Source organism: Podarcis muralis, chromosome 3, assembly GCF_964188315.1.
Source record: "Podarcis muralis chromosome 3, rPodMur119.hap1.1, whole genome shotgun sequence".
NCBI classification, from domain to species: domain Eukaryota; kingdom Metazoa; phylum Chordata; class Lepidosauria; order Squamata; family Lacertidae; genus Podarcis; species Podarcis muralis.
The window spans coordinates 15,188,519-15,332,697 of record NC_135657.1 but is presented as its reverse complement, the minus strand read 5'-3'; the positions used below and the strand labels follow the sequence as shown (position 1 = coordinate 15,332,697).

General features: G+C 45.6%; 1 protein-coding gene across 1 annotated transcript; it reads right to left on the bottom strand.

Annotated features, from left to right (window-relative positions):
- Positions 1-41,095: 41,095 nt before the first annotated feature.
- On the bottom strand, positions 41,096-128,647 carry FSHR (follicle stimulating hormone receptor). The gene is made up of 10 exons (XM_028725028.2): positions 128,313-128,647; positions 97,009-97,080; positions 81,341-81,415; positions 77,857-77,931; positions 63,841-63,912; positions 61,914-61,991; positions 55,590-55,658; positions 53,478-53,552; positions 49,339-49,524; positions 41,096-42,578 (listed from the first exon to the last, which is right to left on the bottom strand). The coding sequence occupies exons 1-10, from the start codon at positions 128,597-128,599 to the stop codon at positions 41,345-41,347; spliced, it is 2,223 nt and encodes a 740-aa protein (XP_028580861.2). The 5' UTR covers positions 128,600-128,647; the 3' UTR covers positions 41,096-41,344.
- Between the last annotated feature and the right edge of the window lie 15,532 nt (positions 128,648-144,179).

Sequence of the window (144,179 nt, the reverse complement as noted above, 5' to 3'; positions counted from 1 at the left end):
TCCATAAACTTAGGAATTTTCTCCCGCGAGAGGCAGAGGTGATCCCCCAATGTCGGTAGTTTTAAGAGAGGATTAGTCAAATTCGCGGAGGAGAAGGCTATCAATGGCAACCAACCCTGGTGGCTATGTTCTGCTTCTATTGTCAAAGGTAGTATGCCTTTGAATGCCAGCTGCTGGGAATCACAACTGGGTAGACCTAACATATAGAATAAGAGAACAAGAAGAACATACATTTAGAGAAGATTGGAAAATGTCTATTGAATATATGGGGCAAAATTGTGTACACTTGAAAACGTTGGGAGCATTAAGATAAATTCAACAGTGTAAATCAGTTTCGATGGATGTAATAATGGAATACTGAATGGTTTAGTTCATATAAAATATGCAGGGATTTATGTTTAGTAAAATGAACCATGGAAAGAGAAGGGAAGTCATTGATATTTTAAGGATGTTTAAATGAATATTCTAAAATGTAAAGGAGCGTCTCCACCTCCATCATTCTGCCCAGACACTGAGGTCCAGCGCCGAGGGCCTTCTGGTGGTTCCCTTGCTACGAGAAGCCAAGTTACAGGGAACCAGGCAGAGGGCCTTCTCGGTAGTGGCACCCGCCCCATGGAATGCCCTCCCACCAGATGTGAAAGAGAAAAATAACTACCAAACTTTTAGAAGACATCTGAAGGCAGCCCTGTTTAGGAAAGCTTTTAATGTTTAATAGTTCCAGTTACAGATAGGTAGCCGTGTTGGTCTGCCATAGTCAAAACAAAAAAAAAAATTCCTTCCAGTAGCACCTTAAAGACCAACTAAGTTAGTTCTTGTTTAATAGGTTATTGTATTTTAGTGTTCTGTTGGAAGCTGCCCAGAGTGGCTGGGGAAACCCAGCCAGATGTGCAGGGTATAAATAATAAATTATTATTAAACAGAAAATTTAATAAAAACTATAGGAAAAAAAAGAAGTCCACATTTTTGCCTTCGGTTCTCGAGCTTTCCAACTCGCCAGTGTTCACTCTATTGGGAGAAAGGGTTCTCTAATGCTTATGGAAAATCTATTCATCTCTGCCAGGATTTCAGAATGCCTCAATCAGACCCGGGAACATTATAAGTGCAGTGAGGACTGCGAGGCACTCAAGGGCCTTACATAAAAGAAAGGATAATAATTGATATTAGTGCTTCCAAAACTGAGATGCAGCTTCCAGGGGTTGATGGGTAGGGCTGAGGTAGGGCTGGCCTGTCAGGTCACATTAAGCTACAGAAGAAGCCCGGAGGTCCGACGTACAAGACTCTGAGCCATTTGGCAGTAAAGTGGAAGGCAATAGCTGACCATCACTTTGTATTTCACACCGGCCAGTCACAGAGATCTCATGTGACAGCTTGACGTGCCTGGCAATTTGCTCTGATAGATGCTTATATTCTCCGGATGGATGTCCACCCCTTTTGTGCCGGCCATTCTGCGTCAGATACTGTGTTGCTCTTTGCAATGCCATATTATTGCCACCACACTCTCCAGATGAGTAGCTTTCAAGGAGAAGCAACTCTGGTTAGGTTACCAATTCCATTCAGTTCGCATTTAAAGGCGAATCTACTCAATTCACACTTTCGAAAACAAGACGCAAACAAAAACACAGTCGTCCTTTGGAACTCACACTTCTCCAAATTTTTTGTTGCGGTTCTGCAGCAAGTAATGTGCACAGAAATGCATATACTGGGGTAAAGCGTGCATAGAAATGCATATAATGGTGAAAACAGCATACAAAATGCATTATAATAGGCAAAATGTCTTTGCAAAACACCTGTGACCCTCCAGATGTTGCTAAACTACAACTCCCATCATCCTTGATTATTGGCCATGATGACTGGTGCTGATGGGAGTTGGAGTCAGGTTCTCCTTAAGTCAGTCCTTGAGACCCAATGCCTTTGTTTTGTTTCTTCCTTCACCTACAGTAGTGTCTTCTGATGCAGGAATGATATTGTTGCAGAAACACAACAACCCCCCAATCATTCAGTTTGTACAAACACGACACACACACACACACTCACATACGACATATGCGACGTTTCGGTTATAAATTCATAGTAAATCAACAGTACATCGGATTTACACCGGTCCACTTTTATTTTGCTCCATGAAGGAAGGACTATCAAAGGGGGATGGTTTGATACAGGACGGCCATAATCCCTTAACCGTTGGCGTGGCAACCTTGATGGTCCCAGACAGAAGACCATCAAGGACACAACGGACTTGCATATGGGAGTGGATTCAACACAGACTGGAACAAAGGACACTGATCAGATCTTCCCTCTGGGGACAGAAATCTGCCAACTCCATTTTGTCCTCTGGAAATGACTCATGGGGAGGGGGAGAGGAGGAATCAGCCAGGTGACAAGATACTCTGGTTACCTCCACAACTCCTCCTTCAAACCCTCCTTTTTGTGATGTGTCAGTGATGTAATCCTGATGTACTTCTAGGGGTGTAGCTTGGGGGATTAGTAACTAATAAAAGCTGGGGTCTTCTTTTGTTCGGGGCTTCCATCTTGTTCCACCTTGTGGCAGGTGGGAGTCCTGTTGCAACAGTCTTCAATAAAGACCAAGCCTACTGGCTGCTGTTTTGCTCTGGTATTCCTGGCTGGTGTCCTTGTTTTTTGTCCAAGGGAGCCCTCGGATTTCTCCGTTAACATATACCTGCAACACGCACAAACTGTAGCTTGTGCAGGGAGTTGCATTTTAAAGACCTTATCCGCATTAGATTGATGAGCTTTCCAAATGCAATTTTTAAAAAATTGAGCGACAAATAAGTTATGTGCCTTAAACCAGCTGAACAAGTCCCACCAGGAAAAGACGCCAACTGAAGGCAAGACATTGTTTCTTGTTCCAGTAAGCACTTTGCACCTAATCACAAAGATAATGTCTTTTTCTGTTCAAGGGGGGTCAATTTCCCCTCCAACACAGCAGGCGTGTAAAAAGATGTTATCGCTGAAGCAGCACAGGCGCCGCTGCCTAGGAAGCATTTCAAAGAGCAGCATCATCTCACAAGTTGTTGTTTTTTTATAAAAAAAAAATCTGCAGTTTAAAAACTCTCATGGGGAGCCTGCAAGGAACCGTTCCTAGAAAATGAAGATGTCGGTTTAAAATAGGGGGTTTTGTAGGAGACGGCTGCGGATGGAGACATTTGCAAGTCTTTCCACCAGCAGCTCTGCGAAATCCAGCATTTGAGTTTGGTAAATGTTTTTGCCCCTCTGGTTTAAAATGAGCAGCTGCTCTGCCACTAGAGCCCTATTCATCTATTCTGAATATGGGTGGGATTGATGCTTGGAGTGTGGAATCAGGTTTGCGCTTGCAGTCAGAAGGTACAATCCTGATTCCACCTGTCATGTTATCTCAACTGTGAATATGTAAATTGGAGAATTGTCCCCATCAGCTCCATACGCATAATAATAATAATAATAATAATAATAATAATTTTTTACCCTGCCCATCTGGCTGCGTTTCCCCAGCCACTCTGGGCGGCTTCCAACAAAAGATTAAAAAATGCATTATTATTTTGTATATAACTTTTTATTTTCAATTTTGTATATAACTTTTTATTAATTTATTGTATATAATTTTTTATCAACTTTTCTGCTTTACAATTTCAAATACGCATTTTACATCCTTAAGATATCAATGACTTCCCTTCTCTTCTTCTCTTCCCATGGTTCATTTTACATATCATAAATCCCTGCATATTTTACAGAAACTATACCATTATTGCATCCATCAAAACTTACTTGCCCTGTTGAATTTATCTTAATGCTGCCAGTGTTTTCAGCTGTACACAATTATTTCCCATATATTCAATAAACATTTCCCAATCTTCTTTAAATGTATGTTCTTCTTGTTCTTTTATTCTATATGTTAAGTCTGCGAGTTGTGATTCTGTCAACTTATGTTGCCATTCTTCTTTGGTTGGGACCTCTCTAGTTTTCCATTTTTTGGGCTAACAAAACACAGGCGCAGTTGTTGCATACATAAATAACCTTTTCTGACACCTGGGGATTTCAGTCTGAATTATCCCCAACAGAAAAGACTGGGTTTTTTTTTTTATCTTCTCAATTTTGCACCCCCTCGCCACCCTAAATCCGGTGCTGCCAAGATTTAGCCACTTGGGAAACAGGAAGCTGCATGATTTAGGCCTTTGGTCTGATCCAGCCCGGTTGCTTTTGTGTCCTTAGAAGTCGTTCCCATTTCAATCACTCACATTTACCCCTGTGTAAATGATTTTTTTGCGGCTTTCATCTTTCCCCCAGTTAATTTCTGTAAGTCAAATGAGAACAAATTCAGACATGAAATACTTTATTATAACAACTGCAATAATGTGAATTTTTCAACTCAGTTTTTGATCTGCCGTAATATCAGACTCCACAGTCAGCCAGAGCTTTAACATAAGAACTTAAGAAGAGTCTGCTGGGTGAGGCAACAGGCCCAGCTTGTCCAGCAGCCTGTTCTCACAGTGGCCAACCAAATGCCTATGGAAAAGATGCAAGCAAGACCTGAGCTCTCTCCCCTTCTGCAGTTTCCAGGAGCTGGTATTCAGGGCCTTGCAGAGTCAGGCAGAGACCCGGGCTAGGTAGCTAATATTGGGATACTGCCAGGGAGACAAAGTCCATCATGGCCCCACGTCGCCTCCGGTGCGTCCATTGATCTCCCGTAGACACGCAGTATCAGCAATGAGCGACATGAGCTCCAGAAATAGCTTCCCACATTCCGGGGCTGATGCACGCTCTTATCAGCAGATTGTTGTTGTTGTTTAGTCGTTTAGTCGTGTCCGACTCTTCGTGACCCCATGGACCAGAGTACGCCAGGCACCTCTGTCCTCCACTACCTCCCGCAGTTTGGTCAAACTCATGCTGGTAACCTCGAAAACACTATCCAACCATCTCATCCTCTGTCGCCCCCTTCTCCTTGTGCCCTCCATCTTTCCCAGCATCAGTGTCTTCTCCAGGGAGTCTTCTCTTCTCATGAGGTGACCAAAGTACTGGAGCCTCAGCTTCACGATCTGTCCTTCCAGTGAGCACTCAGGTCTGATTTCCTTAAGAATGGATGCATTTGATCTTCTTGCCGTCCATGGGACTCTCAAGAGTCTTCTCCAGCACCATAATTCAAATTCATATATCAGCAGATAATGCACAGCAAAAGATGCACGCAGGAGAGCATATTTACAAGTTTATTCAGCGTTGGTCAGAACAAAGAAAAAACATGACTGCCTGCATCAGCGTTCAGGCACCAAGAGAGAGAAACTAAAGCAACAGAAAACATAAACATCCTGTGAACAGGAAATGCGCAGACTCTGTGACTCACAAAGCCTGCTCCCTTTTAAGGTGGAACGGAAATATCCCAACAGATAATGTGCCCCCCCTTTTTTTTACCCTGGGGATAACTGAAGTCTTATAAATAAGTATATAAATAATTTTCACAAAAGTTATGCTGACAAATAATTTTATTTCAAGGGCTGAACTTTATCTGCATATAAAGACAAAATGGAATATATAGATAGTGCTTTTTAAAAATACACATGGGAAAAGGATTATTTTAAGTATTTACATTTAAAAATGCTTTCCTAGCTTTCTTTTCTGCAAATTCCTGCATTACGCAGGAAAAAGCAAGCAACTTCGCCTTATAGTGGTTTATGTTTATCGTTGCTGAACCATTTAGTTGTTCTTGAGCCATTGTTGATTGAAAGAAAGACTTAATTCATTTTAATATATTGAAACATCTCTCACTGGAGGCCACTGTGCATCCCCTGCGATTGTGAATATGCTGACTGAGGCCCGTTTGGAATCAGAGGCCCGGGCCAAGTGGCCCATATGGCGCCCCCTCTGTCTGGGCCTGCTGGCATTCAGAAGCATATTGCCTCTGGCAGTGGAGATGGAACATAGCACCAAGGTCAGTAGGTACATGTCAGGGTCTGGGCAGAGGTGGAATGGTGGAGACTCCCTCCCCAGCCTGACCCTTCCAGAGATGAAGAAGTCAGTTCCAAATTACAACAGGGGTTTGAGGGAGGTCACAGCTGAGAGGACGATGAGGGGAGAAGTTGGGAAATAATGGGAGAGGAGGTGGAGGCAGAGCCAGAGCAGCTGGCAGACACATTATCACTAGAAAGCATTCCAGACCCACCATCTCCCAGAACCTGGTGAGCTTTAAAAGTAGAAGAGCAAAAGGCTCAGAAGCAAAGGACCCCCAGCACCACCCATAGAAGGGATGATGGATGAGGAAGTGGGAAAGAAGGGGAAGGGAGATTTAATCGGGACAACACCATTATTTCAAGAGGCTGCATTCCCAGGCATCTCTCTGTAAATATTGAATAAAAAGTAGATGGTAAGGACTTTTCCTTGTCTTATACATTCCTGGCAACCTGCTGTGAGGGTTGGTTCCTCTGCAGCCTGACACTACAGCTAGTAGCAATTTCTGCATTTTGTTTGCCCTCTCTTACTCGCACACAGCGAATTTTTCAATTTCAGTCTTGCTACAGGTGCTTTAGAACATTGGTAGGCAAACTAAGGCCCGGGGGCCGGATCCAGCCCAATCACCTTATATATCTGGCCTACGGACGATCTGGGAATCAGTGTGTTTTTACATGAGTAGAATGTGTGCTTTTATTTAAAATGCACCTCTGGGTTATTTGTGGGGCATAGGAATTTATTCATCCCCCCCAAAAAAATAGTCTGCCCCCCAAGGTCTGAGGACAGTGTGGACTGGCCCCCTGCTGAAAAAGTTTGCTGACCCCTGCTTTAGAACAATGGCATCTGCTAGCAACTGATATTTAGCTGCTGCTAGGAAATTCTAGATTAATAGAATTGACAAAGCTCAGAGTATCACTTCAACAGCCAAATGAAACACCGAAAGGATTAGATGGGATATGGCGAGATGTAATTACACAGATTTCATGGAGCAGATGGTTAAAATTAACTTCACAGTGACCATGGCTCCATCATCTCATTGCATTTTTATATATTTTGTTTAGTTCATGGATTTAAGGACCGACAATGAAGTGTTTCACAGTGATTTTCCCCTTTGATTAATACACAATGCAGCTCTCTCTCTTTCGAAACAATTTTTTCACTATTTATACTGTGTATGACAGCCCCTCCAGTGGAGTTATTTCAGTGAAATCATTAAAAAGATGTGGTTTCACCCACCCACCCACCCCAAGAATCATGGTATCAATGAACCACAGGGTTGAAGTCAATCCTTGATTGACGGGGGGCATCTTCAAGAGATGGCTGCCCAGTTTCTCCTTCATGACCTCTAGCAAGGGAGAAACCACCCCTAAGTAGTTGGTTCTGTTCTCAAGCTGTTCATAGTGACAAGAAGTGTCTCCTCATGTTCAACTGCAAAGGGAGGGGATAGTTGTCTCCTAACTACTCTCCTAACTAATAGTTGTCTCCTAACTACTCTCAGTACTTTGGCCACCTCATGAGAAGAGAAGACTCCCTGGAGAAGACACTGATGCTGGGAAAGATGGAGGGCACAAGGAGAAGGGGGCGACAGAGGACGAGATGGTTGGATAGTGTTTTTGAGGTTACCAGCATGAGTTTGACCAAACTGCGGGAGGTAGTGGAGGACAGAGGTGCCTGGCGTGCTCTGGTCCATGGGGTCATGAAGAGTCGGACACGACTAAACGACTAAACAACAACAACAACAAAACTACTCTCAGTGGGACACGGGTGGCACTGTGGGTTAAACCACAGAGCCTAGGACTTGCCGATCAGAAGGTCGGCGGTTCGAATCCCCGCGACGGGGTGAGCTCCCGTTGCTCTGTCCCTGCTCCTGCCAACCTAGCAGTTCGAAAGCATGTCAAAGTGCAAGTAGATAAATAGGTGGGAAGGTTAATGGCATTTCGGTGCGCTGCTCTGGTTTGCCAGAAGTGGCTTAGTCATGCTGGCCACATGACCCAGAAGCTGTACGCCGGCTCCCTCGGCCAAAAAAGCGAGATGAGCGCCGCAACCCCAGAGTTGGCCATGACTGGACCTAATGGTCAGGTGTCCCTTTACCTCTAACTACTCTCAGTACCCTTAACAAACTACAGTTCGCAGGATGCTTTGGGGGAAGTCATGACTGTTTAAAGTGGCCTGATGCCGCTTTGAATCCATAGTGCAGATGGGGCCAATCATTCCCATCCTTGAAAGGCTCCTGTCTCTGAACACTCCCATGAACGGGTCTTGGAGAGGATCTGATGCCGCAACGTTGTCAAAGTTAAGCTGCTGTTGGCCTGGATCGATGTGTCGCGTTTATGTTCTCCCTGTGCCGATGGAAGACCTTTTTATTTCCAAGAATATACAGGCTGAGCCGACGTTGCTGGAGGGGCTTTATTGGCTATAGCTGCGGCTGCCCTTCCCAAATTGAATTAGGCTGGCTTTTATTGCGATTGCATTCGGATGTTTACGGTGTGGTACTTTGATTATGTTTTTATGAACCCACCTCAAGCACTTTGAGAGGCAGGGTAGTAGAAATTAGATCAATTAATCAGCGCCTGGATTGGAGACCACAGAAGCTGCCGCCCCTTCTGCCCTGCACACAATGTAGGCCTCTCTGACTATAAGTGGACTATAGCGGGGCAAATTTGCACAAGCCTGGAGGTCCTCAGTTTTTTCCAGACCTGGCATCTCCCACTAACTTCAACTTGCACCATAGGACCCACTTTACAAAGCGAGCCTGTGCATGTCTTCTCAGGTGTAGCAGTCCCATGGAGGTGATTGTGACGTTAACATATGAGAGAGTGCTGGAGGTGAAATAGTTAAACAGGTTACCCAATCAGAACCCAGGGGTGTGGAGTCAGTGGGACTATAAAACCAGCTCTGGGAGGGGAGAAGGGAGGAGTTCGTTGGGAGTTGGGTGATTGGTTGGAGTGGGAGTGAATTGGGATAGAGTTTGTGGGTAGGTTTGTGGGTAGGTTGAGTTAGTGTAGCGAAATAAGCTGAGTCAGGAACAGTTAGGAGCTAGGAAGACAAGTATATATCTGAGAGGTGGTTTAGTGAGGGAGAGCAGGTAGCGGAAGTTATAGGTCTGGATAGGCAACCCATGCTTGTAATTGACCGATACTGTTTATGAAACCACACGCTTGTTAAACTGCAATAAATAAACAGAAGTTTATGTTCCAATTTAACCCTGACTGGACTCAGTATTGTCCCAGGTAGGGCCTGGGTGGTGGCAGTGAGAAATAAAGTGGTGGCACAGTGATCAATAGACGGTGAACGTCCAGGGACCCTGTGTGATCGCCACAGTGATGAACATCCCTTCAATTCTTTTGTACAAGTCCTTTATAAAGACATGGAACAACAGCAGGCCCAGGACAGAACCTCACTTGTCACTTTTCCCGAAGATGATGAGTGAGCCCCTTTAGCCTTGGTCAGTTAACCAGCTGCAAATCCACCTAACAGTTACCTTGTTCAACTCACATTTTACCAGCTTCTTTGAGTACCATGAGGGACTTTGTCAAACACCTTACTGAAATCAAGATACACTACGTCCACAGCATTCCCCCAATCCACCAAGTTTCTGATTCTACTGAAAAAAATCATCTGGCATGACTTGTTTTTGAGAAACCCATATTGAGTCTTGGGAATCACAGCATCCTTTTCTAAGTGCTCACAGACCGAATGTTTAATTACCGTATTTTTTGCTCTATAAGACTCACTTTTTCCCTCCTAAAAAGTAAGGGGAAATGTGTGTGCATCTTATGGAGCGAATGCAGGCTGCGCAGCTATCCCAGAAGCCAGAACAGCAAGAGGGATCGCTGCGCAGCGATCCCTCTTGCTGTTCTGGCTTCTGGTATTCAGAATATTTTTTTTCTTGTTTTCCTCCTCCAAAAACTAGGTGCGTCTTATGGTCTGGTGCGTCTTATAGAGCGAAAAATACGGTAACTGTTCAAGGACCTTTCCTGCTATTAACACCAAGCTGAAGAAGGGCAGAGCCAAAAGATGGCTCTGCTATCAACATGGATATACCCTACAACTTACTAGTGTCAGGAATTATCGCCTTAATGGAGTATTGTTCAGAATTGGCTGGAATTACCCATGTGACTGACAGAGGAAGCATTGCTCTAATTTTCACTAAGCATTGCTTGTCCTCCCTGACATCATCTCTTAACCAAATCTGATGGGCTGCATAGTGTTGTGTGGCACTGTTCAATTCATTATGTGATCCCTGATAGTTAGAGATCGCTTCTGCAACTAATCCAGGAAGATCCAGTACACGGGTAACCAACATAATGCCTTCCAGATGCTGTGGACTACAACTCCCATTGCCCCTGACAATTGGCCATATGACTAATGCTGATGGGAACTGTAGTCCAGAACACTTGGAGGTCACCACAATGACCACCTTTGTGTATAATAATAATAATAATAATAATAATAATAAATAATAAATTTAATAATAATTTATTATTTATACTCCGCCCATCTGGGGAAACAAAGGCAGGAAAAAGGACTAGAAAAAAATAAATGGAAATATTTTCACCATTAAGGTGTTTCTGGGGAAATATTTTCTCCTTAAAAGCAAGATTTTGCAACCCCTCTAAAAATCAAAACAAAAACCAAACAACGAATCAGGAGAATATTCAGTGCAGTTCCAGCCAGGATCTCTGCTTTCACCTATGAGAAAGAAACCACGAGGATCGTTCCCTGTTACCTCATTCTGTTTCTAAAACATGGCATTCTCTGTCTGTGCTTTGTCTATGGTTATTTCTTTTTATAAATAGGCTCGTAAGTGTCAGGGGCACAGCAGGAGCTACAGTGCGGAGTGCCGTACGACTCAGTGGGTTTCCCCCCTCCTTGGCTCCAATTTCCGATGGAGAGTGTTCGCTGTCATGGTGACAACTCTGCACATCATCTTGGTGTTGTTTCTCCCTCAAGAGAAAGTTAGCAAAGTTGCAACAATAATGCGTCCCCAGGGCGGGGAGATCCTGCATCGGAGATCAGCTCAGTCACTACAGCATTTCCTGTGGATTCGGTGAGAGCGTTGCCTCAGGAAAGAGGCCTGTACCAGCAAAACAGCCAGTGTTATTTATGCTGGCAGCAGATTCACGCCAAGGGCTTCCCATGAGTAACGGGGGGCATTCTGAGGAGAGTTGAAGAGCCCCTTTTTACATGAGGTGCTGAATTTATACACACTAGAACTAAGGCCACATCCACACAATGTATTTAAAGCACAGTAATACAGTCACGGCTTCCCCCAAAGAATTCTGGGAGCTGTATCTGGTTAAAGATCCTGAGGGTAGTTAAGACAAAATAAAAAAAATTCCTTCCAGTAGCACCTTAGAGACCAGCTAAGTTTGTTAATTGGTATGAGCTTTCGTGTGCATGCACACTTCTTCAGATATGCTTTCCTGTGCATACACACTTCTTCAGATACGTAAGGTGCTACTGGAAGGAATTTTTTAATTTTGTTTTGACTACGGCAGACCAACATGGCTACCTACCGAAGAGTAGTCAAGAGCTATGATTCTCAAAGTTCCCTGGGGAGAGGGATTAGTTGCTAAACTACTCTTGAGTATTGCAACTTTGTGAAGGAACAAGGGGTCTCCCAGGGGTGGCCCATCTCATTTCACTGCCTGAGGTGAAATGGGAAGGCGCCGCCCCAACCCAACGAAGCCTCACTTACTGGAGTTGTGTGGTGGTGGCTTCCGGGAAGATGCCATGTGATCTTTAGATCTCACAGAACTCTAGCAAGATCTCGCTGGAAGCCACAGCATGACCTAAGTGGCAGTGGTGGGCAGGGCATGAGTAGTGACAGTGCCCCACAGGATTCTGAGGCAGCTGCTTCAGTCTACCTCATAGGCGTGCCGGCCCTAGGGTCTCCTAATGACGTTGCAGTCAATTGCAAGTGTAAGGACATTGCTGGGAATGAGCAAGTGATTGCCATACAGGCATGTCCAAAGTCCATTTCGGGGGCCTAAGTTTATTTCATGGGGTAAAATCCTAAAAAAACTCAACAACTTCAATACTAAAAAGATCTCAACGACTTCATTCCCAGAAAAAGGTCAACAACTTTGGCTGGCCCTTTGGTCAGCCCCCACGGCCCTTCACTTCATCAAATCTGGCCCTCTTTGAAAAAAGTTTGGACACCACTGCGGACTCAACCAGGATGCAGATCAATGTCCAAGTATGTCTCTCCAATGAGACCGTTGTTTGGGCTCCAATATTTTATTTTATTTTATTATTTATCTATTTATTGAATTTATATACTGCCCTATACTCAGAGGTCTTAATTCTGTCTCACATGCTTCTTAATTCTGTCTCACAAAAAACCCCAAAAACTTTTGCTGACAAAAAAAATCCAAGTCTCACAGCATACATTTAAAGCACTATTACAGCTCTTTGAACAGTCACGGCTTCCCACAAAGAATCTGGAAGCTGTAGTTTGTTAAGGGCCCTGACAGTTGTTAGGAGATCAATGTTCCCAGGGGTGGAATCAATATCTCTTCACAAGGATCCTTTGAAAGGGAGGCACAACAGATCCTGAATGCTCCTGTTTATGGGTTTGCCACATTAACATGTTGTCTTTTAGGTGCACAGCTGAAACATCTCAGAGTGGGTCCTGACCAGGTTAGTCACACTTGGACCCATTGAAATTCATGGCCATGATGACTAACTTATATCCATTAATTTCACTGGGTCTACTTTGCGTTAAAGTTAGTTGAATACAACCCTTAATCTTTGCGTAGGCACCCATTAAAACATTGGGCTTCTGACAGCATTAGCATCTAGCTTGGCTGTTTATTTGCTGCTGTTTACTGTCAATTGGTTTTGCTCACTTTCTTTTAATTCCTTGATAGAGTTACAATAGACTGGCTGTGGCAATCCAGCCAAATGGGTGGAGTATAAATAATAAAATTATTATTATTATTATTAGATTATTTAAACTCTTTCTGTAAGTTGTCTTTGAGACTTGTGTGTGTGTAAAGCTGGTTGGCAAATGTTTAAATAAATGAACAAGGGCCAGCTTATTCTGTCTTCAGGCAGAAATCTGTGATTGTTTTCTCCCTCCACCTCCTTGAACAACTTGGGACTGTTTCACCTCTGTAGGAAATTGTTTGGGCTCCAGTATGCGTGCTTCTTAATTCTGTCTCGCAAAAATGTTTGCTGACAAAAAAAATCCAAAAAACTGCCAAGCTGTGTCTTTGCAATCAAGCCTTTATGTGATGCTTGCAAAGGCAGAACATTTTGCCAAGAACAGTCGCCGCCTTCATTGTGAGCTATAGGAAAATACTCGTTTTATTAAGAGCCTCTCTTTCCAAGGACAGCGACAGTAAGCGGAGGCTGTGTGGCTTGGAGGAATCACAGCTCCCTGAATTAAAAAGACCAGAATGAAACACCCCACGAAGTGGGGATCAGGACAGGTCTAAGCAAAGGACTTGCTCTCGCAGTGCAGAAGGAGCTGCGGAAAGTCGCTGTTGTTGTTGTTGTTTAGTTGTTTAGTAGTGTCCAACTATTTGTGACTCCATGGACCAGAGCACGCCAGGCACTTCTGTCTTCCACTGCTTCCCGCAGTTTAGTCAAACTCATGCTGGTAGCTTCGAGAACACTATCCAACCATCTCGTCCTCTGGCGTCCCCTTCTCCTTGTGCCCTCCATCTTTCCCAACATCAGGGTCTTTTCCAGGGAGTCTTCTCTTCTCATGAGGTGGCCAAAGTATTGGAGCCTCAGCTTCAGGATCTGTCCTTCCAATGAGCACTCAGGGCTGATTTCCTTAAGAATGGAGAGGTTTGCTCTTCTTGCAGTCCATGGGACTCTCAAGAGTCTCCTCCAGCACCATAATTCAAAAGCATCAATTCTTTGGCGATCAGCCTTCTTTATGGTCCAGCTCTCACTTCCATACATCACTACTGGCAAAACCATGGCTTTTACTATACGGACCTTTGTTGGCAAGGTGACGTCTCTAAGTTGCTGTTAGTGGCTTGCAAACAGTGGTTTGGGCCCACATGCCCTGTGCTGTTTGACTATGCTTTGGAAAAGATGTTTAGAGGGAGCCCCAAATATAGTACCAATTCTTGCCATTTGTACGGGTCTATGAAGCAGCATCCAACTATAGTAGCTCAATGAAACGAACAACAACTCTGCGAGGCACCATGGGTGGGATTATTATATGATGGGTTGTCATCAGCGGAAGCCTTGAGCAAGGACTTCCACTTGTGCAATGGGTTTCCCCCCTTCTCCCCCCCCGTCCTACCCCAAATTTGCCCAGGATGTCAGGAAAAACTCCATAACATTGTGTGTGTGTGTGTGTGTGTGTGTGTGTGTGTGTGTGTGTGTGTGGCTTATTCCATCTGGCAAACAAAAATGCTTGCACTGATAGAACAATAAGAACACAAGTCCAAATTCTTCCCTAAGTCTTATGGTTGTTCCTAGTGAAGGTATTGTCCTGCTGTGGGTTTTGAATCTCCTCCCCTCCAATAGATCAACACGTCTGCCTGGTCAATTTGTGCTTCTGACATTCAGTTGAAATCTGCAATGCGAGATGCATTTTATATATATATATATATATATATATATATATATATATATATATGCTCTCTTCCTGTTTCCCCCCTTGCACTCCCCCCATCAGAATATAATTGAAAAAAGGGCTTGACAAATGCAACTACCATTTGCACAACACCCCCCCCCCTTGTCCGAAGCTGTCACTCCTTCCGAATGGCAGGTTGAAAGCAGCAAGGTATTAGGAAGGTATATCCGTCTCCATTACAGCAGGGGTTTTATTGCACAATATTAGCATCGCTAGCCGGACCGGCGGACTTGGGCGCATGCTGCTTATATGCAGAGCACCCCAGCCGTGCAGTCCACCCCCGTGTGAATATGATGATAATAAAAGAGTGTGCTCCTTGAATAATGCATGCTCTCAAAGTGCTTTTGGATCCTTTAAAATTATCCTCTTTTGGCAGATATGTAGCTGTTAAATTTTCATCAGAGGCTCTTCTTCTTCTTTGTGTTATCGGCACGTCACATAAACCTGCCTATTACTCACAAATGAACGTTGCGCCATAATGCTCTTGTCCTGGATGTATGTTTGTGCTTTGGGAGTATAAATAAATAGCAGATGAGAGAAGGATGAGCAAACCTGGAACGAGATGCACCGAAATGATATACCTGACTTATGGCTTGTTTCTTCAGTGCATGGCCTGGTTTTTCTAAGTGTAAGAAGAGGCTGGCAGAATAACGCCAGCAAACACATCTAATCCGGCATCCTCTTCTTGAAGTAACTAATCAGATGCAGCAAGCAGGACTTGACCACAGCAACCCTTTCCCCACTCGTGATTCCCGACAAGTGGTGTTCAGAGGCTTACTGACCCTGACAGTGAAGGTGCAACATAGCCACCCTCCACTTACCAGATGGTCTTGAAAAATCTGGGATGCGGGTGGCGCTGTGGTCTAAACCACCAAGCCTCTTGGGCTTGCTGATTGGAAGGTTGGCAGAGGCAGTGGGCGGACTGTTTGGGCAGTGTGGAGCCTGCGTGCACCTAAGCCACCACTTTTCTCCCAGGAGAGATGCGTGGCTTGGGCGTGCTGCAGGCCCCGTGGTAAGTGCCACCCGGCATTTTGTCACCCACCTCAGTGGTGACACCCAGTTTGACCCGCACCCCCCTTCCTCTGCCCCTGTGCCCTGCAGGCTGAAGGAATGTGGTTTTTTTCTTTGCCTTCACTTATTTGAAAATAATAATAATAAGAAGAGTTTGGATTTGATATCCCGCCTTTCACTCCCTTTAAGGAGTCTCAAAGCAGCTAACATTCTCCTTTCCCTTCCTCCCCCACAACAAACACTCTGTGAGGTGAGTGGGGCTGAGAGACTTCAGAGAAGCGTGACTGGCCCAAGGTCACCCAGCAGCTGCATGTGGAGGAGCGGAGATGCGAACCCGGTACCCCAGATTACGAGACTACTGCTCTTAACCACTACACCACACTGGCAATGTTTACAAAGGCACCTTTGGTGCTCTGCCACCCAAAGGGAACCGGACTTGGAAGTAGCGCTACCTCAAAATGTCTCACCACTCGGAGGTGGAGAGAACGGATACAGTGGTACCTCGGGTTAAGAACTTAATTCGTTCCGGAGGTCCATTCTTAACCTGAAACTGTTCTTAACCTGAAGCACCACTTCAGCTAATGGGGTCTCCCGCTGCTGCCGCGCCTCCTCCTCACGATTTCTGTTCTCATCCTGAAGCAAATTTCTTAAGCTAAGGTAATATTTCTGGATTAGCGGAGTCTGTAACCTGAAGCGTATGTAACCTGAAGTACCACTGTATGTATATTCAGACTTCTTTGCATTCAGTCTTCAACTTTCTGCGTGTTTTGGGGGAAAACGCTCATTTTGAAAGCGTTTTTCTCCTTAGCCGAGTCGGATGGAGACATCTATTTTTGAAAATGGAGGCTTGAGAGGTTCGCAATTTTAACCAGTGGGTGTGCGTTTGCGCAGGCTGCATACAAATGTTTTGGGATTGTGTGTGTGTGCTGCTCACTCCCGCTCGAGAGGTTCCCCTCTCCCAAATCTCAGAAATGCGAAATCTGCCAGAAACTCCTCCGTCCCTGAACCCCAAATCCTCATCCAATTATTCCCTTTGTTTCTTGGAAACAATTACTAGGTGAAGGAGCCATGATGACATTTAACACTTTTTAATGTGTTATTTGAAAACAGTGGGGGAAGAAAGGGGGGGGGATCCTTACATAACCTCCAGTATTCAGCACAAGTCTCCTGTGGCTGCTCTGCATATCAAAGTCAATGCAGAACTCTGTGTCCCGAGAAAAACAACATTCTTTGGTGCACTAATACATCATTAATGCTCCTTTCCCTTAGCAGGTCCTCCTGCAGGGCTGCTCTGCCTGAGATGGATGTCAGGAAATGTGGGGTTGGTTTTTTTTAACTTCCTGGGAGCAAATGCTGGGTGTGCTTTTTTTAGCTGAGTAGGTGTGTGTGTGTGTGGGGGGGGTGCTCCCTCCTCCCAACTTAGTTCTCACCCCACAGCAACTTGCACATATTTTGGGACATTGCATGAATACCTTACAGCGTATATAACTAGGGGATAGAAAAATCTGTCAATTTCAGCACCTCACTTTTCCACCCTTAAGTTCACTTTGCTACATTTGGCAAAGTCCTCATGAAAACCCATCAACATTTTAGTGTGCTCTTCTCTTGATATATACAATTTCCCCTAATGCTTTTTTTTGCAAGTAGTTTGCTGTCATATAATGTATTTTTTTGCTGTGTTATCTTCCCCACTGCTCTGGCTGGGATGGTTTTTATTTTTATTTATTTGAAATACGTTTAATCACTTTATCTGTTTGTTTGTTTTATAATGGTGCACTCTCTTGTTGCTGTGGGACCTTATACTGAAAGGCAAGTAAGAAATCTTATAAATAAAATAAGTAAATTAATAATAATAATAATAATAATAATAATAATAATAATAATAATAATAATAATAATATTTGCCATTTCTGCAGGCTTTCCCCTAAACATATATATTTTTTCTTTCGTTCACTCATTCGAGGACTGCATCACAAAATTCAGAAACATGCAGGTTTCAAAGGATGCCTACGTTTCGTTTCACAATTTGTATATTGTTTCAGGAAGTGCCAGTTAGGGGGGGCTCACGACATTGTGTGAATGAAACTGAAACACCCCACCAACAGCCTGTACGCAGAAATGAACCCAATTCCCACAGAGGTGTCTCCTGCAGAAAGATGGAACCAGACTTTACATGACTCTTTTTTTAAGCATTGGAAGGGGAGAAGGGTGATTCTTCCACAATAAGGATACCCAAGGCACCCCCCTTCTTTGTCCTCGAAGCTGTCTGCAGACAAACGCCGACTCCCTCGGCCTGAAAAGCGAGATGAGCGCCGCAACTCCATAGCCGCCTTTGACTGGACTTAACCATTCAGGGGTCTTTTACCTTTTTTAACCTTTAATAATAATAATAATAATAATAATAATAATAATAATAATAATAATATATTTATACCCTGCCCATCTGGCTGGGTTTCCCTAGCCACTCTGGGCAGTTTTGAGTAGAATATTAAAATACAATAGTCTATTAAACATTAAAAGCTTCCCTAAACAGGGCTGCCTTTAGATGTCTTCTAAAAGTCTGGTAGTTGTCCGACCATAACGCCCTGAAAATGGAATTGAGACTTACTCCAGCCGGATCCTTCAGATGGAAAATGAATGACACCCTCTTTAGAGATCAAGAGATTGTAAAGAAGGCCCAAAAAACATTAAAGGACTATTTTGAAATCAACCTGAACACTTCAGTGGAAAAAAGAACAATCTGGGACGCTAGTAAAGCTGTAATGAGGGGGTTTCTGATACAACAAAACACAATTAAGAAAAAACTCTGGAATGGGAAAAAGGATAAAATATTAGAGAAGATAAGAGATGGAGAGAAAAGATTGAGATCTAAACCAAAATCCAAAGAGATCTTGCGAGAAATCAAATTCTATCAGGCACAATATCTGAAATTGATAAACCAAGAAGTGGAATGGAAAATTAAACAAATGAGACAAAGATCCTTTGAGTCAGCAAATAAATGTGGAAAACTGCTGGCATGGCAGTTGAAAAAAAGACAGAAATTTAACTACGTTACCAATCTAGAGGTGGAAGGGAAAAATATCCAGAAACCAGGTGAAATTAGAAAGTGTTTCCAGAAATACTTCAAAAAGTTGTATACACAAGGGCCTGAGGAAGTGTCTGAGATGGAACGATTTTTGAAACTCAACGGCTTACCAGAACTATCTCAGGAGAAGAGAACAATCTTGAACTGTAAAATAACACAACAGGAAATTGAGGATGCCATTCAGAATATGCAGTTGGGCAAATCTCCAGGCCCAGATGGGCTCACCTCCAAGTACTATAAGATACTAAAAGACTACTTGATTCTTCCATTAATGGAGGTTTGCAATCAGATTATGGGGGGAGGAAGGGCACCGGAAACGTGGAAAGAAGCCTTCATCACATTGATACCCAAAGTGGAAACTGAAAAGAATCAACTTAGGAACTACCGTCCCATCTCACTCCTAAATGTGGATTACAAAATATTTGCAGACATTTTGGCAAGTAGATTGAAAAAGGTTTTAAATGAAGTAATTCATAAGGACCAAGCAGGCTTTCTTCCTGGTAGGCATTTGTTTGACAATACTAGGAATATTATCGATATTCTGGAACTTTTACAAACAAATATTAACACTAAAGCAGTGTTAATTTTTATTGATGCTGAGAAGGCCTTTGACAACATTTCTTGGAAATTTATGAAGAAAAACTTGGAAGGGATGGGAGTGGGACGGGGGTTTGAAAATGGCATAGAAGCAATTTATTCAGAACAAAAAGCTAAGTTGATAGTGAACAATGTGGTGACAGAGGAGTTCCATATTGAAAAAGGAACACGCCAGGGGTGCCCCCTATCCCCACTATTATTTATATCAGTCCTGGAGGTTTTGCTGAACATGATTAGGAGGGACCGGCAAATACAGGGGATTACGGTTGGAGTGAAACAACATAAATTGAAAGCATTCGCAGATGACTTAGTAATAACACTACAGGAGCCAGAATCCAGTACAAAAAGAGTTCTGGAATTGATACAAGAATTTGGTCGGGTGGCGGGATTTAAGTTGAACAAACAAAAAACTAAAGTTTTGGGGAAAAACTTGACGCCTTTAGAAATAGAGGGGTTTCAGAAGGAAACAGAGTTAACTGTGGTTAAGAAAGTGAAATACCTGGGGGTAAACTTGACGCCTAAAAATTTGAATTTGTTTAAGGACAATTATGAGAAATGCTGGTCAGAAGTTAAGAAAGATTTGGAAACTTGGTCGAGACTGAAGCTTTCCTTGCTGGGCCGAATTGCTGCTGTTAAGATGAATGTCTTGCCAAAAATGTTGTTCTTATTTCAAACCTTGCAGGTCGTGGACAGAGTGGAATGTTTTGGAAAGTGGCAGAGGGATATATCAAAGTTTGTCTGGCAGGGCAAAAAGCCCCGAATAAAGTTTAAAATACTAACTGACGCAAAAGAAAGAGGGGGGTTTGCCCTGCCGGACTTAAGGTTATACTACGAGGCGGCAGCCTTCTGCTGGTTGAAAGATTGGATCTTATTAGAGAACACAGATGTCCTAGACCTGGAAGGTTTTAACAATTCGTTAGGTTGGCATGCGTATCTGTGGTACGGCAAGGCAAAAACACATGGAATGTTCAAAAACCATATTGTCAGGAAAGCAATCTTTATGGTCTGGATGAAATACAAAGACTTACTTGAAAGTAAGACTCCGAGGTGGTTATCACCAGTGGAGGCCAAGGCGCGGAAAAAACCCAATATGGAGGCCGGTTGGCCGAAATATTGGGAACTAATAGAAAAAATTGGTGACAATTGGAGGATGCGGAGCTTTGAAAACTTAAAAGATAAGGTGCAAGATTGGTTTCACTATGCCCAAATTAACGAGGTTGTTAAGTTAGACAAAAAAACAGGATTCCAGGTGGAAAAATCGAAACTTGAGACAGAGCTGTTAGAACCAAAGACCAAGGTATTATCGAGAATGTATAACTTGCTGCTTAAATGGAATACACAGGATGAGACAGTTAAATCAGCCATGATAAAGTGGGCTCAAGACATTGGTTACAATATCATGTTTGAAGACTGGGAAAGGTTATGGACCACCGGTATGAAATTTACGGCATGTAATGCCTTGAAAGAAAATATTATGAAAATGATATACAGGTGGTACATGACCCCAGTCAAGCTTGCTAAGATATACCATTTGTCTGATAACAAATGTTGGAAGTGCAAGGAGGCTGAAGGAACGTTTTTTCACCTTTGGTGGACTTGCCCAAGAGTGAAGGCCTTCTGGGAAATGATCTACAACGAGTTAAAAAAGGTGTTTAAGTACACCTTCCCTAAAAAACCGGAGGCCTTCCTCTTGGGTATTGTCGGCCAAAGGGTGTTAAAGAAGGATAGAACGTTTTTTATGTATGCCACCACGGCAGCAAGAATTTTGATCGCCAAATATTGGAAGACTCAAGATTTGCCCACACTGGAAGAGTGGCAAACGCAACTGATTGACTACATGGAGTTGGCCGAAATGACTGCCAGAATCCGAGACCTGGGAGAAGAAGCAATGGAGGAGGACTGGAAAAAATTTAAGAACTATCTGCAAAAATTTTATAAGTTATATGAACTATAAAATGACGCATAATTTGAAATGCTAGCCCCAGCAATGAGTGTGTAACATTTATGAAATTGGATAACATTATTGAAAGAATCAAAGTTTAAATGTTAAAAATGATAATATGTTTTGTTTTCAGAGTAAAGGGCAATAAGGGATTTAAACTTAAACTGCAATTGAAAGTATAAAAGAAACATATGAAACAAGGTTATAACTTGCTGATAAATTTATTGTTAAGAATGCATTGTGCGGGAGATGTGGGGAAGTTCGATAGAAAGTTGAAATAAGTTGTTGAAGGGTTATGATTCTTTTTATCTTCTTTTTGTCTTTTTTTTCTTTTTTCTTCTTTCTTCTGTCTATGTTTGAAAAAATACAATAAAAACTATTTAAAAAATAAAAAATAAAAGTCTGGTAGTTGTTTTTCTCTTTGACATCTGATGGGAGGGCGTTCCACAGGGCGGGCGCCACTACCGAGAAGGCCCTCTGCCTGGTTCCCTGTAACCTCACTTCTCGCAATGAGGGAACCGCCAGAAGGCCCTCAGCGCTGGACCTCAGTGTCCGGGCAGAACGATGCGGGTGGAGACGCTCCTTCAGGTATACTGGACTGAGGCTGTTAAGGGCTTTAAAGGTCAGCACCAACACTGTGAATTGTGCTCGGAAACATACTGGGAGCCAGTGTAGGTCTTTCAAGATCAGTGTTATGTGTTATGTGGTCTCGGCGGCTGCTCCCAGTCACCAGTCACTAATTGTTTAGTGTAGATGTGGACTTAATTGATGGAGAATGATACCACACCCCTAATTTAAAAATGCAGGAGAAATTTTTGGTACAGTGCTACAGCAAAATTGCTGCTTATGTGAGGTGTTGTGGTGAAATGGCAGCACTATTTCAGCGGCTAACTTTTCTGGCTGTCAAAGCCTACAGATATTTTACCGAGGTGCTCCAGATTACCCCAGGCCAACTGCATTTTTTATGACCCACAGCCCATTTCTGTCTTGCTGAGTGTCCAGTTATCCATAATCTAACTGTCTGAGAGATGGCTTTCCCTCACCTCCCTCCTGGTTAGTGTTGAACAGGAAGCCTGTGTACCCTCCCTCCCCGAAACTTCCTATTTTATTTTTTAAAAAAATTGGTGTGAGAAAGAGATAACTGCCTCACTATTACCTCCAAGAATATTGCGGTATCCTCTCCTCGACTTGTCTACAGGCCAGAATGCTTTCTACACCTGCAATGCCAAACATGATCCAAATTTCAGGTTTTTGTTTTTTACATTTTCAAAGACCATATCAGTTTGTTGCACATTCTTGGCCAAAACCCTTGGCCAATTCAATGTGGGTGAGCATAGTGAATTGACTAAGAGAATGAGCTATGAATCAATCACACACCCTCCCACATTTCTCTGATTAAAATTGGGGCGTCCCATTCCATAATGATAATATTACTGTTTATACCACACACATCTGACTGGGTTGCCCCAGCCACACTGGGCAGCTTCCAACATATACGAAAACATAATGAAACATTAAACATTAAAAAAAACTCTTCCCTATACAGGATTACCTTCAGATGGCTTGGGGGTCAGATAACTCCATTCTGGGATCAAATCAGAAACTGGGGTGGCTCCTCTAAATCAGGGATGTCCATGGAAAATAGGGACACTTGGAGAGTCTACAGTAAGTTCCTGGTTCGAATTTTGCCTCCACTAAGGTGGCCTTAGGCAAACCAGTCCCTGCCAGCAGGTTTACCATCTAATAGACATGGCACACAAGGGCAGGGGACAGCAAACTTTTTCAGCAGGGGGCCGGTCCACTGTCCTTCAGACCTTGTGGGGGGCCAGACTATATTTTGCTGGGGAAATGAACAAATTCCTATGCCCCACAAATTACCCAGAGATGCATTTTAAATAAAAGGACACATTCTACTCATGTAAAAACACCAGGCAGGCCCCACAAATAACCCAGAGGTGCATTTTAAATACAGTGGTACCTCGGGTTAAGAATTTAATTCGTTCCAGAGGCCTGTTCTTAACCTGAAACTGTTTTTATTTTATTTTTTTCATAATGCTTTTTATTAGTTTACGAAATCAAAATACAAAATACAGAATATATTAAATCAAATCACCACATACTACATAAATAAAGACTTCCTTCAATCTTACCACGAATCGTCCATACTGATAATTGCAATATATCTGCATTCCATAGATTGTAGTGCCGTAAGTCATTTACCTTCTCCCCTGTCCTTTTTGACACTACCCTTAGATATTACAAAGCAGTTTTGAAGCCCACTAGAGTTATCTGATCATCAGTTAAGTTTTCCAGATATTTCGTAAAACTTTCCCAATCTTTAACAAATCTCTGATCTTTTATGTATCTAATTTTGCCTGACAGCCTATCCACCTCCGCGTATTCCAATAGTTTGTATCTCCATTCCTCCAGTGTCGGTAGACCCTCTAATTTCCAATTTTTAGCTATTAGAACTCTTGCTGCCGTAGTTGCATATTGGAATAACCTGTAATCTTCTTTCTTTATCTCCCTTCCCACCATACCAAGCAGGAACGCTTCCGGCCTTTCAACAAAAGTATATTTTAATATTTTCTTTAATTCGTTATAAACACTCTCCCAAAACTTTTTAACCTTTTGGCATTCCCACCACATATGGTAGAAGGACCCCTCCTTTTCTTTGCACTTCCAACATTTATTACATGATCCATACATTCTGGCTAGTTTAACTGGGGTCAAATACCAGCGATAGAACATTTTCATTAGGTTCTCTTTGAGTACCACACAGGCCGAAAAATTTAGATGTTGATTCCAAAGTTTGTCCCATTCTTCGAAATAGACATTTCGACCTAGATCTCTAGCCCAATGAATCATTGCAACCTTGACTTCCTCGTCAGCTAAGTTCCATTCTAAAAGTTGCTTATACATTTTGGACAGGATTTTTATGTTGTTATCTAAAATCTCTGTTTGGAATCTGGAGTTCTTATCCGCATATCCATTCTCCTTAACATCTTTCTTAAACATTCCATTTATCTGATGGTAGTGTAGCCAATCGTAGACTAAAGACTTAACCTGTTCATATGGTCTCAGCTTCCATTCTCCTTCCTCCTTCTTTAGCAGATGCTCATAAGTTGCCCATTTTGTACTCTTATCTTTCCTGGTAACCGACATGGCTTCTAGTGGTGACAGCCACTTTGGTGTTTTTGGTTCTAACGCAGCTTTATACCTCTCCCATACTTCCAACAGAGAGCCCCTGAAAATATGTTTGACAAATTCCCTATGCACCTTCTTCTTTTCATGCCACAAGTAAGCATGCCACCCAAATCGATTGTTGTGGCCCTCTAGATCTAACACTTCCGTATCTTCTAGTTTTATCCAAGTTCTAACCCAACATAGGCACGAGGCCTCATAGTATAATTTCAAATCTGGCAGGGCGAAGCCTCCCCTTTCCTTAGCGTCAGTCAGAATTTTAAATTTTATTCTCGGCTTCCTCCCTTGCCAGATGAATTTAGAAATCACTTTGTTCCAGGATTTAAATATCTTTGTGCCTTTGATCACTGGGATATTTTGGAAATAAAATAATATTCTTGGGAGGACCGACATTTTAATTGTGGCTATTCTGCCCCAAAATGATAGTTTGAGTCTGCTCCATATTTCTATATCTTTCTTAACCCCTTTCCATGTTGTTTCATAGTTATTTTTGAATAAATCTATATTCTTTGATGTTACCCATACCCCCAGATATTTTACTTTCTTGGACACTTCTATTTCTGTTTCTCTTTGCAATTCCTCAATTTGATCTACATGCATATTTTTGGTTATAATTTTTGTTTTCCTTTTGTTTAATTTAAAGCCCGTTACTTCCCCATAGTGTTCGATTTCAGCAAGTACTTCTTTAATTGAGTCTAGTGGGTCTTCGATTGTAACGACCAAGTCGTCTGCAAACGCTTTAGTCTTGTATTCGTGTTGGCCCACCTTGATTCCTTTAATTTCTTTGTTGTTTCTGATCGAATTTAGTAAAATCTCTAATATCATTATGAATAGTAACGGGGATAACGGGCATCCCTGTCTTGTTCCTTTCGTTACTGTTATTTCCCTCGACTCCTCGTTGTTTATTATCAATTTTGCTTTTTGATCCGTGTAAATTGCTTTTATCCCGTTGTAAAATTCCGTACCTACTTCCATACTCTCAAAATATTTCAGCATGAATTCCCAGCTTACATTGTCAAATGCTTTTTCAGCATCTACAAATAGCAATACACCTTGTTTTTAACCTGAAACTGTTTTTAACCTGAGGTACCACGTTAGCTAATGGGGCCGCCGTGCCGCCACTGTGCAATTTCTGTTCTCATCCTGAAGCAAAGTTCTTAACCTGAGGTACTATTTTTGGGTTAGCAGAGTCTGTAACCTGAAGCATCTGTAACCTGAAGCATCTGTAACCTGAGGTACCACTGTAAAAGGACACATTCTACTCATGTAAAAACACGCTGATTCCCGGACTGTCCGCAGGCTGGATTTAGAAGGCAATTGGGCCAGATCCAGCCCCTGGGCCTTAGTTTGCCTATTCATGCACAAGGGGAAATGGAAGGAAGGGGGGGGGAGCAAACCCAGGTATCAATTCTTAAACAGCAGTTCTTTTACTGGCCAGCTATCACAGAAGCAGTTCAGGAGCAGGAGCTGCCTGATGGAACTTCTCTTTGGGCAAGGCTGGTGGAAGGAGCCCATCTTTGCATCTCTCCCACTGAGACAGCCTGATGGAATGGCTGCTGCCTGGTGACAGTTGAGGGAGGCGAGGCCTGATGGAGCTGGTCTTCCGGCAGAGCTGAAGCCATAAGCCATGGAGCTCCAGCATCCGTGTGGATATGGTGGAGGGTCCAGGAAGAGGGATCTGGCCAGGTATGGCACATTCAGAGCCTCCTAGCCCGTGCCTTCAACAGCAGCCGTGAGGGCTACCGTGGTGCCAAGCAGGGTCTGAGCAACCCCAGGAAGGGCCTTCCTGCAGGCAGGAGAGGCCTGGGCAGCTGTTTCTCTCTGCCTTGATGGAGCCAGGATCTGCTCGCAGCCTTGGTCAGAAAGACATTTGAGCCTGAGCTGATGGTAAGCCACTGCCCTGAATGACCAGTGTGCTGCTTGTCTCTTGCAGCTGGTGAATTGTGCCCGTTAGTCTGAGGCCCAGTTTGCTAAACGTCACCATCAGATTTTATCGGCCAACCAAATACGGGTTATAGCCGGTCTCTTCCTCTTCCCCCACCCCAGAGCTGTGATTCCTGAATTCATCATCATCAACCTTTTATTCGACCATCAGTCAGAAAAAAGTACATTTGTCAATACACAGTTAAAACATCCAGGAAAATTTTAGAACTCAGCCAACACTAAATGGGCTAAACAGATAGCCCCATATCAATACAGTCTATTATAGTCTTGTGGCGCTTAAAAGCTAAAAAAAGAAATTTGGCCACCAAAGAAGGTATAGCTCTAGTGACATTATTCAGCAAGTGTAAAACCTGGTTTTCTCCGGATAGGAAGCTAAATTGACATAGGAGTGGGTCTATAAAATTTTGTCTAAGCTCTGCATAAGAAGGGCAAGTCAAGAGAATGTGTTTGGTGGACTCAACCACACCCATGGCACAATGACAGGTTCTCTGGGCGTATGGTACTCCCCCGTACCTTCCCCACAATATCGCAGAGTCAAGGACATTTAATCTAGCCGCTGTAAGAAGTCTGCGGTATTCCACATAGTGGATTTCTGCAAGGTAGGGGGCTGGTATGGTCCGATAAATCTGGTCCCCTAGGAACATCCCTGGTTTTACCTGGGCTATGTCCTCTTGTCTGGCAATGGATTCCTGAATTGTAGGGGATTGGACTAGATCCCCTCCACTTCCAACATTTCAATTCTAGGATGCTAGGAATTCATTTCACTGCAAATCACTGTGTGCAAGCACCTGTGAGGTTCTGCCTTTTTAGTCGTTGACCTGTGATGGCTCATTCACAGCTAGAGCTGCTGAAGAGCTGCTAGTACTCTCACTAAAGACAGCATGGGACTTAGATGAACCATCCAACTGAATTTGCTGCATTAACCCCAGTGCCATTTGCAGAAATGGTGACGGTCAACTTTGGGCATATTTTATTGACTAATATCGATCTGATTTGTGGTCTTCCCCCTGCAAACTCTGGCACCAGATAATCGCAGTATACAAGACCCATTTTACAGTTATTAAAGTCATCCACATCCCATGCTCTCCCTGGCCACCAATAGAACCAGCTGAAATAAAACATCTTACAATACTTCCAGAATATGCTCAAGCTTAATTTCCATGTTAATGGCTGATCTGGATGACACCAGGAATGCTTCAGCTGGTGTTGCAACATGTGTTAGCCACTCCTTATGTGCACTGGGGTCGGGGACAAATCTGATTCATTTTGCGCTTAAAGCCAATCCTACTTAATTCACATCTTCTGAAACAATACGCAAACCAGAACCCAGCCACCCTTCAAAATTCACGACTCTCTGACTTTTGCAATGCTGTTCTGCCAAGTAATGTGGTAGAGTGTAAAGTGTGCTTAAATATGTATATATTTATGGACATAATATATACAGTGGTACCTCGGGTTACATACGCTTCAGGTTACAGACGCTTCAGGTTACAGACTCCGCTAACCCATAAATAGTGCTTCAGGTTAAGAACTTTGCTTCAGGATGAGAACAGAAATCGTGCTTTGGCAGTGCGGCGGCAGCAGGAGGCCCCATTAGCTAAAGTGGTGCTTCAGGTTAAGAACAGTTTCAGGTTAAGAACGGACCTCTGGAACGAATTAAGTACTTAACCCGAGGTACCACTGTATAATGCATTATATTAGGGGGAATGGCTGTGCAAAAATGTGTAAATCTGGTAAAGTTGCGTGTGTATGTGAGGAAAAAAATGGCATTAAAATGCTGATGAATTTAATGAGGATTCTTCTTACTGTATAATAAAATCGTTAGGTTGTCATCATGCTGCAGTTCATGTGGCCACCAATAGGCAAGTAGAAGGCACTTTAGAGAGCAGTTTGCCAAACTTCTATCTGAAGCATCTCCCCGCATCATCAAACACCACAGGAGTGGCGATGTTAAAAGGGGTGGGGGTGAGCTGTGCAGGAAGTGGGTGGTGGTCTGGGGCAACCTGTGATCATGTAGGGGTGAGCTTATACTAATCTTCCCCATCCTGTTGCCCTCCAGCTGTTTTGGACTACAACTCCCATCAGCCCCAGCATGTATGAATGCATGCTAGCTGGGGCTGATGGAAGTAGTAGTTTAAAGCAACGGGAGGGCAACTGGTTGGGGAAGGTTGCCTTGGCCTATCCAGCTCAATACTGCTTACACTAATCAACAGCAGGCTTTTAGGCAAGGGTCTTGTCTGAGGATGCCCAGGGTTTAACCTGGGACCTTCTGCATGCAAAGGACCTGCTCTGCCACTGAGCTACATTCCATTCTCAAAGTTTATCCCTCTGCTCCCTCCGGGCAGACTGACTCTCAGAAGCACTGCAGGGAACACTGTATACAGTGGTGCCCCGCAAGACGAAATTAATTCGTTCCGCAAGTTTTGTCGTCTAGCGAATTTTTCGTCTTGCGAATCACGAAATCCCATAGGAATGCATTGAAAATCAATTAATGCGTTCCTATGGTCAAAAAAAGTCCAAACAAAGCCAAATTTGGTACAACAACAGTTTATTAACTGCTCTTTAAAGTCACACATACTGTAAAGAGCAGTTCAAAAATTGAAGGGAAAATAAATTAACTTTATAAACATGACAGAAAAACATTTAAAAATCAACAAAGTGTACAGTACATTTTCTAAGACTCTGGGGGACCACTCGAAGAAGGCTCCTCTTCCACTCTTTGCTTCTTGCTCAAGAACCTGTCCATAGTCTGCTGCTTCATCCGCCTTTTCAGCACCTCCCTGAAAGACGACATGACCCTCGTATCAAAAGTGTTCGCAAGGTCACGTGTCAGGTCCTTGTCAGGGTGGTGCCACTGTGCAAAAGCCTGCACATCTTTCCACTTCTGGCAAATGTCCCTCAGTTCTTTGGAGGACACAACCTCCAGGAACTCCGCTGCAAAGTCTTCAGCCGCAGGAACATCAGAACTGGCAGCCTCTCCATGCCTGACCACGCTGTGGATGCCAGATCTTGTCTTGAACCGGTCAAACCAACCTCTGCTTGCCTTGAAGACTTCTGGCTCGCCTGAGGTTCCTGGCTGTTCCCGGATGAGGTCAGCGTGCAAGGCCTTGGCCTTCTCACAAATGACGGCCTCAGACACTGTGTCCCCTGCACGCTGCTTCTCTTCTATCCAGATGAGCAGCAACTTCTCGACCTCCTCCAGAACAGCTGGGCGGTTCTTCACGATCCTGGTGACTCCCTTGGCTGCATCAGTCGCCAGGATCTTCTCCCTCATCTTCAGGATGGTCCCGATGGTTGATGGATTCCTCCCGTACTCCCTGGCGATGTCCGTCACACGCATTCCGCCGTCATGCTTCCGGATGATCTCCTTCTTCATTTCCAGCGTCACCTTCTCCTTCTTCCTCTCGCCGGCCACCGCAGCAGCAGTCTTCTTGGGTCCCATGGCAGCACAGCTCTTACCTTCGTAAACTCAGAAAAAGAAAAAAAAATCAGTGATGTGCTTCAAATCCAAAAAATTCAAAAGCACCCAGCCACCCACCACACAGAAATTAAAACCCAGAACCAAGTCCTTGAATCCCAAAAACCCCAACCCAAAATCCAAAACCCCCCAAAAAAGTTTTAAAAGTTTAACTTACCAAATGGATGCAAGAGAAGTTCTGGAAAAGCTTCAACAATCAATCACCAAAGTCTTCAGAAACCTCAAATGGCTGCAAAATAAGTTTTGGAAAAGCTTCAAAAATCACCAATGTCTTCAAAAACCTCAACTGTTCCCACAGACACCCACCCACCCAACTGTTCCCACAGACACCCACCCACCCATAAAAATTCCAAAAAAAGCCCCACAAGCTCCCAGATTATCGCAAACCCCCCCACAACACCAAGTCCTTGAATCCCAAACACCCCAACCCAAAATCCAAAACCCCCCAAAAAAGTTTTAAAAGTTTAACTTACCAAATGGATGCAAGAGAAGTTCTGGAAAAGTTTTGGGAAAGCTTCGAAAGTGAGCAAAGTCTGAGAAAAGGGTACCAAACCACGTGCTAACAGTTGCTCCTCGAAGTCAAGTCGCAACTGCAGCTGTTCAAGCTAAGCACCCTTTGTTTTAACGGTTTTAAGAAAAAGGAAACAAAGTCGCGAGACGTTTTCGTCTTGCGAAGCAAGCCCATAGGGAAATTCGTCTTGCGAGGCAACTCGAAAACGGAAAAACCTTTCGTCTAGCGAGTTTTTTGTCTTGCGAGGCATTCGTCTTGCGAGGTACCACTGTATTAGATTTGCCATGGAAATAATGAATAAATAACATGAATGAATGAATGAATGAATGAATGCCCCCTTACTGAAGTGTCCCTGTGTACATGTGCTGCCATCCTAGGCGTACCATATGCACCCTGCAGAAATAGGCCTGGACACTTTGTACTCCTCATGTAGCTAAACACAACTTGACTGTTTCTGCAGCTGTGTGTGGGAGACAAGTGCCTGGCATTCCAATTTTTTTTTTTGGGAATGGCTCCCTCCCAGGGTTGGCAGGGAACTGTGCTGCTGAGAAAATTCTGTATCTATTAATTACTCCAGGGAAAGAGGTTGTTTGCTTTGAGCAAGCACACACAGCACTGATGCTTGCTCACCAGTGGGCTACTTGGAATGAAGTCCCCAGCAGCACTCCGGAGATTTCAGCGATATTTGGTTCTCCCCAGGTCAACATCTGTTTTTGTGATTTCTGACTTTTGGTCGCACTTGAGTGTGACCAAGAGACTGGAAACCAATGCAAGCAGCAGAGCTCTGAGTGCAAAGTGCCAGTGGGTTTTGTATTGCCTGGGTAATCCCTTTTTTTTGGGGGGGGGAAGCTGGGAATGGGCAGAGAGATGACTGGGGCATCAGTGGTGAAAAGTCCCATGCAGTATCCATTGGCAGGAGCTCAGCCTACACTTGAGTAGGACCCTGGCAGAGACACATGCCCGACTGGCATGTTCTCTTCCTCCTGGTCGATCATTCGGGAGCTTCAAAAGCTTTCTTCAGCCCGAATATCACAGTGACTGATGCCAACAGACACTGGCACACTTAGGGATCTGCAGAGTTTGTGCAACTTGTGTAACAGAACTTAGCAACTGAGCATTTTGGCTAATCTACTTTATTTACATATAAACACACACGGAGCACTGCAACATGGCTCCCTCTCTCTCTAGCATCAGACAGCAAAGAGAAAAAGAACAAAGGACAATAGTCCCACTTCACGGAACACAGAAACACAAACATCCTGTCTCTGTCACTTCCCACACTGTGGAGTCAAAACACATACCATCATGTGATAGACAAAAATCCCATGACTGCAATCATGGAGCAGGAATTCTAACATCCAGAGCCCATATGCAGGCCTATAAGATGGTGGTGAGAGCAGTAAAGACGCCTTCCTTTTAATAAATTAAATTATTAACTCGAGATAATTCATGCCCACCCTTCTACATCTCGCTTTATTGGCCAAGGGAGCCGGTGTACAGCTTCTGGGTCATGTGACCAGCATGACTAAGTCACTTCTAGCGAACCAGAGCAGCGCACGGAAACGCCGTTTACCTTCCCACCAAAGTGGTACCTATTTAATTACTTGCACTTTGACGTGCTTTCAAACTGCTAGGTGGGCAGGAGCATGGACCGAGCAACGGGAGCTCACCCCGTCATGGGGATTCGAACCGCCGACCTTCTGATCGGCAAGTCCTAGGCTCTGTGGTTTAACCCACAGTGCCACCCACATACATGATGCTCTATGCGTTTGTGGAAGCATTTTCCATAGAGAAGTATAATATGCAAAGCAGTTGTGTGTGTGACTATATCAAGCACTATATTTTTCTGAAACCTCTTATTATAGCAGTATTCTCCCACCCACCAGCCAGTTCCCTAACCTTCCCTTCTCCCTTAAACAATGTCCCTTGGATTAAAGGCTCCAGTCTTCTTCCTTAAAGGTTTCACTTTTCAAGGTTCCGCTTTCTAAGACCTGTGTCTCAAAGACAAAAGGCTGTCTATTCATCACATCAAGCAAGCCAGATTCCCCTCTCCCCTGCTATGATTTTACAACTGCTGCGTGGAAACGGACAACCTATCCTTATAAATTCCTCTTGGAGAACTCAGGAAGTATACCTGTGTGATAGAAAGAGAAGGCCTCTTAATCAAGGGCGCCGACTTGCCCCCCACATTGCAGGGGCCGCATCACATGAAGCGTCCCACTGCTGCGATGCTGGGGCCCACATGTGAGTCAGGGAATGCTCCACACCTGGTAGACATCTTGTGCAGAAAGGCATGATTTCTTGGCCTCAGCATTGGGGCTGTCATATGGGGATGCTCGTAATGAAGAAGTAATAGTAATAGTAATTTATTATTTGTACCCCACTCAACGGTACAGGGACGCGGGTGGCACTGTGGGTTAAAGCCTCAGCGTCTAGGACTTGCCGATCGAAAGGTCAGCGGTTCGAATCCCTGCGGCGGGGTGCGCTCCCGTTGCTCAGTCCCAGCGCCTGCCAACCTAGCAGTTCGAAAGCACCCCCGGGTGCAAGTAGATAAATAGGGACCGCTTACCAGCGGGAAGGTAAACGGCGTTCCGTGTGCTGCGCTGGCTCGCCAGATGAAGCTTGTCCCGCTGGCCACGTGACCCGGAAGTGTCTGCGGACAGCGCTGGCCCCCGGCCTATAGAGTGAGATGAGCGCACAACCCTAGAGTCTGGCAAGACTGGCCCGTACAGGCAGGGGTACCTTTACCTTTACCTTTACCTTTACCCCACCCAACTGGTTGGGTTTCCCCAGCCACCCTGTGCAGCTTCCAACAAAGATTAAAAATACATTAAAATGTCACACATTAAAAACTTCCCTGAACAGGGCTGCCTTCAGATATCTTCTAAATGTCAGGTAGTTGTTTATCTCTTTGACATCTGTTGGGAGGGTGTTCCACAGGGCGGGCGCCACTACTGAGAAGGCCCTCTGCCTGGTTCCCTGTAGCTTAGTGTCTCTCAGTGAGGGAACCACCAGAAGGCCCTCAGTGCTGGACCTCAGTGCGGAACGATGGGGGTGGAGACGCTCCTTCAGATATACTGGACCGAGGCCGTTTAGGGCTTTAAAGGTCAGCACCAACACTTTGAATTGTGCTCGGAAACGTACTGGGAGCCAATGTAGGTCTTTCAGGACCGGTGTTATATGGTCTCGGTGGCTGCCCCCAGTCACCAGTCTAGCTGCCGCATTCTGGATTAGTTGTAGTTTCCGGGTCACCTTCAAAGGTAGCCCCATGTAGAGTGCATTGCAGTAGTCCAAGCGAGAGATAACCAGAGCATGCACCACTCTGGCAAGGCAGTCCACGGGCAGGTAGGGTCTGAGCCTGCGTACCAGGTGGAGATGGTAGACAGCTGCCCTGGACACAGAATTTACCTGTGACTCCATGGACAGCTGTGACTCCAAAATGACTCCCAGGCTGCGCACCTGGTCCTTCAGGGGCACAGTTGCCCCATTCAGGACCAGGGAGTCCTCCAGACCAGCCCTCCCCCTGTCCCCCAAGAACAGTACTTCTGTCTTGTCAGGATTCAGCCTCAATCCTTTAGCCGCCATCCATCCTCCAACCGCCTCCAGGCACTCACACAGGACCTTCACTGCCTTCACTGGTGATCCTAGCTCTCTCTGTGTGCAGGGATATATTTATATTTTAAGCAAGAGGAAGCATTCAAAGCTGCACTCACACCCCGCTGCAGTTTCAAATGGCACAACCCAGCAAAAGCCCCCCCCCCTCCAGCTGGTCTGTGCTCTAAGCTAAGTTGAAGTCACACCAAAATCAAAGTACTCAGAGTCTGGATGCAACAGGGAACTCTGATTAGTTTAAAAGCAGAAGCTAACGGTTCTGATCTTCTCCTTGTAGCCACACCAAAGGAGGGGAAGAGAAAACCTGAGACTGGTGCAAGTACCAGCACATATGCAACACTAAACTATAATTTAGCACAAGCGTGGAGGACCTATTGCCCAGCAGATGTTGTTGGACTCTAACCCTTCCTGCCCCCGCGGCCAGCAAAACCAGAGGTTAGGGATGATGAGAGCTGTAGACCAGCAACATCTGGGGAGCTAAAGGTTTCCCATCCCTATTTTAGCATTTACTTCTTAAGCAGCTCAGTGTCTAAAGGGAGAGATCAGAGACACAGCTGGACAGAGATCAGAGGGGAAGAACAGAACGGTTTGGGCTTTTAAAAGTGCACCTTCTGAACTCAACCCTTTGCCAGAGTTACCTCTGAGAATTCCAGTGGCTTTATTGCACAAGCAGGCTAGGATCTTAAATGTGAAGAGCAATTTCAACTCCTCGATACAAATATTCCAGCGCCCCTGATTTATTTGCTTAATAGTTTTCTCAACCTCACGCTGCTGCTGTGCTGTTTGAGTGCTCGATGACAGCCTTGGATTTATTTTTTTGGTTTTTTTTTGCAATTGGCCAGATCCTCCCCGAGGTTACCTTGACCCCAGTTGCAGAGGATGTACCAGATAAGTGGAATTGTAGATAAGTGAAAGCACTTCTTGCAGACTTCATCAACACACTCCCTCTTCAGCTATATATACTTGTCCTCGGCTGTTATTTATTATTTCTCTGATATTAGCTTGGGCAAAAGAAGATTTGAGAAGTGGAAGTGCAACATAGTCGAAAGGCAATTGTATCAATAAAGCTCCTTGGAGATGCAGCAGTTTCCAACGGACTGCTAATGTCATTTGCCATGGCTATCAGCGCCCTTAGAAAGGGCATTTGGCCACATTTTGTTGTTGTTTAGTCGTTTAGCCGTGTCCGACTCTTCGTGACCCCATGGACCAGAGCACGCCAGGCACTTCTGTCTTCTGGCCACATTTTAAAGGACTCCTGACCATTAGGTCCAGTCGTGGCCGACTCTGGGGTTGCGGCACTCATCTCGCTTTATTGGCCAAGGGAGCCGGCATACAGCTTCCGGGTCATGTGGCCAGTATGACTAAGCCACTTCTGGCGAACCAGAGCAGTGCACGGAAACGCCGTTTACCTTCCCTCTGGAGCAGTACCTATTTATCTACTTGCATTTCTGACATGCTTTTGAACTGCTAGGTTGGCAGGAGCAGGGACCGAGCAACGGGAGCTCACCCCATTGCGGGGATTCGAACCACCGACCTTCTGATCAGCAAGTCCTAGGCTCTGTGGTTTAACCCACAGCACCACCCGTGTCCCCAGCCACATTTTACTTATATGCAAATAAAGACCATGCTTTTGAATTTCCTGTTACTGTGCCAACATTCCACCCATATACTACTCAGTTCCTGAATTTCCTCCAAAATTTCAGGTGAGGAACCTGTGCCTAAGTAGGACTCTAACTCCCATCGGCCTCAGCCAGCATGGCCAAAGGTCAAGGATGATGGGAGTTGCGATCCAATGGTGGGCCACGGGTTCAAATCTTCATCAGAAATTATTTTACTTAATATCACTCCACAACACATAGCTGGTTTTCCTGCCTGGCATGTGGAACATTTTGCAGTGACATTGTTAATTCCTGCCCTTCTATGCAGTTTGCCTAATTGCACTGGACTGGTAAATGTCATTTTGTGTGTGTGTGTGTGTGTAAGTATGTGTGTTTGCAAGACATCCTTAACTTCTCAAATTTATTTCCTGACCCTTCATCATTCTGTAGTCTTCCAACAGAACACCAACCCCAAAGTTCTCAGTCACAAAGATGAGGCCTGGCGAAGCTTCAGGAACCCAAATCAGATAGGAAATAGCTTACAAGCTGCTTACACCAGACATGGAAATTTAATAGTACCCAATTGCCGCTGGCCAGCGTTAAGCTTCATATAGAATAGCTACTCCGTTTCCAGACTTGTGGAATCCAAATAACATTCTGTAGCCACATGCACAGTCCCTGTGTGGTGTAGTGGTTAAGAGCGGTAGTCTCATAATCTGGGGAGCCGCGTTCACGTCTCCGCTCCTCCACATGCAGCTGCTGGGTGACCTTGGGCCAGTCACACTTCTCTGAGGTCTCTCAGCCCCACTCACCTCACAGAGTATTTGTTGTGGGGGAGGAAGGGAAAAGGAGGTTGTTAGCCGCTTTGAGACTCCTTCGGGTAGTGATAAAGCGGGATATCAAATCTAAACTCTTCTACTCTTCTTCTGTGGGAAAGATACGGTTTCTTTAAATGGAGGTTTTTTTTGTTTTTTGTTTTAGCAAAGTTTGGATAGCCATCTCTCATGGATGCTTTAGCTGAGATTGCTGCATTGCAGGAGGTTGGAATAGATGACCCTCAAGGTCCCTTCCAACTCTACAATTGCATGTTTCATAGTGTATTCTTCCCTCCTCACCACAATCCTTATTATGACTGCTTCCCCTGCAATTTAAGGGGTGGAGGAGAAAAGAAATGGATATAAAAGCAATGAGGTTAGGAAAGCAAAGTGTTAAAGTGAAAGAGTTGATTCCCAGAAAGTCGAGATGAACCACAGAGTTGGAAATGGGCAGAGCGATCTATAGAGGCCATAACATATTGGGGGATATTGTGGGGGAACTGTTCCATTGCATTCAAGATAATGTGTCCCCCCCCCCCCCCCGAGCTCTGGTGGGAGATATGATAGATGAACAGGGAAAACATGTTCATGATGCCATGCAGTGAGGGAATGGAGCTATTCCATAGGGCAGCACAAGACACAGCACAAATAAGGATTTTATTTTATATGGCATCCATGCTGGCCATTTATGATAATATGAAATACAGTAGAAAATGGGGTCTGCTGCGACCCACAAATACACATTCAATTTCAGTTTCTTATTTTTTCCAGTCTTAAATTCAGTTCTTTACATTTCCACATCAGTTTCGTATTTTTTTAAAAAGTCCTCGTGAAAATTCACCAGCATTTTCATGTGGATTTCTTCTAATATACACACGTGTCTGTACTTTTGCCTAACACGCAATTTTCCCCAATATAAAGCAGTATGTTATTTTCACTAATATATGCTTTTTCATTCCCTTTACTCCAGCATGTGTGTTTTAGTACCCATTAAAGGTAAAGGTAAAGGTACCCCTGCCCGTACGGGCCAGTCTTGACAGACTCTATGGTTGTGCGCCCATCTCACTTAAGAGGCCGGGGGCCAGCGCTGTCCGCAGACACTTCCAGGTCACGTGGCCAGCGTGACAAGCTGCATCTGGCGAGCCAGCGCAGCACACGGAAACGCCGTTTACCTTCCCGCTAGAAAGCGGTCCCTATTTATCTACTTGCACCTGGGGGTGCTTTCGAACTGCTAGGTTGGCAGGCGCTGGGACCGAGCAGCGGGAGCACACCCCGCCGCGGGGATTCGAACCGCCGACCTGACGATCGGCAAGTCCTAGGCGCTGAGGTTTTACCCACAGCGCCACCCGCGTCCCTTTAGTACCCATTACTTGGCTGCAAAATGTGTAAAAATGCAAATTTCGGTCCGTGCGTTGTTTCAGAACGTGCAGCTTAGGCGCATTCACCTGAATGCAATTGGAATCAAATTTCTTCCCTCCCCTTAAAATTCTCCCCCATCCTTCAAATCGGTTTCTTAATTCACAGTCATTGCTCCACCATCAAGTTAACAGTTTTCAAAGTTTGTCTCAGTGAACCCTCCAAGTTGTGTTGGTTAGTTACCTGATCCTTCACTCTAAGGTCCCCGGGGTGGGTTGAAACATTAAAACATAGTATTTAAAACAGTTTAAAAGAAGCTTATAATCACAAATATAAGGTGGTCCTAAAAAAGATACACCTCAAATGTCAAAAGCCGAGGTTGAGAGGTCTTCAGTGTTTGCTGGAAGCTGTACAATGAAGATGCCAGATTCGCCTTTGTGGGGAGGAAGTTTCACAGCCTAGGGGACACCACAGAGAAGGCCCTGTCCCAGACAGCCACCCCTTGAACCTCTGAGGGCAGAGGAACTAACAAGGGGGCCTCCTCTGCCGATCTCAGCACCTGAGAGGGTTTGCAGGAAAAGAGGTGGTCTTTTAGACTGAGTTGTTTAGGGCTCTAAACACTAATGTGAGCACCTCGAATTGGGCCCAGAAATGAATGGGCAATCAGGAGTTTACAACAGGAGTTATGGGAAATCTCAATGGAACCCCAGCCAATAATCTGGCTGCTGCATTTTGTACCAATTGACGTTTCTGAGTAGTCTTCAAGGGCAGCCCCTTGCCTTGCAACAATCCAACCTGGAAGTTACTAGAGCAGGAATCCCCAACCTTCAGCCCTCCAGATGTTTTGGACTACAATTCCCATCATCCCTGACCACTGGTCCTGTTAGCTAGGGATCATGGGAGTTGTAGGCCAAAACATCTGGAGGGCCGCAGGTTGGGGATGCCTGTACTAGAGCATGGAGCACAGTGGCTAAGTCATCTCTGTCCAAAAGGGACCATAGGTGGCAAACCAGCTGGAGCTGTAAAAAGGCACTTGTTGCTACTGAGGCCACCTAAGGTGACAGTGCTGAGTCCAGGGACTCAGCTACATTAGACAAAAAACGTTTTGCATTCATTATAAACATGCAACACCAGATGGCGCCAGAGAGCAAAAATAATTTTATGTGATTTTCACATAGCGGTTTCTCCCCTTTTTGTTATAACAATTTAATTTCTGACTTATAGCGTCCCCCCCCCCCCCGTGTGTAGATCCATCCCAGGAGCACCCCCAAGCTACAAACTTGCTCCTTCTAGGGGAGTGCAGCCCTGTCCAGGGCAGGCTGCTTCCCCACCTCATGGATGTGAGAACCCAGGACACACAACACCTCTGTCTTTTCAGGATTCAGCTTCAGTTTCTTGACCCACATCCAATCCACCACTGCCTCTCCTAATTCAGATGAAACAGAGCTAGAGCTGGGTATTGCCTGCATATGGATGACACTTCACACCAAATCTCCTGATGACAGCGGCCATAGGCCACATACAGATTTTAAATAACATGGGCTTACAAGATGGAGCCAGGACAACTCTCATGGTGCTGAACAGTATCCCCCTCATGACTACTTTTGGAAATGGTGATGGGCATAGGAGAGGAACCGCTGAAGTACTGTGCCCCCCACCTTCCTGAGAATACCTCAGAAGGATACTGTGGTTAATGGTAACGAGAGCCACCAGAAGATCAAGAACAATCGGGGTCACAATTCCCCTATCTCTCTCCCAATAAATGCCATCAAAAAGGGGGACCAAGGCAGTTTCAGTGCCATGACTAGGCCTGAAGCCAGACTGGAATGAGAACAACTGAAAGCACCGGTACATAAGACATGAGAGATCTGTGATCCATTAGGGGTTTTTTCCATTAGGGTTTTTTTTTTTAACTTAAAAGAAGCTGTGAGTCACATCAACTTCATAGTATTATGTGGGGAGTTAACCCATTACCTGACACCATTTTAAAAAATGAAATAAAAATAATCTAAGCTTCCTCCTTTCTCGCCACATGGTGCTGTTTGTTCTGGTCAAGAGAACATACATGTACTATAGCTCATCTAATTCTTTTTCTTGCGGGCAAGCGGAAGCATGGAGGGGACGTTTAAATCAGGGAAACGGCATAAGAAGAAAGGGTTAATCCTCCTCCACATGCAATATAGATAATCCATTCCTTGCCCTGCTGGCAGCTTTTAACTTTTAAAAATGAAGATGCTGATCTTCCAGGCTGTATCTATTGAAGTGTGACTCTGAGCCTCCTTGAATATTACCAATAAATTACACTGATTTGGAGAGTTAATGCTCACTCTTACCTTTGGTTTAGGTTCTGGGAACCAGGATATGGAAAAAGAGGGGGAAGCAAGGACCTGCGGTCCCCATAGTGTAGGGAGCCAGTGTATCACCTAGAGGGCTTCTCATGAGACCCATAGTGCTTCCCTTTTATTACCAAGGCAAACATATAGACAGGGCTAAATCAGTGATAGAGATTTTGCATGTAGATGGTCTCAGGTTCAACTTTCAACATATTTGATTCATAGGTAGCAGAACTACTTGGAAAGACCATTGCATGAGAGTTTGAAGAGCTTCTACCAATTCAGTAGATAAGGGGTGGGCAAGCTATGGCGAGATGTTGCTGGATGGCAGCTCTCATGATCCTTGACCATTAACCACATGGGCTCGGGCTGGTGAGAGTTGGACTCCCACAACATCTGGAGGGTCAGATTTGATACAAAGCATCTCAAAACATTCATTTGGGGTTCATCCAGACTTCCTTTTGCACTGTGCTTTCTAGGCACTGGTCAGGTGGCGTCCTCTTCAAGGCCAAAATTTGGCAATCCCCAGCTCTCACCTTCCATCCTGCTAAATTCATTATGTCATAGCTGCAACGCCTTATGGCCCTACCCTTGGTTCCTCACCCGGTGTGGGAGAACCGGTTGTGCTGCCCTAAATCTGCCTCTTCTCGGACCCCCCCCCCCCCCGTTTTACTACTGAATCAGAGCAAGTGACAATTCGCGGAAAACCCAATTGCCATTTTCTCCGATTCAGTGGTAAAATGTGGGTTTTCCTGGGTAAAGTCCCAGGACAAACAGACAGCGGCAAAACCTGCTCGGACATGGAGCTTTAAAGCCCAGACCTGGGCCTAGAAATGCAATGCAAAAGGAAGTCTAGATGAGCGCTAAGTAAGCTTTCGGTTTGTGGGTTCACACAGCAAAGGGGGGAAATAACAAAATCTCCCCAGAAGTTTGAAAATCAAGTTTTTGTTTTGCAGAATCTGTTTGAGTACCTGGCAAAATCAAGTCACAACACAACTCACAGGTAGGCATACCTAATCCTAAGAACACTGAGGTTTGGTACATTTTGGAATGTAAATGGTAAGAACTTTTGTCTTCTTTTGTCATTCTCTGTCTCTCCAGGAAAGCATCGGTCCCTCTTTGATAATTCTTGGCGTAACTCCATGGATCATAGAATCATAGAACCGCAGAGTTGGAAGGGACCCTAAGGGTCATCTAGTCCAACCTCCTGCAATTCCATGAATCACAGCTAAAGTATCCACGACAGAGGGTCATCCGACCTCTGCTTAAAAACTTCCAAGGAAGGAGACTCCACAACCTAGAAAGTTTTTTTCATCTGTTTAGTCAGAATCTCCCTTCTTGGAACTCGGAGCTGTTGATTCGGGTCCTACCCCCGTGTGTTCTGAGTTCACATGATTCAGGGGGACTAAAGCATAAGCGGGTCCCTCGCTGGCTTTGGGAGCAGGCGTACAGTGCCCGTTTTTCATATGAGAGGTAGGAACGGTGGAGGAGGTTTCTGTTCGGTAAATCTGAGCTTGCTTTTCGCAAAGGCCAAATTTGCTCAGCAAAATGAAAAAATCCTTGCGGAAATTCTTGGTGAAGATGGCGTACAGGAACGGGTTGGCGCAGGAGTTGATGGGGTAGAACAAAACCAGGAGGATCTTTGAGTTGGAGACGGTGATGAGAGGATACTTGAGCGATGCCGATATGGCGAAAAAGGAGATGGGCGCCATGCAGAGGAAGTCCGTGAAGATCAGGACCGCCATGCGCTTGGCAATTTTGGTGTCGCTGTTGGATGAGATGATGTTGGGGTTCCTCACGGTGATGTAGATGCTGATGTAGCAAGTGCAGATGATGAGAAAGGCCAGGATGTTCAGTACCAGCAGAAACATGATATATGCTTGGGCAAGGCGAGTTTCTACATCCATGGGTAGGCAGATGCTAACTTTCATGTAGCTGCTGACTTGGAAAATGGGGAGGATGGCCACAGTGAAGGCAAAAGCCCATCCGACAAGCATGAAGGCCACAGCGTGTCGGAAGCGGACCTTGCGTTCCAGCTCCATGGCATAGGTTATGGTGTGCCACCGTTCCAACGTAATGAAGGTCAGGGTGTAGACGGAAAGTTCGCTGGCAAAAACAGTGAAGAAGCCGGCTGCCTTGCAACCCGCACCCGTTTGCCAGTCGATGGCATAGTTGTAATACTGGCTTTTGGTCTGTATGTCTTTGACGGCGATCAGCAACAGGTAGATGCCGGTGCACAGGTCTGCAAAGGCAAGGTTGCACATGAGGAACCGAGGGACAGTGAGCTTGGACTGGCTGTTGACTATGATCAGAAACACAACCAGGTTCCCCATGACGGCCAGGATGCTGATGAACCATATGAGAACCCGGAGGACGTTGTAGCCCATGATGTCTTCACAGGGGTTGAAGGCATCCGGCTCAGGGAAGCAAATGACTTCAACCTCTTCCTTGCACAGGCTTTGGTAGTAATCGTGCTCATCGTCCAGGTCAAAATCTGTCCCGTCGATATCTAGCAGAAGAGATAACTTATTGCATATGGGGTGGAAAAAAGAACTGGAAGGGAAGAAAAAGAATATGGTCACAAACCTCAAAAACGCAGCAAGAAAGAAAGAATTGCACATGCGCAGGTACACACACAAACACAAATGCAAACTATTGTATTTTTCCTTGTTAACCGTGGCACAACCCTTTGCAGTTCTCTTTTTAATGACAAATTACACAGGGCTTTATATCTAAACCTCTGGGTCCAGGTCAAGGTGCAGATACTTACCTTTAGAATCCTAAATGACTTGGGGTTCAAATATATGAAGGGGCACCTACTCCCAGCTCAACTTACTTCTTTAAGATCATCTGCCCTATCCATGTTCATTGTCCATTGGCAGCACAGAGATAACCTACAAGGCAGAGGGCTTTCTCACCAATGGTACCCCTACATATGGGAAGCTCCCCCCACAAGAACTTGGTCCGTTCCCACTAATTATATGCATGCTCACGTGCAATTTTGCACAATGCAGACATTTTTGCAAAACAATTTCCCCCAATATAATGTAAGTTATTTTATATATCTTTTGTGCTTTTTAAAAAATTAACATATGCACTTATATGGACAGTTTAACAGCCTCACCCCAATATATGCATTTATGCATGCATTTCCTAATAATAATAATAATAATAATAATAATAATAATTTATTATTTATACCCTGCCCATCTGGCTCCCACTCTGGGAGGCTTCCAACTGAATATTAAAAACAATACCGCATCAAACATTAAAAAGCAAAATACAAACCATACAATAGCCTAACAAAACAGTAAAAGTAAAAACAAAGCCAAAAGCAATTATACTAAAATAAAACTAATCCCCACTCCAACTCAACATTTGTCCCACCCCAAACAAAAATGAAATAAAATAAAAATATATAAATAAAAACCACCGTTCACAGTGCAGCAAAGTAAAAACGCTTTAAAAACATTTAAAAATATGTAAAACCATTTTCGACATTTGCCGCAGCAGTAGCAACAGCAGCAGCATCAGTGTCCTGAGGCCTCGCTGGAGCCTCTTAAAGCAGTGGTGGTGAGTGTGGGCCCCACCCCCTAGGAATCGGCTTGCAGGGGGGAGCGGCCTTCCTCAACACCCACAATGCCTAGCGGCAGAACTGCTCTGCAAAATTCAGAGAAGTCTCAATTTTAGCTATGTTTCAGTTCGCATATTATTTCAGGAAGTATGAATTAAGTAGGCTCCCCTTCAAATGCGAAATGAACCGAATTCCCTCTCTCCCACCTCCCCAATCCTGAAACAGCCCCAGCTTCATCTCTCGTCTTCCTCATGTGTGTGGGAGGGAAGGCTATCTTGAACACAAAAGCTGACTTGAAGTCTCTGCCGCTGAACTCAATCCCATGAAAGAATCATCACCTTTCTTTGATTTCTTTGATCAAAGCTTAGGAGGAAACAACAGCAACTCTCTGGATGACTGACTGCAGAGGAGGTTTGGAAACCGACATTGCATTTCTATGCCAAGTGGAGTGGTCTTTGTGTGTGTGTGTGTGTGGAGATAAAACAGCCACCCAGCCCACACTCCCCTCTGTGTGGGAGAGAGGTCGTTGGCGAGAAGAAAGTCTTTCTCTTTCTGAACGTCGAGGAAGAAAGCCTTGCTTGAGGTGGAAATCTTTTACATGGGGAAACGCAGAATCCTGAAAGGGCAGCACCTTAATGAAGTTTCAGCGCAACCCTATTCTGATTCCACCAGCCTTTCTCTCTCCTGTTCACTCTTGTAATATCTCCCTCGCATACCTCCACAGAAATTCCCAGGAGAATCGTCTCGGTCTTGAAATAAACGCAGAGCAAATACTCAGGATATTTCTAGCAATATGATGTGCATTATTTATCGCCTTTGGCCAGCTTTGGAGACTGGGGCATGGATCTGTGTTATACGTTCGAACCTCCACAGTCAGAGGCAGCAGTGGTTCTGAATACCAGTTGCAGGAAGCCACAGGAGGACAGAGCGCTGTTGCATTCAGATACCGCTTGTGGGTCACCCATGGCTGCCATGAGAAGAGGGTAGAATCAAAGAATTGTAGAGTGGGAAAAGGCCCCAGGGACCACCTAATTCAACCCCCTGCAATGCGGGAATCTCAACTAAAGCATCCATGACAGACGGCCAGCCAACCTCTGCTTAGAAACCTCTAATGAAGGGCAGATCAACACCTTCCAAGGGAGTCAGTTTCAGTGTTGAACAGCTCTTGTGACTCGAGGACCTGCCACCCGCATAAGACACAAAGACACATTATTTTAGGTTAATGGGCAAAATAAGGCCACAACTTTATTGGTTACAGCATTTGAGTAGTATTGGCTTAGGCATTGGATAAAAACAGCAATACATGACTCCACCCCGCTCAGCAGGGAGTCATTTCAGGGTTAACAACCAGTGGGAGGAGCTTGTTGATGCAAATACAACTGGAAGCTTCCCCATGATGTTACCGGGGGTCATGCCATGGCCCTAGCCAGCAGCAGGCATTGGACAGGATCCATGACCGGCGGATACCTTTAACGGAATACCCAAAAGAGGAGGGGTAGATGATGGCCCATACCCAATCCTCCAACACAGCACACCTATTCCAATGCCTAACCGCCAATACCAGAAAGTTGTGATGAGTTGCTACGAGGTAGGCGAAGAAACCAAGAGACTGGTGCCAATTTGCCAAATGGATAAAAAAGTCCTACCAGGCCCCTTGGGCAACCAGGGCAACCAACCGAAGTTCATAGCAAGGTCAATACGCAAAGGAAGCTGACCTAAAAGGGAGGAAGGGCGGGAAATCCAATGTAAGCAGGAACTGACTGGGAACAGAGCGCTGCCGCGGCTGCTTAAATGCAGCTAACCCCGCCCACCAGCCGGCCCTATTGGCCGGCTGAAAGGCTTGACTGCGGCAGCAGAGGCAATCAGAAGCAGGGAGCCAAATACGCCTCCTTGCTGCTGCGGGAAGCCGCTCCCATTCACAACTCCTCCCCTCTGGGAGGAGGAGAGGCCTTACTGTAGTTTGTGCTGATATTAAGCTGGAATCTCCTTTCTTGTAGCTTGAAGCCACTGGTTTGGGTCCTAGCCCCTGGAACTTGTGACAGCCCTTGAGATATTTGAAGATTACTATCTTATCTACTCTCAGTGTCCTGTTATCCAGGCTGAACTTACTCAGCTCTCTCAACCGTTCTTCATAAGGCTTGGTTTCCAGACCCTTGATCACCTTGGTTGCCCTCCTCTACACGTGTTCCAGCTTCTTAAATTGTGGTGCCCAGAACTCTATCCTTATGTTCTTAAATAGTCACCTGGGGTGACATCTCAGTAGCAGGGAGCAAAAAGCTCCTAGCCACTCTTAGCCGTGCTTGATCAAGCTTTGGGGCCAATTCATATTTCCTTTTCTTCTATCTGCCTCTCATGTTACGGCAGAGGGCTTTAAGCTTACCAGCCAGGCCTCTACCATGGCACATGTGTGTTTGTGCAAGAGCCCTTCTGAGCTGCCCTAACCATCCACCTGAATCTAAGGGAACGAAGGAGGTGGAGGTGCCTTTATTTGACCTGCACCAGAACCAGGGGCGACCCCCAAACCAGCTAGGGAGACAGCTTGCTGTAGTTCTTAGAACCTCTGCAGGCAGTGAACATGTCTGTTGTCAAACCAGCATCTGTTCAGGGCTGCCCCAAGGTGCCTGGTGACTTATTGTAACAACTTCACGGTGAGTTCCGGCACCTATTTTTCTTGGGGGAAAGTTCTGTACACACACATCTGTCTGTCTATTCTAGACACTAATTGAATGAAAGAACCAGTGGCCATTTGCTTGTGGATCACTTATCAACTGTAAATACAGTTCCAAAGCTGCAATCTTACACACTTACCTGGGAGCAAGTCACATTGGACTCAATTGGGCTTACTTCTGAATAGTCATGCACGGCATCATAGCTGTCAACTTTTCCCTTTTCTTGCGAGGAATCCTATTCGGAATAAGGGAATTTCCCTTTACAAACGGGAAACCTTGACAGCTATGCACGGCATTGTGCTGTCAAGTACTTCTTAAGCGAGGAGTACATACTCAGGATCACTTAAAGGAGATTGGTTGTGCCTTAAGTGCCAGGACATCCTGAGCATATGCACTCTTGGTCTGCAAATTTCGAACGTGAGGGGTGGACCAGGAGGGTGCTCATAAATAATAATAATAATGGATTTTGCAAAGCTGAAGCCAGCCCACCTATGCCGTGAAACACTGAGCCGAGAAGCAGTCAAATGCATGATCGGCAACACAAACCAACAGAGTTTGTGGGTTAATTAAATCAATCAGCGTGCAAATCTCAAAGAATACTTGAGAAAGATGGAGATAAATGAGGAGGACCCTTGATGCTCGAAGGCCCGGCGATACCCCACTGGTGGCAAATCATTTGTAGGCAAGGTTGATTTAAGAGGCTGAGGAGGCCCTGTGATTAGCATTGGTAAAGCTCCACGGGGGTCTTGCTAATGAATCTTTTCGAAAATCAGGGACGCAAATGCACGCTGTGGGTGTATCAGTTTCATCGCGCCCACTCCTATCCTGTCCTATGGCTGCCCAAATGCCTATGGTCCTCTTCCCATCTGCCAAAGTGATGGAGAGCCTCCGGAAGCAGCCTTTTATGCAGTCGGTTCTCTTGTGAAGGCAAGTCTTGCAGACTCGATGATGGTTTCTACTTTGCCAGTGTCTGTTATTTACATGCATATTCTACATGGGAGGACCAAGCAGTCAGTCAGACAGACTGAATAACATCAGTCCTCCCTCAGAGGCAAACAACGTGTACCTGAATGCACCACCCAAAGCCTGCTTCTTTTTGGCAAGCTGCAAAAAAGGAAAGATTTCTCTCGCTTCTGTTGGCTGGATTCAAAATGGCCTAACAACTTCCTTGGGCTCTCGCCTGAGCAGGCAAGGGTCTGTCTGGTAGCGAGCAGGGATGGATGAATATGTCAATTTCGGTTTATCTCAGATTCTCATTTTCCTAGTCTTAGGCTCAGCACTCTACATTTCCACACCAGTTTGTACAGGTTTTGTTTTTTAATGTCCCATGACTATTTGTCAGCATTTTGGAACAAATTTCTCCTAATATACACATTTTTGTACGCTGCTATAATGCAACTGTATACATTCAGAGCCGTAGCTAGGTGATATTGCGCCCCTGGCAGAACCGTCCAGATTACGCCCCCAGCCGCAGACAAATTAGCTCTCCTTTCCGCCTCTCCTCCAACCTCCCCCCTCCCCCCATTCAATTCACCCTCTATTTAAAACCTTTTCTTATGAGGCAATAATTGATATTTTTATTTACAGACATATTTATGTACATGTTTTTAGCTAATTTTGCACCCCCTTCTTGCCTGCGCCCCTGGCAGGGGCCCACTTCACCCCGCCTAGCTACGGCCCTGTATACATTATTTCCACCAGTCTATCCAGATTTATGCAAGCTTCACATGACAAATGCTTTTTGTACTTTCCTGGAGAGCTGCACTGCAGGAACGAGTGTGGTTTTTGAAGGATATCTGATTTATGATAGCCATCTCCAAATATCTCAATGGCTATCCCATGGAAGAGGGAACAAGCTTGTTTTCTCCTGCTCTGGAGGGTAGGGCTTGAACCAATGGCTTCAAGTTACAAGAAAGGAGAGACCGACTCAACCTCAGGAAGAACTTTCTGATAGTAAGAGCTATTCAACAATGAAACAGACTCCCATGAGAGGTGATGGACTCGCCTTCCTTGGAGGTTTTCAAGCAGAGATTGGAGGGCCATCTGTCATGGCTGCTTTAGCTGAGATTCCTGCCTTGCAGTTCCCTTTCAACTCTATGATTCCATGATTCTGCGATTTTTAAGTGGTGCGTGAAAGCTCTTGGGCCCTCTCCAGCCTCCTCTGCCTTATAAGAAAAAGGCCACAGCAAGAGGGAAGAGGAGTTGACTTGCACTGGTGGCTAACTAGCAACCCTCCATGCTGTTGAATTCCCACTCTCACTGGTGAATCCTTTAAAACAGGAGTGGGAAACTGCAGCCCAACATACCTTGCTGGGCTACAGCTCCCATCATCCTTGACCACTGGCTATGCTGGCTGGGGCTGATAGGAGCTGGATTCCAACAAATATAGGGAGGGGTTACAGGCTTCCCAATTTCTGCTCTAATGTGTAGTTTTCTTTACATCTGGAAAGGTGACCATACTTGACCATTGGTATCTCCTGCTGATCGCCAAAGAATTGATGCTTTTGAATTATGGTGCTGGAGGAGACTCTTAAGAGTCCCATGGACTGCAAGATCAAACCTCTCCGTTCTTAAGGAAATCAGGCCTGAGTGCTCACTGGAAGGACAGATCCTGAAGCTGAGGCTCCAGTACTTTGGCCACCTCATGAGAAGAGAAGACTCCCTGGAAAAGACCCTGATGTTGGGAAAGATGGAAGGCACAAGGAGAAGGGGACGACAGAGGACGAGATGGTTGGATAGTGTTCTCGAAGCTACCAGCATGAGTCTGACCAAACTGCGGGAGGCAGTGGAAGACAGGAGTGCCTGGCGTGCTCTGGTCCATGGGGTCACGAAGAGTCGGACACGACTGAATGACTAAACAACAATCTCCTGCTCAAAGCATGAGAGCTGGGAGGTCTGTGAGCCTGCGTGTTTTTGAAACTGCTTGAGAAACTTTAAAGGTACTACACCAGTCTCTCTGGCATAGCAGGACAGAGAAATGGCACGTGACAAACACCATCTAACTCAAGACAGACCCAGGCACTTACAAATAAATTCAGACTCTTAAATGCAAAGAAATAGGGCCACTCACTTTTGTTTCGTCCAGTTTGCAAATGCACAGCAGTGGCTTGGGTAGGTGAGGTTTGCCTCGATCAAGGAGCGGAACTTATCCAAAGGAGGTAGTTTCTTTAAGTTGTACGCAGATCTTGCTATCAGCTTGTTAATTTTCTCCAGTCCGATGCTGGGCAGCTGGCTGATCTTGGTCTCTGAAATATCCCTTTAAGAAGAAATGCGATTGCTTCATAATTCCAAACAAACCAATTCACTACTTACATGGAACGCTGGAGACATTTTGAGAATCTCCTTCATTCGCAACGTAAAATAAACTAGCAAGAAACACTAAAAAATAAGAACTGATAATATGATCTTGTGCAAGCTTCCTTGAGAGTAAGCCCTACCGAAGACGTGGGTCTTACTTGTAAGTAGGGACATCAGAAGGCATTATTTTTTATCGTGCCCTCTCACATGTAGCAGTGTTTCCATTCTGCTGCAGTTCATCTTCTGCCAAAACCCAGGTTACTTCTCTTGCTGTCCTCTGTGGTGACATTACCTAACTTAGGACATCAATTCTACCCCATTCATATCAATGTAAAGGGAACACAATGCAAACGGGACAAGAAATGTAATCAATATCGTATTGCTTGTGGGCCAAAAGCCAAAAGCAACAGGGAATACTGGTCATATTCACTGAATTGATTTCCGTTTCAGACATGGGAATAAGCAAACATCAGCAATTTCTGTTCCCATTTCTGTTGGAGTTCTCCAACACCCCTATTTGTAGGTAAACTCTCCTGGGCTCAATACATAGTTTCTCATCTATATGCTCTGATCCTTGTGTTAAAATACTAAAATACTGCAGCTAAAGACTTGTACAGATACTTGAAGACATTGAGAAAAGCTCTCAGCTATGGTCTTCAGCAGCTAGCTATTTGCACCACCAGAACTCTGGATCATCAGAAGACCAGGCTGGCTAGTCCTTAGGATGGGAGTGGTTTCTGAACACACCTCTCCAGCCAAGCAGGCAAGAGGCTTTTCAAGGACACCTTCCCAACTAGGCAAAAGCATTCAAGGAAGGTTCGAAGAAGGAAATGAAAGGGGTGTGGCCTAATGAGAGTGGGTGGTGGCTTGGGGAACACCCTGCCTTAAGGGAAAAGGTGCCCTTAAGCTGCATATTTAGCCTGAAGGGAGTCAGCTGACTCTACAAGCCAATCAGGACACACCAGACTCCATAAAGGCCTTATATCCAAGCCAGTTTCTCAAGCGGTGCAGTGAGTCCTTACAGACTCTGCCTGTTGTGGTTCCTGATTTCTGACTGTCTCTGACCATGTCTGATTCTTGTCTTCTGCGATTGAGCCCCAGCTGCAACCTGCCTTGGAACTGGGCCAATGCCTGGCAGTCGCTTCAACGGACACAAAGACGGATAGGGCTCCTTAATCTTTCAACAATTTTGTGGGAAGAGGGAATTCCGGCAGGTTCACCCATGCCCATGCCAGAGTAACTCTGCTGATAACATGTTAAAGGTACATGTGCCCTATTCTCTGTTGCCTGCCCTAACTTCAACCTGTACCCATCTGAGCATCACCTTGTTCTCCCTGGTCCTCAGGGCATCCATCTCCAAAGTTCCTTTGCCTATTGGTTCCTTCTCTGCCGTCAGCACCCAGCCCGTTTTGTCTTTAGATCCTGCGTGAATTTTCTGCCTCACCCAAAGGGGCCTTTCACTTCCTTCTTAGAAATCACAGTTTGCCAAAGTTCTAGCAAAGCTGACACATTTGATGTGTCTGTCCTGGGCAGTTAGAATGTTCATGAGCACCCCATGTTAGCCTGTAGACCGGCAGCCTGCAGGTAATAGCTGGCTTTTAGCTTTCTTTCTTTTTTGGAGGGTTGGGGTGGGGAGGAAATTCATATAAAGGGATAGGGATGTCAAGGTTGCTAGTACCAAGCCCAGTTTTCCAGGAGGGAAGCCATGCTGAACAGATATGATTGCTTTCTGCAAGAAAATAGTAACGAGAGCTGACAAGGAGGAGACAACAGGCAATCTATCTGGCTTCCATGCCTGCAAAATACAGTTCTTGCAGCATTAGCACAATGAGACATTGACATTAGAGGTGTGTGTGTGTGTGTCCAGATGAAGCTTCACAGCTGCAAGGCCACAATACATGGAAACAAAGCAGTGTATGAGGAAAAGTGCCATCCATGCAGAGAATTCAAGTGGATTGCCATTTGGTCAAGGACTGTCTTGACTGTGCATGAGTGGTCTGAAGGAGAGAAGGCACCCCAAAAATGAACGAGTGTTGGATGGTGGCACAAAATGAGTGGAGCAAGGAGTGATGATTCTCTGACAGAGGCTGAAGCTGAAGGCGCCTGGAAAGGATAAAAACTTGAGAGCTTCTGCTCCTTGCAGAAAATTGACCATTAGGTCAGTATGAAAGTGGGTGGGGTGGGGTGGTGAGAATCTGAATATGACCACCATTCATTGCAAAGGGACGAGGGCAGACATACTGGTAAAGCTGATAAAGTGGCTGCTTTGTAAGCCCAAGACATAATGAATGACATTAGGTCAAAAATGTTTCCTTTAACTGGTCCAACCGGATGCTGGAGATGAAGCTTTCATCTTGGGCATCGAATTGTTGTGCATTTGCATGCTCTTTGGAAAGCCCGAGGGATAGAACTTGTTCCTTTTCATGGGCAGACTGCACAGCTAAATTTGGGCCAGGTAAGGGAACCAAACTCAGGTCCAAGTATAGAAAGGGCCGGTTCTACCATTTGGCAGGCAGAAGTGGCCCACCTCGATCAGCATGTAGATTTGGAGGTGCCAACAAAGCAGGGGCTGGGGAGACGGCAGCCCTTGAGATACAGTTGGACTCCCCATCACCCCCAACCAGCAGGACTGATCATCAGGGATGATGGGAGTCGTAGTCCAACAACATCTTGAGGGCCACAGGTTCTCCACCTTGGTGTGAACCGGTCTTCTTGCTTGGCTGGCCAATCTCTCTGAAGCACCTTATATTGGTTAGAGATGGATAGGAGAAGACAGGGTGGATACCTGGCTAGTAGCCCACATTGTCCCAAGTTCCAATTCCATTGTTAGCTTGAGTGGCACCACCTTGCAACTCAATGTTCTATGCAAATGCTGGCTCTGGATTCTTCTTTTTGAATATAAACTACTCGGCATTGTTAATTGTCACCTGAATACTGATTCGGGAACAACAAGCCTTAAATCAGCCTGTCGGGCAATTTAATAAAAAAACAACACCCATTTGTTGTGCTGGTAGAAAAAAAGAAGAAGAAGAAGGGGGGGGGGGTTGGAAAAAGAAAGCAAGAAAAAGAATTGATTTAGTCAATTCTGTTTTCGCCAAGCAAAGATGTTATTATGGGTCAATCATTCCTGTAAGTGAAAGTACGTTTGGGTGTATTCTCCGGTGACAGATGAGTAGAAAAACTCTCTTTCATGATCTTGGCCAGGATAAAAAAAAGAGAGGGAAAAAAGGCAATTTACCATCCACAGAACGATGTAATAGAACAGAATAATTCTCATAAAAATAACTCAGTGTTTGAATTTGAAGTATCGGATGAATCTGAACTGCAGTGAAATCAATTTGATAACCCATCAGAATGAGATGGTGTTTGGCTCCTGCTTACAAAGGCGTCGCGTTAACTTCTCGCTACAGGGAAACGGTGGTTATTTTCCTCCCCCCTCCCCGCCCTGCCGTAACCCCATCTCAAAGAAATGTTTATTGCTTGGCTGCTACAAAGAAGCTTCAGTTACAGCCTTATCCAAATATTAAAATCACGGATAAGGAAGAGCTGGAATCCTGCACAGGGGAAGCAAAACAAAACAGGGGGTTTGGAATAAACATTATCAGGAGCAGAGGACAAATACAGATGATGAGATTTACATAAGGCTGGCGATGCTGTGGGAGTCAAAGGCCTTTCCGCTGCCCAGAAATGGAGGGTTCTGCCCCCGAGAGAGGCAAGCACTGCTGAACATGATCGTACGATTAAAAAACCCATTAGCCTGGACACACAAACAGAATAACCACAGGGAGCAGGTCTTGTGGGCTGGGGTGTGGCGTTTTTGAATTCTGAAGATGTGCCTCCTTGTCTGTTGTGACCACTCATCTGAGATATTGACACAACGGCAGCAAAAAAATAGTGAGAATTATTACTTACAAAACGGCTGGTCCATTGGCTCCCAGGAAAACTTCATTAGGTAATTTTTCCAGCTTGTCATTACCACTCAGATTTCTATGTTAGAAAGAAGAAATAAATAAAAGTTATGGTTACTGTTTGGTTGTTTTCATCATCAACTAGCTAGGGTTGCTTAAATGGCTAATGTTTAATTGACTAGTCAGTTGTTTTGAAAGAAAGGCTATGAACCCATCCAGGCCCTGTGACCATCATTGGGGGCCCTTTAACTTTAAGCACGAGCGCCTGAGTTTGCTTTTTTCACCTCTTCCCTCCTTTCCCCCCTTTTGTCTTGTATATTTTAGACTGTAAATCTGCTCTGGACCAGGGGCGGAGGAAGGGAGATGCAGTGGAGGTGCGGTGGGGCTGCCCCAGGTGTCACCACTGAGGGGGGTGACAAAACGCTAGGCGGCACTCACCGCAGGGCCTGCAGCGTGCCGGAGCCACACGTCTCTCCTGGGAGTGACACGGTGGCTTGGGCGCCCACAGGCTCGGCTCTGCCCCAAACGGCCCGCCCACCGCCTCCCCCTCAGCTGTAGGGTGGCTGAGTGGGAGGAGGCAGGCAGACTCCTTGGAGGCCCTGCGGAGTGTCCTACTCTGGCTTGCCCTGCCCTGTGGGCAGCTGGCCCCACCCCTGGGCGCAGGGCACGCATGCTGCCCCAGGCGCCCAATCGGCTTGCTCTGCCGCTGGCTCTGGGGCAGAACAATCCGAAATGGAGTCAGGGAGGCATGAAGTGTCAGTCCCACAGCTGGACCTCAAGCCCTGCCAGCTTGTGGCAGCCAGGGTAGAAGGTCGGGAGGGTATCCATTATGCCAGTTCCAAGGAGACATAGGTAAGGGGCCCAAGGATCAGCCCCCTAAGAGGAGCCAAAGGACTTTGGCTCCAGCTTTGGATGGGAGTTCCGATAAATAACCCTGTTGTTATGGCTTGGTGGGCCATGGTGTGACTCTGCATAAAGCAATGTCCACTGTTATGATTTCACTCAACGGTTGTAGGATTTACACCCCTGCTTTGCCACCTCTAACAACACAGTGATCCTTAGCTGTGTGTAAGCTACCTGGCTTAAGACTCAATATCCTATGCAAAGAAAGAACTTAAACATGCACAAACACAGAGATTAAGCTGTATACCATGGGTGGGCAAACTAAGGCCTGTAGGCTGGATCAGGCCCAATTGCCTTCTGGGTCTGGCCCGTGGACAGTCTAGGAATCGCTGCATGGATCACCAGCGCACGTGCGTTCTTTGCCTCTCCCTTCCTCTCCCTCACACACCGGTGCCTCCTCCCTCCCTCCTCCTGGCTTCTCCCTGCCCTGCCTAGAGGAGAAAGGGGGCTGGGCTTGGTTGGTGCCAGCAACAGCAATGCTCAAGCGGCCGCCATTTTAAGCAGCCCCTCTCCGGAGCCCTTTCGCGTGCCGCTCAACATCCCTCTGCCGCTGCCGCTAGCCGCTGCCACTTGCAAGACACGGGTTAGCAGCCCCCGGGACTCTTGGTGCTCTTGCATCATCCCCCCCCCCAAAAAAATATAGTCCGGCCTCCCACAAGGTCTGAGGGACAGTGGACCTGCTGAAAAAGTTTGCTGACCCCTGCTGTATATGAAGCCCGTAACCTAAAGAAATACATTGAAATAAACTGAGCACGATCCAATTACAGTTAAGCATTTTTAAGCACTGATTCCTATCAATGGGAGATGCATGTCAATGGGTGGCATTCAGCCAAGGTTTACTCAGAGTAGAAATTATTGGGCCTAGCATAAACTGCATACCCACCAACTGCCTCATAAAAACTAGGACACCCCTCTCCCTCCACCCCGTCGGAGCACAGCAGCCATTTTGGGTGCCTTGCTTTCATGTGATTTTGGGCTGAGATCTCACATGGGTCACATGACTCACATGGGATTTCTGACCCAGAAGATGGTGTCCTGGAGGGGTTGCAACTGCTGTGTCTCTAATCTGAGTTCAGCTCAGTTGGACACCACCCTCTACTTAAATCTGTTCTATGGAAAACAAAACTGTAACAGAAGTTATTTTGCTGCAATATATCTCCCATGGAATGCCCTCCAAAAAGCCAAATCAGTAGAATAAAGAAATAATACACACAGATCAGACAAGATGGTCCCATTGAAGGCATGGTCTTCAATTTCGGTGAGTCCATTTTTATTTAGCCTTCTGCAATAAAGAGACAATGGCTGTTAGACTCTATTCTATTTTATTTTTTTAAAAAAATGGCAGCATTTTACTGAAACGCTTCTTAAAACAAACTCCCCCCCTTTAAAAATGAATTTGTGGTAAAGAATATTTTTTCATAAAACAACAATAGCCTTCAAACTGTGACACTCCCACAGAAAGTCAGACAGTGATAAGAATTCAGTGAGTTGCATCTACCATGTGCCACATATTCTGCAGTAAAAGGAGGGTGTCAATCAAAATGTTAGCAAAAAGATAACGGAAGGAAGAAAGTTATTTGCTTCATTTATATACCACTTTTCCGCCCAGGAATTCCAGGCGGCATACAAGGCTTAGCCCTCTCCCCATTTTATCCTCATGGCAGTGCTCTGTGGTAGGTTAGGTCGAAAGAGAGTGACTTATCTAAGATTACAAAATGAACTTCATAGCTAATTGGGGATTTGGACCTGGGGTGGCCTGAAAGACATAAAAAGAAGCGTCCCATTTTTTGCAATGTAACAGTTCTTCAAAGTTCGATTTGCTCATTTAAAGGGGGCAATCCTGCTACGCATCAATTCATTTGCAAATATTCTAATATTCTAATTGGGTTCTGCACCCCAAAATGATGCATTTGTCAAGCTGACAAGTAACTTCATTCCCTTTACATTTATAGAGCAGAATTACTACTTAAGGTTGTTTCCAGATGGCCTGCTAATTGAACATTCATTCTGATTGGCTTGCAGGGAGTTCAGACAATATTGCGCCAAGCAAAACTTATCCCACGCTTTCCAGTGCATTTTCTGGACGCTTTCGTTATAGCAAAAACACAATTTCTCAAACAAAAAAATTGAACATTTCGCCCTAGTACATGCACTTTTGCACACATTACTCACCAAGAGAACTACACTGAACTGCCGAATTAAGGAAAAATGCAAATTTTGAAAGATTGCTATGTTTTGGTTTGCAGATTATTTAGGAAAGTGTGAATTAAACCTGAACTGAATCAAATTCTCCATCCCTACATTGCACAAATAGCAATAGCAAACCTTGGCTACAGCTCACGGTTAATGCGGAGGGCGCTTGACCCTGGTGCTTCCCAGTTTGGATGACACAGCATGCCATGGCAGGAAAGAGAGCCAGGGAGAAGCAAAGCAGTTGCAAGGTTCAATCTGGTAGCAGGCGTGTTCCTGCAGTCTTACAAAGTCATAGTTTGGCTTACCACGTTGTGCAAACCAGACTGAGGGATGAGGCAGGAGAGCATTCGGTGCCTTATGCAATTGCGAGTTTCTTTGGAAACTCAAAGCGCTTTCCAAAATGACGAAATAACAGTCAATACTTGGGAATCTCAACAAGCTTGCGAAGGAATTTTTCTCCCAGGGAAAGACGATAGCTAACCTGCCTTTCCCCCTCTCCGGCTCCTCGCTTCATCCCAAACAATCTTCTGCAGTCAGTTGTATTTATCACTTCCACCCCATAATTTGCCTCCTCCCCTGCTCCTATTGTGACTCGGCAAGACTCATCCACTCTTAACCCAAAGTGGCAGGCTTGAGTGATGGGCTGACAATGAATCATTTAATTAAACTGTCAGAAAGCCTCCATGCTTGGCCTCTAATCCAGAGCGAAAGCTGCCCATTCGAGCGATACGCTTATCTAAGGTCCAAGAGGGTGTGCGAAGGTTGACATGGAAATCAATTACAGTCATGGTTGGAGAGATTACCCTTTTGACTGTGAAAGGCACGTGCCTGGTAGTGTCACGTCTTTGATGCATGTCAGAGGCGATCACGGCTTACGAGGAAACCTCCCGTGATGCCTCTGGAGGTGACAAGACAAGCCAGAGAGAAATGGCTTCACAGCTAGGCTCCCTGACATGAGTGCTTGTGTGAAACCAACAGGGTAAGCAGGAGAGAGAACAAATCAAGATGTGGACCCCCTGAGGCCTAGCCTGCAGCCGTTGAGGGGAGAGTCAGACAGGGAGTCATTCGTCAGCCAGGAAGCTCCTGACAAGACTTTCCAAACAAAGTCAGAGCACTGATGATGATAATAATGAAGACTAATATTGCAGTAGTTTCTATTAGCCATTAATTAGTCATTTTAGGTAGGTGCGTTCATTGCTTTGTTTATAACTCCTGCAAAACTTGTTTAGACCATTCTTCCCTGACAAGTAATCTTAATACGTAACATTATTTTATTTAAAATTGTTAATACCGGGCAAGAGTTGCCCAAATGAAACCGGTCATTGGAAGCCTTGCTCAAGGGGTTGTGTTTGTGCAATGGGGCTTTCACCCCTCCCCCTTCAAACTGGCTTGGGGGTGTTCCAGAAACCCCCCAGAACAGCTCACAGGAGGAGGAAAAGCCGATATGTTTGCGCAGACAGAACATCTGTAATACCACAACGTTGAATTCCACCCAATGGTCCATCGCACTCACCACAGCTACTTCTAAGATTGCTGGCCTGATCTAGTGGCCAAAGAGAGCTACAAGTCTGGATGCCTTTGGGTGGAATTGCAACTCAACCCTACTATGTCCTCACTAGGTGGACTTGGACAGGACACTTTCTCACAGCCTCGATCTCCCCATCTGCAACATGGGGGATAACAATACTGATTTACCTTGTTGCAAGGATGACAATAGTGCCATGCATGTGAAGCATGTTGAATGCTTAAAGGTTTTTTTTTTACACATCCTAAGCACCCAAGCTTCTCAGAGTAAACATATAGCCTTATTGAATAGGGCTCTCTCTCTCTCTCTCTCTCTCTCTCTCTCTCTCTCTCACACACACACACACACACACACACACACACACAAAAACACACATTTGCTTTTCTGTTTTATCTCGTCATCAGCACATACTATGTTACAGCCATACATAAAATAATAGGAAAAAGATAGCATAGGTATAAAACAAAAACATATGATAGTAATAATAACGTATCTAAATTCTTCCAAGATTATTTAAATCCCCTATATCTTAAATTATACTTCCCTTCTGCTCTTTCCATGGTTTCCTATCTACTATCCTTTCAACTGCGTTTTCTTCCTCTACTAATTTGTTTTCATTACCTTACAAAATCTCCAGTTATAACATCTACTGCTGAGTATTTTTTCAGTCCGTTATGATTGTTTTCTTGTTATAATATTCCCCCCCCAATATAATCCGTATATAATATCCAATCCTCTTTCAGTGTTGGGGCCTTACACTTCTTAGCAAGCAGGCTGCACATTGTACATTTCCCCCCTCTCGAAATTCACACGACACACCGAAGAAGGGGGAGCTCTATGAAACTGAACTACGTCAGTTTCGGTTGCCCTGTGGCCCTCCATCAGCACCAGCCAGCATGGACCAATGGTCAGGGAATGATGGGAGCTGGAGTCCAGCAGGACATGGAAGGCCACAGGCCCCCTGTCCCTGCTCTAGGTTCTTTTTATTCTTTTTCTCCACCCCATTCGTAATTGTATTTGTTTAGTTGCTTAGTCGTGTCCGACTCTTTGTGACCCCATGGACCAGAGCACGCCAGGCACTCCTGTCTTCCACTGCCTCCCGCAGTTTGGTCAAACTCATGCTGGTAGCTTCGAGAACACTGTCCCACCATCTCATCCTCTGTCATCCCCTTCTCCTTGTGCCCTCCATCTTTCCCAACATCAGGGTCTTTTCCAGGGAGTCTTCTCTTCTCATGAGGTGGCCAAAGTACTGGAGCCTCAGCTTCAGGACCTGTCCTTCCAGTGAGCACTCAGGGCTGATTTCCTTCAGAATGGATAGGTTTGTTCTTCTTGCAGTCCATGGGACTCTCAAGAGTCTCCTCCAGCACCATAATTCAAAAGCATCAATTCTTCAGCGATCAGCCTTCTTTATGGTCCAGCTCTCAATTCCATACATTACTACTGGGAAAACCATAGCTTTAACTTGTAATTGTATATGCCCCTGCAATATCTCACTGACCCTGGCTTGCCTCTTCATCTTTTTCATACAGGATTGTGGTTGGGATACTGCCTTGAAGAACTGCCAGTCATGCCACTCAGGTTACATATGGCTCAGATCTGATCTGGGGAGGGATCTATACTGCACAGCAATTCTGCACATCCTTGGACAAAATGGCCGTCTACGAACGACCTGCATGGAAACTTCTACAAAGGCACAAACAAATGGTGACCATTGACTTGGTGATAGCAACAATGCAATGCAGGCATCTGCTTCAAGGGGACATTTAGATATGCTCACCCCACCAAAAGAAAGCGAAAAAAAGAGGGAGGGGGAGAAGAAATCAGGAATGGTTCATTAGGAAACATCATTGTTCCTGCGTGACGAGAAGGCTTCTTAAGGCCTCAGCGTGGCACCGGACTGCGGAGTCGCCTGTGACAATATATTAACATTATGCACAAGCGTAGCAAATTATCAGCCTCTCTGCCCATTGCTTGTCTGAGTAATGGAATGTCTGCAGCCAGCAGGAAAGATGAAGTCATCCTGCTGTCCTCTAGAGCTCTGCTTGAATGATGTGGGGCTGCCTTGGCAAGTGTAAAAAGAGAGACTACCCTGGGCATCATTACTTTTTAAATTTGCTGCACGTTGCGATTCGAGAGAGAGAAGTTGGTGAGTGGAAAAGAAAAGAAGAAATCCAGTTTGTTTGGTGTGGAGAAGGCCTGTTTTCATGTCCGTGAAACCTAATCGGCTGGAAAGTTGTTGTGGATGCAACTCCAGGGTAGTTCTTCCATTTTCCAAAAACAAAAATAAAAACCCAGGATAAACTGCATGGGCTTGGGGAGAAGGAGCAACGCAGCGGAAACACAGAATCATAGAATTGTAGAGCTGCAACCCCTCGCAATATAGGAACCTCAGTTAAAGGATCCATGACAGAAATACTGAAAATGCAGCAGGAAAAGAGCTGGAAGTGTGTTGATGAAGAGTGCAGTGATTTTTATATGGAATATGCATCAACCAGTCCCTTTTTATCTAGGACAGCACAGTGGTACCTCAGGTTAAGAACTTAATTCGTTCTGGAGGTCCGATCTTAACCTGAAACTGTTCTTAAACTGAAGCACCACTTTAGCTAATGGGGCCTCCCGCTGCTGCTGCTGCTGCGCCGCCGGAGCACGATTTCTGTTCTCATCCTAAGCAAAGTTTAGCAAAAATAGTACCTGAGGTACTATTTCTTGGTTAGTGGAGTCTGTAACCTGAAGCGTCTGTAACCCAAGGTACCAATGTAATCATTTCCCGGGGCCAGGCTCTGCTAAAGCAGTGTTTTTAATTACTACACAGTATTGGGTAGGATTCAGACTTCACCTTCCATGGAATGGAAAGCTTTTGATCCAGTAGACAGATCCTTTGGTCAGAGACAGATTTTCCCACCCTCACGGCTCCCAGCACCAATTCCTACATTGCTCTGGAAGATCCCATGACTGTCTAGAACGGTGTTAGTAGCCACTGTGCTATAGTGGTTAGAGTGTCAAACTAGGGCCTGGGAGACCAGGGTTCAAATCCCCACTTAGCCATTGTCAGGGAACTGCCATCGGAGCCTAGAGTGAAGGTAAGGCTCCCCAACGATGCAGGAGAAGGGACCAGCAGGGGGAGAGAGAACACTTCCTTTGAGGAAGGTAATAGGAGTGACACCAGGAAGCAAGGGGGAACTGAGGAGAGAGGGCTCCAAGACTCTTCCACAGAGACCAGCGGGGAGAGCCCAGGACCTCCGTTGGGCACGCCCACTCTGCGCAGGAGACTTCCACGCAGGAAGGCTAGGAGGAGACTTGGCGTCAAAGAGTTTCTATGTTGGAAGAAGTTCAGGAAACGCCCACTGACGGATTCTGCCAGCGACTGACACAGCCATGGAGAAAGGGCTGTCCAGCCAGGGAAAGGTTTAGCCAGGCTACGTTGCCTAGAACAGTAGCACCCTTTACGCACAAGCAACCCCCAACTCCCTTTACAGCCATGAAGCTCATTGGGTGACCTTGGGCCAGTCACTGCCTCTCAGCTTAACCGACCTTCCAGGGTTGTTGTGGGGATTGAACGAGGAGGGGGAGAAAAAAGGTGGGAAATAAATGCAATGCAATGCAATAAAATAAGTTCTGGAGGCTAAAGAGGGAGGGGGAAATCATAAAAGGTCACCTCCCCAATCCCCAACACCACTCACTAGCAGGAGTGAAGGATCCAACCCAATATTAGTTTGTTTACATGAGCATCAAAACCCTTGTTTAAAGTTGGAAGTAGGTTAACATGAGCACATACATGGGCAAAAATAAAATAAATCCTATTGACCGGAGAGTACTTACATATCAACACGTTCAGAACTGAGCCCCAGGAAAGAATTTCTTTCAATCTTGTGTATGTTTATGTTGTCTTGGACGTCACTGAGATTTAAAGAAAAAATACATTTCAAAAAAGGAAATTAAAACGCGCCCTTTTGATGCGTTGTTGGCATACAAGGCATCAAATTTTCCTTGGTCTGGAAGATTTCTAATCCGCCTTTCAGTGCTAAGAGCAAAATAAAATCTAATAAAGTCAAATACTGATACATCTGCAAATAAGAAAGAAACAAATTATCTTCAATGATTTGACGACGTTGAATGTTTACTGCGAGCTGCTTTGGGAACAGTTCATTGTGGAAAATGAGCACATAAGTAAACTCAGATCAATCACTACTGCCCTCCCATTGCAATTGCAGCAAGGGGAGCAGGAGCGGTGTTGCTATGGTCCAGCCATTGTCATATGGGTGGGGGCACCACCCCAAAGGACCCCTGAATCTTGTTGGGATGTTCCGTTCCACCTTAAGGAACAGGCATGATTGTTGTGTGTCACATGTCTGTTTACACTCCAGTACAGCTTGCTGGGAACTTCCATTTGTGTATAGCTTTGCCCTGTTTTGCTTTGGACACGAAGGAGAGCAGACATGTTTCCTTTTGTCCTGATCTACACTGAATAAACCTGCTTGTAAATATGCTCACACAGCCTCTCGTGCCACTTCTGTTTGTGCAGCGTTTGCTCTGCTGAATAGCGTGCTCAGTCTTCTAAAGCCTGGAGCCGCAGGTTTATGCTGCACCAAGGACCAGAGTTCTTGGGAGAAAAGCAATGACAAACCTAGACAGCATCCTAAAAAGCAGAGACATCACCTTGCCGACAAAGGTCCATATAGTTAAAGCTATGGTTTTCCCAGTAGTGATGTATGGAAGTGAGAGCTGGACCATAAAGAAGGCTGATCGCCGAAGAATTGATGCTTTTGAATTATGGTGCTGGAAGAGACACTTGAGAGTCCCATGGACAGCAAAAAGATCAAACCTATCCACTCTTAAGGAAATCAGCCCTGAGTGCTCACTGGAAGGACAGATCCTGAAGCTGAGGCTCCAATACTTTGGCCACCTCATGAGAAGAGAAGACTCCCTGGAAAAGACCCTGATGTTGGGAAAGATGGAGGGCACAAGGAGAAGGGGACGACAGAAGACGAGATGGTTGGACAGTGTTCTTGAAGCTACCAGCATGAGTTTGACTAAACTGCGGGAGGCAGTGGAAGACAGGAGTGCCTGGCGTGCTCTGGTCCATGGGGTCACGAAGAGTCGGACACGACTAAACGACTAAACAACAACAACAACAACAAAGGACCGGAGTTCACCTGGCACACTGGCCGGTGGGCTGGCGCCAGCTGGGGGCCTGCGAATTGCCCCCGTTTCCTTGGATGCATGCCAACAAATCTGACCTCAAGGATCATGCATTCTTATGGATATACAATATGGATTTGCAGCCCTCTTCAGGTGTTTTCTCTCCACTCAATCTCAGTCACACGTAGAGAAGCAAAGGGGCTTGCATCACCCCTCCCCAGCACTGTTGGGGAGGCTTGCCATACATCAGGAAAACTCCAGACATGTCCTGGTTTTCAGCTGTAAAAATGGCGCGTGTGGTGGTGGTGGGGAAGGATATTTTGCCAAATCGGCAAAATGTCAGGGAAAACCCGGATGTAATGCAGTAAACATTCAAAGGCATCAAAACGTTGAAGATCACTGGTTTCTTTTTTACTTGCAGATGTTTCAGTGCAAAATTCAGTGTGGAAATCTGGTTGAGATTTCCTCCAACAAACTAGAACTGATTCAGCTCTTGGCATGGACAAATTCAGTTTTAAATAATTCCGCCTCCCTCTTTCCTTCATGGGCAACCCAAGAAAAATGGCCAAACCCCCCAAATATTAGAATAATCCAGTAAAAAACTTACAGCACAAACTTCACGGAAGAATGTATCTGGTTAACGACGGGTAAATACATGATTGCAGTGTTTGATAGCAACCTAGAGGGAGTAAGTAGAGGTTGTTAGCACGTCTCTGAGGAAAACTAAAGAATAACAAATGACTGAAATGAAATAGAGGAAGAAACGTTGCAGGGAAATTTTTGTTATCCTCATTTTGTTATTCAATATTTAGTTGTCCCCCCCACCCCCCGCCAACATTCCAAATTCTGGGTAGTATTCGATGTCTTCTATAACTCTGCTTACATGTTTTTCATGTGCAGGACATATTGCGGACATATTGCTTCATTTCCAATTGGTTCATGTCCTGTAGCTTCCTGCTGAAATCCTGCAATGTTGTTGTACCACACCTTTGCTGCACACAAGAGCCCCTCTCCATACGACAATAATGCAATAATGCTGGGGAAGCATCACCAGAGCAACTAATAACGTGGAATGATGTGCAGATGATCCAGTATAAATCCACCATTAATGTACTACTATTGATATGTTGCTTTAGTCACAAGAGACTACGGCCCTGCGGGATTTGACATCTTTCTGCAGGGCCTGCAAGATGGTACTGGCCTTCGGCTTAGACTCACTCCTACCCCTTATATGGGATTTGGTATATAAATTTTCCCTTGGCTTGCTTTCTGCCCCTTGGAGGACCAGCATGGATAGCTGGCTCGGGTGAATATCTGATGTTTCCTCCCTTTATGGTCTTGATTTATGGGCTACTACTAAAATGAGGCTGTATTTTAACCTGTATTTTAAGCTATATTTTAATTAACTGGTTGTTGTTATTGTTGTTGTTTTTCTATTACATTTTATTGTAATTCATATTTGGTGTTAGACGCCCTGAGCCTGGCTCTGGCCAGGGAGGGCGGGGTATAAATAAATGTTGTTGTTGTTGTTAAAAACCCCCACAACCCATGCCAGTTTGGAGGCATCATATTAAAACTACAGTTCCCAAGGTTCCCCAGGGAGACAAAATTATGATAAACCCAGTTTAAGCCTTGGAAGAGGAAACTGCAGCTATCGTTTCAGAACTTTTGCTGTGCTTTACATACCAAAAGAAAAGCATCAAAACAATTTAAGAAACATGCAATGCCCTTAGGCACCTAGAAGACTATTCAATATTGGAAGAAGCTAAGAAGATTCTGACTGCAGCAGGGCTCTTCCCATTTGTGATTCCTAGCAATTGGCTGACAGTGGAGATAAAACAAGGCTACGCCAAGCAGGGGTCAAGAACGGCAGCGATAGAATAAAGGATGCATCATCTTCACGGCTGTGCTATGGCTATGATTCCAAAGTGCTTCTGACAGCATAAGGAAGAATCATCAGGTATTCATGTACAAATGTGAGCATCGATGCAATGCGTCAGCCAGTCCTAATGGCATTCTAGCTGACATTGGGATGAATGGAGCCTCCATTTCCATTCCAAAGTGAGCCCTCAAATAAGGTCTCTGTAATGCACGTTATCAAAATGTTCCGTAGAGTTTCAGCTGGGCCATTCACAGTCTAATAAGGGTTCATTATCCTTCACATTTCCTATTCTCCATGCATTTGCTTCACAGGAAAGCAGCATGCAAAGGAGGGATTGAGATTGCCGTTGCTGCGAGCGTGCGAAAGCTGACAAATCTCTGCAATCGTTATATATCAGAAGGAACAGCGATGGGCCTGATGTCTCATTCAGTATGGCTCGTCTTCCTGACTGTGCTTCATGGGAGCAAAGGCATCACAGGAATCTTTCACTCCACATGGGGCTCAAACCCACGACTCCGAGATTAAGAGTCTCATGCTCTACTGACTGAGCCAAATGGCTGGAGTGGGATTGAACTTTGCCATGTGGCTGCTGCACCTTTCCAGCTTTCTTTTATAAAATTATCTGGCCGATTGGCTCTTCTGGCTCCTTAGCAGGACCTCTAGATAGTGCACAAAACAAATGTGGTACCTCTGGTTACATACACTTCAGGACCTCTAGATAGTGCATAAAAATACAGTGGTACCTCTGGTTACATACACTTCAGGTTACAGACTCCGCTAACCCAGAAATAGTACCTCGGGTTAAGAACTTTGCTTCAGGATGAGAACAGAAATCGTGTGGAGGCGACGCTGCAGCAGCAGGAGGCCCCATTAGCTAAAGTGGTGCTTCAGGTTAAGAACAGTTTCAGGTTAAGTACGGACCTCCGGAACGAATTAAGTACTTAACCTGAGGTACCACTGTACTGTGAAAATCCCTGAAACGAGAAGTAATCAGCTAGAAATATTATCTTATAGAAATAGATTAAATAATAAAAATCAAAAAGTTTAAAGAAAAAAATAGAAAAACCTAGATAGTGGCAGGGACGAAACTCAGGAGCATGCCTGGTCTACTTAGTTATTTTAAAGGGTGAGCCCAGTCTACATGGTTATTACCATCTTGCGGTTTCAGTATTCATCTCGTCTTCTACTTGCACTACGTTCTTATTGAACCTTTGACTTGCGTTAGGCGTATGTTTCCCTTTTCCTTGACAATCTCTCAGAATGACGCCTTGTAACAGACTAACATGGCTTCCTCTGCATGTCAGCTTTGGTATAATAAGTGCAACCTGACTTATCGTGTCTTTAAACATTCTACGGTTTTTTGGGGAAAAGAGCTACAAGATTTTTCACTAAGGCCGGGTGGTTTGATCACATGAAGCCTCTGTTTGTCAGCTTCACCAGCTCCCACTTGAAGGCCAATTTAAAAGTGCTGGCTTTAATCTTTAAAAAGACCTAAACAGCTCAGGGCCTGGTTGCCTTCTTTTCTGTTAGAGCGTTTATTAATTTCCCAATAAAAAACATCCAATTAACATATCAAATCATAATCCAAAAAAAAAGAAAAAAAAAAAGAAAAAAAAAGAAAAAGATCCAATTGTCTTCCGTATTATAATTCTGATTTTACGGCTTCCCACAGTCTGAACGTCAAAGCATCTCCAAATCTCAGTCCTGCCTCTCACGATGTTTCCATATTTCCATATCCGATTTTCCATATCCGATTGCCTTCTTTTCTATCCGGATATTAAGATCCTCTTTGGAAGACTTGCTCTAGTTCTCTCTGCCAAGTGAGGTTCATAAGCCCTGCTGGATCAGGCCAAAGACCTATCTAGTCCAGCATCCTGTTCTCACAGTGGCCAACTAGTTGCCAATGGGAATTCCATGGACAGGACCTGCAACAACAGAGCTTCACCTACTTGTGATTTCCATCAGCTGGCAATCAGAGTGGAGGCAGAACTCCGTTATCATAGCTAGTAGCAAATAGGGTTGTCAAAAGATTCCACCCAAAATAGAAACAAGTGGATATTGACAATGTCCACTTATTTGTCCCGTGTCCAGAACAGAAATCAATCCAGCAAATGTGATCAGTAGATCAGCATTTGCTGGCATCGTTGCTTTCCGTCTGCAAATCATATGTAAGTGATTATGTTTCTTTCCCCATTTTCATTGTGTTTTCTTCATCCTGATATGAATGGAATAATGCCATTTACAGAATTTACTGACACTATGTTATGTACGGTAATTAGGCGATTATGTAATTTTGCTGCAGTAAGATGAAAAATGTAGTTTTGGGTGGAAGATGAACTGCAGCAGAACAGAAACAATGATGCATGTCTTTTTGGTAGTGGCACCACCGTTATGGAATAGTCTTCTCAGGGATGCTCACTTGGTACTATTTTTGTGGCCTTTTCTGCACAAGGTAAATAATTTCTGTTCATGTTGTTGTTTAGTCATTTAGTTGTGTCTGACTCTTCATGACCCAATGGACCAGAGCACGCCAGGCACTCCTGTCTTCCACTGCCTCCTGCAGTTTGGTTAAACTCATGCTGGTAGCTTCGAGAACACTGTCCAGCCATCTCGTCCTCTGTCGTCCCCTTCTCCTTGTGCCCTCCATCTTTCCCAACATCAGGGTCTTTTCCAGGGAGTCTTCTCTTCTCATGAGGTGGCCAAAGTATTGGAGCCTCAGCTTCAGGATCTGTCCTTCCAGTGAGCACTCAGGGCTGATTTCCTTAAGAATGGATGTGTTTGATCTTCTTGCACTCCATGGGACTCTCAAGAGTCTCCTCCAGCACCATAATTCAAAACCATCAATTCTTCGGCGATCAGCCTTCTTTATGGTCCAGCTCTCACTTCCATACATCACTACTGGATTTCTGTTCATGAAAGCCTTCTAAACCAGTGTTTCCCAACCTTTTTTGGGCAAAGGCACACTTGTTTCATGAAAAAAATCTCGAGGCACACCACCATGCCAGATGGGGAAAGGTCACTTTTTACTTATGTAAAAAAAAATAAAAAAATAGTAACAGCATAGAAGGTAATGGTTAGGCTAGCATCCCTCTTCCAAATATGCTAGGTTTTTATTTGCAGGGACTGTTCTACATGGGAAAGCATTCAGCACTGTCATTCTCCCATCTGAATTGGTACTATTCTGGGTCAACTTACTCTGCTGCATGTGTAGATGAAAATGGCACCAAGTGTGGGGGAGGGGGCAGAACAGGTTTCAGATACAGGATATTAAGCATACACGTACTTCAGATTGAACTCGTTGCTTGCTTTGCAAGTTTTCATTTCCCAAATGACTGCCTTGGCAAGCGCAATACCTACCAGGCTCAACGCCGGTTTCGCGCTGCCGCTTCCCGCGCTCTCAAGGACCCGGGAGGAGGAAGGCGTGAAGGGAATCCCGAAGGCGCGAAAACGTTATCAATTGCTTCTTCTTGTACAACTGCAGCCAGATCCTACCCGTATTTACTCTGGAGTAAGCCCTAGTTTGTTCACGGGGTTTTGCTCCCGCGTAAGTGTGCACGAGGGATGGCAGCCTTAAATATCGGGGAGACGCAGGAGTCGCCTGCGCTGCTGTAATTCCTCCTCCTTTTGGGGAGGGAGGCGCTGGGCTACTGTGTTTACTTGGAAGTCCCACGGAAGTTAATGCATTATTAGGCTACTACTGGCTTAAGCCGGTGCCCGCCTTCATCCCTAGGCGAGAGGCACAGAGTTCTGTTCCGCCCGGGCGCTGCCTCTTTAAACGAGCACGTGGTTGAAGAAGGCGCTTGCCCAGCTCCCCTCTGCGCCTCGGAGGGCGGGTTTGAGCACGCGCAATGCGCCGCCCTCCCACCCTGCGCCGCCATCTCGCGCTCCTCCCTTTTGCGCGCGCTGCCCCGCCGCCGCCCCATTGGCCGGGTCCTGTCAGCTGATCCTGTGTTATTTCCTGTGTGTGTGTGTGAGGGGAGAATGGAGAGAGAAACCTCGGCACCACCACCGCGGAGCCGCCCCCGGCTCAACGCGGATCCTCGCCGCCGCCGCCCCGCCTCTCGCCGCCCGCCTCGCCCGCCTCCCTCCCACGGCACACCAGGCAACGTCTCGCAGCACACTAGTGTGCCGCGGAACACCGGTTGGGAAACACTGTTCTAAACAACTTAAGTAACATGGCTAGGCTTCTCAGTTTAAAAAAAATAATGTGTGGTGTGTTTACATATAGGTTTTCTAACACACTTGTTTCTAAGGGCAGCACAGGGCAGGCCACTGCAGAGGAAACATACACAGCGTATGTCAGGCAGAAGGGCCATAGCTCAGCAGTAGAGATTCTGCCTTGCATGCAGAAGGTCTCAGGCCACTGAACCAGATGGGCCAAGGATCTGATTTCGGTATGAGGCTCTGTTCCAGAGCCTTTTCAGTAAAGTGGGCTGGAGCAGGCATGGCCAAACTTGGCCCTCCAGCTGTTTTGGGACTACAACTCCCATCATCCCTAGCTAACAGGACCAGAGGTCAGGGATGATGGGAATTGTAGTCCCAAAACAGCTGGAGGGCCAAGTTTGGCCATGCCTGGGCTAGAGGAACAGAGAAAAGTGTTTAGAGAGTGATTCTTAGCAAGAGATGTTAATACAGTCATTGTTGACTTCTGTCGAGAGACAATGGAGCACGCCTCCGGGGCGAAGTCGAACCACTCGGTTAGCAGCACCAAAGTGATCCCCCCCGGGGCACAAGCCTATGCAATGTGTATGGAGGTCTTGGGCTGCCCAGATGACAAGACTGATGTGGTCCAAAGGAAGGCAGAGCAATATGTCTGGCAGCAGCTTGGCTGCAGGAATTGCTGGAAGGGTTTACTCTTTAGCCTTTTATTCTCCCGAAGATATCCCACAAGGAGATTTAGGGTCAGAGTTTTCCTTCTCCTAGATGGGCTACCTTCCCAGGTTGACAAGCCCCATCTGCCCCTCACTCCCCTCTACAGCTTATGCAGAAACCGTCGTCTGGACCGATGGACCCACTACAGTGGTACCGCGGGTTAAGAACTGAATTCGTTCTGGAGGTCCGTTCTTAACCTGAAACTGTTCTTAACCTGAAGCACCACTTTAGCTAATGGGGCCTCCTGCTGCCACCGCGCCACCGGAGCACGATTTCTGTTCGCATCCTGAAGCAAAGTTCTTAACCCGAGGTACTATTTCTGGGTTAGCCAGAGTCTGTAACCTGAAACATCTGTAACCTGAAGCGTCTGTAACCCGAGGTACCACTGTACTGGCCTTATCCGTTCAATCTGCCTAAGCCGCTCTTCACATGTAGGGGCAGTCCCTAACTCAACAAGGGTTTGAGACCCGTTGGCTACCTCACCTGGTTCAGCCGGCCAGTTGAAGCCATTCGCAGGATGTAGCCGCTGTCGCATGCTGACAGCTTCTAGGAGCCACAGGCGAGAGCTGAGTGGACAAACTCCCGCAGAAGGAGCACAATGTGTCACCCCCCCCCACCAGAGGTACTACCCCTCCCCTAACACCCTGGTTAAAACATATTCACAAGAATAACCAATATGTTAAGAGCCAGTGTCAGTGTTCCAGGGGATGTTGTTTTTTCAATCTATTTTCTCTTTTTGAATTTGAATTGTATATCTGAGGATGAGAGTGGAAGAGATAACAATGGTGGTTTCAGGGCATTCTGGCGTCTTGATTACAAATGCAAAGTAATTTTGGAAACAAAAAGAGTCCAGTGGTGTGATCTGAAAAGGCAAAGATATATTATCCCAGCAGACAATGCCTCCATTTACTCTTTTCCTCTAATGAGGCTTGTATCTGTGAAAAGGGCAGCAAGTTACCATTTGGAAACAGATTTGCATCCACTCAGGAGGAGCAATTAACAATTTCATCCTCTGTGTGAAAAATCTTTGGAAGCAAGTCAAGGGCTGCCTTTCATTATTTATTTATATATATATATATATATTTATATGCAGGTTTTTGTGTCCTCGGGTGTCTTCCCGTGTAAAAGTTGGGGTGTCTAGGCGACGTTTCGACGAGGTCTCACTCGTCATCTTCAGGCTGGTGCTTTCGGCTTCTTGTTACTGGAACAGAGCAGGATCTCAGTGTTTGAGTTCCTATAAATACTGTTGAGGGGTGTGGTGTATAGCCTCCAATGTTCTGGGCCGAGAGGAAGTTCCCAGGCTAGTGTGCCTTTTCTTCTTTTGTTCCTTAGTTGCTTGAGGGATATCTTGAGTGATTTCTTGAGTGATATCCTGAGTACCACTTAGGTGGGTCATTAGGTGTGGATTAGTTGCTAAAGCCTTTGTGTCTTGACCTCTTGAACTTTGTGAAGAGTTTTTCTGAGAAGATGGCTGTAGTTGTGCTCTGGCTTGGCTTCGTGTATAGGGGCGAGCTGTGGTTTTGTGGCCTGTGCCAGCCAGATCTGTGTAGGGATTGCAGGGGGGTGCAGCATCCGGAGGTGCCATCATGGTTTGGCTACTGGATGGTGTCTGTAATTTATCTGTGGAGAGGGTCTGGGTTTGGGTCTGGTGTGGTTGATTGGTGATGGCGTTCTGTGTGCCTCTGGATCTGGTGTCAGTTTTTGTGGGGAGGGCTAATTTCCAGATGTCTGGCAAGCGGGATGTGTCGTCACGCTTGTTCATGTTGTGAGGGTGTTTCTCTATCTCGATGGCTTCCATGATTATTCTCTTGTGGTGATGTTCCATGTTAGAGAGCAATTTGGAATCTGCAAAATTAATTTCGTGTCCTGTTTCTTTCATGTGTTGGAAAAGAGAGGAAGTTTTTTCTTCTTTTTTGACGGCATTCTTGTGTTCTGCGATACGTGCAAAAAACGTGTGATACGTTAGCCCTCCCCACAAAAACTGACACCAGATCCAGAGGCACACAGAACGCCATCACCAATCAACCACACCAGACCCAAACCCAGACCCTCTCCACAGATAAATTACAGACACCATCCAGTAGCCAAACCATGATGGCACCTCCGGATGCTGCACCCCCCTGCAATCCCTACACAGATCTGGCTGGCACAGGCCACAAAACCACAGCTCGCCCCTATACACGAAGCCAAGCCAGAGCACAACTACAGCCATCTTCTCAGAAAAACTCTTCACAAAGTTCAAGAGGTCAAGACACAAAGGCTTTAGCAACTAATCCACACCTAATGACCCACCTAAGTGGTACTCAGGATATCACTCAAGAAATCACTCAAGATATCCCTCAAGCAACTAAGGAACAAAAGAAGAAAAGGCACACTAGCCTGGGAACTTCCTCTCGGCCCAGAACATTGGAGGCTATACACCACACCCCTCAACAGTATTTATAGGAACTCAAACACTGAGATCCTGCTCTGTTCCAGTAACAAGAAGCCGAAAGCACCAGCCTGAAGATGACGAGTGAGACCTCGTCGAAACGTCGCCTAGACACCCCAACTTTTACACGGGAAGACACCCGAGGACACCAAAACCTGCATACCTATACCCGTGAAAATCTACGAAAGCATATATATATATATATATATATATATATATATATATATATATATATGCCCCTAACAAACTTAATCGGACTCTAATGATGTTTATTAACTTCTGCAACTTAGGAAAGAATGCCGCCTAAATAAGGGATTGGCCACCTTCAAAGCTTTCTCAATCACCAGCATGGATGCTTTATTAACTACGCCTTTAAAGTTAAGGGTGGTGGTATTTTTCTCCAATTAACATGTGGGAGAAGATAATTGAGAAGCTGCAATTTCCCCATCTCAATTTAAACAAATATTCACAGGATTAAAAACAAGACGTAAGGCCAGATCCTGCGCATCTTTTTATTATGTAGCTCAGTAAAAGAGGACACCCCTTGCACTCAGAAGATCCCTCTAGGTAGGACAAGATGAACATCACTAGACGTGATCAAACCCCTGAAAACAGGGAAAGCTCCATGAATGGACAAGAAAAGGTTCTGTGAGAAAGTGAGGCAGATGGTAGGCCTTTTCATATCTGAATTCAATAATAATAATAATAATAATAATAATAATAATAATAATAATAATTTTTAAATTTATATCCCGCCTTCCCCAGCCAAAGCCGGGCTCAGAGCGGCTAACAACAATAAAAGTAACACAGCATTCTAAAATCAATTCAAAATCAAATTAATGGCAACCATTGGGCTACAGTTCTATGCGGATTATTGAAGGAGGGGGTCAGACTGTGCCTTGGCCAGAGGCCTGGTGGAACAGCTCTGTCTTGCAGGCCCTGTGGAAAGATGTCAAGTCCCGCAGGGCCCTAGTTTCTTGTGACAGAGCGTTCCACCAGATTGGGGCCATGACCGAAAAAGCCCTGGCTCTGGTTGAGGCCAGCCTAACCTCCCTGTGGCCCGGGACCCCCAAGATGTTTTTGTTTGAAGGCCGTAAGGTCCTCTGTGGGACATACCAGGAGAGGTGGTCCCATAGGTATGAGGGTCCTAGGCCGTATAGGGCTTTAAAGATTAAAACCAGCACCTTAAACCTGATCCTGTACTCCACCGGGAGCCAGTGCAGCTGGTATAGCACCGGGTGAATGTGATCCCGCGGCGAGGACCCCGTAAGGAGTCTCGCCACGGCATTCTGCACCCGCTGGAGTTTCTGGGTCAGTCTGAAGGGCAGCCCCACGTAGAGTGAGTTACAATATGAGTCTAGAATATGACCATGGTTTAATGTGGAGAATAAGCTTATAAAATCATAGGATTGTTGAGTTGGAAGGGACCACGTGGGGTCATCTAGTCCAGCCCCCTGCAATGCAGGAATCTTTTGCCCAACATGAGGCTCAAACCCATGACCGTGAGATTAAGAGTCTCATTCTCTACCAACTGAGCTATATTCCTGTGTCGCCATTCATTTCCCACAGTCCATAGGTCATTCTCCCCTGCATCGCTGCCTTTCCACACCCTCCCCATTCCTGGGTTTGGATTTTCTTATACCAGGGATGCTTCGCAAAGGAGAGGGTATAGAAAACTCAAACAGAGGGAAGGGGAAAATGCAAGAGGGCAGTGATATGGAGGAGAACATCATCCGGACAACGGAGAGTTAACAGGCTTGTCATCAAACAGCAGTATAGATGAGCCTTCTGGAAAGTGAAGGAGAATAACTGATATCAGCTGAATGAAGGAGATCACAAGCTGTAAGTTTAGAATTGGGATATTGCAGCTGGTGGGGTGCGCTGGGGTTGCGAAAGCCAGCTGAAAAGAGCTGCTGTGCGACTGAATTAAAGATTAAGGAATAAATGGGGAATGGATAAAATCCTGACTCAGAATGTGTGCAACTGGTATGTAGGGGGGAAGGGGATATTGGGCTCCTTTTATTGGAAAAAATGGTAGATAAACCTATCCCCACCAGTAAGGTGAGAGGTCAGAGGTTTAGGCAAAGTGCATGATGAACCAGGGGGATACAGTGGTACCTCGGGTTAAGTACTTAATTCGTTCCGGAGGTCCGTACTTAACCTGAAACTGTTCTTAACCTGAAGCACCACTTTAGCTAATGGGGCCTCCTGCTGCTGCCGTGCTGCCGAAGCACGATTTCTGTTCTCATCCTGAAGCAAAGTTCTTAACCTGAGGTACTATTTCTGGGTTAGCGGAGTCTGTAACCTGAAGTGTATGTAACCTGAAGCGTATGTAACCCGAGGTACCACTGTATTTGGAAAAGAAATGGGGGCAGGGACAGATCTCCCAATCTGCACTTGTTTCTGCCGCTCAAGTGCCTTGTCTTTATTCATGACTTTCTAAAAAGCCACTTGAGGTTTCTCAGCAGAGTGTGCAAAGCTGTGATGAAGCGCGCAGGTTTCCCTGTCTTTTCTCTAATTCCATCCCATCAGCCGACCAGCGTGAAGTGAAAACGGGCGCCGGGGCTGGACCGGCACAACATTTGTAAACGCATTACCATGCCGGAATGAAAAATAATACAAAGTCACACGGCAGAGCTGGCGCCAGGTGTAGGGGGCCTCAGCTTCGAAGTGATGAATGGCTGCTTGGCCTTTGAATTTGTCACGGCTCTTAGGAATCAAATTGAGTAGCTCCCTCCCTCCCCGAAGCTGGTCTTGTTTCCGGCCAATAAACAAGAGCCAGGGTGGGGAAGCTGAAGGCTGCAGGGGCACACGGTTGCCATCTCCTCCTCAAAGTTCTCTCTCCGAGCACGAGGGTTTGATGCTTGTTAACCTTTCTTTTACACGAAAGCTACTAACAAGAGGAAATGAGCAGCCTTCCCTGCAAAACGCTCTGTTGTCTGCAAGTTCGGGTCTGCAGCAGGAGCTACATGGCATCTATACAAGTGGATGCCCACTCTGTTTCCTAGGCATGCCCATAGCTCAGTGATTAGAGCATCTGCTTTGCATGCAAGAGGTCCCCGGTTCAATCCCCAGCATCTCCAGGTAAGGCTCAGAAAGACTCCGGGTCTGAAATCCTAAAGAGATGCTGCTAATCAGGGAAGGGGAATTATGAGACTCCTTTTGGAGAAACAGAAGTCAGGGTCTGATCACCAGCAAGTCTGGTTTCCCCCATCGTAGTAATGTTGTCTGCCTTCAAAATGCTACAATTCTGCGATTCTATACTGGTACAGGGATGCGGGTGGCGCTGTGGGTTAAACCACAGAGCCTAGGGCTTGCCGATCAGAAGTTTGGTGGTTCGAATCCCCACAACGGGGTGAGCTCCTGTTGCTCGGTCCCTGCTCCTGCCAACCTAGCAGTTCGAAAGCACCTCAAAGGGCAAGTAGATAAATAGGTACCGCTCCGGTGGGAAGGTAAACGGCGTTTTTGTGCACTGCTCTGGTTCGCCAGAAGTGGCTTAGTCATGCTGGCCACATGACCCGGAAGCTGTACGTTGGCTCCCTCAGCCAGTAAAACGAGATGAGCGCCGCAACCCCAGAGTCGGCCATGACGGGACCTAATGGTCAGGGGTCCCTTTACCTTTACCTTTACACTGGTACTAAATGTATAAGTAAACACTCCCCATTTATCATCATGGAACTGTAGAGCTGGAAGGGAATCTCCCATGCAGGAGTGCACATAATCAAAAATGAGAGAAGTCCGCTCTCGTTTTCCAGTGGGCCGCGTTGCGGCTAGGCTTCTGGGACTCTGCAGTGATCCAGCAAGGGGGCAGAGAGTTGACGCCCCCCTCCATGTTGTCCCAGCTGCAGGGCCACGCCCAGTGTGGCACTGCTGGCCAATCAGTGCCAGGCGGGGCCGGGGCCGTGGGAGGGCAGACCCACCTTCCTTGCTGGTGGCTTAGGCATTGGGTGGAGGGGAGGTTGTAGCCTCTGCCAGCCCCTCCTCAGTAAGGGTATCCTGCTGAAGGGATCGGGCTGTGTGGGTTCTTTCCGATGTCCAGACATGGGCTAGGGCCATGTCACAACCCCAACGGGGTCCCTTTGGAGTGCCCCTATTGGATGTAAGTCATAGGGATCCCCCTATTGATGGTTTAACCTTAGTTGGACTCCCTGCAGATGGGTGGGAGTCGAGATACAGTCTGGCTTCACCCAATGCCTAAGCCAAACCGCTCACATCTCTAACCAATAAATTTGTGGCCTATTTGAACCCAAAAACCAAAATACTCGTGTCCATGTGCTTATTGTCCATTAGACATCTGAAGGCAGCCCTGTTTAGGGAAGTTTTTAATATTTAATGCTGTATTGTTTTTAACACTCAATTGGGAGCCACCCAGAGTGGCTGGGGAAACCCAGCCAGATGGGCGGGGTATAAATAAATTATTATTATTATTATTATTATTATTATTATTATTATTATTATTATTATTATTATTAAACTGTGGGGCACATAATTAGGCTTTTCTCATATAGCCAGACTTTCTCCTCTGCAGCAAGGAGTCTCCCATGTAGGAAATTTGTATCAGCTGTGCTGAATCAGGGCTAAGAATAAAATCTGCGATGGTGTGGGGGGTGAGGGGGGGGAGTGTGGTCTACAAAGCCCCAAAGCCACCCTTTCCATTTTAATAGAGTCCGCTGGATTTCATTATATTTCCTCTCTTTACTTACGACCGAAGAGATATTATCAGTCAGATTCAGGTCAGATGCTAACAGCAGCTTGACTATTTTTGGAGGGTACTTTGTACAGAGGGTAGGATTAATTATCCACGAATTATGATGGAAACCCCATGGGAGCGGATGTGGCAAGCATATCGGGAGACCTGCATCCATTGTGAAGGGTGCCATTCAAACAGATGTGGAATTAAGCTTGACAATCAGATGCTTTCTTATTAAAAGGCATCTCATCACCCAGCGCTGCATATAAATGGGAGCCGCAGCTCATGGCTTTCCATGTGAAGTTTAAATGCTCATTGTGCAGGCAGGAAAGAAAAAGCGTTGAGTAAGTAAGAGGGGAAAACATCACTTGCTTGGACAATTTAGATCAGAGTTTTCCAAACTGTGTGTCATGACACGCTAGTGTGTTGGCAGCAGGGTGTAGGTGTGTCGTGTGAACACTCCTTCTAGGGCTGGAAAGGAGTTACTTCAACCTCCGGTTTGCTAGTAAAACTGAATTGCTGTGTCGTGAAATGACGCATGTCTAAAAAAGTGTGTCGCCAACATGAAAAGTTTGGAAAGCTCCGATCTAGACTATTAGGGTCATTTTATCCTTTTCCCAATAGCTGCCAATCCAGTTCTCATGTGGCACCTTGATTCAGGACTTCAGAACAGGAATAAGGCAAGAAAAAGTCTCTGCAGAAGGACAATTTTCCAGGAAATTACAGCCGCAAAGTCAGGAATACTCACAAATATCTGAGACTGGGAAGATTCTGGAAGGCATATCTATCGATATACACCAGATGGTTTGCTTTCTCAATTCTTCTGTGGGAGGAAAGAAAAGAAGAAGAAAAATGTCAGTTATAATTCGAATTGTCTCGTTTTCCCACAGTATGAGAGCCAGTGTGGTGTAGTGGTTAAGAGTGGTAGACTCGCAATCTGGGGAACCGGGTTCGCTTCCCCGCTCCTCCACATGCAGCTGCTGGGTGACCTTGGACCAGTCACACTTCTCTGAAGTCTCTCAGCCCCACTCACCTCACAGAGTGTTTGTTGTGGGGGAGGAAGGGAAAGGAGAATGTTAGCCGCTTTGAGACTCCTTCGGGTAGTGATAAAGCGGGATATCAAATCCAAACTCTTCTTTGGCTGAGGAAAGCAACATGATCTGCAAAGCAGTATTGGTGAGACCCAATGGAAGGTCAGCACAACTGGGGTTAAGCAACTTCATTCGCAAGTGCAGTTTATCTATTGGGTCTGGCTGATGCGCTGTGCGAAGAACGAGACTCCTCTTTGTGGAATGGCTTCTGCGCAAGTGATCTGCTGTGAGTGGATATCACCCAATATACCTCTTCAGCTAAAAGTTTCTCTTATGTTCTTTAGATTCTTGGTACCAATTCCCATGCTTGCAGATGGACATATGACTTGCTCCTTCTAGTCCAGAGAACCACTGACCTGACAGTGCAAGACCATTCATTTACCCTTTCTCCACAAATATCTCTCTCCCCACCCTGCTCAACACTTGTTGTTGTTGTTTAGTCGTTTAGTCGTGTCCGACTCTTTGTGACCCCATGGACCAGAGCACGCCAGGCCCTCCTGTCTTCCACTGCCTCCCGCAGTTTGGTCAGACTCATGCTGGTAGCTTCAAGAACACTGTCCAACCATCTCATCCTCTGTCATCCCCTTCTTCTTGTGCCCTCCATCTTTCCCAACATCAGGGTCTTTTCCAGGGAGTCTTCTCTTCTCATGAGGTGGCCAAAGTATTGGAGACTCAGCTTCAGGATCTGTCCTTCCAGTGAGCCCACCATTACATTTACACAAATGCATTTGTGATGTGATATAAGCAGTTTGTCACTGTTCAGCTGTCGTGGGCAGAGGCTGATTAACACCGTAGTTCTCAATGGAAACAGCTTATCACTTGACTGCTACCACCTCTGATTCTGGTGAATTTGGGTTTCGGGCTGGTCCAGATGTCCCCATTGCTACAGGAGTTAGCATTTCCTTAGCAAACTCTCACCCCACTCCAATCATTTCATTCAATACATGTGGCTAACTAAATTGGGGGTCACCTTTCACATGGGCATGTCCATTCTTTTAGATTGCCATCAGAGGCCCTGCTTCAGGTGCTACTGCCCTCAATTGTCAACTTTTGGTTGTTTTTTTAAATTGGGATGTTGGTTTTGTTTTGATTTTATGTATTTGATATTTTATGTGAACCGCCCTGAGACCTTTGGGTATAGGGCGGTATAGAAAACAAACAAACAAACAAACAAACAAACAAACAAACAAACAAACAAACAAACAAAACCACTACTATTATTACTACTGAAGACAACGAAAAGAAAAAGGGCCTTTTTAGTGGTGGCCCCCTGCAAACTTGACACGTGACGCTTTCCCTTCCAAACACACATGAACCACATCCCTCACCAGACAGGCTTTACACTCTCCTTGATTGCTTTTATCTAACTGGACTGCAACCTTGAATGGTGTACAATAAAGCCTTTTGCTTAGGGTTGCCATACGCCCAGAATTTCCTGGACATACCAGTCGTAAGCAATGTCTGGGTGGAAATCGGAAAAAAATGTCCGGGAAAATCTGGACGTATGGCAACAAATCCGTTTGTTCTGAGCTCCTTTTAATTAAGATGCAGAACTTTTAAATGTTTTATAACACTGCTGGTTTTAAACTGTCCGTTTTCAAAGTGCTTTTAAAAAAAAGCAATTTAAATACATTTTGTATGAGTGTGGTGCTGGCTTCCGAAATGTCTTAACTGCTGCTTTAACTTTAATTGCATTTTATGGGAATTACGTTTTATCCTCTCTTTTTAAAATGGAAGCTGCTTTGAGAGGGCTTTGCCCTAAAAGGCTGCCAAGGAACGTTTGATGTAAATAAAATGAAAAAGCAATCAAGCTCGGTGTGTGGTCTGGCACCTGTAAGCAGGGGGCTTACCACATGCAAGACCCACAATTGCCAAAGTAGTGAAGCATACCCTCCAACATTTCTCCAAGGAGAATAGGGACGTCCTAAGGAAAAGCGGGACATTCCGGGATCAAATCAGAAACCAGGACAACTTCTGTACATCTGGGACCGTCCCTGGAAAACAGGGACACTTGGAAGGCCCTGACCTGTTCACTCCTCTCCCTTCTGTCCTCAGTCTCCATTATGGGATGGCAGAAGCATCCCCTCTCACAGCCCCCGTTGTCACGAGTTACAGAGGGTGGTTACCTTTTTCTCCTTTGAAATGCAAAACAGAGCTGAAGAAGGAAGTTGGAAGAGTGACACTCTGCCCCACTTCCTCTTTCACCTCTATGTGCTTTACAGGATCTTAGTTTTACCTAGATTTCTTGGAAAAGCAACATGTGTGTGTGTATGTAATAATAATAATAATAATAATAATAATAATAATAATAATAATAATAATAATAATAATATATTTATACCCCTGCCCATCTGGCTGGGTTTCCCCAGCCACTCTGGGCGGCTCCCAACAGAATATTAAAAACACAACAAAACATCAAACATTAAAAACTCCCCTAAACAGGGCTGCTTTCAGATGTCTTCTAAAAGTCAGACGGTTGCTTATTTCCTTGACATCTGATGGGAAGGTGTTCTACAGGGCAAGGGCGGCTACCAAAAAGGCCCTCTACCAGGTTCCCTGTAACTTGGCTTTTCATAGCGAGGGAACTACCAGAAGGCCCCCGGTGCTGGACCTCAGTGTCCGGGCTGAATGGTGGGGGTGGAGACGCTCCTTCAGGTATACTGGGCCGAAGCCGTTTGGGGCTTTAAAGGTCAGCACTAACACTTTGAATTGTGCTCAGAAACATACTGGGAGCCAATGTAGGTCTTTCAGGACCGGTGTTATATGGTCTCAGTGGTCACTCCCAGTCACCAGACACATTCTTTCTGTCTCTTGGAAGTGTGTCTGATCCAGGGGAGAGGGTGAGGGAAGTGATCAAAAGGGGTGGTACCTACAGAAAAAAAATCAAATGTGCTCATGAGCCTAAAATGGTTGGCAACCCTGCAACAGCCAATTCACACGGTACATTGAGCACAATGACCATTGACATCTAGTAGGATGAGGCTGAAGACTGATGAGGCAATGCAAAAGAAAAGAAAGACACACAGAGAAAAACTAGTCCTAGATCTATTTTGTCCCCATGGAACCACCATGTTGCATTTTACGGTTGGTCCACCAGTATCTTGTAATGCCCCAGCCCGCCAATTCCATTTATTGACTTACATTTCATAGAGTTTTGGAAGGTTGGCGAACACGTTCGATTCTATAGTTCCCAAGGCATCATTCTGAGAGATTTCTCTGTCAAGAAAAAGGAAACATCAGCCATGGTGGCCTCGCTATTTATCAGAAGCGTCAACATTACAAATGTACGTGAAAAATGAAGGGAATAACTTAAAAACATTGCCGGCACCGAAGGATCCATAAATCCTGGACTACAACCCATTGAAACACAAAGCTGGCTTAAAAGAAAAGAATATTTGTAAGAACCTGTTGCAGGAATAATGGAGGGGTGGGGGGGGGGGAGGGAAAGTACTCCAGTACCTCAGATAGCATAGCAAACATCTCCAGGAGTTTGCAGGATAGAATGCACCAGTCAAGTGAAGGTGGAGGATCACATTTTTTGCTGCCGCCCTCTATTGAAAACTGAGGATATTCTAAGAACTGCTATTTGACTTTATGAACTGGTGCCCAAGTTTGTTTCCCCCCCTCCTTTCCCCCTCCTTTTCTCTCTTTTGTGTCAGGTAGGGACTGCCTTTTTTTAATTTACTGTATGTAAATTACTCTGTTACTCTGGGAGTCTTTTTGGCTGAGGAGCAGGATACAAATGCAATAGATAGACAGACACAGACAGACAGACAGACAGACAGACAGACAGACAGACAGACAGACACATGATAGATAGATAGATACTTGAAAAATGAGCACATCAGGAAAATGAATCTCTTTGTTGTGATTATTTACTATTTGCAGGGCATTTGTTATGCATTCAAAAGCAATATCCCATTTGGACCATGCCAGAAGAGCGAGCGAGGCAGGAGAGGGCCTGCTGCTTCCTTCTAGAAATAGAATTAGCTAGTTGTTTCTATGACAACGTGGCCAACTCTTTAGTCATGTAAGAAGAATGCTTAACAGCTTGGCCAGGGCCATTAATTTAACAAAGAGACTGGTTTAACCACTTCATCACTTCTACTGAAGAAACCCATCTTATAAAACTGCAGTCCTAGAGGGGACCCAAAGATGGTATCCAAACCAACCAACCCCAATACCCCAAATCCTATAACAACATATTAACTGAACAGTAGTGCTGGGTTGAAGTTTCTGGCACATTCAAGGGATGGGGGAAAACCTTTCCCAAAGTTTGCAAAAAATCTTCAGGGAGAGGAAGTTCTAGCATGTCTTCTCCTTCTCCTTAGAATCATAGAATCATAGAGTTGGAATAGACCACAAGGGCCATCGAGTCCAACTCCCTGCCAAGCAGGAAACACCATCAGAGCACTCCTGACATATGGTTGTCAAGCCTCTGCTTAAAGACCTCCAAAGAAGGAGACTCCACCACACTCCTTGGCAGCAAATTCCACTGTCGAACAGCTCTTACTGTCAGGAAGTTCTTCCTAATGTTTAGGTGGAATCTTCTTTCTTGTAGTTTGGATCCATTGCTCCGTGTCCGCTTCTCTGGAGCAGCAGAAAACAACCTTTCTCCCTCCTCTATGTGACATCCTTTTATATATTTGAACATGGCTATCATATCACCCCTTAACCTCCTCTTCTCCAGGCTAAACATGCCCAGCTCCCTTAGCCGTTCCTCATAAGGCATCGTTTCCAGGCCTTTGACCATTTTGGTTGCCCTCCTCTGGACACGTTCCAGTTTGTCAGTGTCCTTCTTGAACTGTGGTGCCCAGAACTGGACACAGTACTCCAGGTGAGGTCTGACCAGAGCAGAATACAGTGGCACTATTACTTCCCTTGATCTAGATGCTATACTCCTACTGATGCAGCCCAGAATTGCATTGGCTTTTTTAGCTGCTGCATCACACTGTTGGCTCATGTCAAGTTTGTGGTCAACCAAGACTCCTAGATCCTTCTCCTTCTCCTTCTAGATCCTTCTCCTTCTCCTTCTCCTTCTCCTTCTCCTTCTCCTTCTCCTTCTCCTTCTCCTTCTCCTTCTCCTTCTCCTTCTCCTTCTCCTTCTCCTTCACTGAGCACTGAATGGCCCATGGCAGCACCTATCCTTCCCACGGGGCATTCCGTCAAAGGAAGTTGCCTTATACTGACTCAAATCAATGGACCACCTAGTTCAGTATGGTCTATGCTGATTGGTTTCTGGCAGGGTTCTCTCTCAACCCTACTTGGAGATGAGAATTGGCCCATTGATCTTCAACAGGAAAAACAGATGCTCAGCCACTGAGCTACGGCTCTTCCCTCCTTGTCAAAGAGCTCTGAAGCTGGGCTTCAGAAGGAGAAGAAAGCCACCCTCAGTCACTGTGTTGGGTCCTACCCCCACCCCTAGGTGCTGTGAGGCAGAGACACATATCTCAATTAACCTTATAAACCGCATCAACGGTGAATGGAAAATGCAAAACAACTCACGACCCAACATTAACAACCTCATGTTTAAATTCCCCACTCACGTCAAGAAATGCGATTAAGTGGAAGTTCTATTGCTAATTCCACTACATTACACATTATGATGAAACGGGTAACAGCAGGTGCTTTTACAGCGACACAGTATATATCAAGGTTTTTTTTTTGTTTCGTTTTTTTAAAATAAACCTTGAATGGTAAATTAAACAAAACTTAAACACACAAACGCGCGCGCACACACACAGTCTAGCTACAATAAAATAAAAATAAAAATGTGTCTTTTATGTTTATGATCTGTCTCTCGCAATTCACCCAAGCTAAGCAAGTGGAAGCAGCTCTTGCTTCCTTGAATACAAACCCCTCTTAAAGGGATCATTTATTATTTCAAGCTATGCTAGGTTTGAAGTAATTATCATCTTTATCTAGCAAGAGCGAGGGAGGAAGGAAAAGAGCTATGCACGGGGAGAGCAGGGTGGGATGTGGTTTCTAGAAGGCTTTGCAACATGGGGCTTGGTATAAATGTGAGTAGAACTCTGCGTGCTCTCAGATCAAAATCCTCCACCCCACTAGCTCAAATTCTTTGCCAAGAAAAGCAACACTCTTTCAACTGTCACAGTTTTGTGGTAGAGCCCCATCATTGCTCCAAGGCTTAATCTACTAAAATGATAAATCGGGTCCTCCCTTAAAGAGGGCACGTATTGCAGTGAGACCTGGACAACTGACACCCTGTGTTGTGGGTGGGTACAATTGGTCAGCCACAACACCCGATTGGTAGGTCCCTTGAAGCTGGGTACAATCTGGCCAATGGGAAGCAGTCCAAATAGTTTGAGGGACCTATTTATGCCCATGCACGTGACCCAGAGCTTCCTCTTTCAGAACACCCGCCCACCTCTCCTTATTTTTAGGGCTTTGCACTTGACCTTGCTATGCCACCATGTGTTTGTCATTGGGACAGGGGCATGGCAGGAATTTTCCCCACTTGGCTGATTGGCTGTTGCCATTTGGGTTTTGCCTGCTGCGTAGCAAATCGCCACAACTTGTAAGGTTCTGGATAGGCTCTGGTTCAGTTGGTAGGGATGGGAGAACGCTCTTGCCATCCCTATGTGAAGGGTATTCCGTTAAAGGAATCCAGGGACTCTATGGTTTGGTCAACCCCTGAGAGGTGGTTGTGCCCGTGTCTGAGTCCAGGGGGACATTTGGGTGGTGGAGATAGCCCGTTCCCGGCTTTCCGCTTATCCGGGTGTTCACCCTTGGCTAACCTATGCTGGTGCCCTGGGTCAGCGCTACCTGCAGGGAGCTAGTCGAACCAGAGCCTATGCAACCAGTTACTTTCTGTAATCAACAAAATTGTGGCCTACATTCTGCCAAAAACCAAAACCAAAATTTGAGTCAAGTGTGAATTTATTTCGGGGGGAGGTTTCTGGGTCTGAACACGCAAGAAGAGACCCATCTAGTCCAGCATCAAATTCTCACAGTGGCCAACCAGATGCCAGTGGTAGGACCACAGGCAGGACATCAGCGCAACAGTGCTCTCCTATCCTGCTATTCCCAACAACAGGCATTCAGAAACAATGAATTTCCATGGCCTGTCCCCCTTTCCACCCCTCTTTTCTTAGGGTCCCTGCTGCTTCTCTTGCCACACGGTCTCAGCATACCCTTCTCTCCATCTTTCCTAGTCCTGCACAGCTTTCCTTTCCTTGATTTCTCCAGTCTTCTCCCTTCTCTCCCTCTAATAATAATAATAATAATAATAATAATAATAATAATAATAATTTATTATTTATACCCCGCTCATCTGGCTGGGTTTCCCCAGCCGCTCTGGGCAGCTTCCAACCAAATATTAAAAACAATACAGCATCAGACATTAAAAACTCCCCTAAACAGGGCCGCCTTCAGTTGTCTTTTAAAAGTAAAATAGTTGTTTATTGCCTTGACATCTGCTGGGAGGGCGTTCCACAGGGTAGGCGCCACTACAAATTAGAGAGCCAGTGTGGTGTAGTGGTTAAGAGTGGTGGACTCGTAATCTGGGGAACCGGGTTCGCGTCTCCACTCCTCCACATGCAGCTGCTGGGTGACCTTGGGCCAGTCACACTTCTTTGAAGTCTCTCAGCCCCACTCACCTCACAGAGTGTTTGTTGCGGGGGAGGAAGGGAAAGGAGAATGTTAGCCGCTTTGAGACTCCTTAGGGTAGTGATAAAGCCGGATATCAAATCCAAACTCTTCTTCTTCTTCTTCTACCGAGAAGGCCCTCTGATTGGTTCCCTGTAACCTCACTTCTCGCAGCAAGGGAACCGCCAGAAGGCCCTCGGCGCTGGACCTCAGTGTTGGGGCTGGATGATGGGGGTGGAGACACTCCTTCAGGTATACAGGACCAAGGCCTGTATACATCGACACTGAGTAGGTAAGCACTGCCTCCAACCAAGAGGTGGGTCTGTTCCTATCCTTAGCATCTAGATAAAGTTTTGGAGACTATCATAGTTAAGCAATATATAGTTCTAAGTTCATAAGTTTATCCTTCTAGCCAAGGACCATGACAAACCCTTAGCAATAGTGTCAGGGAACTGCCATCAGTGCCGGAGGGAGAGAGCAAAATCCAGGAGGATTCCAGAGAGCGTCCCGGGAGTGGGAGAGGCAGCCCATCTTCTGGGGAAGGGAATCAGCGTAGCTCCAGTGGAGAAGGGGGGCAGATGGGGGAAGCGGCGAGGCGGTCCCATGACTCCTTGCCGGGGACCAGCGGGGAGAGTAGAGGTCCTCCGCTGCCTAAGCCCTCCTTGCGCAGAAGGCTTTCGCGCAGAGAGAGTAGGAGGAGACTAGGCGTCAAAGAGCTTCTTTGCTGGAAGAAGTTTAAGAAATGCCCACTGACGGATTCTGCCAGCGATTGAGACAGCCACGGGTGAGTGGCTGTCCGGACAGGAAAGGTTCACTCAGGCAACCCAGCCAGGTGTTTGCACTGGCTTACGCACGAGCAACCCCTAGAACCATTACAAATAGTATTAATAAAATAACACGGAGCATACAACCATATAATAAGCCAGCATTCATGGTGAAAGGGACCAGAGAGGCACCAACAAGCTTACATTTGAAGCCGCAACTTCAGAACTTCAAAGCGCCCAATCACGTGATGTCATTGAGGGGCGACAGGTATGTGTGCAGCCCCAACTACCCATCAAATTTGGCCCACGCCTCTAGATCCTGGTAAGAATCTTGGCTTGTGGAGCCAATGAGATTCTGTACTCTTGCTTTAACCCTTTGCAATGGTCCTGATCCAAATTAGGGAGGCTGCTGCAAAATTCCACATTAAAAGATCAGGCCCAGTCACTCCGATGGAAGATGCCACCCGACAAATCCAAACTGCCGGAGCGATCGGAAGCTATGAGTTGTTTGCAACCCCTTGCACTTCAGTGGGGAGGAAGGGCAGCTGTCAGGCTCACAGACTGGTAAAAGGGAGGTGGAGGGGTTGCCGAATCTCATTTGCCACTTAACAAACTAATTTATAGCAACCTCCCACACCAAACTTAGAAATTGTGGCGGTCCTGCCTTTTGCCAGCTGAATCGGAAAGTGCAACAACTCCATGTTTAACACCCCCCCCCAAAAAAAACCGTCTTGTGGCTAAGGTGTTGTTGTTGTTACATTCACTGGATCAGAAGATGTAGATCATTTAAAGAACTTGAAAAATGAAAGGAAAATAATTGGGGTGGCGGAGGCAGCAAGGGAGAAAATGAAAATATGCCCCGTTGTCCATTGCATCCCTCCAGACTTGATCGTAATGCGTTATCTGTTAGTTTCCAAAAGCTCAACATTGTTTTCATCCACCCTCCATAGATACCCCACATTGTCTCTTTCGGTGCGTGACCCAAGCATTGCCATAGCAACTGGTCTCCCAATTAGCCTTCAGCTGGTCACAATCGATATGATTAGACAAGGTCAGCTTCAGAACCAATACTATGGATTTTGTTAAAAGGCCATGGCAGATCAGAAATAGCCAGGAATAAAGGAGAGGGCAACCTAATAATTTGCCTGCGGACGTGAACACGACTGTAAAACAGTTGCACAAAATCAGCACCATAACCATCATTTAGCACAGGCTTCCTCAAACTCGGCCCTCCAGATGTTTTTTTGGCCTACAACTCCCATGATCCCTAGCTAGCAGGACCAGTGGTCAGGGATGATGGGAACTGTAGTCTCAAAACATCTGGAGGGCTGAGTTTGAGGAAGCCTGATCTAGCAGCATGCCACTACAGTACTGGGTTCAGCCCTTGCTCCCATAGTGTCTGACTGTCCACCACATTACATTCCTATGCAATCATCATATATAATAACATCAAAACTAGAAGAGGTGGGTCTTGTTCTAGGGGTGAACAAGCCTATCAGTGGTGCTCTCCTACCTGCTTTCCTCATCAATTGATGGAGAATGGTCTGTAAAAAGTAGGAAGGCTGTATCCAACTAAGCCATACTCAGGAGACAACCCATTGAAAGCAATGGATGCAACTACATTAATTTCAATCAGTCTATTCTGACTAGGAGAGGGATGCGGGTGGTGCTGTGGTCTAAACCACAGAGCCTAGGGCTTGCCGATCAGAAGGTCGGCAGTTCGAATCCCTGCAATGGGGTGAGCTCCCGTTGTTTGGTCCCAGCGTTTGCCCACTTAGCAATTCAAAAGCACGGCAAGTGCAAGTAGATAGATAGGCACCGCTCCAGCGGGAAGGTAAACAGCGTTTCCGTGTGCTGCTCTGGTTCACCAGAAGTGGCTTAGTCATGCTGGCCACATGACCCGGAAGCTGTCTGTGGAGAAACACCAGCTCTCTCGGCCTATAGAGCGAGATGAGCGCACAACCCCAGAGTCGTCCGTGACTGGACCTGACGGTCAGGGGTACCTTTACCTTTATTCTGACTAAGTTTGGCTACAACCCATAATCTTTGGCAGAACACTAGATTATAGATACAGCCTTCAAAATTTGAACAATTCTCAGAAAGCATGTTGTCAGGGCCGCCTCAGGTCCCAGCTCACAAGAGACCAACGCCAAGTCCACTTTATTAACAAAAGTCTTTATTGAAGTACATTGTTTGTTCCACAGCCGAGGCGCGCAGCCCCACGTCTGTTACGCTTAGACCGCTGAAGTCCCCTCTGAATCAGTCCCGCCTCTACACCAGTTTAAGAGGCTTGTGCTAGTCCACCTCTTCCTGTCCTTCCTTTTCCGCAGGGTCTTTCTGCCCCCCTGGGTTCCTTCCCTCCTGCTTTCCCCTGACGCTGAGTCCCCAGACGCCTGCTCCCCCCTCCTCCGTGCTTTGGGACCAGGCTCCTCCTCCGGGCTCTCCGCATTTCCGCGCGCCTCCACATTTGAACTTGGCGCGCGTTCGCTACCCCTGACCTTCCTCTTGACAGTTATACTACTCTCTGTACTACTCTCCGCCCCTTCCGGCAGGACGTCTTGCCCCGATCTCCTTCCCCTCTCTGCTTCCTGCTCTGCTCCGTGTGTCACACTGGGAACTCCACCCTCTTCACTCCGTTCCGGCTGGAAAGCCGGCCCTGATCTCCCACTCCCACTCAGGGTTTCCCTGCTGCTCCCCTGCTCCTGACGAGTCCCCCCTGTGGCTCCCCTTGGCCTGACCAGGGGCGCCCCCTTTTGGGAATCCTCCGATTCACTTGAGAGACTCATGGAAGCCCTCAAGTCATTGTCATCCTCCTCCTCCTCGTTCCTGGATTCTTCCCCCTCGCTCTCAGTCTCCTCCCTCATCTGTGCCTCTCTCCCTGAGCCCCTGACACTTGTTATGGACAAAATGTGCCCATATTTCCTGTTGCTGTGTGTTATCCCTTGCCAGAAACAGAATTGCAATGAACAACACTGACCTTTATATACATGACACTCTACAGAGGATGTATTTAGGTATCATTTTGATAAACTCAGAGGATTACTATGCTCTCGCTCCTTTGATACCTTGCAAACTACAGTGGTGCCTCGCAAGACGAAAAGAATCCGTTCCGCGATTCTCTTCGTCTAGCGGTTTTTTCGTCTTGCGAAGCAACCCCATTAGCGGCTAAGAGGATTAGCGCTATTAGTGATTTAGCGGCTTAGCGGCTATTAAAGGATTAGCGGCTAAGCTGCTAAAAGGCTATTAGTGGCTTAGCGGCTTTGAAAAAGGGGGGGAAGCGGGGGGGGGATGGCGAGACTCGCAAGACGTTTTCGTCTTGCGAAGCAAGCCCATAGGGAAATTCGTCTTGCGAAGCGCATCGCAAACGGAAAACCCTTTCGTCTAGCGGGTTTTCCGTCTTGCGAGGCATTCGTCTTGTGGGGCACCACTGTACATCACCGCCGACTTAATCTCATGCCACCGTGTTGCTGAAGAGCAACACTTCCTGCCATGTTCAATACTTAAGGTAATTAAAACAATGTGACTTCATTATCTATGTAGCCTCCACTGTATGCTGAAAACACTCCTCTTCACCTGGCCTTTCATGCTGGGAGAGTGATTTTAGGACCCACCCTATTCTTCAGATTGTAAATATTTTACTTTTATATTTCTTTAACCCATTTTGGGGATCTTACCTCAAGTAAGAGGAGACCATGATCCAAGAATGTATAAGCTCCATTTTTACAGAGCACCGCTCTTGGTCTGTTCATTCAAAAAGTTTTAAAACAAGCCAAGCAAAAGCTTTGCTCTTTGATAGCAGCTGTGAGTTATTGGCAGGAATAACAAATGATCAGCTCCATTTAAAAAAATTATTACTTCTTCAAGGAGCTGTAAGGGTATCACAATAGTCAAGGTCTCTCCTACTGATAGGCCTTGGCAAGAGAAAGCGAGCTGCCAGGTGTTCCACTTGCAGGCCAGAAGAGGGATGGGGGAAAGGAAACAAACAAGACACCTAAGCGATGCTATTGGACCATTGTGGATTTCAGAAGTCACACACAAGGCCTTGGATTGCCAAAATTTGGCTTCATTACGGCAAAGCTGTGCCAGCTGCGCTCCCACAAAAGACAACAGGCCACCTTTCTTCCATGGCCAAGTTTTCCTTGGCAGGGTCAGCAATTTTTGCAGGAATCTACCACCATGAAACTAGCTAGATGACAGATTAGGCTCCATGTTGCAATGTTCAGATGATGTAGCAAAGTTTTTTGATCGGTTGAGTCAAATCTCTATTGTAGTCTGGATGGGTCTAGGGGAGCAAAAGCAATTTCCATTCTACCCTACATTTGTTACAATCAGCACTGCTTCGGCTCATATTTTGCTACAACCTACACCATTCGTTTTGCTATCCGCTATGGCCAAGGCAAATTGAATTTATTATGCAATTCATTACATAATTAATTTCAGCACAACGGATGGGAAATGCCAAAAACATTGTGGGAAACAACATATCTATTTACATAATGTGTGCAGACTAAGGTACCTATGATAGTGAACACCACTCCTATTCATTTGTGTGCTTTCCACTCCTGACCTTGGATGTGCATGAGAATTGCAGCAATTTCTGCTCCTGTTTCCATTTGTGATGGAATCCTCTAGCATTCCTGCTTGCAGCCACTGACAATGTATTTGGAGGACTCAGACCTGACTGGCCTATCCCAGAACAGTTGGAGTGCTAGCCCTACTAGACAAAGACAGAGAGGGGGAACCAGTGGTCCTCCAGATGTTGGAGTACAAACCCTATCATCCCTAACCATTGGCCATGGTGCCTGATGCTGAAGGGAGCTGATAGTCCAAGGAACAGCTGGAGAACCATGGATTCCCCGTCCCTTAACTAAGTGCATAGCTGTGCACCTGCAATGAGATCATCTTTCTGCCTCCAAGAGACTGGCTATTGAGCAACTAGGAATTAGAAGCAACGTCCTTCTATATTGGGGTGGTGAAAGATAGCCAAATAGAAATGGCACCTAGGAGCCCAGTCAACTGTTATGGAAGACACTAATCTTGCAGCTCAAATATCAGGGCCTGAAGGCTCTGCAAAAGTGACAGATTCCTCAGGTTTGCTGGATGGGTGCTGTCCCTCAAGGAGATCCTAGGTTCAAGGTCTGGGCATCTAGCTAGAGGAAAAGCTGGCTGTGTCTAGCACCTCCGGTGCCTGATGGAAGCAGAGCTTACAGCAAAATCTCTGATCAAGAAGAGGAGAAATGAGTCCAACCCCTTGGTTTTGGCCCCTTTACCCTGGTCTGGAGAAACTGTTCTTAGACCCCCAAATCCCATCAGTCTCAGGCAGCATGGCGAAGGTCCAGGAATGTTCGAAATTGGACTCCAGCAACATATGGAAGGAGAAAAGCAATGACAAACCTAGACAGCATCATCTTGCCAACAAAGGTCCGTATAGTAAAAGCTATGGTTTTCCCAGTAGTGATGTATGGAAGTGAGACCTGGACCATAAAGAAGGCTGATCACCGAAGAATTGATGCTTTGGAATTATGGTCTGGAGGAGACTCTTGAGAGTCCCATGAACTGCAAGAAGATCAAACCTATCCATTCTGAAGGAAATCAGCCCTGAGTGCTCACTGGAAGGACAGATCCTGAAGCTGAGGCTCCAATACTTTGGCCACCTCATGAGAAGAGAAGACTCCCTGGAAAAGACCCTGATGTTGGGAAAGATGGAGGGCACAAGAAAAAGGGGACGACAAAGGACGAGATGGTTGGATAGTGTTCTCGAAGCTACCAGCATGAGTTTGACCAAACTGCGGGAGGCAGTGGAAGACAGGAGTGGCTGGCGTGCTCTGGTCCATGGGGTCACGAAGAGTCGGACACAACTGAATGACTAAACAACAACAACAAACATATGGAAGGCAACCAACTGGTCCCCCATTCATGTTTCACCCCCTTCCCTGGAGACACTGAGAAAGGGTCTAAATGCCTGGAACTTCAGGTCAAGCCCTGAGACGTGGCAATTTTTCTTCCACCTAAATTTAGAACAGATAGCTCACATTTCTCCATCATTTTCCCTACTGCAAAAAGCCCGGTTCTTTTTTCCCCTAGTGGTGGGGGAGAGGGGAGCATCTTGACTGCACGAGAGTGCCAAATCCACTTTAATTGCACCACCTGAATTATCTGGTATGTGACTGAATTCCACCTGCTAAAGAGCGACAGTCTGAAAGTGTCTCCGATCTGCACCTCGCATACCAATGTGCAGTGGCTTAGTTATTCACAAGCCTTAACCGTATCTGAGCACGCCGGTGCAGATCTCGTTACATTTATGCAGATCCACACCCTGTGGGATGATAGGCTCGAATCTCTTACCAATGCAAAAGCTTTCCCCTCTGTGGAAAAGTTGTTTTTCTCTCCCCCTACAAAATTCAACACAATGACGTTTTTCCATTAAGCTCTCTCTTCAGTCGATAGGCCCTGCAGATGGGTCCTCGAGAGCCTGTTTGAAGTCATCCATTCCCTTCTCACAGACATGAAATTTTTAATTCACTAAACTTCTGCAGCGAATATATCCATTGTGGGAATTTCTTTCCCCGCTAGCTTCGTGCTAACACAGCGCGCCACATGTGTATTGAAGTATCTAATTTGTATACTCTAGGAAAAATACATTTTACCACATGGAGGCATCATATTACTAATAGCCATTTCCTTTAAATAGCCTACCGTTGACTTTAATCTTGGTTTTTGTGTGTGTGTATGATATTGCGGGGCGGGGGGAGGCAGGTGGAAGAATCTCATACAAGGGGGTCTCCTTTTTTATATGCAAATATATCACTTGATTATATAGTTTGCGCCCCTCCATTATCATGAATATTTCCAATGAATGTTTTATGGGTGATATTTTTGATTTGTGAGCCATTTCACATTTCATTGCTGCTTCTCATCTGCAGACGCCGCCGATGCTGATTGGTCTCGTTTGCATATTCATCAACCCCCTATTTTCATTGCTGCCGCACTTTAAACTGTTTCCCCACAGAGTTTCCACAGCACATCGCTATATTTTCAAATGAAAGCCACTTCCCCTGCTTAGCATTGTGTTTCTCCTCCCCCCCCCACCTCCCGGCTGCTCTTTCGCTAACAGTGTTTGTCAGTTTTGTCACAAGCTTCCTCCCTCGTCAACATCCCCCTTTTCGCACTTGATACAAGGCAGACATATGGTTTCTGCAGGTAACGAACAACAACAGAAAGAGTTTACAGGTGGGCTCAGCAGTCATCTTCATGCTTCCATGAGCCCTGCTGGGAGGCAAGGGATCTGCAGCAAAAATGAACAAGCCAGTACAGTGGTGCCCCGCAAGACGAATGCCTCGCAAGACGAAAAACTCGCTAGACGAAAGGGTTTTCCATTTTTCGAGCTGCTTCGCAAGACGAATTTCCCTATGGGCTTGCTTTGCAAGACGAAAAAAATTCTGGGTTTGAATTTCTGTGTGGTGGGTGGCTGGGGGAACAGTTGGGGAGGGGTTTGCAAGAATCTGGAAGCTTGTGTGTTTTTTCCCTGCATTTTTATGATTTTCTGTGACCATTGGGCCACTCTGCTGTTGTTGTTTTTTAAAATCTGGATTTGAATTTCTGTGTGCTGGGTGACTGGGGGAACAGTTGGAGGGGCCACTCTGCTGTTTTTTTAAAAAAATTCTGGGTTTGAATTTTGAAATGCTCTTTACAGTATGCGTGACTTTAAAGAGCACTTAATAAACTCTTGTTGTACCAAATTTGGCTTTGTTTGGACTTTTTTGACCATAGGAACGCATTAATTGATTTTCAATGCATTCCTATGGGAAACTGTGCTTCGCAAGACGAAAAATTCGCTAGACGAAAAAACTCGCGGAACGAATTAATTTCGTCTTGCGAGGCACCACTGTATTGGCCCACGAGGATGACTTGCAGGGTGGAGAATAATGGCAGGAACATAGTAAGCTGCCTTTGGTCCACCTAGTTCAGTGCTATCTACACTAACTGGCAGGATTTCAGACTCTGTCCTCTCTTAGTCTTACCTGGAGATGCTGGAGATGTTCTGCATGCGATGCAGGTACTCTATTACTGAGCTACATTTTGGACTCAGAGCTGTCCATGGAGGAGCATGTCAATTCTGTGTCCAGGGCAGCTGTCTACCAGCTTCATCTGGTACTCTGGCTGAGATCCTATCTGCCCGCAGACTGTCCCGCCAGAGTGGTGCATGCTCTGGTTATCTCCTACTTGGACTACTGCAATGTGCTCTACGTGCAGCTACCTTTGAAAGTGACTCGGAAACTACAATACACAATGCGGCAGCTTGACTGGTGACTGGGAGCGGCCGCCGAGACCATATTACCCCCGGTCCTGAAAGACCTACATTGGCTCCCAGTATGTTTCCAAGCAAAATTCAAAGTGTTTGTGCTGACTTTAAAGCCCTAAACAGCCTCGGCCCAGTATACCTGAAGGAGCGTCTCCACCCCCATCGTTCTGCCTGGACACTGAAGTCCAGCTCTGAGGGCCTTCTCGTGGTTCCCTCACTGTGAGAAGTGAGGTTACAGGGAACGAGGCAGAGGGCCTTCTCGGTAAGAAGAAAAAACAACGACTATCTGACTTTTAGAAGACATCTGAAGGCAGCCCTGTTTAGGGAAGTTTGTAATGTTTGATGTTTTGCCGTGTTTTTAATATTCTATTGGGAGCCGCCCAGAGTGGCTGGGGAAACCCAGCCAGATGGGCGGGGTATAAATATATTATTATTATTATTATTATTATTATTATTATTATTATTATTATTACTACAGCCAATTGCCAGTGGCAGGTAAAGTCAACTGATCCTAGTTTTGTCTCCAACCTCCTCTCTAAGGGGTTCCTACAAAGGCAAACATGGAGACTTAGCAAGAAGCTGACAGCCAGTGCTCTCCCCTAGACTTGCTGTAAATAAGAAGTCAGGCTGGTGGGGCAGAGCCAAGTTCACCCTCATGGCCCAACCTCCACAACTGAACTAGTACCAGTCTTTGCCAAGGACACAGAATGAGGCCTGCTAGATCAGTCCAGTGGCCCATCTAGTCTAGCATCCTGTTCTCACAAGAGCCACCAGATGCCTATAGGAAACCTGCAAGCAGGACCTGGGTGCAAGGGCACTCAACCTCCTGAGGTTCTCAGGAACTAGTTCTAAGTAACCGCCATGCAAGATAGGTGAGAGACGCACGGTGCCAGCAGTGTGGCGGCAATGAGGGGGGCAAAATGGAACACACCACCCCTGAATGAATGAAGGAGTGCTTTTATCACATGTGGGAATGTAAAAAGGTGAAATGCTTCTGGGAGATGATATATAATGAGATGAAAAAAATGTTGAAATTCATAAAGAAACCAGAAGCATTTTTACTGGGCATTGTGGGGAGTGATATAAATAGAAAGGAATGTAAGCTCTTCTTATATGCAATAATAGCAGCAAGAATATTACTGGCCCAAAAATGGAAGCAAGAAGAATTACCGACGATTGAAGAATAGAGAATGAAGTTAATGGACTATGCAGAACTAGATAAACTAACAGGAAAGATTCGAAACCGGCGGGACCAGAAATTCATGGATGACTGGAGTAAATTTACGGACTACTTGAAAAGTATTTGTGAAGATCAGACAACGTTTGTAGGTTTGCAAGAAGTTTTGTGAGTATTATTGGAAGTATTGCAAAAATGGAGAAGGGGAAGGATGATTTGTTAAGAGATGTAAAGGCAATATAAAGTTAAGAAATGCATAAGAAGTGGTTAAAATGGTGGATCATCAGAGGGGCTGATGGAAGTCTAAAAAGATTGTATAAGTGATAAGTTTTGTGGTACATTTTATAATTTATATGTTAAAATCAATAAAAATATTTTTTTAAAAAGAATGAATGAAGGAGTGCAAGTTCAGCATCAGCACATGCTTAAGACAGCTGTCAGTCTATGCACCGCCTGCCCCGGACCCTTCACAATGGACAGTTGGATCGGTGAGTCTCTATTTAATACTTCCCAGTGCAACTACTTTGGGTGCCCCAGAACTGCTAGGTTGGCAGGAGCTGGGACAGAACAACGGGAGCTCACTCTGTCGTGGGGATTTGAACTGCTGACCTTCTGATTAGCAAGCCCAAGAGATTCAGCGGTTTAGACCGCAGTGCCACCACATGAAGAAGAACCAGCCCTTAAGTCGCCTTACAGATTCTGCTCTTCTCTTGTGATCTCTTATTCCGTTTGCTTCTTAAGTGCCCACCAATCAACTCCTTATTGAAAAACCTATTTCATAAGGATGCACAGATGTAATTGTGGCAACGCTGCTTTGGAAGATTGGCTTTGCGAACTCTCCTTCACCCCCCCCCCCCAGTCCTTAAGTGAATGAAGAGAAGGCTCCTATGGGAGTGGTGAGTTGATGGCTTAATTAAAGCACAGTGCAGGTCTCAAACCAAAAAATGGAGGTACATACATTTTTTCAACTTCATCGAGTCCCAAGAAAGCTCCTTTCGGTATGATTCTTATTTTGGTGAGGAAAAATACCCTGAAAATACAAGGGGGGGGGGGAAACAAAACATATTTATGTATTAAGCATAGCTTGATAAGTAATTAGCACAGTTCACGTTTTGGACAAAGAGAATTAAAATCCCATGCCAAGACAATGTTAAGCTTCATAGGAACACATTCTGATGCCAACTTGCTCATCCCCCCCTTTCCCCCCCAAATGACTTCAGCATGAGCTTTTATTTTAATAGTTGACTTGTTGAAATATCTATATATTCTGTCTGTGATTCACTTATTTTATTCTGTTTTTCTCTTACATACCCCTAACAGAATATATGGTTGGCAAAACATGATCCCAGAGTGATGTAGCTGATGTAATGCTGGATGAGCACAAGGGAAGGCCAGGAATGGGAGACAAATTCTCTTCAATTTGCATTTGAAGGAGACTTTACCTAATCCACACTCTCCAAAATAATACACAGTACAGAGGTACCTCTGGTTGCGAACAGGATCCTTTCTGGAGCCCCGTTTGCAACATGAGCGGAGCCCTGTTTGCAACGTGCACGGGTCGTGATTCGGCGCTTCTGCGCATGCGCATGACATCATTTTGAGCGTCTGCACATGCACAAGCGGCGAAACCCAGAAGTAACCCTTTCTGGGTTGCCTTCCGTGTTGCCATGGGATGCAACATGAAAAAAATTAACCTGAAGCAAACGTAACAAGAGTTATGACTGTATGTGGAATGAAACACAGCCACCAATCAAAATTCACATTTTTTTTTTGAATTTTGCAGAGCACTTCTCCAGTCGACCAATGTGTTTACGAAACTTCATACGATTTAAAGTATGCATAGATGTGCCTATATACTGGGGAAAAAACACCATAGGGATTATATTAGGGAAGACAGCTTTGCGAAAAGGCTAAAACTGTATTAAAAAATCTGTATATTAGGAGAAAGTCACGTTAAGATGCTGATGGGTTTTCATGAGGACTTAATTCTCCACTTTCGCTTTCCAAACCAGTGCATAAGGACTGATGGACAGCTGAAGATTGGAAAAATGAGAAAGTGAAATAGATGGATTCCCCCATCCCTGTCCCCAGCACACAGGACACGCCCCTTGTCTGAAACCTTTGAGAGCGGCTGCCAGTCAGTGTAGGCCTTGCTGAGCTAGATGGGCCAATGGTGTGATTTGCCAGAAGGCAGCTTTTTAGGACAGCTGCATTTCAGTTCCCATATTGTTTCAGGAAGTGCAAATTAGGAAGCGCCGTGAGTCTCATGGAGTGCCAGGAATGGTTAGATTCTGGTGGAGCTCAAAGAGCTTGATGTAGATGACACAAGAGAGTGCTCTTGTGGGATGGGAGAAGTGAAGTCAGGACCCCAATAAGTGTCTGAGCCTGGGAAGGAGTTCAGAAGCCCAAAGAATGGAGACCTAGGTCCAGGAGAGGGACCAAGCAGGTTGACAGGGGAGTGTTATGCCCCTATGGCACTGGGAACCCCGATCATACACCTCTTGCTGTGGAGAAACCTCCAGCATCTCCTCCTACTAATGAACAGCCTCTTCAGGAGGCAAACTGAGGGTAAATTGGATGCTGACTTTGCTCCAACCCCACATGCAAGGACATGGACATGGAGATGTTAGCGCTGGCGCAAACAGACATCACAAGCCCAACTTACTCAAAGAAGTGTCCTTTTGCTTGCCCAATCCTGAGACTCTGGCCACTAACTGTGTCCAGGGCAGTTGTGTACCAGCTCCATCTGGTACACAGGCTGAGACCCTATCTACCAACAGACTGTCTCGCCAGAGTGGTGCATGCTCTAGTTATCTCTCACTTGGACTACTGCAACGCGCTCTACATGGGGCTACCTTTGAAGGTGGCCCGGAAACTACAACTAATCCAGAATGCAGCAGCTAGACTAGTGACTGGGAGCGGCTGCCTTATAACACCAGTCCTGAGAGACCTGCATTGGCTCCCAGTACGTTTCCGAGCACAATTCAAAGTGTTGGTGCTGACCTTTAAAGCCCTAAATGGCTTCAGTCCAGTATACCTGAAGGAGTGTCTCCGCCCCCATCGTTCTGCCCGGATGCTGAGGTCCAGTGCCGAGGGCCTTCTGGCAGATCCCTCACTGCGAGAGGTGAGGTTACAGGGAACCAGGCAGAGGGCCTTCTCAGTAGTGGCACCTGTCCTGTGGAACACCCTCCCATCAGATGTCAAAGGAAAAAACAACAACTACCAGACTTTTATAAGGCATCTGAAGGCAGCCCTGTTTAGGGAAGCTGTTAATATCTGAAGGACTATTGTATTTTAATATTTTGTTGGAAGCCACGCAGAGTGGCTGGGGAAACCCAGCCAGATGGGCAGGGTATGAATAATGATGATGACGACGACGACAATGACGACGACGACGACAATGACGACGACGACAACAACAACAACAACTGCTGTTCCCACTCCGTCTTTCAAAAGGAAAAGGCAGGGACCATTGTACTTGTGGGATCAATGCCTTAGTGTATGGGATCAATGCCTTAGTCTCTTACATGCCTGCTGTGCCTTACCTAGGTACCAATCTGATTTGCACATTAAATTTTGAGGTTGAGTACTCCAGGCATAGTGAGGGCCAGGACAGGTGTGTTCACACGAAAAAGCCGACAGGACTGGATTTCTCCACCAATCTCTATCCATCACCTGAGCTGAAGCCTGAGTAGGCTGATTCTGCCAACTAAATATGGCCGCATGATAAAAAATGGCCTCACGCAGGATTGACTCTCGATTCACCTCCCCCGCCATGAGAATTTTCTTCCAAAGCCAGTCATAATACAAAGATTATATCACCATCTAACTACTTTTCACAGTCTGCTACCCCTGAGAAGTGACAGCTAATTGTTTCTTGAATTACTGGAGGGTTTTTCCTTGTCTTTTTTTGCCTCAGCAGCCTTGCCTGAGAGATGAATCTCCACTTTTTATCTCCTCGGAGCACAGATTTCTTTCGTAATAACAATTTTGAATCAAGCTGTCCTTCCAACGTTGCTCCAGAATCACCCTTTTCTCTTTCTGCTCCAGCCCTTACCAAATTAAATCTGCGTGGGCTGGAGACCTGTATCTTGGACTTGGTGATGCGAGCAATGGCATAACATTGCCGCATTACAGTTCATGCCTGCACTCTCTGAGCCACATTCTGTAGAATCAGCCTCATGGTAGCTTGGAGAATGATCTCTGATGGCTGCAGCTGGCACTAGCGTGTCATATATCCTATAAATGGCCATGTCGATTTCCGAAAGGAGGAGCATGAAGTGACTGGATGCGTAAGAACCGACTCCTTTCAGAAATCAACATTGCTCAGACCCATAAAAATATTATTCAAAGAGTTCTTACGCATCCAGTCACTTCATGCTGCACAATATTAATGTCTGCAAGAAGGGTGGGTGTGTTTAACCTGCTGCCCCTCCTTTACCTGTTGCTTCCTCTTGCACCGATTCCTTCAACCCGTCCCCCACTCCCTCCATGACAAGGCAAACAGGTCCGGAACCCCAGTCAAGAAGAGAAAAGCAGATGGGGATGAGGGCTGTAGGAAGAAAAAGCTATGAGCAAGAGAAGAGTCAAGCAATCCCTCCATCCAGCTGTTTCTCCAGTGCAAATTGCACCTTCCCCACTAACACTTTGCACTTCCTGGCTGGCAAACTGCATTTCCTGCTGCTGAACCTCTGCTTGACACATTAAGATTATGGTTAATCCTTTCATTTTCTTGTGCAACTCCGATATACTGTGAAAGAGAGCGAGAGCGAGAGTGCTGCTTGTTACAGGTAACTTTCAGCATCTTGGGGAGTTACGGCAGCAGCTGTAAAGAGATGCTCTATCTTTTATTTATTATCCTTTTTTAAAAAATAAAAAATAAAAAGTGCATTGCTCAAAATGCATGCCGGTCCATCAACTGGCAATAAATATTTATCACGGCATTCTGCAGCTTTACTTCCTCTTTGTGAAGTAGGCTCTCCCCTTATTCCAGGAACTCTAATCTAGGCCATTACATGAAAATAGGAATCTTGTTTTGAACCATTTTCTCTGACCAAAATCCACCTTACGGATTTGAAGACTGAAACACACCATCACTCCAGTCCTGGCAAACACACACATTTCTGACGTCTTTCTCGGTGCAGTTCTGCACATCCCCGTCTATGAGGCTTGCTTACATTATTACAGTACTGAAAGATCCCAAGCAGATCTCCCCAGCGACTTAACTTGGTGAGTTTTCCTCTGCTCTTTACATAGAAATTCTCTACAAGCTGAGTTATGTGTAGAACAAAACTTCATTGCTGTTGAGGCCTGGGAACTTGCAGAGACTACCAGTAACTTTCCCAACTAGACCACACCTCTGAGTTGGCTCTCCAGGAGCTGCCCTTCTGAATACAGTGGTACCTCAGGTTACATACGCTTCAGGTAACATACGCTTCAGGTTACAGACTCCGCTAAGCCAGAAATAGTGCTTCAGGTTAAGAACTTTGCTTCAGGATGAGAACATAAATTGTGCTCCAGTGGCGCAGCGGCAGCAGGAGGCCCCATTTGGTAAAGTTGGGCTTCAGGTTAAGAACAAACCTCCGGAACGAATTAAGTACTTAACCAGAGGTACCACTGTAGCTGCTTCTCTGAAAGGGGCCACATGTGAGATTTTTAGTTGATAATGCATATTTCTGGATTAGGCAATTTCTACAAATCTCTGCCTTGGGGAATTAATACAAGCAAGCCTTGAAATTTTCATAGTTCGGGTCTTGAAAGACTACAATATATTCATCTCCATTTTATTGCACATTTCCCCCAATATGCACATTTTTTGCAAGCAGTTTTCCCTAACGCGCAGCATTTCCACATGGTATTTTCACAAATTGATGCATTCTTATGCACCCTTTCCCCTGCTGTGTGCCATTTGGTACACATTACTTGCATTGCAAAATCCAGAGAAGTGCGAATTTCAAAGAATATCTGCGTTTTGATTCGCCCCCAATCCTTGTGCTTCTTCCCCAGCGGCACCTGAGGAGATCCACTCTCTCAGTCTTTTCTCTCACGAACGCAACATACAAACACACCCACCCTGCAGGTGTTTGCACGCACCTCCCCCGAGACTGAGATTCTGCTCCGTAATTGCAGAATCCAGGAAATTGGGCCATTAGCTGTACTAGCAAGCAACGTCTGATCCATGGCTCATAATGCCACATTTTTGTTTAGGTTGTTGCAAAGCCCTCCTCCAAACCCATTTATCTCAGCCATTTGAAAGCTACATGCCATTAATCAGAAAGAACACGCGTTGTCAAATTATTCCCTTTAGCTTGCCCAAAACGCCAAGTCATGATATTTATCCTGATATTTATCATCTCTTTTAAACATTATTACTTATGTAAAGCACCACACTAAAGCAGGGTTTTTTTCCTTCTTCTTAAAAAATACAAAAATTAAACTCCAGCAAGATACAGTAACTGTAATCCTATGTCACCGGTCTCCGTTCCAAAGCGATAACTGTGAAAGGGTTCTGAAGAACATTTTTGCTTTCATCTTGGAAGTAATAGTGTGATGTTATCTTTCCCTAAGCCTCTGAAGCAATGTGTGTTTTGTCAGGAGCAGATATTTGCTGAGGAGTTTAATTTCCTAAAAGAAGCCTGTTTGCAATGTGATTAGTTGTGTGCCTCGTACCATCTTGGAGATGCTTCCCTGTCTCTTACAATGGCAGCGGAGACAAACAGGCATGGAAACAAGGATGCCAGACAAGGATTGCCTCATCACATCCAACTCTCCCTCAAACACCAGCTTATACTACATATTGTGTTATAAAATCAGGAGCAAACAAACCTTTTTTTCCATTCCGAGGGCCACATTCCATTCAGGACAACCTTTTCAGGGCCACATGCCAGTGGCGAGCAGGGCCAGAGGCAACAGTGAGCAGAGCAATGAATATACTGTATTTGTTAACCTTCACACAGCAGGCTACTTTCAACATATGAGGGATGCAGATGGTGCTGTGGTCTAAAACACCGAGCCTCTTGGGCTTGCCAACTGGAAGGTTGGCAGTTCGAAGCCCCACGATGGGGTGAGCTCCCATTGCTCTGTCCCAGCTTCTACCAACCCAGCAGTTCAAAAGCAGGCCAGTGCAAGTACAGTGGTCCTTGGGTTAAGTACTTAATTCGTTCCAGAGGTCCATTCTTAACCTGAAACTGTTCTTAACCTAGAATCATAGAATCATAGAATCATAGAGTTGGAATAGACCACAAGGGCCATCGAGTCCAACCCCCTGCCAAGCAGGAAACACCATCAGAGCACTCCTGACATATGGTTGTCAAGCCTCTGCTTAAAGACCTCCAAAGAAGGAGACTCCACCACAGCAAATTCCACTGTCGAACAGCTCTTACTGTCAGGAAGTTCTTCCTAATGTTTAGGTGGAATCTTCTTTCTTGTAGTTTGGATCCATTGCTCCGTGTCTGCTTCTCTGGAGCAGCAGAAAACAACCTTTCTCCCTCCTCTATATGACATCCTTTTATATATTTGAACTTGCCTATCATATCACCCCTTAACCTCCTCTTCTCCAGGCTAAACATGCCCAGCTCCCTTAGCCGTTCCTCATAAGGCATCGTTTCCAGGCCTTTGACCATTTTGGTTGCCCTCCTCTGGACACGTTCCAGTTTGTCAGTGTCCTTCTTGAACTGTGGTGCCCAGAACTGGACACAGTACTCCAGGTGAGGTCTGACCAGAGCAGAATACAGTGGCACTATTACTTCCCTTGATCTAGATGCTATACTCCTATTGATGCAGCCCAGAAGCACCACTTTAGCTAGTGGGGCCTCCTGCTGCCACTGTGCTGCCGGAGCACAATTTCTGTTCTCATTCTGAAGCAAAGTTCTTAACCCGCGGTACTATTTCTGGGTTAGCAGAGTCTGTAACCTGAAGCATATGTAACCCGAGGTACCACTGTAGATAAATAGATACTGCTGCAGCGGGAATGTAAACAGCGTTTCCGTGCACTCTGGTTTCCGTCTCGGTGTTCCGTTGTGCCAGAAGCGGTTTAGTCATGCTGGCCACATGACCCGGAAAGCTGTCTGTGGACAAACGCTGACTCTCTTGTCCTGAAAGCGAGATGAGCACCACAACCCCATAGTCGCCTTTGACTGGACCTAACCGTCCAGGGGTGCTTTACCTTTACCTTTTCAACATACACTATGGGGGAAATTCCCCTTGGAGGGTGATCAAGTACAGATGCTCACACCGAATTCCTACTCAGTCAGACTTGATTCAGCAATGCATTACAGGACAGAATTCAAAGAATCTGCAAGAGCATTTCAATTAGGACACACATTCTTTAAGTAAAATATATGTCATTTTGCCTGTTGTCTTTGTCCATGGAGTTTTCTTGGCAGGGATACTGGAGTGGCTTGCTGGTTCCTGCTCCAGGTGGATCACGTTTAGTCAAAACTCTCCACTATGACCTGTCTATCTTGGGTGGCCCTGCACGGTATAGCTCATAGCTTCTCTGAGTTATTTAAGCCCCTTTGCCACGGCAGATCAAACCTATCCATTCTGAGGGAAATCAGCCCTGAGTGCTCAGATTCTGAAGCTGAGGCTCCAATACTTTGGCCACCTCATGAGAAGAGAAGACTCCCTGGAAAAGACCCTGATGTTGGGAAAGATGGAGGGCACAAGGAGAAGGGGACGACAGAGGACGAGATGGTTGGACAGTGTTCGCGAAGCTACCAGCATGAGTTTGGCCAAACTGCGGGAGGCAGTGGAAGACAGAAGTGCCTGGCATGCTCTGGTCCATGGGGTCACGAAGAGTCGGACACGACTAAACGACTAAACAACAACAATATGTCAATTTAGCTGCTCATCCTCTGCTCAGTTGCCTTCTGCCACCCCAATACATCACCATCTCTCATCCAACCACAGGCCTTGCAATACAACTTACTCAACCCACTTTTCCACCCATCCAAGCTGGGGGCCCATCACTACCTCTTGTGACAGTGAGTCCCATAGTTTCTGTGCTGTGTAATGAAGTTCTAGCACAGGGGTAGGCAACCTAAGGCCCATGGGCCACAAGCGCCCCACAGGGGTCGTTTAACTGGCCCACGAGCTGCCCCCAAACCAAGCCACCTACTCGGCTAGTCCCCGCGCGCTGTGCTAAACCAGCACAGCACGGCACGGGTACAGTGGTACCTCTGGTTACGTACTTAATTCATTCCGGAGGTCCGTTCTTAACCTGAAACTGTTCTTAACCTGAAGCACCACTTTAGCTAATGGGGCCTCCTGCTGCTGCCACACTGCCGGAACACGATTTCTGTTCTCATCCTGAAGCAGAGTTCTTAACCCGAGGTACTATTTCTGGGTTAGCGGAGTCTGTAACCTGAAGCGTATGTAACCTGAAGCGTCTGTAACCCAAAGTACCACTGTACTCACTTCTGTGGCGCTGGAAATCACGTCTGCGCAGACACCGACACTGGAAATCACGGGTGCAATCTGGCCCATGGATTCATCTCTGCTGGAGTGAACCAGCCCATGCAAGGTAAACCTTGTCAACCCATGTTCTAGCATGAGAGAGGGATTCCCCCCCCCTTTGTCCTTGTTCCCCCACGCCATGCATAATTTTGGTGTAGGGCTTTCCCCAGCAGATCCTCAAAGGAAACTGCACCCTCTTTGCTTTCTCTCCAATAAGAGAATAATTTCTGTTTCATTCCACCGAGAAAAAGTAAAGCGATTCACTCGAGGATTCTTGCAGTGAGTGCAAAGATCTACCTTCCCCTCCCGATATGGGTGGAGGCTGCGGTAAAGGTGGTGCAAGGCATCTCTGTGGGTGGGACAGTCAGAGAGGCGTAGAAATAGTCGCCGAAATATACAGGATCTCCTTCCACAAATCTCCTGCCCGTGACAATGATGGGCATTTTTGCCAATCAGTTAATCCGAGCATGAGGCGCAGGGCAGAGACGGAAATAAAGGCAGATAGTTGCATGGGCACTTCTGGAAGAATCTGCAACAACACAAAACACTTCGCAACATGCCCTTCAGCAGCATGGGTTAGTCTCCAAAACATAGTGCTCCCAGTCTCAACACCGATACTCAGGGAAAAAAGTCAGGACAAAGAATTCACTGTCTCTTTTATCACTTGCTGCACAGAACCACTCCACTTGAGTTATTCTGTGTTCAAGGCCACAGATGCAGGCAGTTAAAATAAAGCCAGAGAGAATATTTTTTCAAGCACCACCGATCTAAATTTAACTCGTGCATTGCAGTTTGTTTTTAAAAAAATTTCCCTTAAGAAAATGAAACGGTTTTTGCAGAAGTTAAGGTTTCATAGAATCACAAAATCTTAGAGATGGAAGGGACCCAAGGGTCATCTAGTCCAACCCCCTGCAATGCAGGAATCTCAGCTAAAGCATCCATGGCAGATGGCCGTCCAACCTCTGCCTAAAATCCTCCAAGGATGGAGAGCCCACCATGTCTTGTGGGAGTCCGTTCCACTGCTGAACAAATAGGTCTGCTACTCCTGCAGAGTCCCAGGGTTGACATAAGCCTAATAGCCTGTCTACGATGAAGGGACCAACCCATGTCCCCCTCACTGCAAGACCATTATCTTCCTGACCCGAATATTGCCATGTCTCTTTACACTGGGAATAACCGAATGCCACCATGACATCTTATGCAGAGATGGGGCAGAATGAGAGGCAAGATCAGAACAATGAATCATGCAGAATTGCAACAGGAAGCCTCCTTTCTGATGGAGTTCTCTGGACTCTCATTCCGTATTTAATGAATGTTTTTCTCACGGTGCGCAAGGAGCTCTCTGGCAGCCCATTGTTTAGGCTTACATGGTATACAATACATGAGGGTCCTTATCAGTGTTGAGGATGATGTATAGATAATCAAAAGAAGGTGAGAGGGGCAACAGCCTTCGTTTTCTGCTCAACAGATCTTCTTTATTTCTACCAGGGTTTTTCTTCCCTCCTCCCACAAACCAATTTCAAGAACGCATCACTGAACCTTTGACAGTCAATTAAATCTCTCCAACTCCAGAAGCTGTTTCTCTGCTCTCCATCCATTTTGCAATATGCTTCATAATGTTCTGTGGCACGCTAATGTCCTTACCAACCGAAATACAGCGCTTTGGTAGAAATGCAAAGCCGGCAGAATCCCAGCAAGAAAACAACAACCCAACAACCTTCAACCCAATACACAAAGTACTGTTTGTGATTCAAACGGGGCATGGAAGTTATTTTCTTTTCAGCGAGGAGCAGCTGATTTCCTCAGCAGTGGCACTTAATGATTATTGGATGTGAGGAACTTTGCAAAAACGATCCAAATAATAAATAACAGAAAAGGAGATGGGCTGTGGACTAGTAGCTTATCTGGGCTGCTTCCCTTCAAGGCAAGAGGAACATTACACACAGGAAAGTATTGCAAGTGTTTGAAACCATTGCTGCTTGCGGCCTCTCCCTCCCTCTGCTGAATCTCAAAATGTTCACAGCAGTGCGGAAATCTGGATTATAAAATAACTTTGACTTTTAATAAAACAAGAAACTGAAGAATGAATGTAGAATGTTGTAATTCTGCACACAGTTTGGTTTCTCGGCTTCCACAAAATGCTGTATGATTAAAGAAGAAGAAGAATCCATTACCATCAGAGTTTAAAATCTGAAGTGACCCAGGAAACCAGCCTTCCTCCGACCTGGGAGCCCTCCATTTGAATTGGATTTACAACTCCCTTGGTCTAAAACATTTGGACAGCGCCAGGTATGCAAAGGTTGTAGTAGATCCACGATGGAAATGAGAGCAGGAAAGGCTGGAAATCTTTTCTGATATAGCAAATAATGACAAACGTGGAATTAAAACTAGGGGCTGGGGAGAAATGTCTCAGAAAATACTTTTCTGACCTCCCCCTTTTAATATCTTTTTGGAGCTCCCTTCAGTCTGTTGAATAATTTCAACCCCCCTGAAGAATATTTGATGAAATACTCCCCCCCCAAAAAACTCTTCCTTACATATGAGAAGTGAATGCAGCTGCGGATCCTGTTTTATTATTGTTTAATACAATTTTAATATTGTTTAAGTTCTTGGCCTCATCTCCTCCTGGAAAAATAGGGCAGGGAATTTTTGGAAGGGTTTTTTTGTTTTGTTTTGTTTGCATCTGAATTTAAGATGCAGTTGGATTAAACGTTCAGGCTACAGCTTCATGCTTGAGTGGGGATTTGAACCCTGGTCTCCCAGGCCTTAGTTTGACACTCTAACCATTACGCCACATGACTCTCAGTGGTCTGATTCAGTATGAGACAGCTTCATGTGCTCATGGAGCCCAGTTAGTTCACTGTGAATCAGTAGTGGACAACATGGTGGGACTCTGCCACTCACTTGACTTCTGGCCAGTTGCACTGTTGTTGATTCCTGGGAGGTAGATGTGGAGGGACTAGGTCCACTGGGTGCAAATGAAACAGTGGGGCCGATCCAGGGCTCTTGCCTGTGTGTCTGAACCATGCCAACCTCACCATCACCTTCCCCTCCTGGTAAGTAGCAGGAGGGAATAGCTCAGACTCTTAATCTCAGGGTTCTGGGTTTGTGCCCCACATTGGGCAAATGATTCCCTCATTGCAGGGGGTTAGACCACAGGACCCTTGTGGTCCCTCCAAACTCTATGAATTGATGGTGTGACCAACCAACCGGTGGTCAGATCAGTGGTGGTGCCTCCCCATGCTGTCTGCTCCTGCTGTGACCACGACACAGGGAGCAACTCAGACGTTAAAATGTTCCCTTCGATTCCCCATCAAACGCTGGCATTGCTTGCTCGCTTGAGCGAATGAACTGCCTGCTTTTGTATCTAGAGATTGCGGTGGACCTTGAATGCAATTAATTTGCAGTCTTTGAACCGCAGGACTATAGGCTGTGTGCGGCAATTCAGTGCTTTTAGCTTGGTTTCAGTTTATACAGCTTGACAGCAGCATGTGTTTTGTTGCTGGAATTACCTCCGCCAAACGCTAGGTACAATAAATATAACTGGGGAAGGTCATTTCAGCTCCAGCTATTTCAAGAGCAAAACGATACCTTCTGGAGGGAAGAGAATAAGCACAGGTTTCTAAAAGTATGTTTTCTGAAAGGGCATTAAGTTTCCCAAAACCTTGTTTATCACACTCCACTGTTACATAGGGCTTGGCAAGGCTACAGACACAAATCACTTTTAGCAACCATTCCCTCACCCCTGGGAACTCTGGGAATTGTAGTTCGTGGAGGGGAGCTAGGAAGCAGAATTCTCAGCACCCTCGCCAAACTACAGTCACCAAAATTCTTCAGTTAGAGTAAAATTGGTCTAAGTCTGTAGAACAGATGGGGCCATACACAATTTGCAAACAGCAGTCCAGCTGCAGCTAACTGTTCTGTGAGATCAATTGCTGATTAGACCCCATTTATCCTCAATATATAGCCATTTCCCCCCTGTTTAGAAGACTTTGAGTGACTTTCTGTAGCTGGCATGACTTCCCCTCCCATTGCTATACTTGCCTCTTTACTAAAGTACTTGATAAAGTTCACCCCACACTGGGACATTCACAGGGAAACCCAAGGTATTGTACTACCAACCATACTGTATGCTTGTGAAACATGGACCACTTATAAATGCCATCTCCAACATCTCAAAAGATTCCATCAATGGCGTCTCTGAAATTTTTTACACATCACTTGGGAAGACAGGCAAACTAATGTCAGTGTACTGGAAGAAGCAAAGATCACCAGTGTTGAAGCAATGATTCTTCAACATCAACTTTGTTGGACTGGTCATGTTGTGCAGATACCTTATAATCATCTTCCAAAGCAACTACTCTATTCTGAACTTAAAAATGGGTAGCGTAACGCTGGTGATCAACAAAAGAGGTTTAAAGACTCTCTCAAGGCAAATCTAAAAAAAAAAAAAAAGTAGTATAAACACAGACAACTGGAAACACTGGCCTGTGAGCGCTCCAGTTGGAGAACAGCCTTTACCAAAGGTGTCATGGGCTTTGAAGAAGCACAAACCCAGGACGAAAGGGAGAAACATGCTAAGAGGAAGGTACATTTGGCAAGCCCTCACCATGATCAACTCTCGCCAGGAAACCTATGCGGAAGGACGTGTGGGTCGAGAATTGGCCTCCACAGTCACTTACAGACTCACTGTTAAAACTGTGCTTATGGAAGACAATCTTACTCAGCTACAAGCGATCACCAAAGAAGACTAAAGTACTATTAGGCTAAATTTGTCTGGCAGGGCAAAAAGCCCAGAATAAAATTTAAGATTTTAACAGATGCAAAAGATAGAGGGGGGTTTGCCCTGCCGGACTTAAGACTTTACTATGAATCGGCAGCTTTCTGCTGGTTGAAAGACTGGCTGCTTCTTGAGAATACAGACACTTTGGATCTGGAAGGGTTTGATAATAGGTTTGGTTGGCATGCATATATATGGTATGACAAGGTAAAATTGCATAAAGGCTTTAAAAACCATATTGTCAGGAAAGCAGTATATAATGTTTGGATACGGTACAAAGATTTACTGGAAAGTAAAACTCCCAGGTGGCTGTCACCAATGGAAGCCAAGGAGGTGAAAAAACTTAATATGGGGTCTAAATGGCCAAAATACTCTGAAATCTTAGAGCAAGATGGTGAAAAGGTTAAATTACAGAGCTATGAGAAATTAAAGTCTAAAGTAAGAGATTGGCTTCATTACCTTCAGATAAATGAGTTATTTAAACAAGACAGGAAAATAGGCTTCCAAATGGAGAGGTCAAAACTAGAAACAGAATTGTTAGAACCCAATACTAAGAATCTATCAAGAATGTATAACTTGCTACTGAAGTGGAATACTCAGGATGAAATGTTGAAATGAGTCATGATTAAATGGGCACAGGATATTGGTCATGATATTATGCTGGCTGACTGGGAACAGGTATGGACCACCGGTATTAAATTTACGGCATGTAATGCTTTAAGAGAAAACATTATGAAAATGATTTACAGGTGGTACATGACCCCAGTTAAGTTAGCAAAGATCTATCATTCGCCCAATAACAAATGTTGGAAATGTAATGAGACTGAAGGTACTTTCTACCACCTTTGGTGGACCTGCCCGAAGATTAAAGCCTTCTGGGAAATGATCTATAATGAAGTTAAGAAGGTTCTTAAAAGGACTTTTCCTAAGAAACCAGAGGCTTTTCTCTTGGGCATGGTGGGCCAATTGGTGTCAAGGAAGGATAGAACGTTTTTTATGTAAGCTACAACAGCAGCAAGGATACTTTTAGCAAAGTATTGGAAGACACAAGAACTACCCACTTTGGAAGAATGGCAGACGAAGGTGATCGACTACATGGGACTGGCGGAGATGACTGGCAGAATCCGAGACCAGGGGAAAGAGGCAGTGGAAGAAGATTGGAAGAAGTTCAAGATATATCTTAAAAATTGTTGTAAAATTGAGGAATGTTAAGATGTCAGGGAATTGGGAAACAAAGAAATACAGCTGTAATCAATAAGTTAATGAAGAAACTAAAAGAAATGATTTGAATAATTAGATGATTGAAGGAGTTGCTGGAAAATTTAAAACAAGGATGCAGAAAAGGGGGGGTATGGGGAAGTCCAAGAAGTAAGGTGTATGAAAATAAGACTATGAAATTATACATGTTTATATGTTTGTATGTTTATGTATTGTGTATTGTTTGTTTTTATTTTATTTGTGGAAAATTAATAAAAAAATATTATTATTTTTTTTAAAGTACTATTAGGAAAGGTTGCAGCATTTGGGACTTTTTAGTTTAGGCAAAGTTTCCCAAACCAGGATCTCCAGCCGTTTTTTGGACTACAATTCCCATCATCCCTGACCACTGGTCCTGCTAGCTAGAGATGGTGGAAGTTGTAGTCCAAAAACAGCTGGAGACCCAAGTTTGGGAAACACTGGTTTAGAGAAAAGGCAAAGGAGAGGTAATATGACAGAGGTTTACAAAACCATGCATGGCATAGAGAACGTGGATAGAGTTTTCCTCCCTAGATGTTGTGGACATCCATGGAAGCCGAGTATTCAGTACTTTATCAAGTACTTTAGTCTTCTTTGGTGATTTTTGGAAGATCTCATAGGGTGGTATTCAACAGAGTATTATGGAGAGTAGTCCCACTGAAATTGATGGACCCAACTTAGCCATGATCACTAATTTCAGTAGATCTACTCTGAGTACAGTGTCTTATTGATGTGTATGCACCCACTCACATATATGTAAAAGAGGGGAGATCTATGAATTAGATGAAGGAATTCTCAAATATGTGGCACACTGAACACGCACAACGCTTTGCTTAAAGTTCAGATTTCTCTCTCTCCATTGCATAAACAAACAAGCAAATGGAAAATTGCTAAGGCATCATTTCCCCATTGGAAATAAGGCCAAGTAATCTGGATTTCCAAAACCTCATTAGGATGAGATGGATTTCAGAAGTGTGCTTACACTCTTTTTGTTCAAGGTTTTGAGTGTTCTCTTCCCCCCCCCCCCCCATCTACAGCCTGCTGAATAACAGCCTTGGGCTTTGGTGAGAGATCCAGCTGCCCGATGTCCTCCAGGGCGAAGGAATGCAGCAGCCGGTAGTTATCATCGGAAAAACAGGATTCTTCCAGCACCTGCAAGAGAGTTTCCTTGGAGGCATTTCACACTCCCATCTCAGAGCCCCCATCCAGCCTTCTTTCTTGGAGAAGCACATTCTTCATGTGCCTCTCCAAAGGCTGGCAAGATGACCTGTTTACCGAGCATTCATCCTGGTTTTCTTGTGCAAAGCTCATGCAGAGTTTAGATCATGTCTGGCCTTTGTTGAGCATTCATTCTGATTTGTTTGTGGGGAGCCTGAATGGCAATGAGCATTCATCCTGATTTGCTGACAGGGGCTGAAGCAATTCAGTTAAATGCATCACAAACTTCATCCAGGGAAATCCCGTTGGCAAAAGATGGGACTCCACAGCCCCATCTGCTGTCACAGGCTGTCCTCCTATTAATCACTTGCTCATTCGACCCTTTTTGATGCATTTCCAGGTCACTACCCTCACTTTCCTCATCACTTTCCTAACTGCAAAACATCTGTTTCTTTTTCTAAATCAGATATGCTGAAAACCCCCGAAGCCCTTTCTTGATTTCCTTCTCTTTTGCCACTCTAGACTGTGGTCCCACCCCCTTTACTACAGGTTTGTCTGTCACAGGATAATAGTGCTTTTACAGAATCACAGAATTGTAGAGTTGGACGCCCTGCAATGCAGAAATCTTCTTGCCCAATATGGAACTCAAACCCATGTTCCCTGAGATTAAGAGTCAGTAGTAGGTTCTGCCTCTGTTTCTTCCTTCTTTCTTTCCTTCCTTCCTTCCTTCCTTCCTTCCTTCCTTCCTTCCTTCCTTCCTTCCTTCCTTCCTTCCTTCCTTCCTTCCTTCCTTCCTTCCTTTCTTTCTTTCTTTCTTTCTTTCTTTCTTTCTTTCTTTCTTTCTTGTTAATACTTATTATTTAAGGCCAGCTTTCAATTGAATGTCTCATCTCCCCACCCCCTGCCCTCCCCCAGCACCAAGAATTCATGACCTTTTACAAAGAAAGAAAATAGATCTAATTCCAAATTTGACAACCTCCTATAATTAACAGGGGGCAAACTATACATCATTATCTCTGGTTTTGCAATTGTTATGTTTCCGCTGGTGATCTTCAAAGCTTAACATTGCATAAGGGGGAGGCTTGGCATTTGAGTGGGGGGTGGGGGGCTGCCGAGCGGGTATGCTATTTTTCTGCTGCCCGGGGGGGGGGGAGATATGGGAATACAGTGGTGTGTGGATGAGAGAGAGATTTCTGAGCAATGAAAAGGGAAGAATGGAAGAGGTTAGGCAGGACCTTCTCTCTGCTGAGCTGCTCTCCCAACCCGAGGTTCCTTGCTTGCTGGTTTGCATTACAATAAGCCCACAGAGAAGAAGAATCAGAGCACTGTGGTGCATTGGGTCAGTGCATCTGACTGCTAACCAGGAGTTTGGTGGTTCAAGCCCCCTGACCACCAAGGACGGTGGACTCCTCCACATGCAGCTGCTGGGTGACCTTGAGCTAGTCACACTTCTTTGAAGCCTCTCAGCCCCACTCACCTCACAGAGTGTTTGTTGTGGGGGAGGAAGGGAAAGGAGAATGTTAGCCGCTTTGAGACTTCTTTGGGTGGTGATAAAGCGGGATATCAAATCCAAACTCCTCCTCCTCCTCCTCTTCTTCTTCCCTTCCAACTCTACAACTGTACAATTCTATGATTCTATACGCTCAGCACTTATTTGTGTGCGCAAGGATTCTGTTTGTGAAACAGAAGTTACATGCCCTTCAAACGCAACCCCCCACCGCAAAAAAAGATTGTGTAATTCCAGCTCCCCCTTTCCTCGCAGGACTGTACTCTAGAAAAAATATATCAGCACATGCAAACACACAAACAGAGTTTGCCAGCAAGGGGGCGAGAGAGTAAGTTGCAGAACCAATGCAGACACATCTCCACTGTTCACCCTTACAAGTTTCAAATTAGTGTGCTACAAGTAGCCCCCGGGGGACTATAACTGATCTAACATTTATCTGTAATTGAAATGCGGAAATGTAAAAAAAAAAGGAGAAAAAAAAGAAAAAAGCACTATCTCAGCTGTCTTTAAATTTACTGACTCTAACACAACTGTGAAATGCTTTTCCTTTAAGTATTTGGCACAATCTAATGGGAGAAAAGTAAACACAGAGACAGAAAGTAGAAAAACAAGAAGTTGCAGGTGCTTCAGGTAAAATTAGAAAAGAGATATTTTTCTTTTTCTTTCTTTGGGGGGGGGGGAGAGGAAATCAATTTTGGATAACTGCAGTGGTGGCGTAAGAAGCCAAGAAGAGACATCCTGGATCAGATCAAAGGACGATCTAGTCCAACATTGTGTTCTTGTAGTGGCTAAACAGATGCCTACGGCAAGCCTGCAAGCACAATCCGCCTCCATGGGTGACTCCTATTTGTCTACAATAATAATAAATAATAATATTTTTTTATTTATACCCCGCCCTTCCCAGTTCAGAAAACTGGGCTCAGGGTGGCTAACAACAAATTTAGTACACTTAATTGATGCAACAAAAAACAGCATAAAATACCGTATAAAACGTGAATAACAATAAATTCAGAATTCAAAAATCAATTAAGGGGGGAAATCAATCCAATCAACATTAGATGATCACCAGGGCTAGCTGGCTAAATTAGTTCTATTTGGGCCAACGAGGAGACCAGGGGAGAATTAGCTGTGGGATCCCAGAGCTGGTAATCTTCATAAAAAGGGGAGGGGGAGGGAAGGAAGGGGAATAAAAGATCAGGCTAAGTTCAAATTGAAAGCCAGGTGGAATAGCTCTGTATTACAGGCCCTGCAGAAGGAGGTTAAATCCTGAAGCACACTAGTCTCATGGGACAGAGCATTCCACCAGGTCAGAGCCATCACTGAGAAGGCCCTGGCCTGGTGGAGGATAATCTAACTTCCTTAGGGCCCGGGACCTCTAAACTATCATGGACATTAAGGTCCTCTGCGGGGCACACCAGGAGAGGCGGTCCTGTAAATACAAGGGCCCTAAGCCATATAATGCTTTTATTCAGTGAATTGATTTTATTCTGTGGACCACCCTGAGGCCCACGGGTATAGGGCGGTATGTAAATTCAATAAATAACAATAAAAATGTCTGATTGTAACCTTATTCACTGAGGAAAAAATGACATTTCGTGTAATTCTCTCATGTGACCAAAAAGTAGCACCAATATGAGTGCTTTTTTTATTATGTTGATGCCGAATGTTTGAAGCTTCCGGACAGTTATAAGAAAGCACGAAATTGCATGAAATTAAACTGTGGAACTCACACCCACAGGAGACAGTGATGGCTGCTAACCAGTTTGGATGGCTTTAAAGTACTGTTTTAGGGGGACAGGGGGCAGGCTGGTGTGGAGGACTCCTTGGTCCTGAATGAGGTAACTGTGCCCCTGAAGGACCAGGTGCGCAGCCTGGGAGTCATTTTGGACTCACAGCTGTCCATGGAGGAGCAAGTCAATTCTGTGTCCAGGGCAACTATCTAGCAGCTCCATCTGGTAAGCAGGCAGAGACCCTACCTGCCCGCAGACTGTCTCGCTGGAGTGGTGCATGCTCTGGTTATCTCCCATTTGGAGTACTGCAATGCGCTCTATGTGGGGCTACCTTTGAAGGTGACCTGGAAACTACAACTAATACAGAATGCGGCAGCTAGACGGCAGCCGCCGAGACCACATAACACCGGTCTTGAAAGACCTACATTGGCTCCCAGTACATTTCTGAGCACAATTCAAAGTGTTGGTGCTGACCTTTAATAGCCCTAAACAGCCTCGGTCCAGTATACCTGAAGGAGTGTCTCCACCCCCATCGTTCTGCCTGGACACTGAGGTCCAGCGCCGAGGGCCTTCTGGCAGTTCCCTCATTGTGAGAAGCAAAGCTACAGGGAACCAGGCAGAGGGCCTTCTTGGTAGTGGCACCCGCCCTGTGGAACGCCCTCCCATCAGATGTCTAAGAGATAAACAACTACCTGACATTTAGAAGACATCTGAAGGCAGCCTTGTTCAGGGAAGTTTTAAATGTGTGACATTTTAATGTATTTTTAATCTTTGTTGGAAGCCTCCCAGAGTGGCTGGGGAAGAATTTTTAGATTCGATGTCCCGCTTTATCACTACCCTAAGGAGTCTCAAAGCGGCTAACATTCTCCTTTCCCGTCCTCCCCCACAACAAACACTCTGTGAGGTGGGTGGGGCTGAGAGACTTCAAAGAAGTGTGACTGGCCCAAGGTCACCCAGCAGCTGCATGTGGAGGAGCGGGGAAGTGAACCCGGTTCCCCAGATTACGAGTCTACCGCTCTTAACCACTACACTACAGGGTATAAATAAATTATTATTATTATTATTATTATTATTATTATTATTAATATTAGTATTATTAGTATTATTAGTATTATTAGTATTATTATTAGATTGGACCAAATTCAGGGAGAATAAGATGATGCTCTGCCTCTGTGGTTGGAGGCAGCAATGCCTCTGAATAGCACTTCTGAGAGCCACAGGAGGGGAGAGGGCTCTTGCACCCGAATGCTGTTTGTGGGTTTCCTACAGACATCTGAATGGCCGTGGCGAGAACAGGATGCAGGGCCAGATGGCCCTTGGGCCTGATCCCACAAGCTCTTCTTATGCTACGTCGTCGTTTCATTTCTATTTCCCTCAGAGCTAAAATGGCCGGAGTGGTTTTAACAATCAATTCCTCTTTGCAGAGAACTCTGCAACTGTAGCTCTGTGAAGAGGTCTCCTAGCAGCTCTCAAAAACCTTAAGAATCTAGTTCCCATGATGCTTTGAGGGAAGCCACGGCTGTTAAAGTGGTATAGTACTGTTTTAAATGTAAGGTGCGGTTATGGCAGGTGTGTGGATCCTCTGTGAGCTGGAGGGCAATGGGAACAGTGACTGGGATGTAGCTAAGGCTCTAGTCCTCACTGTCCCGACATTTCCTTTATGGTCAAGTTTAGGGGTGCCCAACATGGCATCCTCCAGATGTTGCTGTACTACAACTTCCATCATTCCTGACTGTTAGCCATACTGACTGGGGCTGATGGCTGTTCCCACAACAGAGCAGCACACTGGCTATACCTGCTGAAGGGGCCTTCATTACATCTCTTTAGGCACTGGGCGAAAACGTTTCTCTTCAACTAGGCATTTGGCTGGTTCACATCCTATGGCCTTTTAAATGTGTCTCTCTGTGTGTGCTGGGTTTGGCAAAAGTTTGGCTTTTGTTTTAGCATTTATTTTGAGCTTTCATTCTGTATTTTTATGTTATGAACTGCCCTGTGATCTTCGGACGAAGGGTGGTGTGCAAATTTAATAAATAAAAGGAAAAATAAGTACAGTGCCTTAAGAGGGCTTCTCCACTCATTTTCCACTAAGTGTGTGATAATGGCTTCAAAGAAAACAATGCTGAAAGCGGAGAATTCTGCTTGCAGAGGCGTTTTCTATTTGTGTTTTCCACAACTGTTTGTTCCCCTGTTTTTGCCACATTTCTGGAGCTTTCGTTTCAATCACCTTCCATGAAGTACATCGAGTCCTTGTTCCCTTACCCATTGGAGACATGAACTCCAGAATCTCTGTGTTTGAGATTACTGATAAGCTTCTGCTTTTGCAAAGCCAACTGATGTTGTTGTTGTTGTTCAGCTTTACCCCAGTTAATGCTTCCATACTGAGCAGGAGGGCGTCTATTCTTTATAACTAGAGAAGGATGGGTCAAGCTGTTTCTGGCCTGTGGCAGGTTTGCATGTGCTCATTCACAAGTCTGTTCCATCTCATTCAAAGGAACCACACAGGAGAGGAGGAAGCTGACTTTTGCTGAGCCAGGCCATTGCTCTTTCTGGAACAACAATATCCACATATTGTTATGACTTTCCAGGATTTCAGACAAGGCTTTCTCACAGCCTTACCCGGAGATTGCAACGACCTTGTGCATGCAAAGCAGATGTTCAACAACTGAGCTACAGCCGAACACACAGAAAGTCTCATTTTGGGGATATGCATTCTACCCTAAAAGAGGGGCATCAGAAACTACAGATCTCCAGATGTTGAACTCTCAGTTCCTATTAGATCCAGACAGCCTTGCCAATGAATGGTCAGGGATAATGGGAGTTGTAATCCAGTAACGTCTGGTAGGGTGCCCACACCTGTCTTAAAGCAAGACCTAATACTGTTTAGGGACGCGAGTGGCGCTGTGGGTTAAACCACGGAGCCTAGGGCTTGCCGATCAGAAGGTCGGTGGTTCAAATCCTCGCGACGGGGTGAGCTCCCGTTGCTCAGTCCCAGCTCCTGCAACCTAGCAGTTTGAAAGCACATCAAAGTGCAGGTAGATAAATAGGTACCACTCTGGCAGGAAGGTAAACGGCATTTCCGTGCGCTGCTCTGGTTCTCCAGAAGCGGCTTAGTCATGCTGGCCACATTACCCGGAAGCTGTATGCCGGCTCCCTTGGCCAATAAAGCGAGATGAGCGCCGCAACCCCAGAGTCAGCCACGACTAGACCTAATGGTCAGGGGTCCCCTTTACCCTTTAATAACTGTTTGGGATTTGCCAAAACGATGTCAGCACTAAAAATAAAATAAAAAAATGGACCCATTGAAATCCCCAAGTGTCCCTATTGAGAATTGCTTGAGAACGGCAGGAGGAGGGACAACAGCAGGGAAATTCAGGACAAAGGAAACAGACCATCAACTTATGGTACTGCTGCAAGGTGTGGTGGTGGCCAATGGCTGTCATGGACCGGCTGGATGCAGAAGAGGGGTGGGAGGTACCAGCTGGGGAACCCCCAAAGAAAGAAGGCTCAGAGCCATGCAACTGGATGATGATGAGTGGTCAGAGGGAGAAGAGAGAGCAGAGGAGGAGGAGGTGTCAGAAGCTGAAAAAGTAATCGAGTTTAGCGGGCAGGGAGAGGCTGGGGCACAGAGATCTCGAGAATCGGAGGCAGGAAAGGAAGTGGGGCAGGAGACTGAGATGAAGCAGGCTGCTGAAGAAGCCAGGGGGTCGCCCCCTCCTGCCGCAACCAGCTCCCCTCCTGCCTGGTCTCCCAGAACAGGCAGAGAAATGAAGAGGGTAGAGCAAAGAGAGAAAAGACAACACAGCCTTAGGCTGCTGGGAAAGGAATCGGGGAGGAGCCTTAGAAAGCTATGGGAAGGTGAGGACCCTCAGTTCTCGCAACTGCTTCATTGGGGCAAGACAAGACCTGCTGGGGAGAGTTGCTGCGATCAATAGGCCTGCTCTGTGTTAATAGCCCCAGACCAGACTGGCTTTGTCCCTGGCCGCAATATAACAGACCCCATCAGGAAACTACTGAACCTGATCGAACACAGAAAGGCAACTAAACTCCCATTGACAATTATGTCCCTAGATATCCTCAAAGCCTTTGATTGCTTAGAGTGGAAATACATATTAGCAGTACTAACTAACATGAAATTTGGCCCCAACTTCCTACAAATCCTCAAACAAATATACTCCCAAGCCTCAGCAAAATGCAGAGCTAACAATATGGATTCTAATACTATAGCTATCCAAAGAGGCACGAAACAAGGATGCTCACTGTCTCCCTTCTTATTTATCGTGGCTCTGGAACCCCTAGCAATCCGCATCCGAGCAGCCACAGACATCAAGGGAGTGGAAATAAAAGGCAGAACCTATAAATTAGGGCTCTTTGCAGACGACCTAATGGTCACCACAACCAGACCCCATAAGCACAGCAACCTCCCGAATCAGAGAACTCAACACATTTGCAATGGTGTCGGGCCTACAGGTAAATTTTACAAAGTCAGAAGCTATGTGCTTCAACACCCCTCCTCACACCCAAAAAGAACTCACTAAGGTCACCAAAATAGGCCTGCACTGTTTGGGATTCTTTGAATAAAGAGTTAACTTCAATGACACAAGTGTTTTTTTAATTGCTGGCCTACTCCTGGTTTCCGGCTCCTGTCAGCGGGTTTAAAAGGGAACTCATGGATGAGAGGTCGAATGGCCGTTGGCTGTGAAAGTACCAAATGCAGAGGCTTTGTGGCACTGACTAAATATCTGGGGACTGGGGGTGGGGTGAGGGGCCACACAAGCAGCAAGGAAAGATGATAAATCCCTTGATATATCTTTTCAGAATCATCCTAGCTGGCTACTCTTGAAAAGAGGGGGACCGACTGATTTATCACAGTTCTACACTGCCCCTTAATTAAACATTTCCAGGGTAATTTACAATACTCCATAAAACAGCTGCCCTCAATAACGCAGTTGACAATAGGCAAGGATTCCCATTGCTAATTACTGGGGGAAACCACAAATCCTAGCTTTAAAAGAAAGTGAGCAGGCAATTTGGCACAAGATGTATAATATAACATGCTATACTGAAAGGGGGGGAGGGAGGTATGGGAAGGAACTTTCGATAAGCTAAAAGACTTGTTAAACCTGTGGTAGAAGTTTATTTGTTTTTTATTGGCGCAATGAAACAAAATGTACGACAAGCTGTTTTGGAGGTAATTTAAGGCAAAATTGAGCCGAGAAAGTTACATTGTAATTGTGCAAATTATGTATAACCATAAACTGTACATAAATGGCGCTAAGTATAGCAGCCTCTGGAATATTCACAATGATTTCTAAGTCCCCCCCCCCCCCGCTCTCCTTTATTTACTCACCAGTTTAAACTATTTTCTTCTTTGTTAACACAAAAATGTTTGCATTTTTTTTAAAAAATGAAAAAACAAACGCACGCATCCATGAAAACCATATAGCCAGTAGCAGTAAAGGGCAGAGCTAAAAAGAAAACAAGGAGACACCTTTAGTGAATGGCCTGATGGAGTGGAGAAGCTTACCTGACCCCTTGGCAGGTGAGTTGCTGGAGAGGAAGAGGGGAGGACAGCATGGTGTAAGTGGACCAGCAGGAGAATCAGATTGTCTCCATTGATGCGTTTGCACTGAGCTGAACTCCCGGCTGCCTTGCCCCTCCCACTCCCAGTAAGAAGCAGCCAATTACCTGCCAGGAGGTCAGATAAGTGCCTCCGGTCTACCCCACTGTGTGCTATTGCCAGCCACAATGGAGATACAGAATGTCTCCCAGCCAGACTGGGACTAAGAGCCATTAGACTTCTCTGCTCATGGATCCATTGTGATTCCGGGTGGCTTCATTAGAGGGAGAGAAACAAGACAGGAAAGCACTGTCCAATGGCCTGCCTAGGACCACCTGACATTCAGCTCCTGCCCTCTTGTTATGTACTGAGTTGAATAGGATCCAAAATGCAGCAGTCTGATTGGTCCTAGAACAATAGGATTCAGAATGCAGCAGTCTGATTGACCCTAGAACAATAGGATCCAAAATGCAGCAGTCTGATTGGTCCACAGGAGCTACCCAATCCACCTCCAGGTGGAAGTGAATCCGCAACCTGATTGGCCTACAGGAGAATCCCGGAATTAGCCAATCACGTGGGGCCCATTGTGTAAATAATGTATATAAAGCAGACATTCGGGGGGGGGGGGGACTGCCATTCCTCCTCACGACTATGAGCTGAATAAAGAGCATGAAATCCACTCTCGACTCTGAGTATATTTCACCTCTCTAGTGGTGATTGGAGGAAACAGTGAAGAGCTGTGCTTTCTGCTTTGTAAACCGTAGTCAGGGCTATTCAGTTTGAAAGATAGGGTGGAAATAAGATCAGGGTCAACGGTTTTGGCTGAGATTTTTCAGCCTCAGAGAGCTACAATTCCCAGAGTGAGTTAACAGTCAATCCTGCTTCCTAGGGAACTCTGGAAATTGCAGCTCTGTGAGGGGGAATGGGGTGTCTTAGCAACTCTCAGCACCCTTAACAAGCTACAGCTCCCAGAATTCTTTAATTCTTTAAAAGAGGAGCTGACCTCCTCTTTTAACCTCTTTTAACATCTACCTGGCATGCTGAATGTCTCAGATTTAATCCCCAGATCTCCAGGGATCCCCTGCCTGTAACCCCAGAGAGATGCTGTCAGTCTTTGAAGACAATACATACTGAGCTACATGGACCAATGATCTGACTCGGTAGAGCAGCTTCTTTTGTTCAATCTCATTGCTTTCTTCAACAGTATTAAAATAATATTAAACACTGATTAAATCTCGACCCATAATCGTGGCCAGGATTCACAGATAGCGAAATAGCGTTCTCCAAAATATTCGCTAAATATTTGTTGAGTATATCTGTATTAAGTTCTGCGGCCTGCAAACAAAGTCTTCTGAAGGCGATCCAAAACTCATGCCACCCAGAAACTTCCAGTTTCACATGTTCAACTCCGCATGCTTGATTTACAGAGTTTTCGGCAAATATTTGGAATATTTTAGTAAGGCCTTGGTTGGTAAGTAGGTATGCATTGGTGAATCAGACTTGTGCGGAATTCAGTTAAACAAAACTTACCCACCTCTGTATTTTATGTCTGAAAGAACTGGAGGCAGAAACAATTGAACAAAACTGCTTGTAAAAAATGTCTGGGTGGTTAATTTCAATCTTTCAGTACACAACTCGCTTTAAGGATGTAATTATGATTTATGTTACCCACCTCCTTTACTCTTGATGAGAATAAAGTTTGGGGGTTTGTGAAAGAAGAGGATGTACCATCAACAAGACAGCAGATTTTTGAGGACAGTTACCCCGAGATAAAACTTGGCAAGCAAAACTATTGACGCCGGAGACAATCCATTCAAACTTTTTGTTTAGGTGTCTCAGCTTTTCTGTCTAGACTCAATAGCTGCTGGATAGGAAACACTGGCAATCTTTATGCTGCAACCTTGATAGCTTGTGAAATTCATAAGATTATTTCAGATGAAGGAGGGCGAGGAACTCATTTAACCTCAACTGCTTTCTCTTCTAACCAGTGCTATTTTTCTAGAAGAAGAGGTGCTGAAGTTCACCATGAACTTCCCCCTTGTTCTCTTAGAATGACAATGGTGCCCACCTGAGAGGTGCTGGAGCTGAGCTCCGGTGAGCTCTGGCTGAAAAAATATATCTCTCTCTGCTTCTAACTTCAATAAAGATACCATGCACAGAGCCAGACTTACCCATGTAAAACTTCCATAATGTTTTCTTCAATCATTGCCAGTCAAAGCAAAGGAATGGCATGGAGTGTGCAGGGACAAGGGCGATGGGTGGGAAACAACTTGCTTCATGGATCATGGAAGATACACATAGCCTTATGATGATCTCATGGAGGACGAGGGGGACGAGGGGTTAAAATTTGCTTAATTCAATTTCCTGCATGGAGATCACTTGTGTACATGTAGGAAATTACATGTACAGTGGTACCTCAGGTTACATACGCTTCAGGTTACAGACTCTGCTAACCCAGAAATAGTACCTCGGGTTAAGAACTTTGCTTCAGGATGAGAACAGAAATCGGGTTCCAGCAGTGCGGCAGCAGCAGGAGGCCCCATTAGGTAAAGTGGTGCTTCAGGTTAAGAACAGTTTCAGGTTAAGTATGGACCTCCGGAACGAATTAAGTACTTAACCTGAGGTACCACTGTATTCTTCTTGGAAGCTAAGCAGGGTCTGACCTGGTTAGTACGTGGATGGGACACCCAATCAGCAATTCTTAAGGGTTTTTTTGCATTTTCCTCCCATCACTCTTCTCAAGAAGCTGTGATCTTTGCAGCCCCTTTTTCCATTCTAACTTCACAACAACCCTTCAAGGTTGGCTAGAATAAGTGTGAATGGCCTACAGTCACTTAGTACGCTTTGTGGCTGAACAGGTGCTTTCAACCAGCTCTGTCTAAATTTTTTGTATTTAATTTTTTTTTAATTGGTAAGTAGTACCTTTACCTTTTAGAATTTCTGAAGCACCCACCTAGCAATCACCAGCATGACATTTCACAATGTTCGGCATGGTGAGGTGGTTAAAGTGTCTAACTAGGACTGGGAAGTAAAAGGTAAAGGTAAAGGGACCCCTGACCATTAGGCTCAGTCGTGGACGACTCTGGGGTTGCGGTGTTCATCTCGCTTTACTGGCCGAGGGAGCCGGCGTACAGCTTCCGGGTCATGTGGCCAGCATGACTAAGCCGCTTCTGGCGACCCAGAGCAGTGCACGAAAACGCTGTTTACCTTCCCGCCGGAGCAGTACCTATTTATCTACTTGCACTTTGAGGTGCTTTTGAACTGCTAGGTTGGCAGGAGCAGGGACCGAGCAACGGGAGCTCACCCCGTTGTGGGATTCGAACCGCCGACCTTCTGATTGGCAAGTCCTAGGCTCAGTGGTTTAACCCACAGCGCCACCCGCATCCCTAGGACTGGGAAGACCAGGGCTCAAATCCCCATTGTGCCTGAAATCTCGCTGAGTGACATTGGACCAGTCACCGGCTGTCAGGTTAACCTTTCCCACAGGATTGTTATGAAAATAATGTGAATTTGGGAAGAACCATTTTCAGCAGACTGAGTCCCTTGGAGAAATGGTGGGATGAAATTTTCAGAATAACATAATAACCAGATACATCTCAACGTGTGAGGTGAAGCCACAATGCTAGCTTCCTAACAGGAAGGAGAGGGGCAGGGGCAAAGGGGCAGGGGTGGTTAAAGTGGTGCAAATTCAGTGGCACCAAACTGGCTCCACTGGGAGATTTTCGCTGCACGAACTTCCCTGCCAGCTCTCTCCAGGTCAGCAACAGGTGACGTGCCTGCTGGGAAGCTTGTGAAGTGGGTCGACCCCAGCTGGCAAACCACTTCTGATAATGGCAAGTTCTCAGTCTCTCAGAAGAAGGAATTGTCCCAACAATTATAAAAGCCAAACAAAAGTTTTTTGCTCGATATTTTGGCACAGGAACATTTCGCCTATTAGGGGGTTGATTAATGGCCGCTTTTTTATCTCTTTCCTGCTTCCATCTGCCTTTCTTCCAATTTTGGATTGTTGAGTGATTAGTTTCACAGAGGAACAGATGAGAGGAACAGATGAGAAGAACAAATGTTACCAAAAGAGGGTGGGGGAGTTGCCATTGAAATTTAGCCTAAAACACAATTGGAAGCAACTCTGGAGGTTCCTCTTTAGGTGAAGAATCTAAAGCGTTTTAGAAGATAATTACAACTGAAATCTCTTCAAAGACGGGGGGTGATTCTGCTTAAGTCTTGATGGGAGGAAGCCATTATGGAGTTGCTGGACTCCAATGCTCCTCTGCCTATGGTCATGGGACTTGTAGTCCAACAACATCTGCAGGGCTCCATGCTGGCTACTGGCCTAACGGTTAGAGGCTAGAGTCTAACCAGATCATGCCTAAGACAAAATGTGAAGTGCAATAGAAAATATGAGAATGTGGTGTGGAATTTTGTGGTCAAATGAAACATGGTTAAGAGGAGGCACTGGGTTCACATGTAATGCCAAGCTATAGATAAACAAGCAAAGGTTCGTAAGCCAACAACAAGCCATGGCTTCAGATCATGGTATGCTGGCAGTTAACAAACCATAATTAAGCCATTGGGCAACGTTCACGCATAGCACGAAGCCATGGTTTAGTAAACCGGGATTTAATAAACCATGGCTTAGTGTTATGTGTGAACTGGGTCAGTACCATTTCTAGGCAGAGTGTGTCCATTGAAAAGAGTATTTTGGTGCCACTCAACATGCGATGGGGGCTATGCATTATGTCCAGAAATATCTCCCCTGTGTGATAGGCCTTGGAATGCACAGTGAGGTAACTTTCTGAGGGTTTTTTTTTAATTTTTTGCCAAGTTCTCTCATTGAAGTGTTAAACCTATATATGGGACGTACTACTTCAGATTTAGCAGATTTGACTGAATGCTGCTGCTTTCAGTTTTCTACATGAGGTCATTTGGGAGGGGGAGGGGATTGAGATGTTAAGATGTGTCCTGCCCCTCCTGTGGTCTAAAGTTGTACAGCCCAGAAACATGTCTACCAAGAAATGCATGTTCTCTTCAGGCATTCCAAACAGGGGAAAGTAAACAGAAAGTAAAGAACAGCAGGGACAAGCACACCCATCCACCATCATCATTTCCATTACCGTCCAACTTGGGGCAGGTGACTGCCTGAAGCTGGGAGCCTCTGGTACCTGTGCAGGTTCTCTGTGCTCCCTTCCCCTTTGCCCCCCCCCCAACAGGTACACTTTCCCAACAATATGAAACACCTTCAAGAAAGTTAATATCGCTATCTGATCTCCGGAAAATGAACTATTGTCTCTGCCCTTACTTGCAATGGAGAAATAACTTATACAGGAGAAATAATTTTGTCAGATTTCATCTGATCCATGTCTGCTATGTTCTCTCTTTCTTTCAAAACCAACACAAAGGCCAATTCCCAAAGCAGTTTAACAGCTGTTCCTTCACCCCAGGGGACTCTGGAAGGAGAATAGAGGACTCTCAGCAACCTTAACAAACCACACTTCCCAGAATTCTTTAGGAGAGAAGCTGTGACTGTTAAAGTGGCATAAGAGTGCTTTAAATGCATTGCGTGGCCACATAGAAATTCCATAAATTATACCTTTGTTGTGCATAACTGCATTGAGGTTTGCTGCTGAAAACAAACTTTGCTGAAATCTTATGCCTGAGGAAGAATCTGCACATGTTCTTTGCTCTTTCCCTTAGAAAGACGCCGACAACCCCTCCTCATTTAACCACCTTGACATGTGCAACAATGCTTTGCAATGATGCTTAAGTGATGTGGTCTACTAAGGCACAAATGGGGAAACTGTGACCTTCCAGATCTCAGACTCCAGCTCACATTGGCCTCAGCCAGCATGGCCAAAGTTCAGGGACGATGGGAGCTGTAGTTCAGGGATATCTTGGAGGACCACAGGTTCCCCATCCTTGGTATCAACTCCTCTCAAACCTTCATGGATACAGGGACAATTGTAGGGTCCCTTACTGGACCAAATCCTTGCTATGTATCTTTGGTGCATAGGGTGAGAATCTGCCATTTGTGCTTCAGCAAGGAGAAACCCCACAATTTTATTCCAGCAAGGACACCGTTAAGTATTGGTGGTGATCTCTGTGTTACAGAGCTGCCGAAACATCTGATAAAGAACACTGCCTGTGTCAGTCCCTGAGAAATAAATGGGAACTTCAAGAAACTGCCTTGTAATTGAGAAATCCAACAGTGAGCTGTCTTCATTTATTCTCATTAGAGCTTCTTGTTCCATTTCATCCCATAAGGACCATTTTCTTTCCCCAATTTTTTAAAATTTAAAAGAAAACCATCCTTATCTAGGACTCCCCCTCACGTGCCCCCTCCACCCTCCACTTTTAGGAAACTCCGCAAAGTACTGTGAGACCACCAACTTCTTTGCAAAGGAGAAAAGTTCTCAGCGGAGAAGATAGGAGCTAGTTGCTGCAACGCTCCGGTTGAAAAGGTTGCCAGATTTTCCCCAGATAAGTTGTGCTGCTTTTCAGCAGACGGACTTTTGCTTTGTTCAGTTTCAGCTGTGTTCAAGCAAGGTTTTTTGCTTTTCGTTTTGGAGAAAACGCCAAGCGCTTAATATCATAAATTACTTTGGAAACCCCCACTGCTGTGGGAAACTCCGACTGAAACTTTTTTGCACAGGCAACTTATCTCTCTCCAACGCTTGCAAACTGCCTTTGAGGAGGGTTGCCGTGGTCCCAGAAGAACCAGCGATCCCTCCCTCTGAAAATCCTCTGGAAAGAGTGAACCCAATTTATCAAAGGAGGAGATAATCTCCAGAGACCAAAGCGAAAAGTCTGCCGCAGAGTTATTTTGGTTGCCCAATTTACTCACAGTTCTGTGGCGTTCCTGGGGATGTCCTGCGGCACTTGGGTCACCTTGCTATCCTGGCAGGTGAACACCAAGTTGTCCAAGAACTGACAGGTGGGATGCCCAGAGCCAGTCCCTAAGAGGAGAAGCAGGCAGAAGCAGGCAGAAGGGAACAGAGCCATGCTTGCCTCTGCAATGCCCTCTCTCCCGGCCACTGAAAGAGAAGCTCCTCCTGCCTCACTCCTTCCACCGAGGCACCGCCTTAATGGGCAGTGGTGAGTCATGCGACACCCAAGGAAGGTCTTCTGCATGTCAGGGGTGGGCTAGAAGGTAGATCTGCAGTCAATATGAGTGATTTGCAGCAAGGTTTCCTCCCTCCCCAATTGTTAGAGTAAACAGCAACATAACATCAGGGAAGGGCTGTAGTTCAGTGGCAAAGCACATAGGTGGACTGATTGATTGATTGGTTGATTGTATTTACTGTACTTTTCCGTGTATAAGACGATTTTCTAATTATAAAATAATGTAAAAGAATTGGCATCGTCTTATATACGGATATTTCAGAGGCGGGCAAGCAGGAGATTGTCATTGATGATTGGGTGGGTGATTGGTGGCTGTGTCAAGGGCTGGTGTCGATTGGCTGTTGCTTTGTCAATTGGGCGGGTGATTGGTGGCTGTGTGAAGGCCTGCTGTTGATTGGCAGCTGCTGCAGCAATTGGGTGTGGTTGGTGGCTTTGGTGACATGTGCGATTTGCAGTGTCAGTCAGGAGGCTGAGTGGTTTTCGGCAACCGCCCCCCCCAAAAAAGCTCAACAACTCTGGGCAATCTCCCCCCATTATCTTAATTTGGGGTCCCCCAAAATAGGGGTTGTCTTATACACAGAAAAATACAGTATATGCTGCTTTTCATTCAAATGAATTTCAAAGAAGCTTACAACCAATAAATAACCATAACATAATAAAACACAATAGCACATGACGAATACAGCATACATCATATAAAATAATTAACAAATTACCAATAAAACAGTTGCAATTTAAAAAAAACACCACTTAACAAAACAGCAACTAAAAAATAAGCTAAAACTCACAATTATGGCAAGTCATATGATTAACAAATCAATGCGGCATCTAGAATCTATAAAACGATATTAAAAACATTAACAAAACAGCAACTAAAAATATAAGCCAAGCACTAAGTCCGTTCACACAATCTCTGCACCCCCATGACTCACACCCTCTCTCCTTTAAAACAAAACCGTACAGCAAACCAACAAGACAATCAATACTAATTGAAATAATAAGAATTACATTTATATTGAAACTAAACTAATCCCCAGCCCCATCAAACATCCATCCCACCCACAACAGCTCAAAAAACCAAAAAACAAAACATTTAAAACACCACAGATGAACAAGTATTTTGAACATTTAAAAACATTTAAAAACATTTTTGACATGCTCAGAGTGAGTGTGGGCCCCACCCCCTAGGCCAGGTGGAAATAGGCCTTGCAGCAGGGAGCAGTCTTCCTTCCACACTCACAACAGCAGTGTGGACCAGGGGTCTGACTTTGTATGTGGCATCTGACAACGTTGCTACCAAGGCAGGGAACCTCAGCTCACTTCTACTGGGGGAAACAGTTGCCCTGGCTCAGAAGGTGTCATGAGGTGGGGAGTAAGGAAAAACAGTCCCACAGGGATAGCTCACTCAGTAGAGCAGGACAGTGGCGTAGCGTGGGTTGTCAGCACCCGGGGCAAGGCAAGTAATTTGCGCCCCCTAACCTGTGGATTTGCCCTAACCCCAGATGTTGCGCCCGGTGCGGCTGGCCCCCCCTGCACCCCCCACGCTATGCCACTGGAGCAGGAGACTCGTAACCCCAGGGTCTTGGGTTCGAACCCCATGCTGGGCAGAAGATTCCTGCATTGCAGGGGGTTGAACTAAATGATCTCGGTGGCCCCTTCCCACTCTGTATTCTAGGATCTTACTGCAAACCTACATATTTCACACTTCCCCAATCAATGTGCAAACTCAGACGAAGTTTTCATTTGAAAGTTGCACTTCTCCACCAAACCTTGCAATGCATTTTCCAAGCCAAAGAAAAAAGTGTGCCAAGGTTCATATGCTAGTGAAAATAAATTTTCTTAATGCATTATATTGGGGGAAATTGCTTGCAAGAAGGTGCGCACGGTGCAAAACTGCTCATAGAAATGTGTTTATTCAGTGCAATGTGCACTAAAATGCTGGCAGATTTTCATGAGTACTTTAAAAAACCAACAGCTTGCTCTGATGAACTGAATGTAGGATTGGGAAACCGAGAAACTGAGAGAAACCAAAAGTGACAGTTATGTCCCTCAGAGGCATTCAGTTATTTCATGTTTTCTGCACCTGCCTCTGGTTGGTAGACCTTGGGATACTCATAAATATCAAAGTTTGCCTGCCCTTCTCTGTATGGCCTGTCAGGGTCTCGGGGAAGGTGGGTGATGATTTTTTTGCTCATAATAATACTACAGTTGCACCTTTGATCGTGAACGCCTTAGTACTCAGACATTTTGGCTCCTGAACACTGCAAACCCAGAAGTGAGTGTTCTGGTTTGCGAACATTCTTTGGAACCTGAATGTCTGCTGAGGCTTCCACGGCTTCCGATTGGAGCATCCTGCAGCCAATCAGAATGCGTGCTTTGGTTTCCGAATGTTTTGGAAGGCAAATGGACTTCTGGAACAGATTCTGTTCGACTTCCAAGGTATGACTTAATTTTCTTTTACTTTCAGAGGTTCTCAGTTTCACCGATGTTCAGAGTCTGTGGATGTTTGGAGCAGAGGAACTTGACATTCTGCTTGTATGTGCTCAGGGTACTCTTGCTTGTTGGATTTTAAATTCGTCCCCGAAATTTAGGGTTCTTGAGAACTGCTTGCTTTATAGCATCCTAGAGTTGTAGAGTTGGAAGGGACCTTGAGGATCATCTAGCCCATGGGTAGTCAATCGTTTTATACCTGTTGTTGTTTAGTCGTGTCCAACTCTTCGTGACCCCATGGACCAGAGCACGCCAGGCACTCCTGTCTTCCCCTGCCTCCCGCAGTTTGGTCAAACTCATGCTGGTAGCTTTGAGAACACTGTCCAACCATCTCGTCCTCTGTCGTCCCCTTCTTCTTGTGCCCTTTCCCAGCATCAGGGTCTTTTCCAGGGAGTCTTCTCTTCTTTCACCCCCATTAAGAGGTTCTTTAATTCCTCCACATGAAATTTTCATACTTACCGCCCACAATGCATTGATGGTAAAATTTCCTTATTGCCCACCAGTGCTTGATGGAAGGAGGATTCAGCTTGTGCCATAGAACCCCCTACCGCCCACCTGGAATCCTGAAATGTCCACTAGTGGGCAGTAGGGACCAGGTTGACCCCCCCCCCGATCTAGCCCAACCCCCTCCAATGCAGGAGTATGAAGCTATCCGATATAGGAATTGAACCCACAACCTTGGCATTATCAGCACCACACTCTAACCAGCTGAGCTATCTATGAGATCTGACCTCAAAAACTGGTCAATCTTATTGTTAGGTTAGTCTCCCCCAACCCGGTGTCTTGCAAATGTTTTAGACTTCAACTTCCAGCATCCTGGACAATTGGTCATGCTTGCTGGGTGCATGGGGGAGGGGCCAGAAATCTGGGAAATTCTGGGTTGGAGTCTTCAGGCTGAAGACATCTTTCTTCTCGCTTGCTCCCATGAAATCCTTTTTAACGGGGGGATGCCAGGATTCCCAAGCCCATTGTCGTATGCCAATTTAGGCCTCAAGAAACACTGCTTCAGAGAGAAGCGGGGTGTGTGTTCATATGACTGGATGCTCTTCTACACAAAAAGGTTTTCAAAAATCCACGCAGGTAGAAAACTAGCACTTCAAGGTGTGAGCTCAAGTTGAACACTTCCCCTTGACATTATTTATAGGGATTTATTTACTTTTTTTTGTGGGGGTATGGAATATCATTCCAGTATGTCAGGACCCCCCCCTCCCTCATTCTGCCACATGAGGTGGCACAGCCCAGACGCAGGTTTATCACCCTCATCTGCTATTTGTGGGAAGTCCCCCCCCCCCCCCGTGTGGAACGCTCCCAGGTCATGCATACTTAAAGGAGCCCCATAAATATCCCTCTAGATAATGCTGGCTTGCTGTCCGTTTCAAAGCGTGCCAAGTATCTCAGTAGCATATGTCAACAAACAAGCAGGCACACACACCAGTATCCGTCTCTCCGTCTGACCTGACAGTGCCCTTATTGCCACTAGACAAATAATTTTTAAAAAAGATCCTGATGTAGGGGGGTTGCTTAGATGCTAGTAATTGCTGTGCGGTTGAGACTTGATCTATAGTGGCATTTAAGGGAGGCTTGCATTGAGTGGAGAGAATGGGCGACTGCAGAGTTGTGATGCAACTGAAACCCACAAACACTAAATCAGCAAACAACCCAGAAACCGAAACAGAGTTTCTGGGGCGTGAATTTGAAGGTCATCAAGGACCTTTAAACTGCCTCCCCCTCCTTTTTCCCCATCTGGCAAGAGTTAATTTAGATCCTGCACCTCTTCTTAGACAACTAACTAAGGCTGGTGCTGGCGGGGAGGACAGCAAGCTCAAGGTTTTTTAACTTTTTGCAGGATGCGGTGAAAGTGGAAGGATGCCCCCTCCTTCCTCACTGATAAGGCTAGAATTCAGGGTCACCCAATGGAATGTCAGAAGATTTGGAAGAGTCTAAATAAAAGTGCATGCAAAAAAAGGGAGAGAGCAGGAAATTTCAGGTGCAGGGGGAAAGATTTGATACAGTCACATCATATTTGGAATATTTGGCTGCATTTCCTTTGGGGCAACCATTTTTTTTGGGGGGGGAGGGACACATGCAAGTGGCAGGCATAAAAAGGTAAAGGGACCTCTGACCATTATGTCCAGTCGTGGCCGACTCTGGGGTTGCGGCACTCATCTCGCTTTATTGGCCTAGGGAGCCGGCGTACAGCTTCTGGGTCATGTGGCCAGCATGACTAAGCCGCTTCTGGCGAACCAGAGCATTGCATGGAAACACCGTTTACCTTCCCGCCGGAGTGGTACCTATTTATCTACTTGCACTTTGACGTGCTTTCAAACTGCTAGGTTGGCAGGAGCAGGGACCGAGCAACGGGAGCTCACCCCGACGTGGGGATTTGATCCACCGACCTTCTGATCGGCAAGCCCTAGGCTCTGTGGTTTAACTCACAGTGCCACCAGCGTCCCAGCTGCAAAAGTGGGTGGAGAAACCTTTGTACAGTAGGCTGTTTTGCAAACACACTCACGCAACCCTCTGTAGCCTCCATCCAGGCAAGGAAGACACATTGCCAGAGTTTTAGGACACATTACAAGCCAGGCAAGAGGACCCAAGGAGGGTGCAAGGCAGGGCTGGTAAAGGATGTATCCTGGGGGAGAGGAAGTATGATTTTGGGGAGAGCTGGGGTGTGTGTGTTTGCCTATGGCCTGTGGCCCTGAATTCCCTCCCCCCTGCACTGCTGAATTCACTGCCAGATGTGTTGGCCACTGGCTAAGATGACTTCAGGAGGAGAATCAAACAAAATCAGTGGATATAAATATGGTTGCCTGAACCCCAATCTCTGAGAGGTTCCTTATGCGTCTGATTGAAAAAAGCAAGGGAAATTGTTCAGAGCTGTCATTTTGAGACGTTTCTTGTGGAAAGTGACAAAGTATTTAAAAAATCCTTAAAAAAGAATAAGCAATGGAACAGTCTTTAGCACAGTAAAGGTAAAGGTAAAGGTACCCCTGCCCGTACGGGCCAGTCTTGCCAGACTCTAGGGTTGTGCGCCCATCTCACTCTATAGGCCGGGAGCCAGCGCTGTCCGGAGACACTTCCGGGTCACGTGGCCAGCGTGACATCGCTGCTCTGGCGAGCCAGCGCAGCACACGGAAACGCCGTTTACCTTCCCGCTGGTAAGCGGTCCCTATTTATCTACTTGCACCTGGGGGTGCTTTCGAACTGCTAGGTTGGCAGGCGCTGGGACCGAGCGACGGGAGTGCACCCCGCCGCGGGGATTTGAACCGCCGACCTTTCGATCGGCAAGCCCTAGGCGCTGAGGCTTTAACCCACAGCGCCACCCGCGTCCCTTTAGCACAGTAGACAGAGTAAAATTACAAAAATATAGACAAAACTGACAGCTTTTAATAACAAATATGCATAACAACTTCATGGAGACTAAAGAATGATACACGCTCCGCAGGGCTGAATTTTCTGCGTAGACTATTGCCTGACTTATGATTGACCCTTTCCTGTGTTCAATACAAAGGTAGGCAGACAAACAAACAGAAACAGAAACAGAGGCATGCGCTGAAATGCACATGTGCCTTTAGAAGCACTACAAAGCCAAAGGTTTATTTTATCAGTCAGAGACACAGCATGGGTGGGGTGTGGGGTGGGAAGTCAAATTGAGTCTTCTTGGTGAATTTACCAAGAGTTATGGAAAAAATGAATAATACTCAATAGTTTTTTTAGCAGAGGGCCTTCTTGGTAGTGGCGCCCGCCCTGTGGAACGCCCTCCCATCAGATGTCAAGGAAATAAACAACTATCTGACTTCTAGAAGACATCTGAAGGCAGCCCTGTTTAGGGAAGTTTTTAATGTTTAATGTTTTATCGTGTTTTTAATATTCTATTGGGAGCCACCCAGAGTGGCTGGGGAAACCCAGCCAGATGGGCGGGGTATAAATAAGTTGTTGTTGTGGCTGTTGTTGTTGTTCTTGTTGTTATATTGGTTTGCAGAAATGAAGCATTCATTTCGCTCAAGGTTGGGGAGCCTCAGTTCTGTGGGGCAGATGCAGCCCTCCAAGCATCTTTCTGTCACTCTTGGGACTCTCCCCATGCCACACACACCCTTTTTCACAAGCCACGCCACTCGCCAGCCCTGATTTTTCACTCGCTTGGTGAGTTTTTGCCTGGCTGGAATCTGTCCTCAGGCTATGTGCTTATTGGATAGAGGAAAGTGGGGGCAGGGAGTGTGTGTGCAGAAAACAGCCTATGGAAGAAAGGGCACATTTGTTTCCCCGCCTGCTGTTGTCTCTGGCCCCACCCACCACTGTCATGTGACACCCCCTCCCAGAACTTTGCCCGGAAGGAAACACAACCCTCTTTGACCTAACCTCTGCCTAGAACAGACAATATGACGAAAACAACATGTATTGCAGGCTCACCTGCTTCAATTCCACAAGGACCGGCACAAAGCTTTTATCCAATCTCGCTCTTAAGTGGTGTTTGGCTACTTGGCTGGGTCAGAGGGGTACTTTTCTGATGCTGAAAAAAAATTGCCCCTAAGTGATATTATGAGAGGCAGGCAGAAAACCATAATAAAGACAGGCACGAGGGACTGGTTTTGCTGAGGCTCATATTCCTGTTTCATTGCTGTCATTCCTAACCTAATAGTACTACGCCTCACAGGGATTTTTTTTTTTTTAAAACAGGTCTAGGTTAAATCTGCGGTACAAAGCGAGAGTGAGGTGATATTTCTATATAGCACCCAGTTTCCGAAGCAGTGAGATGTGGGAAACCTCAGCCCTCAAAGCTGAAGGCAGCCGGCTAGGCCTCTCTACTCACACACCAGCCCTGCTCTGCATTCCTTTGAGTGCCTCTTTGCCTAGTGAGAATGTGCCCTTGAGTTGCGATAATGCCTGGTGTTTGTCTGCTTGGAGGATGCTGAGATATGTGCAGACTCAGAAACCTCTGACATTTGCAGTAGCTAGAATGTGGCTTACTGGGCAAACGTTAAGAGTCCCTTTCATGGTTCTGGCCTCGAGCACTTTTTCCAGCAGTGGCCTGCAGCCCCTTCCAAGTTGCCCCTGAGTGAAATGTGGTCCTCAGCTTGGAAAATATTCTAGGGTTAATGCTACTAGGTTTTAGCTTCCTTTGAAGGGGAGCAAGGACCTTTTTTGGAGTATCTGGTGGGAAGAATCCGCTGGGGAACACCCAAGGGAAGAAAGCTCAGAGCCCTGGGAGAGGTGATGGGGTGACAGTGAGTGGTCAGAGGAAGGAGATGGGGAAGAGGAAGCTGAAGAGATAACAGGGCTTAGTAAGAAGGGAGAATCTGTGGCAGAGAGAAGTCCAGAATCAGAAGGTGAAGCTGAAGCAGGAGAGTGGGAGGAAGGAGGCCAAGAGGTGGAAATGAGTTAGGCTGGTGAAGAGTCACAAGTGCCTCCCCCTCCTGCTGAAATAAGCTCCCCTCCCTCCTTGTTTCCCAGAACCAGAAGAGGGCTGAAACGGGCAGAGCAACAACAGGCTTCATGCAGGTGTAGTCTCTGATTGCTTGGAAAAAGTCCTGGAAAGTTGGGGATTTAAATGGCTGCGGGGAGGCAGGGACTTCCAGTCTCAGCAGCTGAATTCTTGGAGTAAGATCACTGTGCTCATTAGGCCTGACACTCAGTCAAGCCTGTGAAGATAGCATTTTTTGCTAATACAGTCGTACCTTGGTTCTCAAACGCCTTGTGATTCGACCATTTTGGCTCCTGAACGCCGCAAACTCGGAAGTGAGTTTTCTGGTTTGCGAACTTTTTTGGGAAGCCGAATGTTTGATGCAGCTTATACAGCTTCCGATTGAGTGCGGGAAGCTCCTGCAGCTAATTGGAAACCGCACCTTGGTTTTCAAACGTTTTTGGAAGTCAAACTGACTTCCGGAACGGATTCCGTTCGAGAACCAAGGTATGAGTGGAATGTGTCAGGAGTTCAGCCTACACTCGAGTAGGACCCTGGTAGAGACACATGCCCAACTGACATGTTCTCTCCCTCCTGGTCTTTTGTTCGGGAGCTTCAAAAGCTTTCTTTTGCCCGAACATCACAGCGACCGATGCCAACCGACATGAGCACACTTAGGGATCCACAGAGTTTGTGCAGTTGCGTAAGAGACCTCAGCAACTCAGCATATTGGCTAGTCTACTTTATTTACATATAAACACACACGGAGCACTGCAACATGGCTCCCTCTCTCTCTCGAATCAGACAGCAAAGAGAACGAAAAAAAAAGAACAAAGGACAATAGTCGCACTTCATGGAACACAATAACACAAACATCCTGCCTCTGTCACTTCCCACTCTGTGGAGTCAAAACATACACCATCATGTGAAAGACAACAAAGCCATGAATGTAATCATGGAGCAGGAATTCTAACAGAATGAGCTGACTCCAACCGTGAATGGTGTGATGTAAAGATAAAGGTAAAGGGACCCCTGACCATTAGGTCCAGTCGTGGCCGACTCTGGGGTTGCGGCGCTCATCTCGCTTTATTGGCCGAGGGAGCTAGCGTACAGCTTCCGGGTCATGTGGCCAGCATGACTAAGCCACTTCTGGTGAACCAGAGCAGTGCACGGAAACACCACTTACATTTCCGCCAGAGTGGTACCGGTACCTATTTATCCACTTGCACTTTGACGTGCTTTCGAAACTGCTAGGTTGGCAGGAGCTGGGACTGAGCAACGGGAGCTCACCCCGTCGCAGGGATTCGAACCGCGACCTTCTGATCGGCAAGTCCTAGGCTCTGTTGTTTAACCCACAGCGCCACCCGCGTCCCTAACACTCTGTGAGGCGAGTGAGGCTGAGAGACTTCAGAGAAGTGTGACTAGCCCAAGGTCACCCAGCAGCTGCATGTGGAGGAGCGGGGACGCAAACCCAGTTCACCAGATTACAAGTCCACCACTCTTAACCACTACACCACACTGGCTCTCTCCTGGCTCAATCTGTGACACAGAGGGACCTACCTCTGTGGTCAGAGGCAACATGCCTCTGAATACCAGCTGCTGGCAATCTCCAGTAGGCAGAGCTGGACTCAGGTCCTGCTTGCTGGCTTTCCACAGGCATATCTTCCTGCTTGGCAGGGGGTTGGACTCGATGGCCCTTGTGGTCTCTTCCAACTCTATGATTCTATGATTCTATGATCTGGTTGACAAGGATTCTGAAGGAGATGGAGGACCCAGCAGGGCTATGACTATGGTCTTATGTTATTATGTCCCTTCTAGATCCTGCCCTGGATCCCATTTTGAATCTAAGATTTCCCCCCTGCCCAGCTGATTCCTGCTCAGCTTAAGCCTGAATCTTTGCTTTCCCCTCCTTCCACCATAACTTGCAAGGTCCCCTGCAACGCACCATCCTCCTCTATGTCTCCTTCTTCCTTGACCCCATGCTGCTTTGGGGGGAGGCAGGGAGCCGGCTAGGCATGAAAGAAGGGAAAGGGGGGGAGCTCAGCACTTGACTGAGACATGAAAGGCAAAGAACAGCCTTCCGGGAAATGCATTTTATCCTGACACTTAATGAAATAAATAGAGAGGTAAAAATGACAAATTAACATTTGTTAAACTCTCCCCCAAAAAGATGCAAATGAAGGACGAATCCCCGTAGTGGACTGATGAAAAGGAAGGGAAATTTGAAAGCCTCGTGCAATTACTGAAGGTTATTAATATTGATAGAAGACAGCTGAAAATGGCCTAATTACTTGGCGAGTCTTAAAAGATGCTGCTGATGAGAACTGAAGCGGGGAGGCTGAGGGGTTGGTTTCGTGGGGAAGCAGGGAGTCCAGAGTCGGGGCCGCAGTGAGCTGATCTCTGACTTCTCCACCCGGGAGAAGCGAGTCGAGGTGTGAGCAGATTTGTTGGGTCAGGGAGTGAGGCATGGGAGCGCCAGGGTGGTCAGTCATGAAAGAGAAGGCGGAATCAGGTCCTCAGAGAGAGACCAGGTAAAAGCAGGTCCAGGAGCGCCTGTGTAATTAGTCAGGAGGAAGGGGGAAATGGAGAATGAACTCAAGACTTGAGGAAAAGGACTTGAGCTTAGGCAGATGGAGAAAGAATCATGAAAGGTTTGGGCAGTGGACAAACTGAACCGGGGGGATCTACAAGAGTGGAGAATAGCCTCCCTGGTATTCATACTACTACTACTACTACTACTACTACTACTACTACTACTTTATTTGTGCCCCACCCATCTGACTGGGTTGCCCCAGCCACTCTGGGTGGCTTACAGCATATACAAAAACATAACACTAAACATTAAAAATTCCCAGTACAGGGCTGCCTTCAAATGTCTTCTAAAGGTTGCATAGTTACTTATTTCCTTGACAGCTGATGGGAGGGCGTTCCATAGGGAGGATTCGACTGTCGAAAAGTCCCTCTGCCTGGTTCCCTGTAACCTCACTTCCCACAATGAGGGAACTGCTAGAAGGCCCTCAGAGCTGGATCTCAGTGTCCGGGCTAAATGATGGGGATGGAGACGCTCCTTCGGGTATACTGGACCGAGGCCGTTTAAGGCTTTAAAGGTCAGCACCAAAACTTTGAACTGTGCTCAGAAACTTGCTGGGAGACAATGTAGGTCTTTCAGGACCAGTGTTATATAGTCCTGGTGGCCACTCCCAGACACAATTCTAGCTGCCACATTCTGGATTAGTTGTATTTTCCGAGTCACCTTCAAAGGTAGCCCCATGTGGAGTGCTTTGCAGCAGTCCAACCGTGGGTCACCTGATGACATCAGGTGATTGACAAATGGGAGCCCCTGCCCACATGTCAACATGGTCCATGTGTGGAGTGGGGTCAAGGAGGTCAGGATCTGCCCCCCTAGCTGGATTCTAATCCCCATCTCTGCTCTAAAGTCTAAAAAGGTCCAGACAGTCATTTATTTGTAAGAATGAACGTTGGGGTAAGCACCACGTCAAAATTTTCACTGCATGATTCTAGGGCAGCAATCACAGGCACAAACCTGGCAGTAGATTCCATTGAATTCAATGGCCCTTCAAATGATAAACAGGAAAACAGGGTTTGGAAGAATAAAGTTTTTAAGAATCTGTCAGAGGAATAAGCCGTTTTTACTCCTATGCTAGTTTTTTCCAGCATTATTTTATTTATTTGCCTTACTAAAAATGTATGCCGTATAGCTGAGCTCCCTGCATTCTCTCGCTCAGTAGCCTGTAATGTCTAAAAATAAACTACATCTCCTCTCTACTTGACCTCGCACTGCTTTAGACAAACTAGATCTGCATGTGGAAAAGAAAAGCTCCAAATGAATAGAGACATAACATATTCAGCGAATCCTTCTGGGAAATGCAGCCCTCTTACAGCATCCTATCTTGATGGTTCATTAAAACAGAGCACATATGGTGTGTGTGTGCGTGAGAGAGAGAGAGAGAGAGAGAGAGAGAGAGAGAGAGAACAGGAAAGAAATGGAGCATTTTCAGAATCTTCCAAAAGGGATGCAAAGTTATTTGACCATTCTAAAGAGAGCAACAAAGACACTGAGATGAGTCGGGCCACTGCTAGAAAGAAGGAGCCAGGAGGAAAGTAGATAAGAGATGCAAGGAGAATGTGGGACAGTCTGCGCATTTTTTTCCCCACCTGTGGAACTCCTGCACACCTGGTGAAGAGAGGCTCAGCTTCCTCCCCATCATGATACCTGAAGCAGAACACTTCCTGCCACTGTAAACCTGACCCTTTTCTGCTTCCAAGGGTCTTTTGGAGTGCTTTGCAAAAGGATCCGCAAGACATGACAATCAGCTGATAGCTGGGGCTTGTGGAAATGCCTTACGGTCGTGCTTTGCATGAGATGGGTTCCCCCCATACCTTCCTGCCCCACACCTGACTTCTTTATCTGTTTCTTCTTTATCTAGTCTTAACTTCAGTTTCCCACATTTCCATGTTATTTTGAAGTTTTTAAAGACCTCATGAAAATTCATCAGCATTCGAGTGAGAATTTCTCCTAACGCACCCATGTTTGCACTCAATTTTGCATAACATACACATTTTTGCAAAGCATTTCACCCAATGCATTTTTGGTATGTCATTTTTAGTAATATGTGCATCTTTATGTGCACTTTACCCAAGTGTACACATTTTGTCCACATCGCTTGGCTGGAGAAGTGCATTGCAAAATTCAGATGAGTGCAAATTCTGAAGGATGACATGTAACTTACAACTTTCACACATTTTTTTAATATATAATTTTTATTAAATTTTCTGTTTTACAATTTCAAATACTCATTTTACATCTGTAAGATATCAATGACTTCGTACTTGGCAATTATTATTATTATTATTATTATTATTATTATTATTATTATTATTATTTAAAGGGGTTGGGTGTTCAAGGAAAAGATTTCTGACAATCCCACCTGCCATTGAACCCAATGTGTTTTGACTATATATGATTTTGGCTTTAGGCACAATCCCCGGAACCTAACCCCTATGTAAACTGAGAGTCACCTGTATTGTTTCAGAAAGTGAAGATTAGGTAGGTTCACCTCTAAATGCGAACCAAAACAAATTTATCCCCCATCCCTACTCCCAGATTAGTGGTTCCTAAGCAGTCCTGTTTATAAGGGCGACTGCTCTCCTATTGACTGGCATTTTCAGCATTCCCAAAATTCTGCAACTAGTGTTTGCTACGAATGCAACTGAGAGCATTCGTTGCCTTTGGTATAGTCAAGGCTGCCTGCTAATGCCCTCTTTGACCTTCTGCTCCCGCAGGTAAAATGGTAAAGGAACCGAACAAAACATGCATCTGTGATTCCAAAAATGGCTTTCGCTCTCAGAAAGCCTTCTTAAAAGGCATTGTTCTTGAATAATAACTAAACTGAAATGGAAAAGCAATGCTCATTTGCAAAGATGGAACGATCTCTATTCTTATCCCTTGCAGGCACTTTCAAGCTAGAATTCTGAAAGCATCAACTAATGTTCAGAGATATACTAAATCCCAAACAGTTGCACCCTCCATCTTCACCTCCCTTGAGTGCTGTGCCTTGGAGTAGGATAACAACTTTTTTGGGGGTGTGTGTGTGTGATTTTTGCTCCACTGCCCTTGCAACCCACTGGGTTGAACACAGCCAGCCAGCCGTTATGTTTTACCAGATGCATGATGACCCACCCCAATGAGGCAACAAAACCAGTGAATTTATTGAAGATGGAGCAAGCTTCTTTTCTCCTGCTCTAGAAGGTAGGGCTCAATCCAATGGCTTCAGGTAGCAAGAAAGGTGATTCTGACTAAACATCAGGAAGAGCTTTCTGACAGTATAATAATAATAATAAATAATAATAATAATAATAATAATAATAATAATAATAATAATAATTTCTTTTCCCCAGCCACTCTGGGTAGCTTCCAACAAAGATTAAAAATACATTAAAATGTCACACATTTGTCGGCCAATTGGTGCCAAAGAAGGATAGAACTGTTTTCATGTATGCTACAACAGCAGCAAGAATACTCATCGCAAAGTATTGGAAGACAGAAGAATTACCCACCGTGGAAGAATGGCAGATGAAAGTTATAGACTATATGGGACTGGCAGAAATGACCGGCAGAATCCGAGACCAGGGAAAAGAGACAGCGGAAGAAGATTGGAAGAAATTTAAAGACTATCTTAAGAAATATTGTAAAATTGTGGAATGTTAGGACGATGTTGATTCTGAAATTAAGTGGTTGTTTGCTGTAATGATTATGAAAATATGAAAAGAAAGGTCAAAGATTTTAAATAGAAACTAGGGGAAGGGTTTGTTGAAGAGAATTGATCAGGGAATAGAATGCAGTAAGGGGAGGTATGAGGAGGTCGGGAAAGTAAGTTTCATGAACATAAGGGAAGGAAATTATACATGTGGTTTTGTGTTTTTGCTTTTTGTGTATGCATTTTTGTCTTTTTTTGTCTTTTTGTCTTTTTTTCTTTTTTGCGATTCTTTGTAATTTTGTGATTTTTATGTTATACCAATTTCTGAAAAAACTAATAAATATTTTATAAAAAATAAAAAAAATAAAATAAAATGTCACACATTAAAAACTTCCCTAAACAGTGCTGCCTTCAGATGTCTTCTAAATGTCAGGTAGTTGTTTATCTCTTTGACATCTGTTGGGAGGGCCTCTGCCTGGTTCCCTGTAGCTTTGCTTCTTGCAATGAGGGAACCGCCAGTTTGGCGCTGGACCTCAGCATCCAGGCAGAACGATGGGGGTGGAGACGCTCCTTCAGGTATACAGGTATTAACTGTTTGATAGTGGAATGGACTTCCTTGTGAGGTGGTGGAGTCTCCTTCATTGGAGATGGTTACGCTGAGGTTGGGTGGCCGTCAGCTGGACTCAGAGTTCCTTCCCGCTCGATGATTCTGTGACTGAATTGACCCACAGTACATGGTTGATGAGCTGCATTCAGCCTTATGGGTAACAAGTTATACAGGCAGGTTCTACGAGAGAACATGCGTTCTGCCAGCTGAGCCTACTGTTGAAAGACAATAGCGAGACAAAGGTATGAATGGGAAGACCGCATGCAGCGATGAATCCATCATAGTCTTCTTCCAGACTAGTAACCATGGCAGCCATCTGTCCCTCCCCGGCTCACATGGCATATGGAGATGAAAACGTTGGTAAATCACCAACAGGCAAATGTTCCTCCTGACCATTCCATACACCAGCACATAAGGTCATGCTTTTCCTTAGAATGTCCTGCTTTTCCTTAGGATGCCCCTATTTTCATTGGAGAAATGTTGGAGGGTATGGTAGGATGCCCCTATTTTCTTTGGAAAGCTTTGGAGGGTGTTGAGTTATGTGACCCCCCGAGCCAAGGTAGCCCTGTATAAGGAAGTTTTTTTAAAAAAAGTTTAATGTTTGATTTTGTTTTTATATGTATATGTTGGAAGCCGTCAAGAGTGGCTGCAGCAACCCAGTCAGAATAGCAGGGTATAAATAATACGGCCAGTCTTGACAGACTCTAGGGTTGTGCGCCCATCTCACTCAAGAGGCCGGGGGCCAGCGCTGTCCGCAGACACTTCTGGGTCACGTGGCCAGTGTGACAAAGCTGCATCTGGCGAGCCAGCGCAGCACACAGAAACGCCGTTTACCTTCCCGCCAGTAAGCGGTCCCTATTTATCTACTTGCAC

Excerpts from the sequence above, each read along its gene's own strand:
- FSHR (XM_028725028.2), bottom strand. The coding sequence starts at position 128,599 with ATGCAGAAGACCTTCCTTGGGTGTCGCATGACTCACCACTGCCCATTA. Across the intron at positions 63,913-77,856 it reads CTTCCCAGTCTCAGATATTT|GTTGCTATCAAACACTGCAA; the intron begins GTGAGTATTCCT and ends TACTCCCTCTAG. Across the intron at positions 61,992-63,840 it reads TCTTCCGTGAAGTTTGTGCT|TGACGTCCAAGACAACATAA; the intron begins GTAAGTTTTTTA and ends TTTAAATCTCAG.